General features: G+C 40.1%; 6 protein-coding genes across 7 annotated transcripts in view; 5 read left to right on the forward strand and 1 right to left on the reverse strand.

Annotated features, from left to right (window-relative positions):
- Positions 1-13,514: 13,514 nt before the first annotated feature.
- On the forward strand, positions 13,515-70,319 carry cntn3a.2 (contactin 3a, tandem duplicate 2). 2 transcript variants are annotated; one of them, XM_049581976.1, is made up of 23 exons: positions 13,515-14,058; positions 16,624-16,761; positions 17,447-17,582; positions 22,721-22,896; positions 28,190-28,285; positions 29,470-29,673; positions 30,539-30,641; positions 30,986-31,170; positions 33,572-33,708; positions 37,614-37,743; positions 38,236-38,386; positions 38,743-38,870; positions 40,209-40,378; positions 41,739-41,856; positions 48,428-48,586; positions 53,693-53,842; positions 53,959-54,029; positions 54,702-54,936; positions 55,440-55,549; positions 59,724-59,910; positions 60,128-60,240; positions 60,415-60,583; positions 65,574-70,319. In XM_049581976.1, exons 2-23 carry the CDS (start codon positions 16,707-16,709, stop codon positions 65,669-65,671), a joined length of 3,081 nt encoding a protein of 1,026 aa, XP_049437933.1. In that variant the 5' UTR covers positions 13,515-14,058; positions 16,624-16,706; the 3' UTR covers positions 65,672-70,319. The 2 variants fall into 2 exon arrangements, with proteins under 2 accessions (XP_049437933.1, XP_049437934.1); XM_049581977.1 differs by lacking the exon at positions 13,515-14,058 and adding an exon at positions 16,417-16,448.
- A 1,497-nt stretch (positions 70,320-71,816) lies between these two features.
- On the forward strand, positions 71,817-89,707 carry exosc10 (exosome component 10). The gene is made up of 25 exons (XM_049580993.1): positions 71,817-71,981; positions 73,735-73,871; positions 74,703-74,826; positions 74,912-75,016; positions 75,205-75,364; positions 75,461-75,569; positions 75,654-75,729; positions 75,810-75,920; positions 79,059-79,202; positions 80,044-80,234; positions 80,409-80,565; positions 80,732-80,880; positions 81,075-81,125; positions 81,649-81,760; positions 81,894-81,941; positions 82,052-82,127; positions 83,544-83,653; positions 83,745-83,837; positions 83,922-83,990; positions 84,084-84,189; positions 84,269-84,342; positions 88,872-89,052; positions 89,160-89,224; positions 89,306-89,382; positions 89,473-89,707. Exons 1-25 carry the CDS (start codon positions 71,865-71,867, stop codon positions 89,501-89,503), a joined length of 2,673 nt encoding a protein of 890 aa, XP_049436950.1. The 5' UTR covers positions 71,817-71,864; the 3' UTR covers positions 89,504-89,707.
- Positions 89,708-98,266: 8,559 nt separating this feature from the next.
- On the forward strand, positions 98,267-101,534 carry srm (spermidine synthase). The gene is made up of 8 exons (XM_049580994.1): positions 98,267-98,481; positions 98,909-99,029; positions 99,147-99,239; positions 99,351-99,504; positions 99,594-99,677; positions 99,944-100,089; positions 100,248-100,370; positions 100,475-101,534. Exons 1-8 carry the CDS (start codon positions 98,342-98,344, stop codon positions 100,490-100,492), a joined length of 879 nt encoding a protein of 292 aa, XP_049436951.1. The 5' UTR covers positions 98,267-98,341; the 3' UTR covers positions 100,493-101,534.
- A 5,689-nt stretch (positions 101,535-107,223) lies between these two features.
- Positions 107,224-108,346, forward strand: sst7 (somatostatin family member 7). Its single transcript, XM_049580939.1, has 2 exons — positions 107,224-107,528; positions 107,907-108,346. The coding sequence occupies exons 1-2, from the start codon at positions 107,424-107,426 to the stop codon at positions 108,132-108,134; spliced, it is 333 nt and encodes a 110-aa protein (XP_049436896.1). The 5' UTR covers positions 107,224-107,423; the 3' UTR covers positions 108,135-108,346.
- Positions 108,347-128,372: 20,026 nt separating this feature from the next.
- masp2 (MBL associated serine protease 2) lies at positions 128,373-134,105 on the forward strand. Its single transcript, XM_049582297.1, has 6 exons — positions 128,373-128,463; positions 128,539-128,761; positions 128,850-129,027; positions 130,478-130,609; positions 131,836-132,032; positions 132,241-134,105. Exons 1-6 carry the CDS (start codon positions 128,456-128,458, stop codon positions 132,400-132,402), a joined length of 900 nt encoding a protein of 299 aa, XP_049438254.1. The 5' UTR covers positions 128,373-128,455; the 3' UTR covers positions 132,403-134,105.
- A 5,670-nt stretch (positions 134,106-139,775) lies between these two features.
- Positions 139,776-144,179, reverse strand: part of dffa (DNA fragmentation factor, alpha polypeptide) — a 10,509-nt gene continuing 6,105 nt past the window's right edge. The window contains exon 6 of the mRNA XM_049581504.1: positions 139,776-142,419. Within this exon, the coding sequence (XP_049437461.1) occupies positions 142,195-142,419 (225 nt within the window). The 3' untranslated portion in view covers positions 139,776-142,194. The remainder of the gene's footprint in view (positions 142,420-144,179) is intronic.

The following is a 144,179-nucleotide window of genomic DNA, read 5'->3' on the forward strand; positions in this document are numbered from 1 at the left end:
TTTCAGTTCTCTGGCAGCCCTTGAGCACATCATGCACGACTTTTGTCAGAAAACGTTAGAAAATATAAGCTTAAAATAGTGATATCTCATCAAAATTACTTTATGTCTCATTAAAGAGTTTGCCAAAAATTAACCATTTGCACCAGATCCTGTAAAAAAACCCCATTAAATTCTGCACTCCTGTCTGCATGACTATGGCAAAAAATAAATATATAAAAATATAATACATATAATATTTCCATGATTCCGTTTTCAACTTTAAAGTTTTAACTTGCAAACAAAACATGGCAAGTTTTTAAAATGTAATAACATCCATTGTTCCAAGTTGCTGATATTATTCTGGCCAGCTGCTGCTGCCACTGTTGTGTACAGTTGATTTAGGAAAACAGTCAGTGAGCGCATGTTGCAGATGCCGGCTGTGTGCGTACTGTGATGCGTGGATGCGTGCATGAGGGGTGTGTGTGATGTGTAGGCATATTAAATGTTGTTGGTTTTGTGTGGTAGGACGGGTTGCTGTCATGCACCCATATTCTGCTGATTTGTAAGGAGGATTTGCATTTTGCTTAAGAAATTTGCTGTTTGTTTTGGTGATAACTCTCACTGCCATGATGTTTGCTCATTGCACTCCCTCCAATACCTACACTTGGTGTGAATATAAAAAATATATATGGTAGGGCCTATTTTTGGTGGATGGAGGGTCATGCATTTTTCTGCAATCATGGAGGATGGCTCAAGGAAATATGTTGGTAGCTTTGTGTCAAGACTAAATAAAAATGAAGTCACATCCCAGCCACCCACCTCCTCTGATAAGTACAGAACAGTCCCTAAGTGAAATAAGCTTTAACTGCAATTGTATCTTTCTTTCCTGTCCATATCTGAGCTCCAAAAATATGAAAGAGAAGAAAATGTGTTGCTGCAGCCCACCTAAAGCCACGTGTGATTGTATAGATTCATGCAGCTACATATAACAGAAAAATTGCCAATCTTATGAGAGGTAGGCTGACCTTGTAGGTTCAGTAGCTTTATTGATTGCATGTCAGACAACCTCATATTGGGCAGCAAAACTGAACCCTGCAAACAAGGAACTCACATGCCTGCGCACACACAGAGACACACACACACAAGATGAGTCAATGGAAGCTGGTGAAATGAGAACTAAATTATTAATAGGTAATGAATATTCAGCTGAGAGTACTTTTGTATCATCCCCCACAACAGTTTTACAGTTAAAACATTTATAGCTGCTTAAATAAATGGAACAGCCGCACAACCTAAATATTGGGGATGTCTGGGTAAGTATAAACATGCGGTACATGAGGCTTGTCAGCCTGGATGGATACAAAGGGTTTCAGTTGTCTAAAAGCACGATATAAATCTCCTTCGTGCAAATAAAGTGTCCCTGAATATGAGAGCAGGACAGACTTCCTGTCTGAAAATTCATAACACATGGCAAGTTGTTCCATTTAACAATCTCCTCTTCCCACCCTTTACCACACTTAACACCTCCCCTCCCCCCGACTGAAACGGAAGCATTAAAGCAATTTTGATTCGGTTATCACTTTATGTGTCGCCATTGGCAGAATTTATAACCAAATGAGCTGCGCTGAAAATGTCTGTTCAGACTGACATGAGGACGTGGGCAGTAATGTCTGCTGCCACCTGCTCCTTTCCCAATGTTTTCTGCTCAGCAGTGCAAGGCCACAGGCAGTGAGTCTAATTTTGTCTGCAGTGCAAGTTCAAGATTTAGGGACCTTTTACCAGGGCCGTAAAGGCGTCGGGAGATGATGATGTCAGAGCAATTTAATCTTGTCAAAACTTCAAAGTTGGCCCAGAGGTAGAGATACCGATGATCAACAAACTACTGTACAAAAAAAACTCTGCTGGGTTGATTCCTGGCACTGAGTGAGCAGTGTGGGCCATTAAATTTTGCACACTATCAACTGCAAGGTGGCTGTTGTTACAGACTGCAAACACTGCTTAAGAGCCCTTGAGTAAGACACTAAACCCCAAATTACTGCGAGGGTGATGTATTGCTGCTAAGAGTAACAATAAGAGACTGTTTGGTCTTTTTGTTCATCCTTCAGCTGACTTATGTTGGCTTGCAACCCACTCGCCAGAATCAATGTGGGCATTGTAGGTTTCTGCAGACCATGTCATATTTGTATGTTTCATGCGCAGTGGATATGTTGTGTCAATTTTCAGTTTTCTGTTGTGACACTTTGCTAATATGTGGTTACATTTAGGCACAAAAAACACGTAGAAAAACATCATGTTTTGGCTTATAATACCTGTTGTGGTCGTTATAAACAATGCTGGAAATGTCACAACCTGTCATTACAAAGTACCTGCTTTTGTTGGTCTCTAACAGTGGTCTGTTGCTTGGAAGCTATAGAAACTGTCACACCATTCAAATGTCACACCATTCACTGTCCCCTCCTCCTCCAACACATTCTCACTCTGACCTTGTTACATATCAACAATTGGTCATGGACTTTCCACATAGACACATGTCGTGCAAGGTATGTGCGTTGGCTGTTGATGTTCTGGGATGCAATGTCAACTTCAGCCTGTTACTTGCATTGTCTGTTTTCAAAGTACACTTCAGTTTTCACAGGAAATGCACAGTTCGCAAAAGCACATGATTGGGTTACGGAAAAAAGAACTGGGTTTGGCTTTACAGTCACACTAGGTGAAAGTTGGTGGTTTTTGGACCCGTCCATTACCCCTTCCACATGCCATACAGAGACTTTCGCCCCCTCAGCTTATGTTGGTGTCCCACCGCATTTCCTCCTGACGTCGCTGTTAAACAATCATGGCAAGCGGTCATGTATCATGCTGACATGAAAGGATGGCTTTTCTCGTCAGTGTCTAACGCTGGAAGACACTGACCAAGTGCCTGTCCTCGACATCTTTGGAGCGAGTCCAGGTTGCCTCCTCTTAATGAGAAACTCAACTCATATACATGTAATGTGAAGTAGATCGTATGTATGAACCATACAAGTATAGCATATCCTTGGTTTGCAAAAAACTTAGTGCCAACATTTTATTACATCAACGTGATGTCACAAGTTTGCCAAAATCTTGAGTGAGCTTCAGTTTTTCATTCTTTCTGGCTAATTTCAGAACACTGAGTTACATTTCAATTGAAGAATACTGAAGCTAACATGGCGTTTAATTATTTCAAAGCCCTTTCTGGTTATTCTAAAGCAAGATACTGGAGAAAACTCGCCTTAACTAGCATGGATGGATTACTGAACAGGCCCCCCTGGCCTTCAGCTGCAAAATGCAATGGAAATTTACATGTACTGGCCAGGAAGAGACTCAAAATGACCACAAAGAGACACACAGAAACTGCGAAGAGACACAAAATAACCACTAAAAGAGACAAAACAACCAACAAGACACAAAATATTCTCAAAGAGATGCAAAAAGACCATGAGATATGAAATTACCACACACAGAACAACCACAGAGACATAAAACTACAAAAAAAGATGCATGACGACAACAAAGAAATGCAAGGCAACAAAAAAAGGAGTAAAATTACCACAAGGTCTTTGTGCTTCGATCCTGTGTAGGAGAGGTGGAGAAGCCTTTTGCATAGCTTTGCCCAGGGACTCAGTGTCTCATAATCTGCCCATGCTCGTTAGCATGACATGGTAGCCTACCAATGGATGCCTTAGATTGTCTTACATAATACCACTACCTTCCTGCTAGCTTAAAAAATTTGTTGTCCTTTGAACTGGCCAAGTCTGGGCCTATAATGAACACTAAAATGCAAGACCAAACACACAAGCTCAGAGTGTCATTATTATTAGCCTTATTACATGAGATTTGTTTATTATTCTCATCTGTTATGAACTGGTTGGAACAGACATAAGTGTAACTTGACTTGGGGGGACCGGACTGGGGTATATTTTGGTCGACACTGCCACAAGTGTTGAAGTAAGATCTCATGATGGCTGCTAAGCACATTTTCCTTCACGTTTCCTCCACTGGTATGATATAAAACTGGAGACTTGCATTTGTCTAGTCTTACTAGTCACACAACCAGTCAACCAGCAGCTCTTTTGCATGTTGGCATGTTGATGTCATGAAGAAAACAATCTTACTTTGCCACTTATACGAGTAGTTCCCTGGAATGCTTCAAACTGTACCAGAGAAGTGATTTTTCCCTGGCACCATCGTCGCGTTGCAACAACAGGCTGGAAGTTAACTTTGAGAATTCTGGCGACTGGGCTGTGGCTTGAAGACTAAATGTAAAAACTGTGATTTTCAGATCTCTGGTACAACTAATCTGGCACACACACACTGCTGGTTGGTATTCAGCTGATTGTTTTACTTGTGTGAAGCTGCCTTTTTGTTCTAACAGTGCTGAAAACGCTGCATTGGTCACAAAGACTGTGAAATTATATAATTTAAAGGGGACTTCTCAGTAAACATATTTCACACAAGGAAAACTGCTTCAGCAAAGAGATCCAGTGGTCACAAGTAGACCCTTACTAACGCCGACTAAAAAACACTTAACAGGACATTTGCTTAATAACACTACAAACCACAGCCTCTGAATGACCATCGAGTTGAATCAACACCTCTGACAGCCTCGAGCACAACTGACCACCATGAGCTCCACCAAATGTGCCTGTATTCTGTTATTTTTCCTATTGCATGTTACATGGATTAATTTAGAGCTCTTATTGTACTGTATGTGCACCGTTTTAATCAATCTATGTGGCATTTTTACTGCAATCAATATATGTCATCTTGCAGTAAATTACTTGCGCTGCTTTGATATCATTAATGAAACTGTGGTAGAGATAATTGGTAGTAGCCTCTGTTGCAAAGCAGGGGTATTGTAAGTGCTGGTAAATTATGATCCAGATTATGACCACATTTCCAAAAAACCATATTGCTTCCTGTTGCAAAGGAGAAGGCTACTGTCTCCTCCCCCGGGCATGAGTTTGTTTAATAGAGTGAGATAATGCTGATAATGGATACAGTGGGCTTCCTCAGTCTTTCACTCACACCACCATCTGTTGTTGCAAGAAGGCTTTAGTTCGCTTTATGCTTTATGAGCACTGTCCTGTGCATCCGTTGAGCCATTAACCACAACCTCTTTGTACTATCAGTGTAGAGTAATAACATGGTATTATTGTATGCTCATATTCATAATGTAAATCCAATGAAAAGCATGCAGGGGCTTCCAATTCTCAGATCTCTCCTGAAAAAGAGATCTGAATCTCAACAAGACGACCTGATTAAATAGCGATTAAACAAGATATGTGTTATCAATGTCTTAAAATATCTTAAAGGTCAAGTGTGTAGGATTTAGTGGGCTATATTGGCAGAAATGGAATATTATATAATAAGTATGTTTTCTTTAGTGTAGAATTATCTGAAAATAAGAACTGTTGAGTTTTCATTACCTTAGAATGAGCCGTTTATATCTTCACGGGGGGCAGGTCCTCATCCACGGAGTCTATCATGTTGTGTTACAGTAGCACAGAATGGACAAACCATACACCGGCTTCAGAGAGGTGGTATTTCTCAAAGTCAAGGATCTGTCCTTGGCATGATGAGTCCTTCAAAGAAAGGATCCTAAGAGGCAAGAGTCCAGAGCATTCAGTAAACACATACTGGAACAAGCTAACGAGCGTCTTCAGGGACTGAGGAGGTTTCAGGGTCCTGTGATAATTTTGGCACTCTCTGTTGGTTGTTGTACAATTTGAAGAAATGTAAGCAGTATTTTAAAGTCATGTGACTTTTAGGGAGAATATATTTCTGGATATACTAAATGAAACTTTTGTGGCGCTCCATCATTCCTGTAAATGATGAATTTAAAAACATCTATCTTTTATCTTAATCACGGTATTTTAAAAAGCTCATTATTTGGAAAGTGTAAATTATGAGGTTTCTGTCAGTATTTTTTTATGCTTGCATGATAAAAACTCCTAGAGATATTAATCAGAATAAATGACATATTTATCTAAATCCCACTGAGCTCTGCTGGTGCACATTTCATTGAAGAGGTCCCGCCTTCACTTCCAGCAAATCGTGCGCAAAAAATTGTGGATACTTTTTACCTGCTGAGGATACACACATGCATCCTTGAAAATTTTCTGAATGAAGGACTCTGTCCTCGGTAGAATTTGAAGGATCCTTGAATTTGGAACAGTCCTTGGGGGGGGATTTGATGATGTAGCATCCTTGAAATTCAGCCATTTAAAGATCCTGCTTTGAGGCCATTCGCATTTTTACATTTTCTTGTTTTCCCTTTTTCACATTTTTACAGCCAACCACGATGGCTGACATGACAACAGCCCACCCAGGGCAAGCTGAACAGCATAGGAAAAACACTGATTTTTAACGCAAAACTGCTCTATTCACTCTTTTATTAGTTTTAATCACCTGTTCTGTTTGTTTTGGAGAGGAAGAATCCTCTGCAGATAATTCAGCTCCTGCTAAAACCTGATGAATAGTGAACACTGAAGGAATACTAACTGGGAGTTTACACCTGACACAAGTTTCAGCTGGTTGCAGTCTGCAATCTTCACCGCTAGATGGCACTAAATCCTACACACTGCTCCTTTAAGTAATAATGAATTAACAGTGACTTGCTATATACAAGCAGCACCTATATTGTAATTTGTGGAAACTGACAAATTTAATATATCTAGTTTTAATTCTATATATATCTTACTGTATATGCAGCCCATGCTTACTAAGATTAATAAATGAATATTAGAATAAGATTTTAGATAGACAGACAAACAGACAGATGGCACATCTCCCTGCTGAATGTACTGGACTCACTCCAGGTCAGCCCTCACGAGCTGGTTTCTAATTGCAGGTCTCTTCTGTAGCCAAGCAAATTTTTTATTGACCTACAGGAGGATTTATCTCAAAGTGGATCTTTCCCGTCATTAGCCCCTAGCAAGGCCTCCCTATCAGCAGCAGTAGAGAGTAAATTCTTGATCCTCCAAAGTAATGGACCTCCACAGCCATGGAATTGCAGCATGCAATAAAAGGTATGCTGGCCCATTAGTCTTCTATGCAAGGCTGTTGAAAACAGCCTGGCTAATGAACTAAGGCTACCAGAAACATTAAAAAAAAAAAAGAGAAACCAACGAGGGAAACTTACTGAGTTAAAATGAGAGAGAGAGAAAGAGGGAGCATATTTATGAATGTCTGTGTGATTTATTCAAGTGAACTGCAGACAACACCCACATTGTTTTGGACTGACAACCACGTCGGTGAGAGATGTTTTTATGTTCAGATGTATTATAGAATAGAGCAAAGGGGTATAAGAGAAGGAACAGGATTTATGGTTTTGTGAAAAATGATCACAACAAAAGTGAAAGAGATGTAAGTTTACATATTTGAAGCAATAGCTGTTAAATTTTTCATGAAATAATGAAGTAGGCCATATAGTGTTTCCTCCATCCCTGACAAATTGAGAAATTGTTAGATTACTTTCCATTCACAAGTGACAAATGGCCTTCCATTTCAACCTGTGTGTGTGTGTGTGTGTGTGTGTGTGTGTGTGTGTGTGTGTGTGTGTGTGTGTGCACGCACGTGCGTGTGTGTGTGTGTGTGTGTATATGTGCGTCATTTTCACATAAAACCCTCCACTTCCCAGTCTTCAAATGCCACATTTTTCCCCACAAAGCCTGAGGAATTTCTGTCAGGTGTGCAGTCAGGAGTTGAGCAATGTTCTGTGATGAAGAAACATCATAATTAACATCTTAAATCCCATTTGAAGTGTGTGCATTTGAGATTCCCTCCGCTACTTTGTGGGGGAAATTGCTGTGTTTCGCTGTCTGTTAACCGACCTGCAGAGTGAGCAAATTAAGCGGCGATGTTTTCCTCTGCAAAACTGGGTTAAACATGGGGGTCGCTGCATTGTGCGATAAGCACAGATCTTGCAACCATTCGCACTTTTCTTTGTGCTCTCCCAAAATTAGACAAGCTAGTAATACAGGAGAATTTACATTGAGTCCTCTGAATGGCTGAGAAATAAGACCTAATGACTTTTGCAGCTTAACACACGCATTTAAGGCACAATGCTCATTGCCCTCATACACACACACCCACCACAAGTGCACACACTCACACACAATGAACGAAGTAATACCTTCAGGGGGTTGCTATTAAGATGGTTAATCCGTGGGCCTCGAGAGGAGCAGGATAAAATATTCCTGGAGGAAGCTTTTCACAACAAGCTCCTAGGATCAAGTGCATGAATAAATTACAGACATAATTAAAGGAAATGTCAAATGGCTGCTGTATGGAGCATTATTAACGATGCCCTGGCCGTGTTGGAGGAACCTGGGCCTGAAATGAGGATGATCAATGTAGGTTTAATGGGGCTCCTAGTAGACTGAGGGACTACGGGACCTACGTTAATACAGTTGGGCTTAACTGAGGCCCAGTACACATATTGACCTGGTGGTGATGTACACAGGGGTAACATGACTGTGGCAGTAAAGAAGACTGATTCAGTGTTTGTGACTGAGAGAAAGAGACAGACAGAGAGGGAGAGACAAAGAGTAATGAAGGGCAGTTGCCAAAGTGAGAGCGTGTGAATGAGAGAAGGTGGAAGAAATTGGAAGCGAGAGCAGTTTCCTTCCAGTCTTGTCATGGGAAATACATCCTTTCACCATGAACCAAAGCTGTCAGCGGATGCTTATCAAAAACAGTGAAACGTCAGCCTTCTGCGGCTCAGTAGCAGCCCAATTTCTTTCACTTGGCAAATGCAGTTTTGAATTATAGTCAAGTCCAGTGAAGTAAATTTTCTTTATCGAGCACAAAATCACAAATTTGTCTCAGGGGGCTTTACAATCTGTACAACGTACAACACCTTTTATTTATCCTTAGACTCTACATTCTGATAGAGTGGAAAAGACTTAAACAAGGAGGGAAAAAGAGAAACCTCAGGGGAGCAAGAGAGGAAGAATTCCTCTTCCACAGTAGACAGGCATGCCACAGCTGATGTTTTATACAGAGTAGATAAGAGTAGCAGCTTTAGAATTACAATGTATTAAAATGAAGGATGGCAGTATCAAGTTAGTAGCCTTGTATATGGGAAGATAGAGTAAAAAAAACATTACTGTAAGAGTTTATGGCAAAGTGTTTGGAGTCCATGGTGAAACAACAATCTCCGGCTTTTTTCAGAGCAGACGTTGTGGTGTGTCAGAGCATGAAATGAACAGGTGTTACTAATAACATTAAAGCTGGGGTAGGCAGTTTTATTTTGGCGTCATTTGGCAAAAAGCCCAAGCAAAATTTGAGCATATTGTAATTCTAGTAATCTGAAAGAACATTAGACTTCTGCACCTCCTCTTGGTTCTGTTTTCAAGCTTGGGGAAAATCTAGGCCGCGACGGGAGACCTTGACCAATCACAGGTCATTTTAGAGAGAGGGCGTTCGTATTGGCTGTTCTACACATGCAGTCGGCATGCATATCTCTTCAATGAAAGCCTGATTTAATGGCCGAGAATCCTACTGAGAAAACTGCAATTCCAACATTGACAACAACTTCCTGCACTGCAAAGACACTCAAAAAAGGAGGATGGACTTATCAAAAAGAGAGTCTAAAAGAGTCTGACAATGAACAAAATAAAACGCATGTCAATATCAGTGAAGTGAGCGGCACAGTGGGCAGTGGTTGGCATTGTCACCGTACAGCAAGAGGATTCCTGATTCAAGCCCAGGGTGGGGGAGCCCTTCTGTGCGGAGTTTGCATATTCTCCCCGTGTCAGCGTGGGTTTTCTCCAGGTACTCCAGCTTAGTCAAGCCTTCTTGCTGACCGTAAGGCTCAAGGCTGTTGCTTCCTGTTCACATTAATGGAGCTAATATTAGCTAGAACCTTGAATCACAGTGTGTCCTGCCTCACTCCCTGCCGCTACAGACCACCTTGCTGAGAGTAGAATGAGCAGAGCTCTCCAGACACAGACCCCCACTCAGCAGCCGCAGCAACACAAATCCAGCCAGTGCAAACACCAGCAGCAGGGGAGCAGACAACCCTGACTCACTGTGGATCAGTAAACTTTCAGTTGCTGCATTACACAGGTTAGACCGGGCGCTGCCACTGGCCACCAGCCCACTGTGACACCTGTTGGACCTGAGGTCTGTCTTGGAGCTGCTGCCAGCTTTAAATAAATAAATCATTAATTAAAACCCTGGTCATCTGTTGAGAGGGGTTTAGGACAGAGAGCTGCAAGAGGAGGGTGTGTTTTTTAAATCTAATTCTAATTCTGCTTTTTTTTGCCTTTTACCCCGGCTTTACTGAGGGATTTGTTCTATTCAGTACCAGCCTCCTGTAACTGAAAACAGCTGAATTGAATTTAGCCGTCATTCATTTTATTATTTGTGTTTTCCCTACTGTGACCTATCACATTTTCAGTGAAAGGGGGCAATTAGAAGTGGAGCAAAGGCACCAATATTAATATGTTCAATTTGTATTTGTATGTTTTTAACTGTAGATACCTGCTATATTACATTTCCATAACAACCAGGTCCATTTTTTGTGTGTGCAGTGAGTGGCACAGTGAAAAACAGGTTCAGTTGTACCCACAACACTTCATTCTCCTCCAATCACAAAACTAGTTGGAGTGATGTCACTCAGCCCACATGCCTGCCCCGCTTGCACACAAAGAAGGAGTCACACTCACACATTTTTGAGTCATTTTAACACCCCACTCTGCAGCTCTATGTTTTCAGCCACTTGCAGCTCATTATACTGGTTGCCTGGTACATGTACGCTTCAGTCCCGATGGCTCTCACTGACCCCACATATTATAACTGGCAGCCAGTCCTAGCTCATAAACTCACAGAAGCTGATTTTATGCTGCCTGTCTGGTGTGAAATGAGCAGCTTGCTGAAGTAAACAAATGACTGGCGAAGAAAACGACCCAGACTCATTTTCTCAGGAGTTAGTGTTGGAGACTTTATGCCCCCCAGTGGTCAGAAATCTCTTAATGCTGCTTTAAAATTGACATGAAAAAAAACCAACCAGAAGTACTAACGCCTTTGCTACATAGGTTAGCATTTGGACTTTCTCATAGACAGTTTCCTTTATCTGTCTCTCTGAAAAGCAGAAACATGTTCCTGTCTATGTTGTCAGCTAAATAATACATACTACCATGGAGGAAAAACACAAACCTTATCATCTAAACCACAATAATATTATTTATTTTGTTAACATTTAAAAATGTGTCCTATTGGTGCCTGCTGTCAGAGTGTCATGGCAGCTGTTTGCAAATGAAATGATATGTTGTATTATTTTGTTAGAATGATAGGTAACTGAATGGTACTATCCTGCTGTTGTAGATACCAATTAGACTTTGAAGAAACACACAAAGAAAGACAGAAAATCCCAGCAGTGTTTCAGTTTTTCAGAGAGACTGCTGATGAAAGATACCTGTAAAAAGAAATGCAGCATATCCTGTCTGTTAGTATGAAGTTGGAAGGAGCTACTGGTTCTGTAAGTATTTCTTTACTACTGTGAAAAGAAAAATATAACATTCCGACATAGCATTTAGTAAGTGTTTGACCCTCAAAAACTCTTGATGCATGAAAGAGAGTTATGCCATCTTTTTAAGAGTGAGTCCTGCTGATGATTGAAATCATCTAAGCCATGAAAATGTTGCAGCTGTAAAAATTAACATAACTTTTACCTCAGGAACCCTGGATGCCCAAAACAGCTCCAGTTTGCAACTCTACCACTGTTAATTTGGTTGGGAGAACTACCAGTGGCCAAATATTGCTTACTGCAGCTTTGATATTCCACTTTATGACAAAGTCTGCATGCTGCACCAAATTACACACAATTTCCCCACAATTCAGTATCAGGTTTAGTTCATGTTTTAATGATCTGGACTAGAATCAAAATAAAGTTCTGTTGGTCTTGGCTATAGACACTCTATACACTCTTTGGCTGTACACCTTCCCTTTGTAATTATAGGCTGCATGTGAGCCAGGAGGACCTGAGCAAATAAATCTGCAAGTGTAATTTAGAAATTAGCTTCCTGCTTACTTTTGTTGTCTCAACCTGGGAGAAATGCCTCATGAAGAAAATATAAATGACCCATGATGCTCAATTTATGGCCCTTCAATCACTTTTTAATTTGCAATGAAAATAAATTGATTCACACTGGGATTTAATGTTATTTTATTTATTTATGTTTGCACCAAGCAGTACAGTACGGTACGGTTCAGTTCGGTTTGGTACACTTTTTTTCCATCTCAAACTGCAAAAAGTTGTGGATGGTACCAATGGAACTGTTCCGAACCGTCCCCATTTTTGGTCCCCCCTCTGTTGGGGTACCTCACACACAGATCTGGTACTAAAAGGTGGAGCTGTGAACACTGCAGTCTGATTGGTCAATAGCAGACGGTCACTCTGCTCAGGGCTGAGCTGTGGCTGGTTTTGAGGCTCATGTAACCACTGTTCATACTGTGGAGAGTTTCATTAGTAGACTTTAACAATAGAAATGAAGGCTGTTTTGCTGCCTCTTGTAGCAGCTGGAGTAAAAAAAAAAACTTAATTCACTGAGCTGAGTGCCGGTGACTTTTAAGGTGGAAAGTTATCTTGTTATGTTACTCAATGCATAAGGTGATGATGTGACTCCATCAACACACCTTAATATTCCTTATAACAAGTTCGACCATCACTTTAGTTTTTATAGGACGTACACTTTTAGCAATGAGTGGATCTTCGAGCATTTATATATATTAATTTCAGTCTGGTTATGTGAACGCATATATTCTGATCCTCACCGCATCTGGCTACAGCAACACTAAACCCCTGAGCTTGCCTTCGAGGAACTATATCCACAAACCCGCAATTTTTAAATATCCCTTGGAGAGAGACTCTCACTGCAGCCTGTTTTATTTTGTTCTTAAAATGTTGGCGTGCAGCCTCGTTCTGTGGACGATAAGCGAGGCGCAGACTTCTGTGTCACCTGTAATGAGGAAATATAGTGAGTGACAACAACCCCGCCCACATTTAGTTGGCTACTGTTTGCGTGGTGGAAACGCTAAGGTACCATGTCTGAAGGGTTACTTTTGGTTCCAAAGGCACCATACCTGAAATGTTTGGTGGAAACAAGTCTTTATTCATGTATTTATTCTTTTTTTGTTGTTGTTGGTGGTGAAGGAACCCTGGACCCCCTGACAAATCTTCAAATCCTAGAAACGCCACTGCATATACCTGACTTGTGTGGGGCTGCTGCTACTGGATTTGCCTCTTTGACAAAGAAGAGTGAGGACAGCAGATGTCGAAAGGTTGAAGACAGGTTGTTCATTTATTCTATGCGCTAATATTATTATGGTTTATTTATTAATTGGCCTTAGCAGAAAAATAAAGTGCCCTCCGGACAAACTGCCCTACATCCCCTGGCAGGTAGTGAATCACGGAGTCTCACTGTCTCTTTGTAATAACGTGGTCTGACGCAGGGGGGCGTAGTTCTCCGCCAGGTGCGTCTTCCTCCCCTCCCGCACCTTCCCATCCCAGCGCTGCTGGTTGTGGCTGCTCCATCGCCTCCTCCTCGCCGCCGTGCAGCCCACTTCTTCTTCGCAGGGGGAGCTGACTTGATGCGCATAATAAATCATCTCTGCAAGATTTCCTTTCAAGCCCAATTTCAGACCTACGCGTGTTGGATTTGAGAGCGTAAACACAGGCGAGAGTCGAGCCTCTTAACTGGGGATGTTTCAAATGTGATTCAGCACGGCAAACAACGTGGGTGTTGTGTGTGTGCGTGTGTGTGAGTGCGTGTGTGTGTGTGTGTGTATGTTGTTTTTTTTTGTTTTTTTTTTTTGGTGGGGAGTGGAGGAGAAGGGGGAGAGCAGCGATATGAAACGCGTGTGTTTATGCCTCCTGCGCTACCCGTTATCTCTGACTGACCACCGGCTCAATTTTTCACCTGTATGAACGACCTTGCGATTGTGACCGAATTTTTTCCTAAAAAGAGGGTTTCCATGGAGGATCAATGTGTCGCTTTTTCCGTGAGGGCTGAATTTGGTTCCTGCTGGTCTCAAGATATTTCAAGATAAGAGGTAAGACAAAAAAAAAAAATAGCCCATGAGCGCGCTTGGCAATTGTGAACGTGCACAAATACAGAAAGCTAAATTATTTACTCAGTGATATTTATATGTTCAAATATTCATCCACGCTAACAGGCTCACATGTCGGCCTGTCTTGCCTGCTGTCCCGAATTGGCCCATCAATTCCTAATGCCGTTTATTTGATCATAATTGTTGAGGCTGGAGTAACGTGACGTGCCCTCCCAACTGCAGCCAATTCCTCCACACTGCTTAGTCTTGATTTTGGAGGAGCATGCATTCAAGACACACTTTGATGTTTTGTTTAAAAATAAGGAGTTGGCTCAGCCGTGCCTTTCTTTGTCAAACTGCTGTGGAGATGCTGTTACATCACTCACATGGTGGTATTTTAGCCTCTAACTGTTCTCGTGGTTCCTACCTGGTGTGGTGCCAGCCACACTGCAGCCTGGCTCCACTTCACCTTACCCGCTGAATTGTGGAGCTACAGGCCAACACTGACACATTTTAGGACTAAATCAAACCTTGGGTGGACCTGCATGCACAGAATGCAGAAAAAAAGACTGCATAAATGTATTCAAGTGTTACCAAGGACCCTCTTCCAAAGGCAAAAAATACCTTGAGCAAACCTTGAGAAGTGTCACGGCAATGATTGGCTGCATGCCTCTTGAGATACAGTAAGTGTGAAAGGTGCACACACACACGCACACATACACACTATTTCTACCCTGCAACATTCACCAGGTAATTGCATACTGGTATGCCACAGTGTCAGCTGGAATATCTATGATGAATGCAGCTAAGGCCTTCAAAGTAAGTACACTCCCACTCTGCCAGCTGGGCTATTTGTTCAACCAGCGTGTTACTTGGATGCAGGCAGAGTGTGATGGAGGTGGTAGATATCGTGATTATACATTATTTAACCCAGTGGTGTCTTGGTACAGGAAGGTACCCTCCGTGATTGAGAGTGATTCACCCTGTAAAGCTTTTCTCACCACCTTCTATCACCATCATCGTTAGCACCATTATCCATGAGAGCAAGCTGTGAGTTTGTATGTGTGGGGGCCCACGTTCTTCATGTTTGTGCATGTGCATGAAGATGTGTTATACAGTGTGTACATGCGAAACCACCAAGCGATCCGCTCTGTGTCAAATCACTGATAGAATTCTGACTCTCAGTATTTTGCATTTGTAAATGATTTATTGGCTCTGCATTAAAAAAGAGGAAGACATTGCATCAGGTGTTACACAGTGCCATCCCTGACAGAACCCCATTACAAATGCAAACCATAACATGCAAAGTCGACAGTAGTGTAATACCCACTGTACCTTCCACACACCAATCCTCAGTCCTGAGGTGCCAGCAGTTTGCACACTGTGGGCCTATCACTGAGGTATGGCATGCAGGAGTCGTCTTGAGAGGAAGCGTACCAATCCAATTTTGCAGACTTTCGGGTAAGAAAAAGGACAGAGCAAACATGAAAGGTAGGGAAGAAAATTCTGGCTGAGACCCCACGTGTCTGATTTGACATCCAGGCAGCTGACAAACAATTAGACCCTCCATAAGTAGCGCTCTGAACCAGGCTCGCCCCGGGATTAGGCCACAAATGAGCCGCACATCACGGCTTATGTCTTCTAAATGGAAAGCGAGCGTGTGTGTGTGTGTGGAGGCAGGGTGTTATACGTGTTGTACACGGTGAGAAAGTGAGTTTGGTTGTGTAGGTGTGTGTGGGTTGTGTGACATTTAGCAGATTGGTGTTATTATCTGTCTCTGCCCTTAATATATCTTGAACACCTCTTGAAGAAATTTGTGATTCTGTATGTGTGCAGACCTGCTTATTCATGTGCATGCTTGTATGCAGGTACACACTATTGTACACTGATCTGCATACACTCTGCACACTTGGATGTGTGTGTAACTGCTCACTTCACTGCTGTGTTATTGCTGGTTCTCCGTTGTGTGTATGTTTGACATTTCATAATTGCATCATTACTCGCTCAGTCTCCTCCTGCAAGAAGTGGGTGCATCGCAAATTGCAGCACATGCTACAAGCAGACAGACACACTTGCCCTTGATTATGGACCTGGGTGGAATGGCTTCCTCATCAGGCTGTCTTGATTCACCCCAGCATGTGGGGAGACACATGCTGCTGTGGGTGAATCTAATTGATTGGATGACACCCAATTCCCAGGTCCAAGTCTCCTCAGGCAGCCAGAGTGAATCCGTCCAAGTGAAGGATGAGCTTAGGCGTTGGTCGCCCCCCTAATAGATTGGCATGGGCTTCTTCCCATATGCCTCTGGTATCACCCTCAGACATCTCCGGGTGCAAGTTGGCCAAAGCGCAGGGCACAAAGTGACACCGCCTGGATCTTCACTGATCAGAAATGTGAGAATGGACACAAATAATGAGACACATCCTGCACCAAAACCCACATCCATTTTTATCACATTCCCCGTCTTCTCCTGGTGGGTGATTAAAAAACATGATGTTGAAAGCGGGATAAAAATATCCGGGGGTTCGTAGAGTTTGGTGTTTTACAACAAAATTCTTGTTCCAACAGGTCAAGCTCCCCTCTCTCGGAGAACACGAGTGCCATTTCAAAGCTTATTGGATGAAAGTCTCATTTGCCCTTGGCTGCCAAAGATGACGTTGCCATGGAAACAGCTTCTACTGTTATCAATCATCGACTGCCTGGCAGGTAAACCATCTTTTATATATGAGTAATGATTCTTTCACGTTTGGGCATTTACAGTTGCGGGGATGATGGCTGAAGAGCCGAAAATCATGTCAGTGTCAGAGATGATAGGATGGGCCAAATTTAAAGGGCCACTCCTCAGTATTGACTTCCATTCACAACACAGGCACAATGCTCTCAATCTTTCTCCTCACTGCTCTGTGATTGTGACCTGATGAAGAGATATACACTGTTGTGTTCTCGTCTTTTAACATTTTCCTTGACTTCATTAACACATAACTCGCAGAGTACAAGCGTGATAACCTCCGTTGCTTCTCTAAAGTCAAAACAAATTAATTTTCTTTCACATAGTGTACAGATTTCCCAGTGAATGATTGCCTTTTATCAAATGGAAACGCAATTATTTTTAATTGCTGGAAAACATTTCTATAAAGTGCTTTTAATATTATTCAGCTTGTTATTATTTCAGAAGAATCTGCACTTTACGACCTCTCAAGATAATTTCAAACACGCTGAATCACTTCCCATGTTTAGTAATGTCCAGTCTCCCATTTTGAAAGAGCCTCCCTGTTAAACCCCAATATCCCATTTCCTCCAGAAGAACAGGGCATTATGGCGGCCAAACTCTATCAAAAGGGCACTTTTTTTCCCTGCCATTATGCTCAGGCTGTTACTGTTGCTCTGACAGATTGTCTGGACAGTGGATCATACCATGGTCCAAGATGGAGGATGGAGCCAGGTGACTTGTTCATTCCTGTCGACTCCATAGAAGAGGAAGCCACTCTGACCTGTGATGCAAAGGGAACGCCACCTCCTCAGTACAGGTAAGGGCGCACTCACATCAAAGTGTGGGTTAGGATTTAGATAAAGACTCGTTATTTGATAGTTTCAATTTATTTTTTAACTAGTAATCCCAAACTCTGTCTTGAAACTGGGGCCTAGTCCACACGAGCACGGCTATTTTTAAAACTGAACTTTTTTGGCCTCCACTTTTTAAAAAATCTGCATCCATACAAGTGGTGTAATAAAAATACCTCCATCCACATGACACCGCAAATTCCACTATCAAGCAGTGTAATACACATGCCAAAGCAGTAAGTGGCGATATAACGCCTAACTGTAAGGTCACTGTAGCCAATCAGAAGGCAGTAGAACGTCATTACCGGAAAAACAACAAGCGCGAAATATCAATATAATATATATACATTATATATAATCAATATGCTGCTAAATAGCAGCAGTATTTGTTTAGGTCCATCCTCAAATCGTCTCTCGCACACACTGGATCGGGTAATAACACAGCTGTTTTCTGTTTACGTCGCACACTGTGACGTCATACAATGGAGACGAGACAAAATAACTGCGGTTATCCTGTCCACACATGACTGCTGACACTGGACTTTTCTAAAAAGTTCACCCTGGACTCCGGTTACAGATAACTCCGGTTACAGGGGCCCAAAACTGCGGTTACATGTGGATGAAAGGCCAAACCGTGAGCAAAGAGTCACGGTTTTATAAATACCCGTGTTGGTGTGGACAGCCCCTGGATTATAAAAATTCAATTTGCAGCACAAACCATCAGCTTTTATTGCTTTTAACTTAAAGGCACTCAAGCGCCACATCAGCAGCACTTGCTGTTTCTTTGTATCCTTTCTTTGTAGCTGTCAATGTCAGAAGAGGACCTTGTTTAATGTAAAGTACTGTGAGCACTGCAGGCGACATTACTTTTTGGATGTGTGGGACGTAAAATCAGTGTGAAATCCTTAAAAGTGATCAGCTTTTTGTACAATAAAAATCTGTATATATATACAAATACACATATACACACTAGGGCTGGGCAATATATTGATATTATATTGATGTTGAGATATATAAGAATGGATATGGTCTTAGATTTTGAACATCATGATACTGATAGTGTGTATTTTCCTGGTTTGAAAGGCTGCATTCCAGTAAAGTGTAACTGTAACTGTCTGAACTTACCTTGATTCTAACTGTTTTATTTTCCTGTACCCACTTCAGTCATTATATCTGCATTTCTTCTCTATATCATACATATATATATATATATATATATATATATATACACACATATATAAGGGCCTTTCAGCTTCCCATTAACATAAAGCCCATTTCAGTCATTCACACAGCTCTAAATAAGGATATATAAAGCTTTTTCACATGGAACAGGCAGGTGCTTGCTCCCCTTTCATTTTCTCCACATTAGACTGAAATGCACACTGACAAACGAAGCAGTGGTGTCATTATGCCTTTACTAATTTATATTGACTAACACGCCGCCAATCTGCCTCTTGTCTCGCCAGATATTATCTTAGCGACACACGTGTAGCATCTTAATGCATCTTTGAATCTCCTCTTATAAAACGCGGTGAGACCCATGCAGGTTGCTAGACACCAGTTGGCACCAACAGGCATTGATTACAAGTGTCTTTGGCGTTCGACGGTGGAATTACTGCGGCACAGCGAGCACAGATGAGCTGAATGATAGTGGTGTGGAGTGCGTACACTCATTATTTCAGGCTTTTCACATTCCCCGCCTAAGACCAGGTATTGCCATGTACTGATTAAAGGTGAGATGAGCATGTTTAACGTGGTGTCTTGTCAAGCTGGCTGTGCGGGGCTCGGCAAGCCCTCAGCACCTCTCTGGCTCTTCTCTTGAAGTGTAAATAGGCTCACACTGCTCCCTCCCCCATCCTCTCTTTTCTCCCCTCTCCTTTCCTCTGCCAGTCCTGTCACTCACAAAGAGATGAGACTTCCATAGTATGCACAATGTAGCAGCATAATAACTCATGGGAGAAAACCATATCTTGAACGAAAAAGCATCTTTTCCACAGCGGGGTGGAAAAGTGATGCAGTTTTTTTTTTTTTGTTGTTTAAATCCAAACAGAGGGTGACTTGCCTAACCTTTACTTGACCTGAGGTTTGAAGCCTGTGGCTCTGGGCTGCAGGATGATCCAGAATACTCCAGTTTTTCCGTGGTCAGATGGTCAGACGACATGTGTTCACAAAATGAGTCTTAAGCAGAGTAATTCAGTTTCGGAGTTGCTATTCAATCACCTGCCCAATGTTCAGGGCACCACTGAACAGCAGAGGCACTTCAGAGCAGGTCAGAAAGAGGTGAAAGTGGTGACTCTGGGATAAAGAGCAGAATGCACTCAAGTGGACACAAACATGCACATATCACTAGCCTATGCAATCCTATAGGTGTTCACCACTCACACAGTCTCTTAAACTGTATAGCCTTAGGGTTAACCTCAGTGCATACCGAAACGCAGCTATCAAGTATAAGTGTCTAGAGTATGGCAGCAAGCACTCATCGACATTCAGTGGTTTTCGATATTCTTTAAGAAATTATTTCGGAGGTTAGACTTGAAAGCTTTTGGAAAGTTGGCCATTATGGCCTCCACGTCTTTCATTTCCACTTAAGGGAAGTAAAATAGCAGAATGTGGCTGAAGGAAAGAAATTGTTATTTTCAGTGCTTTGAGAAAAATGATGGAACATTCTTGAAAAGTGCTCTGTCCTTGAACCCATCAATGCTCCATTTTTGAATAGCATTTAAAAAGAGATAGACAAGAGTGTTGTGGTGGCAGGGAAAGAAAGTCTTTTTCTTGCTGAATAGTGGGTTTTATTTAAATCACTGAATTAACCTCATGTTTTTAAGAGCTCTTTCAGGTGTTTCATTTATTTGATAGCACTATCTGAACCTGCTGAGCAAAGTATTATTGTTTTAAGTTCCCGCACCTGCTAAGTGTGGTAAGGCTGTAATGGAAGGTGAAAAGGAGCATAAAAGGCACCCTTTGTTACATCAGCTCACTGTTACCTCTTGCCAAGTGCTAATGTTTTGTCCTAATGAGAAGTCAAAGGTGGAATAATGTCACATTATGTAAATATAATGTGAAGGAGAAGAGGTGATTATGGCGAAGACTGATGATAATATCTGGGATGGCTTCTAAAACCTTTATCTTCTGCTTCCCTTAAATAGCAGTAGACAGCTTTGTGTATGATACTCTGAGATTAAACTTTAATGATCCCTGCGGGGGAAAATGGGATAGCTGCAGCAGCAAATAGTGGAAGAGCAAAATAAAGAAAAATAGAATAGAAAGATACAACATAAATAAGAAATGTGAATTTAAGGGTTATATAAACAATATCCAATAACACAAGAGCATGTTATAGCATTATGGATTACAGAATTACTACATTACAGGGACAAAACAATATGCGGCAATTATGGAGCGTCCAGCATATGATAAGTAGAAGAATAAAATTAGGGCTGGGCGCAATGTTGTCTTCATACAATGGTTCGTATGATACCTAACAAATGACATTGCATCCTCAATGTACAGTTACGTCAGTCAGATTTAGGCAAGTAAAGTCACATAGGTTAGGTTTAGGAAAAGAAACATAGTGACGACATACCTTAAAACAACGCAAAGTTTACTTTGTTCGAACACCACTTTCCTTTTGTTTGACCCATCCACCACCCCAACTCGCCTCCATACATGGAGTTTCGGTCTTCACACCACCTCCTTCTTTTTTCCCATCAGCGCATTTGTCCCATGATTCCAGCCTTCTCGATTACATGGCTCATGATTATGTGTGTTATATACGAATTGTGGTGCATCATCTTTGTAGGTAGAAATACAAACACGGCACGGTTTGATCCCTGCAGTTAACAGTGGTTAGCATTGTCGCCTCACAGCAAGAGGGTTCCTGGTTCGAACCCAGGGCGGGTGGAGCCCTTCTATGTGGAGTATGCATGTTCTCCCATGTCAGCATGGGTTTTCTCCAGGTACTCCGGCTTCCTCCCACAGTCCAATGACATGCAGGTTAATTGGTGACTCTAAATTGTCCGTAGGTGTGAATGTGAGCGTGAATGGTTGTCTGTCTCTATGTGTAAGCCCTGCTATAGTCTGGTGACCTGTCCAGGGTGTACCCCGCCTCTCGCCCAATGTCAGCTGTGATAGGCTCCATATTTATCATATTAATATGACAAACACCAATTAAATTTAGGACTGGAATAATATAATCAGTTGCTTTTTCCGTCCATGACATATATTTTGCTGCTGCAGTAAAATGGCTGAAGTGAAATGAACAGCCTGAAAACTTTATGTTAATAGATAAAACAGATGTTGACAGACTTTTCCTTTGGGGATATAGTTGACAGTTGAAAAAAGGTAATAAATCGTAATATATTTTATTGCAATACTCAGCAATGATCGCAATAATATTGTATCGTGATTCAAGTATCGTGATAATATTGTATCGTGGATACTCTGGTGATTTCCACCCCTAATATTTACACAATAAGATTTCTGATAAATCATTATCAGTAATGTGGATATAATGAGTAAATGGGTGAAGGCAAACAGTAGAGAACAGCTAGAACAGTCTGGTAAGCTCAGAAAATGACATCACTTTACTGTAACGCAGACTATAAAACCAGGACAAGACAAGACAACAATGTTACATTATCTAAAATCTTAAGACGATGCCAAGTTCAATATCCCAATATCAATATGATATTGAAATATTGCTCAGTCGCACATGCATTCATGCAGTTTTTAAAAATGTGAGTTGAGGAGAATTTCAGTATATTTAGGCTATGTTTGACAGTAGCAGACACTCTATCAACTGTCTTCTCCAACTCTGTGTGACTTCAGAAAGTAGTTTTGTTCCAAACTTTGGAAGAAAGTTGAAACACAGCAGGGAAATAAATGTCAAAAATCACAGCCGTGAGGTTTGTGCTGTTCCTGCTTCAACCTGCGAGCCTGCGAATTCCTCGACACCAGCACAAATGTACAGTGTATTATTCCTGCTTGGAGTGAGTTACTACAGTGAGTTGTGTTCTCCGCTCACCTCCTGTCAGACCACCTTGGTTGGTGGAAAGAAGCGGACAGTGCATTTTGCCAGGGACTGATGGTGTCTTTGCCCTCACAGATGGTCATTGAATGGGACTCTCATAAATCTGGGCCTGGATCGCCGGCGGCGTCTGTCTGGGGGCAACCTCATTATAAGCAGTCTGGACCGCTACCAGGATGTAGGAATGTACCAGTGTATGGCGTTCAACACTGTAGGAGCTATCCTCAGCAGGAGAGCTAGTCTGCAGTTTGCCTGTAAGTAGAAGTCAAGTTGTTTGTCACTTCTTGTTTTAATATTTATTTCAGTTTGCACAACATATATGTGTATATATACATATATATATATATATATAGCCTCAACAGTTTGTTTTTCAAATAAACTCATTGCTTCCATTAAATTGTCATGAGAAATTATACACTGATTTCAGATGATAGTGTGACCATGCTTTTGTGATAAAAATACAGATTCAATGGGCCTCATTCACAAACTGTGTATGCATAAATCTGTGCTCAAACCATTCATACCATCATTTAATCTGGGATTCATCAATATTTTCTTAACTGAATTTGTTTGTACTTTGCAAATCAAATTTAGAACTGCCTCAGACCATGCGTATGCACTAATGATGAGGGCACGGCTATCTTAGCAATATTTAAAACCATTAGCTAACAAATGCATTGGCCAAATGTATTAAATATCTATGAAACTGATGCACTTTCATCCTATTCAGTGGTCATAATTAAAACATTCAGCAATAAAAACCAGAGTGTTTCAGTATATAAGAGTATCCATATAACAATATTTTCATGGCTTTCATTGACTTGGTCTATAATAATTGGGTACTCACACCAATTTCTAGTGCAATGAAACTGTACATAAAGGATACAAAAGATTCTGATTGACGTCCAAGCAGCTGTTAAGATATCTTACCTTGCTGGAAGATACTGCAGCCCATGCCTTCAGAAAAGGGCACATCTTCAGAGACTGACATGACGTGTTTGCAGAGAGTGATGAACGGCTTGTCAGAGGTTTCTGACTGCCAAGACTTTGACTGATATTTGTGTTAGAACACCACTTTCTCCGAGTCGACCAATAGTTGTAATTTAGGGCCATTAGTCGACTAGTTGCCCGCATGTTTACGATATTAATTTAATCATTGAATTATATATTTTGGGCGGGGCAACACAATGGTTTGAGTTGAAGGTGTGAGAAAGAATAGTATCAGTAACATTGTTAACACTGTGCTACATTACAGAGAAATACAAAACCGTACTAATGAACCTTCATTAATATAGGCCTATATTTTATCTACACATGCACGTCACACACTGAGTGAGCCGCCTGTTGATGACGCTGTCGGCAAAGCAGTGATGATTGTGCTAAGTGGCTAATGGGCATGTAGCTACGTACATGTTTCAGATGATACGTCATGTTTGTAGTCGACCAATGAAGATGAGTTTACATATCACCTGGGGTTCATCCTTCACCTTCTCACAATGATCCCACACTTTGGATTTCCTGCCCGACATGTTATTAACTAGCCTGTGTGTAATAACCGCAGGTACCAGCCCTGGAAATTAACCTGAATCCTGTCTGACTGCGGAGCGTGGCCACTTCCTGTGTCTGTCCTTTCAAATTAAATTCTCACATGGTCCAGTCATATAGGTTTTGATTTATTTTGACAAGGTGCAGCTCCTAGTAGAGATTCATGTTTGTTTATTTATTTATTTTTCTGCGACTAAGTGACCAATGAAATCTCGCAGACTAATCAGGGCTCGACAGTGCAAGCGTTTCACTCGCATTTGCGACTAAAAATAGGTGTGTGCGAACTGGAAAAAATATTTAGGGGCACATGTGCGCATAAAAAAAATCAGCCGAAGCAGCCTATATTTTTGTCAATAAAAAAATATGATAATCTAACTGCAAATGTTGGAGGAACTCCAGCCGCCTTCCCTCTTCCCCGTGTGACACGGTTATGGGTGGTTTTCCAAGCCACTGTCGGCACAGTGAATATCATGCGCGACGCCAAGGGTAGTGGTGCCGCTTTGTCCGGTGTTCCTGCCCTCTCCATAGACAAACAATGGGACAGCCAGCGCAAAGTGGTTTTACAGCTGATCATGTGTAGAGGCCTTTAGGGACCGTTCGCCACGGTACCGCTGCTGGGCAGGGTGGAAATAAAGCCCTTTTCACACAGAGCGCGCAAAGCGCAGACCTCCGCAGACGAACCCATTCATCGTGCATGTGCTACCGCGGCGCAAGAGCACACCGCTCTGCCGCCGAGCTAAGCGGCGCGCGCGGCCAGCCTGCGCTCAAATTGAATTTTTTAAAATTTCACCGCAACACGCTGTGACAACACCTCAGCGCCGCGCATCCAATAGCAGAGAAGAGCCTGAAGTAGACCCAGAAGTGGTCACCATGGAGCTGTAGCTCCTGAACGAGCCTGTACTCCCCCAAATCCTGTCCTCTGCGCCCTACCCTGCGGTGGGTGCCGCAAAAGCTCTGTATGAAAGAGGCTTAAGTCCTGCAGAGTTTCAGAGGACCTGGAGAATGTTTTAGGATAGTAATAACATTATATAAGATAATCATATTGCAAAGATAATATATATAAGATAATAACATTAAAGACAAAATTAAATTGCAATACTTTTTCAAAACATGATGATTTTACCTGTCTGTACATTTTGTATACAAAATCATTAAATAATTTTGCTTGTAAATGTCTATTTGCATCACTTTTATTACAGAAAACACATTATTTGATCAATTTACATTGTGCCCCTAAAGTTCTTTGTGCGCTCCTTACTTTTTCAACTTAGGAGCACATGTGCTCCTTGGGAAAAAAGTTAGCGTCAAGCCCTGCTAATGACAGCTGGGGGGCAGCCCTAGTAAAAATCATGAAAAGTTCTGGAAAAGTCATGAAGTTTTGTTGTGTATAATAAATTCTTAAAGTAATCTTCTGTAGATAACTTCCCAAGTGATGTAACATAACGTCAATTTATTTTCTTTAGCTATCAAGGTAACATTGCTCTAATATGTGTCGATGCGTGACATTTCATTTACTATCACGTACGTTTCTCCATTTTTTTCCTGCGCTCTGTCTCTCCTATCATGTACGCCAGATAGCTGAAGTTATGTTATGAAAAGAGTTTGAATCTGATATTTTTAAAAAATGCAATAAGAACAAAATTGGCCGGTGCGCACGTGTCATGAATCCGACAATGATTTTGTGCGCACAGTTATTTTGTGTGAAAAGTAGGAACATGTCTATGCACAAATTCAGGAATGAGGCCCAACTGATTAGTGTCCTAACAATTTCGAACTATCTCAAACATATTGTTAATTGCATAGAGGAGGACACACCACAAGGCGAAAACGGAAAACTATTAATGTTTAAATGGCGACACTTACAATTATATGCTTTGAACTTCTGATGTCAGATATGTCACGTCAAATAATAAATGACAAACATCTTAGGACAGTCAGGGCTCACAGAGCACAGCCAAACAAAATGATGATTATGACAAGAAAGAAAAAGCTGGTATGATGAAGAATAATTGATGATTATAGAGATCCCTGGCCAATATTGGTCATAAAGGATTTTATTAGGTGCCAAACTTTATCAAATGGCACTGGCTTTTTGTTTAAATAATACATCAACTCTTTTAAATGTAATACCTCGCTCAGTTCCCTAAGCCACACTTCAAAGGTGGGCACAGACTCATCTTTCCACCTCTGAAGTATAGCTTTTTTTTCCATTAAAACCTGCATAATGAAACTGCCTGTTATTGGTATTTATCAGCCTTATTCAGTGTGACACTCAGAATGTCTATCAATGGATCTGGTTTCATTGGGGCAGCATAAAAGTCTGATCAAAATTCAAATGTATTCCTTCAAAATGGCTGAACTTTTGGCCGTGACCATAGAAAGAGGAACAAGCTGCTCTCATATGTCTTACAAGACACCTCAGGGGGTATCTTGTGTATTCGTGATTTTGAATAATTAAGTCTATGGATGACCTTGAATTGGATTAATACATATCCAACAGTTATGGAAAATTTATTAATATTGCCAAGATATTCCTCCCAAATTTCTTCTGTTGTTTCATAAGAGAACTCCCTGTCCCCGTATCCCCATACCTCTCTGCTATTATGTGTGCTCATACCGTCTGTCTTTGTGTTTGCCACTTTTTATTAAGAAATGGTATGGAAGTGAAACTGCACTTAGCAAATAATGCAGACACACACCAAACTAGGTGGGCGATATTTGCAATATTTATGAGCGCTGCAACTTGGAGGCAACATTAAATGCTGGAGTAACATGGGAGCAGTTTGAGTGTGACAACTTCACTTATGCTTGCACGTGCAAACAAAGACTGACTACTTCACTTTTCCCTGCTTGGCTCGATCAAAAGTCATCTGCGTCTTACTGGATGTACCCTGGGGTAAAGTCGTCAGCCAAATTGCTGAAGTAGTGTGTGAAGAATACCTCAATGTGGACTGAAACAAACCTTTACTTTGACTGGTACACAATATGCCGGGGCTGTTAAACAAAGAAAAGAGTAATGCAAACGAATATAAGAAATGGTGTAAACATTGCTTTATGTTACAACTGCGATGTCACAAAAATTATATATGAGCTGTGATTTCTCTCACATAACATATCTTTGGTGGTGGAGCCAGCAGACATCAAACGAATAAAGAAATGAATACTTGCTATTTATGTACTGTTCATTAAGGCTTCTATTCAGGCAGATCACAACAAAACATCTTTTCACACCTTCTCTTCTCTCTCACAGTGTCTGGCCATGCAGATATTTTTGGTTGCATTTGACAGGCTTTTAAGATATGCACTGTTGAGACTCAATGACATTAAAAAACTGAACAATTTTCACCATCAGATGAAAACAGTCCCAACTGAAAAAATGGGAACTGATTAAAGTGAAGTCTGTGGATCTTACAGAGTAATTGGGAGATAGATTCATGGCTAGATGACACCAGGGGTAGGTGGGAATATGTGTGTATGTTTTTTGTGATCTGGATCCTTTTACTTTTAACATACACTGGAAAACATGCTGTTTGGGTGTGGTGCTGTAGAATAATAAGAAGAAATAGCTACTTTAACCTACTATAGCTGAAGTTAGACCAAGCAATCTTGTTGTGTAATGGCACTGGTTTGGATTGCAGCCTATCCCATCATGGCAGGCTCATGTGGTCATCATACACACATACACAACTGGAGTCCTAACCTGTTCTTACCAGCCTCGTTCCCATTTTGTAAAATGTATCTAATATCTCATATAAGTCGTCAGCTAAATTCCTGCACTATATTCTTCTGCTATACAAAACCCATCAGATGTACAAGCTCTTTTCTGTCTCCCCCCATCTCAACCTCTCTCTGTCTCTCCCTGGAATCGCAGAATTGCAATTCTCACGACAATTTCTGTACGCGCTCGTGTCAGTGTCTCGCTGAAAGCTTTTGCTTAGCTCTGTCCTGCTCTGATATGTGAGATCCTGCGGTGATCTTTCTTATCATTTTTGTTTCCCTCAGACTTAGATCATTTCAAAGTCCACACCAGAAGCGCGGTGTCAGTCCGTGAGGGACAAGGAGTGGTGTTACTCTGTGGAACGCCCACTTCCTCAGGAGGTAAGCCTTCATGTTGACCGCCAACAGTTCAGTTGTTTAAAGTTCTATTTTGACAAGATAAAAGGGGACCTATTATGCTTGTCCTTTTTTTCTGTCGTATATATAATGTTACAACATTGGATGTTCATTTTAAACATGGTCAAAGTTTCAAATAATGAGGTAAACATTAAAAGTAATCCCTGTGAGCAAAAACCTCAGGTCCACTCTGAATACTTTCAAGGCAAACTGATGTCCGCGTGTGTTGTAGTTCTTTAGATCTTATACTGCTACAATTTGCTAGATTTTGGTTTAGCAACTTTAATTGGTCATTTTTCACAGTAGAAAGTGCTGCTGTAATGCGTTACAGTCATTCCCTCAGCTGCACACTGCTACGTGTAGCTATGTGCTAACGTCAGGACAACGTGTAATCTTGCCTGCCAACGTTGTTCCTTTTCCCTCGATTTTGGATTTTATTCCTGCTGGAACAAGTCTAGTTGTAAAGAGTTTTGTTTAGCAATTTTTATTGGTGATTTTCACAGTAGAAAGGGCTGCCGTACTCTGTCACGGTCATTCCTTCAGCTGCACACTGCTACATGCTAATGTCAGGAAAACATGTAATCTTGCCTCACAATGTTGTTACTTTTCTCTTGATTTTGGATTTTATTCCTGCTGGAACAAGTCTAGTTGTGAAGATTTTGGTTTAGCAACTTTTATTGGTCATTTTTCACAGTAGAAAGTGCTGCTGTACTCCATCACAGTCATTCCTTCAGCTGCACACTGCTACATGTAGCTACATGCTAATGTCAGGAAAACATGTAATCTTGGCTGCCGATGTTATTAATTTCTCCCTGATTTTGGATGCAGGGACATTAAGACATTGAAGACCTGGAAACGCTGACCAATCAGAGCAGATTGGGCCTTTTTGGGAGGGGGGCTTAAAGAGGCTGGCACTTAAATGGGGATGAATACAGGTGTGTCAGCACAGACAGTATGAGGAAAATTGTGTTTTTTGACAATAAAAGCATGTAAACATGTTCAGTAGAAATCCAAAATACAAGTATGAACCTGAAAATGAGCATAATAGGTCCCCTCTAAAGTATAAAAAAACAAACAACCTTTTTATAACAACATGTAATACTTTAAGTGACATTTAATATTACACTATAAGGTTACCGTGCTCATATGCGACTCTGTTTGTGTTCCAGACCTCACGTACGCATGGGTCTTCAACGAGTACCCATACTTTGTTCAACAAGACAATCGACGTTTCGTCTCCCAGCAGACAGGAAACCTTTACATTGCCAAGGTGGAGCCCTCTGATGTGGGTAACTACACTTGTGTCGTGATGAACAGCATCACAAAGGGCAAAGTTCAGAGCTCACCGACATCTCTGATCCTCAGGACAGATGGTAAGCCCACAGCTTGCGGCCACGATGTGACAAGTATGCCTTTCAGCCGTGTATTAAGGACCTTTCCTTTCAAGGTGGCTTTAATCATCGTACTTGCATGAGTGCTCTTTGTCCTGTCGTGCCTCGCTGTAGTTGAGTCACCAAGCGCTAATGCTTGCAAGTAAATAGTTGCTCCTCAATGTAGGCCAGCAAACAAAGCACCCAAATCTTCTCTTTGCTGACTTTGCTTTCTTATAATTCACATTCCCTTTAAAAGCTTTCCCTGTGCTTTCACATGAATTCTCAAGCTGGTTCTCTTTGGTCTGTTGTTCTATTCTCTGTTACGCCTTCATAGAAAGAGTGAATAAAGATTGCCCTCGAATGAATTAAAGATAAGCCATACGTCACTGGACCATTACATTGAGTGTTCTGGTGGCTCAACCAGTTAGTTTCCACTCAGTGTACTGTACATGTAGCTGCATAAATTTAAATCTAATCGCATCGCTTTCTGATCCCAGCCTTGAATGTCTTAAATACTGATACAAACAATAAAACACCAGTGGTTGGGAACTGCCCACTCAAGCTTTGAAATAATAGATAAACAGCCAGACTAGCTGAAAAAACACGATTTCAAATTCCACCATGTCTGTTCCACCAAGACGAGATTTAAATTATTCCTCGCTGGTATTTCACTGCACTCTGGCGGCTGCACATTTAAGTGATGTACTACTTTGAGTTTACCCATGAGAGAATGTTTGCTCATGTGTCTTTTATTTCTCCTCTGTTAGTTTTACAGTGCTATTGTTTGGTCCGTAATGCAAGCCGTATTGCTTGTAAGTCATGAATAATGGAAGACTGAGCAAGTTCTTGTGCTTCCTTTTCATAGGAGTGATGGGCGAATATGAGCCGAAAATAGAAGTTAATTTCCCAGACAATGTACCCGCCGCAAAAGGATCAACAGTTACGCTGGAGTGTTTCGCCCTTGGGAAGTAAGCTGGATTCCTTGAAGCATGTTTTCAATCTTCTGCTGTCTTTCATTTCAGACCTCCCGATTTCTATATAGTAAAGTTACTGTGGCAATTATATTTCCGAGCGTGTGGCATCAAGTCATGATTGGTCTAAAAACCATTTGAGGTGTTTTTTTTTTGTTGTCAGATTGGGTTAACTCTAAACCATTCATCCGCAAAAGAAATACAGTGAATAGGCTCTTAAGCTCCATCAAACCCTTTATTACAGGATTATAAGACACTTGCAACCTGAGCGACAATCTTAAAAGTTGAAAAGAACTTGATTCAAAATCTCAGCTGAGGTTTGCTTCCTCTGTCTCCTCCAGCCCTGTCCCTGAAATCACCTGGAAGAGAGCTAACGGCGTTCCCTTCCCCAGCAAAGTCAAAATGAAGTACTCGAATGCTGTGCTGGAGATCCCCAGCTTCCAGCAGGATGATACAGGAGGATACGAGTGTGTGGCTGAGAACAAGATGGGCAAGAACACAGCCACTGGTCGACTGGCTTTCTACGGTACTAAGACTTTTGTTTGGCTCATTAAGACAACAAAAGAAACATTACTAATTGTATGATTATTAAGCATCTTTACTATGTCCCATACATCCTATTCCCGATTTAAAGGGACAGTGCACCCCAAAATCAAAAATACATATTTTTCCCTCTTATCAGTAGTGCTATTTATCAGTACAGATTGTTTTTGGATAAGTTGCAGAGTGTTGGAGATATCGACTATAGAGATATCTGCCTTCTCTTAAATATAACTAGCTGCGATGAACTTTTTGGTCTGAGGATAATATTTATGAAAAGTATAGGTATTCCTTGTTTTATGTATATGTGGATTTAAGAAGCTGTTAATGCTTTATCCAGTGGGAAAATGTGTTAACTGTATTTTCTTATGAAAATATAAAGCCTAATAAAGAGAGGACTGCTGGTTTATAGACTGCTGCAGGGATGACGTTTATTTGTGGGCCGACACAGGAGTTAGTGTCGCCCTGGTTCCCTCAACAAAGGGCCAATGGGAAATTTATATTACATTTTGGATTATTGCAGAGAATAAGATATGTGGCAAATAAAAGTTTATGATACTTCCGTGTTTTGTTCAGCAAGATAATCTGTATAGATGAGCACCAGGTTGATATGGGTTAGGTTTTTTGAAGTTTTTTTAATGCAACCGCCAGAAGTAAAAAGCTAACATTAGGCTATAACTACAGTACAGTCGCACGACTTCAGTGTCACCACCACAAAGAGGCTGTGCTGTGTTTGGTGTGACGCTAGTCTGTAGTCTTATTTAGCCACTTATTAGCAACTTCCTTTTTCTAAGAAACACAGAGGCTTTAAAATTCACGAGTGGGGTATTTACTGACTGACGTATTTAATGTCGTAGAACAAAGCATGGAAGTCTCTTAAGCTTGTGTTAACCACAGACCTTGTTTCAGGCATCTAACCAAAAACCCATTTAAATATTGACTTCACGCAGAGGGAACCAGGAGTGCTAAAATGTTAACTAATTTCCGGGTTCTTGAGGGAAGGTAACATCTACACAGATTGGGTACTAATTCATTTAATTTATTGAGAAACTTCCTTTTCGTAATGTTTTGTAATCTCGTACACAGGTTTTTTTTTCCTTTTTCTGTTTCACTTTTTTTGGTAAATATTCTGTTTGCACCCTTAGACAGTAGTTATCGAACTACCCCTACGAACTGTGTCACTGTGCAGAAGGAAGCATGCATCTACAGCTAACTCCCCTAGCACCAGTGAGCTAGCTAACGTTACAGCTCAGCTAAGGAGGCCACCATTAATGTCTACATCTCGTGCTGCCACGAGGGCCAGCCTCTCGTCCATGAGTAGGTTCAAGCTTCCTTCAAAGTGATGATCTGTTGGCAGGTGTAGTTCGGTAGAAAGAAAATAGGTCCAACACGAAACTACTCACAACAAGGTTTGTGGATTATCTTGAGACGTTGCTGTTGAGTTTTTCAATTTTTTGAGCACCACAAGCCGAGTGCCATCTAGTTCCATTATATTAGAGAGAAGGCAGACATCTCTACAGCCGATATCTCTAACACTCAGTAACTCACACTGAAACAATCTGGACTGATTAACAGCACTACAGGTAAGAGGCAAAATTAGTGTTTTTGATTTGGGGGTGAACTGTCCCTTTAATGCGTTTGCTATTAATATGTGAAATCCAGAATTGAAGTGGTTAAGGTTAAGAGTTGTTATTTGGTAATATGATAATTGTCATAATTTTAACAGCTCATTGTTTTATAAACAGCCGGAAAAAGTCATTACCTTCTTCCCGGATAATAAGCGCTGTTGGTTTTAATTTTACATTTTCGGGTTCTTGGCTTACTTTAGCCGCTGTGAATTTGTGAGAGAGGGAAAATGACACCTGTGAAATTGGAATAGACGATATGTAAAGTGCCTGCAAAGTGAGCTGTGCTTATTATGAGCACAACACTCTACCCATGAAAATTCCTGAAAAGCTGTAAATATGTAAGAGGTGAGAAGCTCAGGGAGTTATGGGCTGGGTGGGAAACAGACAGGAGTGATGTTTATTATACTAAGAATTGAGGTGACAGGTTACGGTGAGAGGAGATGTGGGGTGCACTTCAGCCGTCATGGGAGCTTCCTGCTTTGTGGCGCAGTGTTTACGTGCTAATCTTGAGTTGCCACGGGGTGCTGACACATTTAAGTGATGAAACTGAGTGATACCCTACATTCACTCCTCTCTTAAAGACAAACCCATTCTCCAAACGCTTTATGATTTCCACTTATTTGAGCTGTCAATCTTCAAACTCTTTCCTTTGAACTATTTTGGAAGCGGCATATTTTAGCGAGATAATTCGGCTCCTTCAAAATCTGTCCCTGCGGTTCTCGTCAGATATTTCACTGGAGTGTGTTTCTGTTCCCTCAGCCAAGCCTCAGTGGATCCAGGCCATGAAGGACACGGCCCTGGCCATAGAGGAGAGACTATACTGGGAGTGCCGAGCCAATGGCAAGCCCAAACCCTCCTACACGTGGCTGAAGAACGGCCAACAGCTACTCTCAGAGGTAAATTACTGCCTGTCTTCTGCCACCTACCAATGTTTCATTTTAAAGACTTAATCCTCAGCTCCAGCTCATCCTTTCATTTTAGAGAGCCTGGCGTCAAACACATGGCTGTTTTTCCAAGTGCAATTCAGAGTGAGATGAGAGGAGAGTGTAAACATCTTGCTGAGGTGTGCCAGTGATGAGACATGGATGTAACGGTCTCTTATTCTCTTCTACCTTGGCAGATTACACAGTCTTAGAGAGTGGATCAGTGTAGTCCCTGGGAGATTGCTCCATTTCATCTGAATGGAGTCAGTGGTTGTTTTTCATTATTCATGGTGCATGTTTAAGCTCCTCCACATTTAGGGACAATGGAAGTAATCTGCTGTGAAATATACTGTATATAGCAGCACACCTTACCCCAGACCACCAGGGAAATGTCTGCAGATGCATAGCTGTAAACTTGACTTGAGTTTAACATGTTGCTGTTGCTTTATTTTCTTAGCAGCATTTGGTAATGCTCAGGGCGAGACATCTGATTTTTATTTTTAAAAAGACCTTTTGTGAAATGTCACTATATAATTTGATTTCAAGAATACATTCACTCTTGCAAGATTTAGAATATGATTAGCATTTTTACCGTGAAAATGGTATTATCTAGTGTTCTTGATTTCCATTTCGGATATAAAGGCTTATGAAAATCATACTGCTGTGTAAATGGATATTCTTAGATTCAAAGAGAGAGCTTAAAGTTATGTTACGTAACATATACCCATAAAAATGTCTAAAAATGTCATAGCCTATTTTGTTGAGTTGTATACATTATTCCAGCTATTGAAAACAATGTTTAAACCCAGAGAAACCTGTAATTTTATTCAAGGTAATGAAGCATTTCATTTTGTCCTTTGTTAATAAGTGTTTCCATTCACCTCTCATTATATGCATTTTTAATTTGCGCATTAAAAAATCTTTTACACTTGGGGTGGGTGGAAAAACTGGTGTATCAATAAAAGTAAAATGCAAGTAAATGCAGTTGAAACAGAATCAGCAATATAATGATGACGCACAGTCATGAAGTCACTGCAAGCTCTCTCTGTCGTCTCCGGGTGGCTTTTAACACGCACACAGCGCTGTTACCAGAACTCTTCCAAGAGCACTTAGCTGTAATATTATTTATTCAAAACTCCCTATTTCCATTGTTCAGTGTGCTCGTAGTTATTATACACTATACATTATCTTTCATTTGAGGTTTGACTGGTGCTCTTCTTCTGTGGTGGTATAATGGCACTTGACTGGGGAATTAGCGCCATCTACTGCTTATCTTGAGAAACTAATCACTATTCGTATAACAGTAGTGGATAGAAATGTACAAACATTAGCATTTTCGGGCGGCCACTACCTCAGTGGGCAGAGTGGGCAAGCCCATGAACAAAGGCAATGTCCTTGCCGTAGCAACTGAAGGTTCCATTCCAGCCTGCGGCCCTTTGCTGCATGCGATACCCTCTCCCTCCTTCACACTCACTACTGTCCTATGAATTAAAAGCAAAAAGCACCAAAAAATAAGCATTTTCTTTTGCTCATTTCCTATAAATTTGGTTACAGTCTGCTACATTTGGATGGAAACCCAACTAATGACCTTATTTAGACTTTATAGAGCAGTGGTTTGCAACTGGTCCAGCCACAGGGTCCAGATTTCTCCTTAGTCCTTAGGTCAAGGTCCACACAGTTTAATATATTCAGCGTCATACTTGGGTTTGGCCATGTCGTCGAGTTGGTTTTTCTGTCAAGTAGCTGTCTGTTATCACTCAATCTACACAAGTGTTTTTCACAAACTTGACACAGCCCCTCCTTGCTCTGCTCTTGCTTTCTCTGTTTATTGGACCACAGGTGGGACAACCTATAAGAGAAGCTGAGGCTTACTGAGATAAGCTAGCTAGCTGGATAGTGCAGCCATAGTTTTATAATAATACCTAGATACAGTGTGAGGATATGGTGTCTTTTTATTCCAGTGGATCTGGTTGCTTGGTGCACATGCCAAAAAATATTTAGCTTCTGGGTTTACTTCTGCGGTATGCAGCCCACTGAATATGCACAGTGGTGTTCCTCCTGCTGGCCCACCCACATAAAAAAAAATAAAAGAAAGAGTCATAATTGACCTTGTGTGCAGTTTGAGGTGTCCCGTCATCAGTTTTGCAGACATCTCTTTGACAATGGGGGTCTCTGGGGAAAATAAGTTTTAGGGCCATAGGGGAATTTTTCACTGCAGAACCGCCAGTGGCCACTGGGAAAAATTGGCTGCAAAGCTGAGCAGCTGGTTGAATTAAAATTGTTACAGGGCACTAACTGAAGATATTTGTCTCCCTTCTGGTGAGCTAGAAACACTGTAAACATGCTCTTAGAGAATTGTTTTGACCAAAGATAACAGTGCTGGCCTTCCACACTAGAAATAAGCCATAAAAGGTATGCTGTGGTAGCTGTACGGGTAGTTTACTCATTAAATGCTAATGGTAAGTTACTAAGTTAATGTTACATTAGCTAATGTTTCTTGTGGCTATTTTATGAGAGTTAAGTGAAATAGTAATGAAATTAAAACTAATACATTGCCTCGTCCATGAACATGATTTCTGCCTGAGTCACGTCGGATAGATTTTCACTGGGAATGGAGACAACAACTCCCATGATTCAACGCTGTTTCACAACGCCATCAAAGTCAGTTGATCTGACAAATAGAGTGGTGCAGGAATGAGTCCTAAAACCCGACAATGAGTTAGTATTTTACCGTTCCCGGTTCCCTTGTCTTGAAGTCAGTAGGTTTTTGGTTAGATGTCTGAAATAAGGTCTGTGGTTAACACAAGCTTAAGAGACTTATCCGTTTTACTCGGTGACATATAAAATGCATCAGTAAATACCTTACTCGGAAATTTTGAAGCTTTTATGCATCTTGAAAAAGGCAGTTGCTAACAAGTGGCTAAGTAAGAGTACAGAATATCATCACGCTAAACACAGCTTTACAGCTTCATTGTGGTAACAACGTTTAAGTTATGCGACAGTGGTGTAGTTTGTTTATAGGCTAATGTTAGCTTTTTACTTCAGGCGATTGCATTTACATTTCAAAATCATAAAAGTGGTGGTTATTTGTGAAGATGATCTTGCCTAACAAAACATGTATCATAAACCTGTTTGCCACAGAGCTAATTTCCCTGCAGTAATCCAAAATCCAATGGAAATATCCCATAGGCTTTTTGACGATTGAACCAGGGCAATGTTAACTTCCACATCGGCCTGCAAAAAACATCATCCCTGCAGCACTCGATCTACCTGCCCAGAGTGGCCTGCCAGCAGCAATAGATCAATCAGAATGTGGTTGAAAGTATCAGCATGTTCTCCGAATATTTTTTTTCACTTCTTAAGCACACTGTGAATGCACACATCATGTTGGTAGGTCACTGTGAGCAGCAGCTCTGTTTGTCAGAACACCCGTCCATTGTTATTGTTTTGACTGAGAGACCCCCACCAACCAAAATTACACATTGTGTGTTTAATACACACAGCCAAAAAAGAAACAATATAAGATTGGATTGTGATGCATTTGGTTTCATGGACAGAGTTACGTAAGTCAATGATGTAAATCATTCATTAAAATGCTTTCCATGCTAGGTTTTCTCTACAGGATATTATATTATATTGTAGACTGGTTTACATAGTAGTGAGAACATGCGTGTCTGAAAAACACAATTGTGGTTTGTGCTCTGACCGATTCATTCGCTGCAACATAATCCCGATTTGATCTACGCCTACTGACAATGCCTCTAACCCATTCCAGTGATTCCAGTGCTTATTGAGCTTTGCCAGAGTGCGCTGACCAAAGCAAAAGCCACCTTTAAGTCTTAAGCAATAATTGCTTTCTTTCATCCCTTTCTTCACAGGACAGAATCCATGTGGAGGACGGAGTGCTGTCAGTGTCGGTGCTGACGCTATCTGACGCCGGCATGTACCAGTGTGTGGCTGAGAATAAACACGGCGTCATATATTTTGCTGCCGAACTAATGGTTTTAGGTAGGATGGCATTTATATCCTCCAATCATTTTTGGCAAAGAATCTTAAAGGTCATCTTACTGTCATTCTTAAAGGTTGTCTGGATTAGTGGATAATGGGGTCAGCGAGAACGGTTTTGTGGGGGCAAACACATTTAAAAAATATTTTCCCCTTCATGATATCCTGATTTACTTTGATGTGAAGGTGAGGATGGGGCGATAGATACAGAATTCCCAGTTGAGCATGATCTTTTACAGTAAAACCAATTAAAAGTTAAACATTTTTGGGCCAGATAGGTTTTCCACATAAATCGAATTTTTACGAAGGAAATGGAGTAAAAATCACCAGTAGCAATTTGATTTTATATATATTTTTTCCCCAAACATCAAAAATGTTTCAAATGTCTGTCTCCATTACTTGATGATTTCTGCAGATCAAACTGTAGCATGCTTCAAATGCCCTAAGAGATTTGCCGCAGTCTTGTACTAAAGTCAGTTTACTGTTTCCCATCAGCCTCTCCTCCAGACTTCACAGGAAACGTCCTCAGAGCTTTGCTCAAAGCCAAGGCAGGAACTACAGTGACTTTAGAGTGTAAACCCCAGGCCTATCCCATCGCCAGCATTTTATGGAAGAAAGGAAACCTGCCTATCCACACCAATGACAGGTAATGACTGAACTGAAAGTTTCTGTTTGTGTTCTGAAACCACTTTTATGATGGTGCAGCAGAAGACCGATTGCAGTTCAAAGTCGGGGTAGAACAGTACAAACATAAACAATTCAGTATTTTTTTCTGTTTAGATATCAAAGCCGATGCATTATTCATCCCACCTGTGTTCTAGCTGAGCCTTGTTTGGTCTAATTGATCAATATTCGATGCACAAACTGTCTGTGATGATGTAGAACACTGACATGTAGACAAATCCAGAACCAGAGTTTATCTAACCATGATTTTTTTTTTTTTTGCTGCTGTTCTTGGAAGTTGGATTGCAAACTGCTGTCTCTGTTTGTACACTCCTATAGGATCACACTTTCCCCAGATGGAACATTGAGGCTTGCCAATGTGAGCAAATCTGATGCAGGCAGCTATACGTGCTTTGCTAGGAATAGATTTGGCATGTCAAGTACAACTGGAAGGCTCCTTGTTACGGGTAAGCTCCGCAGTGAAATAGCATAATGTTTGTGCATCCCACTTAGTAAGCAGAATTTATTGCTCAGTATGGATTAACGCAGCTACTGTACCACGAGGACTTGAGTCAATAACTGGTGGGTAGAACACATAAACAAACTTTAGGTTTTGCTCTGAGGAGCTTGTCAAAACTTTGGGAAGTTTTTTACCCTTGAGGGACTTTGTATAATTAAGTAAGAGCATAAATGTTTTTAGATTCATTTTAAAGGTCATTTTTACATGTTTATTTATTTCCTTGAGGGGGTGTAACGGTTACCCAAACTCAACTCTCAACTGCAACTTAAAAAAACAAAGAAAAAAACTCTTGTCTTTCAGTTTAATTCTATTGAGTTGTTTTGTGCGGTTGCATTCTGCAGCGGCTGCAATAATGCACTTGGAAGGTGTTTGAGAAAATACTCGATCATTGTTGTCCTCAAAGCAGTTGAAACAACCAATTTACTGCAACAAATGAAAGTGCCCTGAGTGGAGGCAATGAAAGCGTTAGTGAGGAGGTGTTACAGATGCTGTTATTGTCGAGCGCGTGTTTCCAGCAGAGTGATAGCTGAGTGTTCTCTTATTGGTTTTATTAATGTGCTGAACGCTATTGTCTGCCGCCGTAACTGCCAAGGCCGCTTATTTTTTTTAAATAGCTGGGGTATTTTTCAAGGCCGTAATGCAGTCAGCGACACAGAGCCACGACCCAGACATTGATTATTACTAGCTTAAGCACTGAGGGGACACTTTTTAGATGTGATTTTCTTCTCCCTCGACAGTCTATAAGGTAAGATGTAAGGGTGCAAATCCCCTTCCTTTGTGCTGCACCTTCTTTATTTGATTCTAACAGATTCATTATCTTGACTTTTGAAGCACGGCAGACTTAGCCAAATGATTGCTATTGTAGACTTTGAAGCAGCGCCCTTCATTTTTGTTCTGGATGCACAGAGCAGCCCATTACATGACATTTTATCTGATCCACAGTGTATTGTAATTGCTATCAGGATTTCAGAAGATTATTCTAGCTGTGTCAGCCTGGAGTATTAGGCCATTTTAGTAGTGGCAGGCTGCGTGTTATCACATTATTCGACGAAGACTTTCATGAGACCTTCCTTTATATAGATAATACTATGTGGCTTAGTGTATTTCAGAGCATGTTCATGTAAGTGTTGTCTCACTATTGGACCTCTATTTCAGGAAACCAACGATACACTGCTCATCTCTTTTCATCTGGCACTGACATGTCTCATGTTCTGCGTGAGATTGGCAGCCGCCCTGTCAGAAATGACTCCCTCTCACAGTGTTTTTTTTTTTTTTTCTGAGGCAGATCCAACCAGAATCACCCAGGGGCCGGTGGACATGGAGATCATTGTGGGCGAGAGCATCGTGTTACCCTGTCAGGTCGCCAGTGACCCCGTCCTTGACGTTTCTTTCTCCTGGGCTTTCAACGGACAGCTCATCGCCAAGGGAGACGGTCACTTTGAGCTAGTGGGTGGGGTGAGTGACCCGCAGTCATACTTCTTCAGAACGTGCGAATGGGCAGTTGGCACCTCTTCGCATCTTGCTTCACTTCATCGCTGCCATTAGTTAAAAGAGACAGCTTGTGGTTTGACATCATGGTATTTCTTGGAGAGAATTACTGTGACTAGTTTTTTGCTGCAGTGGGTGTGATAGCATCCGTTTTGCAATTCTGAAAGTCTCCTTGGAGGCACAATAAGCTATGGGAATGTGAAAATCTCTGGGAGGAAGCACTATTAGATCACTCGGCCCCTTAAAGCTTCCAATTGTACTTTTGTGAATGGAAACATGGCCATGCTATGTCAAAATACACTTCCTACATAAAACCCATCGTGTAGGTAATGCGTTAGTTGCTCAGCCATTGTGACAGGTTGTCATCTTTTTGAGTACACTTCTCCTACTCGAGCTTAGCCTTCTGAAGTAATCTATTTTTTAAGTCTTTGGCTGGTCTTGAATTCCTTTTCAAATCCTACTTTGACATAGACTGCTGCACAGCTCCTCATAACAGAAAGGGGATACACATCATTAGAGGTGTCTTGGCAGAGCCCCAAATGACAAAACACTTTCAGAACGCCCTCACACCCTCTGAGATTAACTATTCTTCCTATGTGTGTTTGACTGACAATGTTCTTATCTGAAAAGAGACTTCCCCAGAAATGCTAGAATGTCCCCAGTCCAAAGAGATTATCAACTTAACTTTGCTGCTTCAAGGAATTTCATTTCCATAATTAAACCACGTTGGCTCTACTGCCACATTTCCCTGCCAATACCAAGAGAACGATTTCACCACTAATTTACCATTTGCTGCTTACGGGTGTCCTCTCAGATGAGAATCTAGATTGCCTTTTTTCTTCTCTCTCCAATTGAGCAAAAACCCACTGAACTCAATAGTAATAGCTTATTTGTGTAGTTGCTCGCAACAGGTCTTGAAGGTCGTGGTGATGACCTCTGCGGAAAGCAAGGCAAACAGCCGAGGTCTTGTCTGACACAAAAATTCCATTTGCTGCATACAATTTGCGTGAATTTTGGCCTTGATCCTTTTCATCCAAGCTTATTTTGGACAGAAGTATACGTTTATGTGTTTTCTGTCACATTCAGAAATGTTTCATTATGTTTGGCGTCATGGCTTTGACTTCAAAGAACTGTCTAGATGTTGGTGTTAAATATCTTTTAAAAACAGGCCTCTGCAAAGTCTTAGCCGAATAACTGCAGGATCTGCTAACGTTTTTTGGCACAGCTATTTACTGCACCTTATATATGCTTCACTAGATTCTTTAATAAGCTGTCAAAGGGTCTGTTATCTTTCATGCTACATAAAGCTTTCTTTCCTCCTTGGTAGAGAACAGCAGGAGATCTGATGATCAGGAACATTCAGCTTTACCACGCTGGCAAATATATCTGTGTGGTGGACACGGACGTGGAGAGCCTGTCAGCCGTGGCTGTATTGATCGTCAAAGGTAAGAAAACCTCCTCTTTGCTCTGCAGTCACTAATTAAAACAGGGCTTACAGCCAGGATTGTTTTTGGGTTCCTCTTTTTAGAAAGGGGGATTTTAAAATTCTAGACTTAACAGAAAGTGGTAGATGGGAAATGGACTGCACTCGTATAGTGATTTTCTACCTTAACGGACAAAAGGCTTTACAATTTGACTTTCATTCACCCATTCACACACACACTCACACGCTGATGGCGGCGGGGCTGCCATGCAAGTCACTGGCCTGTCCTTGGGGAGCAACTTGGAGTTCAGTGTCTCGCTCAAGGACACTTGGACATGTAATAGCTGTAAAGTGGTTGATAGATGCAGCCACAATAAACAGATGCCTGCGCTGTGTAAGAGTTACCAAAGCTGTGCAGGAAAAAATAAAGGGAATGTATTTTTTGGGAGGGATTATATGAATATTCTTTACTGAGAATATAAAGAATGCTCGACTGTCAGGGCGTATAATGTTCACATAGGCTTTTAAGCTCAAATGGGTTTTGTCTCAGCTGGTGATTGCAGTGCGACCAAAATGCCCATTTCCTCATGAAAATGATTCTGGATGTCATCAGAGAGTCCGCAGTTTTTATGTCCTGCTTTTTTCTGGTTGCAGTCGCTTGATTACATCAAATAAAGGAGGCTTTGTGCTTCTTTGAGATTGCGTTTAGGGATGTCTTTGGAAGGAGAGAACTTGACAAAACTGTGTGAAAATGTTCCCTCTCTCTCTTTTTAATGACCAATTTTCAATATTGTTGCAATGTACTTGACAGTGGAATGTTTAGATGCCTGTCTGTGCTCACTCATGCAGTATGTATAGCTCCAGAGAGACACGATTGTCAAGAGCTACATCGGGCAGAACAAAATAGAACAACTTTTGTTATGTGTTTCGGGGAGAGGCAGATTTGTGCTGCGTGCAGACGAGTGAGAGGAGAGACGTTCCTGGCTTTGATCGATACGTCAAATAGCCCGGCGAATTGACATTACGCAAATATGTTAAATGTCAAATGAGGTTGGGGATGATATCGGTGTCAAGATTTGAAATGGTTGGATCCATATCTTTATCTTGTAAGGATACCCACCAGTGATTTAGCTTGGCATGTTAAAGATCTTCTGGGCAAATGGCATTAATAAGCACTCCTTTCCAATTGGCTGAGGACTAAGTGGAAATGGGGCTGTTTCTCAAGCAGAAGCAATATCAAGGCCATGGAAATGGATTGGCCTAGTATTGACTGGAGAGAAACTTGTCTGTGATTCAGATTGTGCATTATTTACACTTCCTGCTCACGGCAGCTGTCATGGATGTCTCATTGCTTGGATCGAACGACTCCAAATGTTGGGCGACAAAGCATGAAGCTGGAAAGAAAACCAGTCATGGAGGGCAAAGAATGGCTTTGCTTGATCACAACTGCAGAGCTATAACAAACTGACAGTGGTCACATGTCCAGTGGCCAGACATTATCCTGTTTGGAAATCTCCTCTATCTTTATACTTAGATAGGGCTGGGAAATATATTGATATTGTGATAATGGACTAGATATCGTCTTAGATTTTGGCTGTCTTAATATCGTATGTCTTTATGTCCACATCACTGATGATTATGTATTAAAAATCAAATTGTGTAAATATCATCATGATATGATATCGAGGTATTGGGTTAAAAATATACTGATAATTGATTTTCTCCATATCCTCTGGCCCTCTTCAGGTACTTTTGGATACATGTACAATGGACAATAACCAGCGGTGCAAGAAATACTGCTTAAAAAAGTATCAATACAACAGTGTGAAAGATTCTCAATTAAGAGTAAAAGTTCTGCATACAATGTCCTACCTAAGTAAATGCAGATAAGTACTATTAGCAAAATATCTATTATGTCATCTCCAGCCCACCCTCCCCCCAGTAGGATAAGCAGTTATGGTTAATGAATGAATGGATAAATGTATTTAAAGTATCAAAAGTAAAAGTGCTCATGCAGTAAATTGGCCCCTGTGGCTGATAGATCATTATACTGAAGCTAACACGGAAGTGCCAAAAACTGCAGTTCTTTGAATGGCCACATGAGGCTGACTCCAGAAACCAGTCCAGAAACCAGTTCCCATAGACCCTCATGTTAAAATACACAACTTTACAGCGGGGGGGGGGGGTTGTCAGCCTCTCACTTCTGGCTCCAAAAAACCAAGATGGCGAAGGTTGAAATGAAATGCCGAGGCTTCAAAACAAGAGCCCACAAGCCAATGTGTGACGTCCCAGTAGCTACGTCCATTATTTTCAGTCTATGGTATCAGTGTCTAAGTAGCATTTTACTGTTGTAGGTGGTGAGATGTAGGGAGTTTTATTTACTTTATCAAATTTTTGTCCAGTCGTTCCCAAAGTAGTTTGGACCACTCCAAAGGGTCCCAAGATAAATCTGCGGGGTTGTGAAATTCTAATTGGGGTGGAAGAGAAGAAAAAATTGAAGTTCTGCAACATAAATTGTTGTGATGTTTTAATTTATTTTTCTCTTTTTTGTGAAATATTGGATAAATTGACTTCTTTGGGCTCAAACAGTAATTTAAATAAAACCACCTGAAGGGAAGTCACTGTTTGGTGGAACTGCTAAAAACTCACGGGCATCTGAAACATGTAAGTATTTCACAATGTATTTTATTGTATTTTATTTCTCTTTTTTAATTAACAGAGCCTTATGTGATATTCAAAGAGTATCTATAATTTAGAGGTTGTCTCCACACGGCTCTCAACATGGAGGTGGCTAAGCTGGCAGCTAGCAGCTAGCGATGCTAACACCTAGAACAGCTCTAACAACCAGAGATGGGCAAAAATACATCAAAATGTATTTTGATACAAAATACAAAATACTGGTGCCAGAAAATGTATCAAAATAAAATACATGTATTCTTTTTAGCAGCGACCCGCAGCTCTATAGGTCACTCTGTCAGTCAGCTGGTTGGTCAGTTGGTCAGTCGATCCACAAAGCCCAAAAATGCTCAAAATTTGCCTACTGCAACTAGAGACCAGTAACTATACCAGAAAGAATGCCCACAATTCGTCCATAGATGACGCTATACTAACCGATTCAAATCTTTTTGTGAATAACTCAAAAAGTCCTTGACCAAAAATGCTCAAAATTTACATGCTGCAATTAGAGACCACAAGTAACTATGCCAGAAAGAACAACTATGATTCATCCATTAATGGCATGCATAAGCATCACTAGCTTGATATTATAACTATCAACACCATGTATTTATACAATAGGCTACGTAGCCAGACCCAGCAGCAAGGTAGTCTACTGGTAGTGTGGGTTCATCCACATGAGCAGCATGTCTGGCAAATCTAGTCTAGCTGTGCTGTGAACTGTCCACCAACGGTCTAGCTAAACAGCAGCAAGATACTGTAGCTACTGTAGCTAGTTCACTTGTTTGCTGTCTAACTTGGAGCCTTTGGAGCCCTGTGTTCAACTTTTTTCAAATGAAAAAGAGAAAAAAAAAGCTAGGGACATGTAGGCTACCCTAAAATATTATTTATTGATTCAGATTTAGATTCAGACAACTTTATTGATCCCACGTGAGGCAATTCATTTGTAGCATACTCATCCCAAGCATCAACCACAACAACATACAATTTCCTATGTTATGCACAGTCCAGTAAAACAGACCACTAGGTGAAGGGCACATTGAATTGCCCAAGTTAGAAAAAACATATAGAAAAATTTTTTTTTAAAAAAAGAAGTAAAAAATATTGTTAAATCCAATATTATAAGAATGTGTAACCTGTTATTTTGTTTTTTGATTCGTGGAGAAAGTATTTTGAGTATTTTAAATACAAAATTACTCCACTCAAAAGTATTTTGTTACAAATTACATTTGCTTTTTATCGGCCTTATCAAATACAAATTACAAAATACTCAAATGTAATTGAAATACGTATTTAAAATACAAGTTATATAAATACTGCCCATCCCTGCTAACAACTGCAACAGTGTTGACAGAGCTAGCGGTGTTAACCAGGGGTTGGCATCAGTGGAAACCTCTGTATGAGGGCAGTGCAGAGCGGCAGTAATAAGCTTGCCAGTAGGGTACACGCACAGGGACTCAGATACACTTACAAAGAAATACCACAACAAAGCACAGAAAAGCTCCAAGTATAGCTCACATCACTCCACACTAGCTATACATAGCAAATAGTGGTTTGCTGCTACATTAATGCTCTGAATAGTGTATAGAGCTCCTTTAAGTCTTAGATTTTAAATGAGAAACAGTAAATAAACCTTAACACTCTAATTGTAGTGGAATACAATATTTCCCTCTTAAATGAAGTGGAATAGAAGTAAAAGTAGCATAAAATATTAATACACAAGTAAAGAACAAATATCTCCTAACTGTGCTTAAATACAGTACTTTGCACCGCTGACAATAACACATCTCTTCAGCGAAAGTGCTCCTTGAATAATCGAACACAACATGCTGTTTTCATGGGAGCTACTTTCCACCAGAAAAATTGTGCTGTGTTGTGTGTATTATCCAAAGCAGTGGGGGCACTGAATCTGGAAAGAGATGTTGCTGTTGATTTTTTAAAATGTTATTTTTCAAAGCTTGGAGCACCACAAAAAAAAAAATCCATTTAACCTCATTCATTTTGGGGTGGCGGCAGACATCTCAGAGATGGATAGCCCAAATCCTTGACAAATAAAACTATCCACATGGCTTTTTTATACCGCAAGAGGTACGTGAGAGACACAGACAGGATTCCCTCGGTGGCTGCATTTACATGTGCTCAAAAAAATGCAATTTTAATGTTAAGACAACAATGTGAATAATGCAGGACTCAGGACTAGCTGTGATAATGATCTTGTCAGTGTGATTGTGCTTTAAGATAGAGCGAGCGTGACTGCAGCAACATTTATGAGCTTTTGTCATCATGATGTTAATTATTGGCGCTATTGGCAGTTGTGTAACATTAGATGGTGATAGTTAGCTCAGTAAATTTGCAGGGTGCTATTTCCGATCCTGTCTCGCTCCACTCCTCTCGCAGCGCTGAAGGTCAATGATGATCGCTCCTGACACAAAGACTCTTGAGTGATCATCCGGGTTCTTGTTTTCCACGATGGCAATGGAAAATGTTTTAGATGCCACTCCACGGTGCCTCACAAACACTCCACCGGGTGGCAGTGGTTATGGAGAAGGTCATGTTATACAGATAACATCACGGTCATTAGCATTCAAACCACTTTGGTGAGCACTCGGGCTTGTTTGACAGTTTCATCATCATCACCCTGGAAGACACCCACCATACGACAGTCAGTGCAGCACAATGTCTTTTATCATTATTATACCATCACTTTTATAACATACTATTATTTAGATTCACTTCTGACTTATGTGACGGCATGTATTACAAATTATTGAAGTATTCAGTTCAAATCAAAGAAATATCACTGTGTCTGTAAGTAGTCATAATCCAGCCAGATATTAATTTGCCCTGTGCCAGGTTCACAACAAAAGCCTAGACAGTCTGCCCATATTAATAACAGATTATTTGAACACCCTCTAGACACTGACAGCACCCTCTTGCCTCAGCCAATGAAATATAATTAAGAGGATAAGGAATTGATCCTTGATTGTGTGCTCCATTAATATGTATTACTGAGGCCAGTGTATTAAGGTTTTTTTTTTAATCAGGAGCTGCTAATGAGTTTTACAGAGATCAATATCTTTAAAGCCAAGGCTTTAAGGCCAAATGTATGTGGGCAGCACGTTCAAGGCTTCTGTAAACAAAACAAAAAAACGTTCTTCAGCAATTACTTGTTTAGCATACACGCATTGAAACATGTAACACGTACATGCTGCATGAACCATTGATTGTGTATGAAAATAATCATTTAACGCTTTGATAATTAGAATATTTGGCTTCAGATTAGAAACCACTTTTTAGGCGGTGAGGAGTGTGAGCAGAGCTAGGGGCGTTATTATTCTGCGGTCTGTCTCACAGCTCTCTAGTGGTCTATTATTTCTGATGAGCCGACACGTTCATTAGAACAGGAAACAGTAGATGAGGCTAAAGTAAAACATCACACCGCTTAATTGGTGGGATAATGAAAATAAATGATAAAACTCGGGTTCTTCAGGGCTATGAGGCCCTTTTTCATCTTTTACCTTTTAATTTGACTCCCCGCATCTACTTACGTCTGCTGTTTCATCGATCAATTACCGGGAGGACCATGAAAGGGAAGGATTACAAGTCGGTTGAATATTGGAGGATAAATCTTGAATTAACTTTTAATTCCCTGTGAAGGGCATAACTTCTCCTCAAACTCAAAGCTTTTTAAAGAATGTTTGTCTCTTGCTAATGTTGAATTCAAGATGTAAAGGCGTAGTAATCTCTTGTAGCAGTGTAGTTAAGGTGGAGGTGTTTTTTATGCAAATGTATTTGTCGCTCATGTTTTCCTCGCAGTACGTGTGAGTGCACACATTTACATCCACACATTCTGCAGTCTCGTCTGTGCCTCTGCATGTGCAAGTACCTCACAGTGTCTGTTCCTGTGATTGAGCCAGGCCCCCCCAGCCCTCCAGACTCTGTGACGGTGGAGGAGGTGACAGACAGTACAGCCCAGCTGGCCTGGAGTCCCGGCAGAGACAACGGCAGCCCCATTACCTATTACCTCATCCAGACCAGGACTCCCTTCACTGTGGGCTGGCAGAGGGTTAACACAGGTAGGCAGCACTTAAAGATGAATTCTTATCTTATATCACGTGTGATGTTATTAAGATACTTCACGGATCCCTGCAGGGAGATTCTCTTACTTCTCTTTCCGCTTCAGCTGGGAGGTCAGAGTGTAGGGTCAGCTACAGAGCGAAGGCTCTGGAGATGGGAGGGATACGGAGTCTTACTCGAGAGAACTAGAGGTCATTGTGGCTGCTTTTACATGATCTTGTTTAAACCATTTTAATGACCTTTACACCTGCCTCAGTCTAAACCAAAATCCTTTTCATCTGCTTGAGTAAAGTCAGGTCTGGCTGGATGACATCTAGCTCTTGCTCCGATGGACTCTGAATGCACATATTGCAAGTTGCTGTACGCTAAAGCGCCTGCCAAATGAATGGAATGTAATGAGATTTATATTTTACTTTATCAGTTTATTTGACAGCTGGAACTTTAAGTGAGCCACAGTTAGCCTTAAATGTTTCATCTGTTCTAGAGTACACGTCCACCAATAAGTAATGCCCAGTGATGGGTAGGAGCTAGCTACAAAACATATTTAATTGTAATCATTTACAATTATTGATGAAAAAATACATAATTAAATTACAGTTAATAATCATAATGTTGGAGACTGCAAAGGGGTTACATCCGATATATATTTGTATGCCTCTGTGCCAGCAATAGCTATGGCTGCAGGCTTTTTGTTTTCAGGCTGTCCTTCCGTCCGTCCTTTCACCCCCTTGTCATGAATGTGATACCTCAAGAACGTCTTGAGGGAAAGTCTTGGCGCAAAAACTTGGCACAAATGTCCACTTGTACTTAACAATGAACTGATAACAATGTGGTAGTCATAGGTCAAAGGTCAAGGTCACTGTGACCTCATCAGTCTCATTTTTATGATTGCAATATCTCAAGAATGAGGGGATTTTTTTTTTTTTTTCAAATTTGGCACAAACACCCACTTTAAGTCATGGACAAACTGATCAGAATTTGGTTAAAAGTGAAAGGTCAGTGTGACCTTGTGTCCCTCTCATTCTCGTCAACATGATATCTCAAGAAGCCCTTTTGGGAATTTCTCAAATTTGGCACAAACATCCACTTGGACTCAAGAATGAACTCACCAGAATTTGGTGGTCAAAGGTCAAGATTGAACTCACCAGAATTTGGTGGTCAAAGGTCAAGATCACTGTAGAGACTGTACTATCAATGAAAAAAGCTGCTAAGGGGCTGAGCAGGCTCATAACTGTGACCCGTTCAATAAAATCCATACTGAAGTCGAAAGAGGCGTTTTATTGTAATTTATGAAACAAAAAACTGAGATAACTAAAGCAAAATGAGACGAAACAAAATATTACGTGATGTGATTACGGCTGCAGAAAATATCTGTGCCGAAACTCACCCTCTTTGTCTAAAAGCTGCCATGCCAGTGAGTAAAATAATGTGAAACCAAACACACCCCTGTGCCAGTTACTACAGGAAGTGAAAGTGAAGAAAAGAACAGAGTTAAACAACAGAGGTTAGATACATATTGTGGTTCCTACTATCACTGTGACCTCACAAAATATGTTTCTGACCATAACTTGAGAATTTATGTGCTAATTATGACAAAATGTATAATAGGATAAAATGATGAACTGATGACAATTTATATCAAAAAGGTCAAAGGTCAACCTCACTGTGACATCATTATGGTCTGCAAGAACACTTTCCTGGCCATTACTCAGAGCTATAACTCAGGAACAGAAGGGGAGACGTTTGGTCAGATGCTAAATCAATCTTGTCCACCTCTATCGTGTCCACCTCTAAATTGTGCTGATTGTATAGATCCTCTGTGCTGCCGGAGGGAAGATGTGTGTGAAACATTTATGTTTCCACAGACATGGATGTAAACTGTAACTGCAGCTTGATGGCTTCGCAGAGACATATAACCGCAAGGCTGTAATTCTTGTTTTCAGTAAAAAAGTTTATACGTGGAGTATAACTTACATTCTGTTGTTTTGATCGTTTTGGCCGTGGACGAGCGTCTTCTCTTGGCTCAGCCTGTTTCTGGACATTTTTCAACTTTATGGGCCAGTTTAAAACATATGTTAGCAAAGTAATCAAAAAGGTTGCAATTGTATGAAGTCACTTTACTTTGATTAAGTCATTAAAATAGTCTCATTATTTATTACATGTTTTAACAGGATAACTAGTAATCTATAACCTATTTTATTTTAAAAGTAACCGAACACTGTAACACATCATAGTAAACTTACAGTCCTTACTGAACAAACAATACTAGCTAGCTAGTAAAGAGCAATACACTTCCCTTAGGAGTTGGTAGAGACTTAACCTTACCTTTGTCCTCTGCATTTCACCCATCTTTAGTATTGAGGAGCAGTGAGTAGCCACATTGTAGCTTCCTCTTTTAAGGTCATATGTATCTGGTGGCATCTCCACACTAGGGGTCTTCACGGGTCAAAAATGACGGACCTGAACCCTAATGGGCTCAGGAAATTCATTCTGACATCTCATTAAACACAACAGTTTTTAAAAATGTATTTACCTGACTCTCTTTGCAGGTAGATAGATATTTTAGACCTGACCTGGTACATGTCTAAGAGGAGAGAGATCTGGGTGTTGGGTCTATTTTATTAACCCGACAAACCCGGTGATTAAAAGTGCTACTTAAAATGCCACTCTACTCCCAAAAAACATTTTGTCATGTCAGATAAAACATACTCTTCTTACCCATTTTACTGTATATGATATTTAATAATATTTGAGATTCGTTATATTATTATATATATGTCCACGTTATATATATTATAGTTTTAATTGGCTTTGATTGTGCATACAAAAATAATTGTTTTTGTCAACGTGGACATGTTACACATGCTTACCTTGGTTAGATTCTCCACAATTCACTCGTAGAGTTTATTTTACAGAAACCATGAGAACCAAAGTATAATTCATTTAGATTTACCAGCATGCTAAAAAATAGATGTGAAAAAGTGGACACTCCCTAACTTTGAATGGTTATAAAGTCTTTATTATTTATATTCCTTTAGTCTGTAAGGGTCCATTAATCAAAAGAGTCAAAAGGTTTTTCAAAAAAATTAATCCTAGTTGTAAATATTGTTGGGCTCACACTCCGTCTTTTCTCAGCTGCACCTCCAACTTGCTTGCGTTTCTGCTCATTTTTTTCCACCTTCCTTTCGCTCTCTTAATCCCATCCTAAGTCAGCCTCATCATCACACATACAGTGCATATATGTTTCTCTTGTGATCAGTGCTCATCATGGTTCTTTTTTAGATTCACACATAAAGATAATAGAATGGGACCCAATCCGGACCTGACTGACCATAATAAAACGTGGACTCAAACCTGTGTGTGTCCCAGGTCAGGTCTCAGGGCCCAGGGTCCGATAGACCAGTGAAGACCTCTCCTTCACAGCTGCATGTCAGTTTAAAAGTTTATCTTAAGGTTTTGCCGCAATGCACAAGGCAAGAAAAGCAAGATTTTCTAGCTCTGGCAGACCTTTGACAATCAAGACTCAAAACCAAATCTGAACTCACACTGATCACAAAACACACTTGTTCATAATTTGTCTTTTTCACTTAATTATCTTGTGATTGTGTGTACTAAAAATCCTCAACTTAACGTCCCAATTAAACGCTGAGTCCCCTTTTGCTACACTAACAAACGCCAGCTTCAATTAGACGCTGGGTCTGCTTATTAAAGAAGCAGTTCCTTTTTGTAGAAGTTCTTTGGATATATTTGTTGAACAAACTGTGAACCTCTCAGTTTGTGAGGATCCTGCACTTTATGATCTGTAGAGCACTTTAATGATATGTGGCGAATAGCTCTATGATATGGAAGAGGTACCCTGTTGTTGATGTTTTGTCGGGTGTTGTTGTTGTCGGTGTAATTATAGTCATTTATTTATCTGACGGTTGCTGTACGGCACACAACAAATTTCTGAAAGGACTAATAAATATCTGTCTATCTATAAAACCTCTCGAAAAGCACCAATTTGCCGGCTACTCGCTTTAGCTACTTAAACTGCCAAGCTGCTTAGACGGCACATACAAAGGGTGTAAATATTTGTCAATATAGAGATGCTACACATCTTTAGCTCGGTTGGATTCTCCATAGTGTATATGTTTAGTTCATTTTACTGAATCCATGAGCACCAAAAAATACTGCGATTCACTCAGATTTTGGCAGGGTAAAGAAGAGAGACAGAAAAAGGTGGTGGATTTCTACCTCTGAAGCACAAGTGTCCATTCCTTGATTATCAGTATTCCTTTAGTCTGTAAGGGTCCACCCATCAAAAGAATCAAAAATGTTTTTCAGAAAAATTAATCCAAGTTGGTATGCTGGGTGCTGTAAAACCAGCGTCATAACACTCTGTCTTTCTCTGTCTCTCAGTTCAATTTCCATTCAGTTCAATAGGCTTTATTGGCATGACATATGTGTTGCCAAAGCCCAATTACAGTTAAGGACATTGAATTCAATTAACTGCAATGGAAAAGAATAGATAATTATATTATTAAAGAAACAATTAACAACATTGTATTAATACAAAATCATAGACATAATTCTAATGGGAAAAAAATGATTAAGTGAGGGAATCAATAAAAAGGCAGAGTGTCACCTGTGAGGAGATGAACTATATGTTGTTGTGTTGGTTGTCTCTCAGGCTGCGACATGCACTGACACATGCTGCTGCATCTATGGCGCTGACACTATTGTCTCCAAATAGATAGCTGAGCCTCCCTGGAAGTGACGATTTTGTTGCATTTATCCAACGACCGTCTCGCTTTGCTGCATGAAAAAAACCCGTCACACAGGAATGCTTGGAGGCTCCGTGTCCACCGTGCTAACACGAGAATGTATGACACGGAGGTCGCGTTTGAAAACTGGTGATAAACAGCTGACATTTGATCATAGTCGTGATGTTAAACGCATCCTTGTGCACGTTTAATGCAATGTAAATTCTTATTTTAATGTAAATTCAATAGAGCATATTTGACCATTTCTTCTATGAAATTTTAGGGGAAGTTCAGCCTCCCTTGTTGTCTCAGAGCAATCGCCCCTGGTATACACACTATATGTTTTCTGTTTCCTCCCAGTCCCTGAGATAATCGATGGGAACACACTGACAGCCACAGTGGTGGACCTCAACGCCTGGGTGGAGTATGAGTTTCGGGTTTTGGCCAAAAACAGTGTTGGTGTTGGTGAACCCAGCCCTGTGTCAGTCAAGACCAGGACAGAGGACGCAGGTACAGTAAATGTGATTCACATTAGCCCCCTCAAATATAAACACCTCAAAGTAGAAACTCTGTGAAACCTAAAGTGTTTCTCATATGGAGGTGTGAACAAGGTCTGTGTTGTGTAGTTCCTGATGCAGCGCCAGGTGACGTGGGTGGAGGAGGTGGAAGCCGATCGGAACTGGTCATCACATGGGAGGTAAGTCATCAGTCTTATGTTCTAGCCTGTTATTCAAAGTGCCTGCAGTTAATCTTTTTTATCCTTGAGTGAGGTGCTTAATATTTCTCGCTAAATCAACCCTCCTGCTCTGTTTGGCTTGTGGGTGTCATAAATTTTGGGTCAATTGAAGTCTGGCGCTGCAGTCGTTGTAATTTCTTAGTTAAAGAGACTGCATGTAAGGCAGCAACGATGTATACACAAGCAGAACACTTAACCTGACAGTTATTGTCATTTATGAGGCTTGGATCTGTGGTGAATTACTGTTGTTCAGCCTAATCTGCAATGCTCAAATCCAACAATGAAGTAAACCAGTCGGGTAGTTGAAAAATAATAGAATAATGTGGATATTGAAGAAGTCATTAGTCGGCTAAAGCTATCTCATTATTTGAATTTTCTCATTTCATTAAATGCAGAAATAACTTTTCATTATAAAAGCTGCACGGACGTTTTGTAATGAGCTTGGATTTTTTTCAAAATGGCATTTTACTGCTCATTTCATTTCATCAGGTGGGTCACAAAAGCAATTTGTGGGTCGCGCACTTCTTTTGGCACCACGCGAGTGGGTGGTGATTGTGTCAGCCCAGCGGCGGGATGAACGTGAGTGGTTTGTATATGTTTTAATATCACTATAGTTTTGTGTTTCACTCTCAGCCTGTCCCCGAAGAACTGCAGAATGGTGAGAGCTTTGGTTACATCATTGCTTTCCGCGCCTTTGGAGAAGTTAGCTGGACTCATGTGGCCACCTCTGCCCCCGGCGCATCGCGCTACGTGTACCGCAACGACAGCATCGCGCCCTTCTCTCCATTTCATGTCAAGGTTGGCACTTACAACAGCAAAGGACAGGGTCCCTTCAGCCCCGTGGTCACCATCTACTCTGCAGAGATAGGTAAGGGAATGGACGTGAGTGGGGTTTTTGCAAAGCTACAAAGCTTTCTGTGTTTTTGAAAAGGACAAAGATCATGAACGTTTTATCGCATCCACTGGGCTGAAAGCGCCTGATGGATAAAGAGACATGCAGGAAAAATGAATTTGTAGATGTGGTTTTGCTTGAAATAAAAGGGTAGGAAAATTGGAAAAAAATTTGCAACACATTTATGTAAGGATGGGCAGATTGCCTCCAAATATCGCCACTCTTTTGAATGGCTATTCTGAAGTGAAAACCGGTTGGCATTTAGATCTATGCTACCTCTCAGCATGCTGAGAGGGGTCAGTCTGTAGTGTAGTGTTGGTCTATTTACCAGCAGCACCTGTGTGTGATGATTCATCCAAGTAGAGATCAACAAGAACGCCGCACAGTCATAAATGTAAAAATTGAAGAGATTTGTTCTGCCCGTCTCTGTGCTGTTGGAAGACGGCAGCGATGCTCAGTCTCCTGTCGTCTGTTTTCAGAGCCAAGCGGGATGCCAGCGGGAGTTTGGGCCAGAAGTGTCTCAGCCTCTGAGATTGAGGTGAATTGGCAGGCTCTCTCCTTCACCCCTGAAAGGGTTCTGGGCTATGAGGTACATTTTACCCTTTTAAATGGAAATAGAAATCACACACACAACACAATTCAAATGCTTGTCAGCGCCCCTGTTGTACCTCAAAGCCATCACTTCCAAACTCAGCGTCGGTTGCCATGGAAATGGCAGTTTCAGTTGGGTGACTGTTATAGGCAAAATTATACAGTTCTTTGTACCAGCACGACAGGAAAACATGTCAGAGCATTTTCAAGAGAACAAAAGAAAATTGCTTGTCCACATGCCTTTTCAAGTCGCTGTCAGTTACCGGGTATCATGATACGGAACTCATGATAGTGTGTGCTGCAATGCCAGACCTCGTGTCAGAACACCAAGAAATGCCATCGTGCCACACCGAAAGCTGTGTGATGATACAGAGCACTGTCTCCTGTTGTTTGTTTCCACGGCCTAACATGACAGCACCTCGGGAATCTATCTCATTGTTCACTAAATAAAACAGGAATATTAAACTTTTACATTTTACACACAAACCCGCTGCTTTCTATTTTACCTTCAAAATCTGGGACAGTCTGATTGCCCTGCCTGCATCCTTCAGACTGAATCATCAGGGTGATCAAAGCGCTTTATTATAAGATGTTGTTATCATTCTTTTGTTCAGTGAAACCAAAGTTGTTTCAGTATTTCCATCTGGGAACGGGAGCTTTTGTGCCTTTTCATATCCAAGCTCAGCATCAGCTAACATTTAATAATCATGTCCGGAAGGTAGATGGGTGGGGGGATGGGTGTCGTTTTGGGTAGTATATCTTCAGTGTGATGGGTAAAAAAGTCTCTTGTTTTATGATTGGGAACTTGAGCTGGTGTTTGATCTGTAATATTTTCATTTAAATGCATATCATAATTAGCAAGATTTTCATTAGTGGAAAAATAAATATTACATGCCGTATTACGCAACATGGAATGATGTATTGTAGCTCGGAAACGATTACACAATAAATCCATTAGTCGAGCGACAAAGAATTCTTGATTGTTAATTTTGATAATTAATGAATCGTTTCAATCATCAAGCAAAAATGCAGAAGTGGTCCTACTGCTCACATGTGAGCATATAATACTGATGATAATATGATACTTGTCTGTTTTATGTGATTGCAAATTAAATATCTTTGTGTTTTCAAGTGCTGGTTGGGCGAAGAAAGTGATGGTTTTGGGCTTTAGGAAATTATAATGGGCATTTTTTATTTTTATTTTATTTAATTTTTTTTACATTTTAAAGCCACAGTTGGTAACTTTTGTGAAAATTACTTTTTGTCATATTTGCTGAAACCATCACTGCATGTTTTATGTTTTATGAGACATATAGATAAAAAAAAATCATGATTCTTCTGTTCATCCTATTGCCTCTGTCAAACTCAGCAGTAGGGTTGAGATAGTGTAAGATTTTTCGAACCAGGTTGATAATAAGCCAAACACTACACTGGTATACCAAATTTTGTCAGGTGTCGCTGCTCATGAGTGGAACATAATGACACCCTGTCCCAACAGCAAACGAGCCTCTGACTATCGCGTCACATCACGTAACATTGGCGCTCTCTGTCCACAGTGAATCCATGAATTCAAGTTAGGCCTACTTCATGTAAACAAATCACGCAAATATCAGCTGTTTACTGGAGATTAGACTGGAGACATAACCCATAAAAAAAATAATTGAGTAGCCTACTAGTTTGTGTCCTACGTTTGTAACGTTACTTTTTTTAAACAGAAAACACATTTTATATTTTGATATTTAATGGAAACGATGTACAGTATAGAGAACAGCAAGTAGCCTAGCTTGTTATTAGCGAGTGTGTTTTAGCTCACCAGAAGCTTTCAGCTCCCTGTCCATCTCCTTCCAACCAGCTGACACTTTATTCTGGTTTTTGTAGTGAAATAAATAAATCGAAAAATCTGAAAAATCGATACAGCACAGTATCGCAATATTTTTGTGTGGCAATATCTTATCATTACACGTCAAGTATTGATATTTTTAACAGAAATAATTAGTATTACAATACAAATTAAACGTTTGATAGCCTACTAAAATAATATAATCTTTTTTCAGTCCACTAAATACATTTTACTGCAATAAAAATTACTGAAGTGGGATAAACAGACTGAAAAACTTTAACTGAAAAGATAAAACTGACGTTGAAAAACATTTTCTTTGGGGACGTACAGTAATTTGCAGCTGAAAAAACTTAATAAATCGCAATATATTTTAGTGCAATACTGAAGATTAAAATTGCAATAATATTGTATCGTGACTTAAGTATTGTGATAATATCGTATCGTGGAGCCACCCCTAGTTTCGTGTAGGTAATTCCTCATTTTAACTTCATGAATGAACCATTCCTCGTCCAATATGGAGCTTTCAAAGCAAGTGACAGATATAAATAGAAATGCAGCACTGCATTGCCATTTTCACTGGTTTCAAACCCAAACTGTTGTCATATTGATGCAGTTTTAGTTTTCTTGCCATGTCTCCTCTCATCACCCCAAACCACACGAACGTTGTTGTTAACAAACACCATGTGCGCTGCTCTGTTCCTCCCACCTCTGCTGCAATGTGATCTCCTTCATGTTGCCGACACCGGCCCCAGCTCGCAGCCCGTCAGACACCTGTGGCTCCGTTAATCCCTTTCAGAATCAGAATCAAAAATACTTTATTGATCCCCGAGGGGAAACTGTGATTTGTTACAGTTGCACCGATGTAAGGAACAGAGATTTATAAGAAGTAAGAATAAGAGTATGAAATAAATGTATGTAAATATAAAGCAATAAAATAAAATTTAATTAAAACAGACTGTGCATTGTGCTACAGTGTTTAACACGAGTACTTAAGATATTGAAATATAAAAAAATATAAAGCAAGTTTAAACTGGTACACCAGACTGGACCAGACCAGATCGTCAAAACTGGAAATCAACCCAGCTCTACTCAAATATGATACAAGATTCTGTTACTGCATTGCCTTTCTCTTGCCTCCAGTGTTTTTAGAAACGTATTTTAGTGTACTGTTGAGCTGTAAAATGAGAGAGTCTGTGACCCAGCCTCCATGTTGGAAATATTTGAGTGAAGCACCAAGGACAACCCACCAGCCAGACCAACTTCCTCAATTTAAAACAGCTGATTAATAAAATAACAGAAACTTTTTTTTCATGCAATATTTTTATTATTTTTTACAAAGAGAAAAAAGCAGACAAAAGCAATACCAACAGGCAGGGACATCATGGGTAAAAGTGAATTGCTTAACATCTTGTGAGAAGAAGCAAGGTTACACTGTAGGATCACAGATAATGGATCCTTTATGTTCACGATCGTCCTTGAAGATCACGTAGGTCCTTATGATCCTTGACTTTGCTTACCAGGGTATTTTTAAGGAGGGAGAAAACTTCCACTTACTCATGAGTGATAGTCCATCCTGTATGTCTTAATACTGAGGGGAATAAATCTAAATTCACCAGCCAAAATAAAGATATAAATAAAAGATCACTTCAAAGTTCAAATAAGATTTCCATTTTTTTCCAATATTTTTCACATTTTTTAGTGGTATATCTCAGAGATTTGACATTTGATCGGCACTTCCTGGTTTGACAGTTTGACCGCAGTTCACAAGCAGCCACTGACATGATTGACAGCTGTGTTTGCTCTGATTTTCTTGTGCGGTAAGGCCAATACACTCTTATGAGAGGGCAGAGGGATAGATCATCTGTCTCATATACTTCTGTGTGAACATAGTGACAGTTTCAGCAAATAAGACAAAAAGTTATCCTTATAAAAGTTACCTATTGCAGCTTTAATGATTAAGTCATTTATTATTTACTCTAAAATATCAGTAGATTAACCATTAGGAAAAAGTATGAGTCATTTCTTCCCTGTTGTTGTTCTAAACATAACATAACTAAACAAGGCGTTATAAAAGTACATTAACAAAGGCTTTGTAATGTCAGATCAGATATCCTACTGGAAAGGTAAAAGAAAATTGTGATCTCTCTTAAGAGAATAGACCCAGAGGCGATCACTTAACAACATTTCTCTCAAGACATCAAAAAACAACTACTAATACTTTGTTGTGCTGTGTGTGATTCAAAATGCACCCTTCTGATGTACGCTTTTTGCTCCAATCCAAAGCAATATAACAAGGTTAAATCCCAGATGGCACGCTCTCCGTCTCAAACAGGTGGTATACTGGGAGGATGACACTAAACCGGAGACCATGGGGAAGGTTAGGGTGCCTTGGAACCAAACCTCAGTCACAGTGAGCGGCTTGGCAGGAAACACGCAGTATTTCCTAACAGTCAGCGCCTTCAACACAGCGGGCACTGGCCCCTTCCTCCCGGCAATCAATGTCACTACGAAAAAGCCACGTAAGTTGCAGCACCCACGCGCTGCTCCTCAGGTGTTTGATTTTGCACCACACTCATTATAATTCAAGTCAGGTGGTAGAAACTGTATCTACCCTTAGTGTTATTCTTTGAAGTTAGTATTATCTCACAGAGAAATATGGTCATTTCTGTAGAATGATGTGACAGTAATATGTTTCCGTGCTGACATATAGAAATTAATTATTTTCATATTATGCAGCACCAGCTCAACCACCGCTGAATGTCGAATGGACCTTAATTGGCTCTCAGCTGTCTCTTTACTGGGAACCTGTGGTGGCAATGGAATCGGAGTCAGAAGTTACGGGCTACCAAGTGAGTTTTACTCTCTCAGTGTGCTCCGCAGTAACATGTTTATTCCTATTATGCATCAGACTGAGCGAAAGCGCGGAAGTTAACCTGTGTGGCGGCTCACTCTAAGCTGTCAGGCTGTTAGAATACATGTTTACAATGAGTCACCCACCTTGTTTCTCCCCTCCCCCCTCTCAGCTGTCATACAGGAGACAGAGACACAAAGAAGTAAACACTCTCACAACAACCAACTCGACAGCGGAGCTGACCCTCCCAGAGGACGATGATGACTACATCATCCATATTCAGACACTGAGTGAAGGAGGACTGGGCCCGGCCTCAGATCCCGTACGAATCCACCAACTAAGTAAGCTCCTTGTTCACAGTTTATCAAGCTGTAGTGATTAATAGTTTACTGGTTGTGTCAGTAACTAGTTTTGTCAATGTCATAAATTATCTGGAGGACAATACTTTCCTCCACATCACAAAATCTGCCAAAATACAATTGAGATTTGATTATTTGATTTAATGAAGAGGCATGCGATAGATATGATGTCATATGCCCATTCAAAACAATCAGTTACAGAAGAAGCTGCCACCCCTTTCTATTTACTTTGTCTATAACAGACAAAAACAGCACATAAATAATTGTAAATATTGAACCCAATTAAGTGCAATAAAGATGGCTTTAAATAGATTCCATTAACACAAATAAATCACAGCTTAACAGCAACTTGTGACAAAAGTAGAAAACAACTGTCAAGGTTCATAGAAAAAGATGGTTGTCTTTTTTGGCTAGTCATCAGTTTAGCTTAAACACTTTTACATTGTGTAAATCAGTCTAGTGCCTCGCAGACTTTTTTCTCTACTCATAGTTTAATAAGTTATATATATTATTTATATTCTTTCTTACTCATCGTTGGTTTAAAGGTCCAATGTGAAGGATTTAGGGAGAATGTATTGGCAGAAATGGAATATAATATAATAAGTATGTTTTCTTTAATGTATGATCACCTAAAAATAAAAATCATTGTTTTTTCATTATCTTAGAATGAGCTGTTTATGTCTATATAGGGAGCCGCTTCTTGTTTATGTTGCATCGCCATGTTTCTACTAGGTGTATGAATCACTAGTTTCATCATGATACAATATTATATTGATTCTTATGACAAACTCTGTCATGATACGATTTCGATTCGATGTGATTGAGGCCTGTGATCAACATGAGACAATGTCATCTGCCCATATAACACAGTCTGTCACAGAAGACACAGCTGCCCCTTTTTTTTGCTTTTGGCCATAAAAAATAAAAACAACACATAAATAATGTAAGTAACTGTAACGCTCAAGGGCAGTAAAGTTTACTTTAAACTGGCTCTACTAACATAAAACAGCACATGGGATGAGCTAATCTTCAGGGCTTTCTGTCAGAGAGACCTTTCTGAAAGAGAACTTTTCGTTTTAACCCACACCGTATCTTTTTCCTAAAATTCCAGGTCTATTTGTCTTAAAGCCCTGAAGGCAAACGTCTCCCAACAGCCTTATAAAACATGGTTTAACAACAACATCATTTAATAAAAGTATCAAAATCAGCTCAGTAATAATTGTCAAGGTTCAGAGAGAAAACAACTGTTTTTAGCTAGTCACCCATTATTAGCTTTAGCATGTTGACATAAGTTAGCCAAGCTAGCGGACATTTTTTCCATTTCTCATAGCTTAAAAATTTACATGTAGGGCTCTAGTTTCCCGGCGCGGCGCAGGGTGGCGCACCCCGCGCAGAGCTAGTTTCGAGCAGCACAACCCGAGGCGCGCTCAGTTTGGTAGTTTGGCAGACCGAGGTGCGCTGAGATGGGGGAGGTGTCGACAGATCCAGCTTGGCGCAGTGACAGTTTTGTGCCAAAAGGCTTCGCCGAAGGTGCGCTAAAAGCTCGCCAGCTGAAACCACGTCTACTGTCAGCGCAGGGGGAGTGCAGCCAGTGTAAGCCGAAGTTTGGCTGACCAGCGGACAGTGCGCACACATCACCAAAACCTCGCAGGCAGGTTTCCAGAATGTCAGGCACATTAATAATATAATAAATACCCAAAAAACACTATTCAATGCAACTATCTGCAATCAGCACATAAATGTATCTCTATATCAACTGTCCCGTCACATCTGATGTCAGATCAAAGGGGGTTAGCACCTTTTGGCATGCGTAATGGAAACCCAACCTGATTTGATTAACACAGCTGCAAAATAATGAGTTCACATCCCTCTCAGCCAACCACAAACAGCCACAGCATCAGATAGGGAGTATATATTCAGCATCTGTCATCTTAGAAAAGTCAAAAGAAAAGAAACAGAGTGAGACTGCGAGAGAGAACGAGCGAGTGCGTACGCACGAGAGAAACGCAACATTGATTTACAATTGTGGTGACCTCCTCCCAGGCTACCTTTGCATCATCAGCCCGTGGAGGTCTGCTTGCAGTTCCGTATATTCGGACACTGCGAGCTTGGACCTCCCGGACCAAAACATCAGTTTCCTCCTGGGAGGAGTTTGGCCGTCTGACACTGCTGCTCTCTTCTGCCATGGCGAAATGAGTAAATTCTCATTACGCCTTTGCACGGCACATTTAAGGGTGAGGAGAGGGGCTCATTTGATTGGTGTGATGTGTGTAAAACCCACTCCACGCCTTCTCTCCTCCCTCTTTCTGACTTGCGCAGGTAGGAGGGACGGAGGTGGGAAAGACAAGTAGCTGCGCCAGCGCACACGGTATGCCAAACTTGCAAAATCTGCCTGGCCACACTCAGTTGGCGAAGCGCAGGCACGCTGCGCCCCCGCCTCACCCGGTCTGCGAAACTAGAGCCTGTGGTGTTATTATTTTTCTTCCTCACCTGTGGCTTAAGTCACTGTATCACCTGACAGAACAGCTGTGTTGAATTTTAGCCTGCATACACATTTTTCAGTTACAGTTGTTGAAACAGATTAGCTAATGTTGCTGTATTGAGAAGTTAGCAGAGTGGGATGTCCGTCCTGGTAGGTAACATTACGTCATGTTTTATCTCGTCAACAGCATTGTTTACCTACGCTATGTGCTCTGTCTGTTGACCCGTATTTTCTTAATAATCAAAAATATTTCCACACTGCTGAATTATTCCAGAGTAAATAAACATTATCCTGAATCGATGTTTTCATTTTGCATCAGTGACATTGGATCATTGATCATAGAATTGATATATTGATCCAGATCAATGGATCGTTGCAACGCTAGTTTCTACAGTAGCTCAGAAAGGACCATAGTTAGCAACCTCTCATCGACGAGAACATCAGAAAAACTTCAATTTTTCAATGTGAATCCGCTTTATTTCGTTTTTTTACCAATTTAAATCACTGTTTCACGGTCTGTTTGTTTTGGAGATGAAGAGTTATCAGAGGATTTTAAATTATCAAAGAAAAAGGGTGAGCACATATTAGCTGGGCGAGCAGCCTGTCTCTGACATGCCAAACACTATAGAAGAAACACAGATTTGTAGCATGAAACTGCTTTATTCTGTGTTTTTACCAGTTTAAATTATCGGGTCCATTTGTTTTGGAGAGGGAGAGACCTCTGCGGAGAATTCGGCTCCTGGTAAAAACTTCATGAACAAAGATCATGGAAGGAATTCTAACCAGGAGAAGTTTCAACTGGTTACAATCTGTAATCCTCACTGCTAGATGCCACTAAATCTTACACACTGGACCTTTAAGTCACTGTATCTCCTGACAGAAAATTTAGCATGCAGGTGTTTCAACCTAATATTGTTGAAACTGAGCAGCTAATGACTCTGTAGCGAGAGCGAGAGTGAGATGCCCGGCCAGGTTTGACGTATTTTATCTTGTGACAGCATTTTTTGCATATGGCATGTGCGCTGTCTGTTGAACCGTCTTTTCTCCGAAATCCAAAATATTTCCATACTGCTGATTTATTCCTGAGAGGGAAGTAAATATGCTCATCATCTTTTTTTTTCTCTTTTTTTTTTCTTTTTTGGCTGCTTGCCATTATCTGGCTGGCGCCGTTTGACGGTGACAAAGATGAGTCATGGGGATTTCAAGACAAAGGCATAACATAAGGATGATGATCTGGATCGATATTGATGACACTGGATCATCTGATCAATGGATCTTTACGCCCCCAGTAGATTGAGTTCTGCTTGCACCCCTGACTGCATCTTTGGGTTCCCACTCACATGGAAGGAAAAAGTATATTTTCAGTTTCCAGCCAGAGCGCTGAAATATGCTGACGCCACCATGTTCTGGAGAAACACAACAGAATGGCAACATTTGACACACAGACTCACCAGCACCTGAGCCTCTCAGAACTTCTGTTTCTTATTATTTACCCACGCTTGTAAATGAATTCACTTAGCACTTTTTAAACCTGACAGGGACATTTTGTCCTCCGTTGACTCACCATTACACGTGTCCCCAGCCGCCCTTGTTAGGTTCTTCCCGGCTTACATTTTGCTGAAATATGCAGTGCAATCCATCTCTGTCGCAGAGGTTGACTTCCTCTTTTACTAGATGCTATTACTGTCCTGTGGGACTCCAGGGGGGCTCTTCTCCTGCTCTAAATGCTAATTTGCATTGTTGATATTCGGTGTTGATTCGGTCCCTGAAAACAGCAGTTGAGAGAGATAGAATTCCACGCTGGCTTTTCTTTTAAATTTCATTTGAAAAATAAAAAATAAAAAAAGGCTGCTTTTTTTGTCCCAGAGATTCTTTGGATACTGCAAAAGAAAAAGATGTGGGCAAAACACATTAGCAGGCAAAACAGAGTGCTGTGTGTTTATAGAAACTAGTAGCTCTGAAACATCAGAAGTGGTTCAGGAGGTTTCTTTTGCATAAATAATATATTTTTTTCCAGGAAAGGCTTTTATATGGATGTCATTACAGGGAAATAGTCAGTGATCCATAAGAGCTAATTGACTTGCTTAAATCATACATGAGAAACTAGTGATGAGAGCAAACTGCATCAGGCTCCTGGTCCCTTTACACCCAAATCCCTTAATACATTTTTTACTTAGAATCGCAGTCACAAGCCACGACATAAATAGTTTTGTTTTTTGTTTTTTTTACCACATTTTAAGTACCCCTGTGAAACATAATCATGCATGTTTTATGATTTGGAAATTTAAGTATCTAATTTTCAGTTTGAATGTGGTTTTTTTTTTGCAAATGTGTTTTCAGCTTTATCTACAGGTGACACAGCAGAGAGCTCAAACTTAAGATAAGGAATAAAATGGATATCCTGAAGTGTCGCTGCCACTGCCAACAGTCCGCTTCCTCCAGCGGGTTTCACATCAGTTTATCGTGTTTATTTTTGTGTGTGTGTTTCAGGTATGAGTGCCCGCGGCTCGAGAGCCTGGAGCGCGGACATCTCCCCCCTCTCCCTGCTCCTCGCCATCGCAATATCAACATTCAGGTCGACGTCGTGACACAATGACAAACTCTGCTCTGTTTTTTCAACCTTCTTATCGATATTTTTTTTTTCTTCTTCTTCTTCTTTTTTTTAACTTTTAAGTCGTGAAAGTTGCTCTTGAGTATCTCTCATTTTTTGGAGGTGACCACATACTATTTTGCAGTGTTAGATTGCGGGTATGAGGCAGCACAAGAGTGGAGCGTGCTGTCAGGCACTTAATTAACAGTATATGCTTGAGCTTTTTTTTTCTACGCAGGTCTGACATTTTTGCCGGTTGGGAACAATGCTCCATTTCAACAGGTTTTTTTTTTGACTCTAGATTGATACAGATGCCTTACTTCCATCCATGTGCCAAAGTAGTTTCAGCCTTCTTGTTGTTATTGCTAAGATAGCTACATGCTTTCCTCAACATTTTAGTCCTCACAGTTTCTTATTATCGAAGGCCTCTGTGTACCTTGCCGAAGGGTCGCGATGAGAAGGTGCATTTTGTATTTTTGAATGTTTTCAGTTTTCCTCTCCACATCTGAATTGGCGAGTAGGAACATGTTCATTCACCCGTGCCCGTGCCTTTGGAGATTCTTGTAACGCCGTCTCTTACAGACACCAGTCAGTGTTTCAGAACACACTGCAGCCGCCTTCATCTTTACGTGCTCCATTAAAAGTCGTCCCAGATGAAAGTCATAAAGCAGCTCACAGTGCCGGTGGTGTTAGCCATTTACCTTCTATCATTTGAGTGTGGAGAGCTGAATGTGTGCCATGAGGGCTCCTACAGGTTTGAGAGCCTCAGACCAGTTATTGTGATGGCCCCGCTGATTGATGGATTGGACTTTACTCTGCATTCACGAAGATTGTATCTGCCTGTGTACAGCAGTGGTGGGAGAGGTATACGACTGCCAGTGTATTTCCTTCAGCGCTAATGCCGAAACAATCAGTCAATCGGCGGAATATAATCAACAACAAGTCATCTCAGTCATTTATCAAGGAAAAAATGCCAAACATACTCGACAAAAGTGTACGTTCGATTGCAATCCATTTGCCTCCAAGGAATCCAACTCAGAGTGTATTATCCTGCTTTATACCGCGGCCACATGCCAACAAACTGCTATATGTCAAAAAATACAAATATCATTCAGTCAGACTTTTACTTATATAACAATTGTTACATCCCCTTTTTGTTTTTTACAGAAATAACAAAAAAGTCCCTATATTAAAACAATTATCGCGTCTCACCCCTCGCTATAACAGCTGGCTTTTCACTTTCACATTCCGCTTAATCAGCTATAAACACTCACCGCCTACTGACATAACTATACTTCCCAAAATGTCAAACCATTCCTTTAAATGATACTTTCACTGATTGCACTCAAGACATGACGTAACGTAGTAAAACTTCAATAACAGAAAATAGCAGTTTAAGACTTTGTCTGTGAATGTTTTTTTCTTGACTTATGGAACAAAAGTTTCACAAACTAATTTCAGCTTAAAGGTGCACATACGAGCTTTCAACCTCGTCTGTATCTGCCAGTGGAGCTTGCTCAGGTGTCGCGGATTATCACATGACCCAAGTACTTCAGTGTGTCAACTAAACCATCTCCAACACAACTGAGGCAGCTCCATTTGACAGTGAAAACTGAGATGTGGTTGAAAGGGGATTTCAAAATGTTAAGTTTATCTTGCCTTGGGATTATTTTTGTCAAATCAATTTAAAACTGGTGCATTCATTTATAACAGAAAACCCATGCGACCAAATAGGCCGTTTGTTCCTACCCTTTAGTACGACCCACTGGAGCGTCTCCTAAATTAGCACCTCTACCGGCGTGGTTATGTTTAGGAACATGAATTTAGGTTAAAATACATTTGTTACGCAAAAATTGTTACTTAACTTATGTACGTACGTAACGAAACAGTACACGATGTGACATTACATATTGGGGCTGGGCAATTTGGAGAAAATCTAATATCACAATATTTTTATACCAAATACCTCGACACTGATATTGTAGGGTTGACTATTTGTGCCTTCACAAAATATTTACACAATAAGATTTTTAATAAATAATCACCAGTAATGTGGATTTAATGAATAAGTGGGTAACAGCAAATAACACAACAGCTAGAATCATTCGGTACGTTCAGAAAATGACATCATTTTACTTTAAAGGAGCCTTTAAAACCAGGAAAATACAACTAAACTAAAATCTGAGACGATATCTACTCTTGTGTCATGATATTAATATAATATTGATGTATTGCCCAGCCCTAGGTCAAAGCCCTGTTTTTTTGTGATTTTTTTAACCAATTCAACCACTCGACCTCCTGCCTTTGCGTAATTCTGGCTCTTTATACTACTTCACTTGACTTCCTCCTTCGCTCACGGCGTAATTACCACCTTCACTGGAGGCCACAGCGAAAACAATATATGTAAACATGGGTCGTAATAAGCTGCCAGTGCAAACAAGGTGTGGTGTCATCTCCAAACACCTGTCTGGTTTTAATGCCCAGTCAGAAATAAGACACCGTCACACCGTAGTATCCGTCATTCAGGATCTTTGGGTTTTGGACATTTTTCAAAAGCACCTTCAGCTCTGGAAAAACTGTATTTTTTCTTAATATTCTGACATTTTATAGACTGATAAGAATGAATCATTAGTTGGAACCCTACTAGTCTACATCCATCTGGACAACACACAGACGTGCCAGTCATTGTGCATCATCAGCCATCGCAGTCAAGACGAGGGGTTTAAAGTGCTGCCAATTGTGCCAGTCTGATAATTGAAAATTTGCCACCAGCTTAGACATTATTTGGCAAAATGTATGGTCAGCTGTGTTTTAATACTTTGTGAATCTGTCCTTTCTTGTCAGTTGTATTAGCTTTTTTTATTTATTTTTTTCAGCGTGGTATGTGTTGTCATTGTTTATTTCTGTATTTCAGCGAAACCCCCACTGCTCAGGTATTCAGACCTGCTTCGACCTACCTTTCAATAGCTCTCACGTGGCAGAAGCAGATAGATCTGCGCACAACACAAGGGTCTATTTAACAGTCCAACTTGACGAATGGAAAGCCTGATATGCGCCATGATTTAGCAGACATTAAAACATCTTAATGAATTAGAGCAGGCCTGAGGGGCTTCTGTGGGAAAGGGCATAGGAGTAATGGTACTAATGACACCCACACAAGACTAATGTATCAGGATTTAGGGAGGAGTAAATCAGGACAGTCTCATCAAGATGACACTGGGAAGATTCAAGGGTGTGTGAGTGTGTGTGTGTGTGTGTGTGTGTCTGGTTGTTACCTTACCCTACGGTGTCATGGATAACTGTTTTCAAGAAGACCATTCTGCTGTTTGGAAAAAAAAAGTGTTTAAACTCATTCCTTGTACTTAAGCACGGTTCAGGGCTTTCAGCAACTGAAGCACTGCTGACATTCAAATAGAGTAACGCAAGGTCAATATGGGTGGTAGGAAAAAAAACAAGTTTAACCTAGGGAGGAGTTGAAGCGTCTGTTTTTCTATCAAATTACCATGGATTGCCAGTGTAGAGGAACAAGCGCAAAGCAGCTCCAGAATCCAAGGCCAGGTCAGGAACAAGTTCTTACTAAACGTGAAGACAAAAGGCTTTCCTCCCACGACGAGTGTTAATAACGTTCTGAAAGCGGTCTTTGAATCCTGTTTTGTTGTTTCTGTGGCTTTACGTGTGGTTAACCTGTATACATTTCATCACAGAATGTCATTGTTAAGCTAACGAAATGTTTACACAGGAAATGCATCCTTCTGGCTGATTTATTGATTACATGAACTTGAAAAAAAAAAAAAAAGAAACATTAACGCAGTTTATGAACTTGTGTCTTGGGTACATAGAAGCATTGCCAACCTCTTTGTTTTTGTAACGTATCAGTACTGTGGAGATGTTTTGATTTTTACTTGGATTTTTTTCTTTTTTTAAATGTTTGATATGGTTCCTGATTGTTTATTTTAATTTATTTTTCTTCCAAAAATTTCTGCACAAAGGTCAAGTGTTGCTTTAAAATAACAGTTAAGAGCCAGTGCGATGAGATCTCTCTCTTGCCTTCATACAGTAAACTGTACATACTGTATGTATTTTGTTGTGATTTGAAGCAACGCCCCCCGACTGGGAGACCAACCTGTGGTGTCCCACTTCCAATTGTAATTCTCTGTCAAACCCAGAATCTGAAAAATACATGAGCAGAGGGAAACATTTCTTCGCAGCTGCTATCACACACAGCCTTTTGGTGCAGTGACACAAACGCTACCTGTTACAAGGTAGTCGGCCAGTGCACGGTAGATAATACAAGTAGTATTATCTACTAGTACTTTTGTCTTTTTATACCAATACAACTTTACAATTTCTTGCTACTTTCAATTTCAGAAAAGGCAGAATTGATCAGAAACAAACAAGTTACCCAAAATTTGTAATGCCACAAACACTGATAAAGAACTACAATTAGAGCTCTGGGTGACAACGCTTGGCCTTTCTGTTGTGACTCCTCAGTATTTTGATGTCCCAGGTGATCTCCGTGAGATCGTGGCAGTAACATTTTCACATTGAAAAGTCATCAGCTGATCTTGATATGCTGAAGCTGTGCATGTACGATATCGTTTGGTGCATTTGTGTTTTCTAAATGAGGGAGTTAATAAAAACAATTCACTGAGGATTTTTCTCTCTCGGATTTCTTTGAGTTATGTGTGGCACGGTGTCATTTTCAGCATCAGCAGTTTTAGTGTCTTTTACTGCAGGAGGAATTTGAGTGGTGCCTTGGGGCACCATCAAAGCTATAAAATGCATAATATTATGAAAAAGCATTTAAATGAGAGTAAATGGCAATAGTAATGCCCTATTCAGTGGATAAAGAACACATTCGCAGAGGCTTTTTCTGCATATACTAATTGTTTTATTATATGATAAGGACTATCATCGCAGAGAATCTAAGGTTTTGAATATAAAAATTACACACAATAAAACAAAGTACTAATGTATAAAGAAGCCGGCTTTGTGCAGTGCCTTTTAGAAAGAATACTGATTCATTTCTTTGGATTATTAAAGCACATATCTGCTGAAGTTCAGATGCCTTCGACTAAAACAAGGGAATGACATGGAAAGCTACTGTGAAATATTGATTGAGCCAGTGTTGCAGAGATGCTTTTAAGATAATAGGAGGGAGAGGACCCTGTGAAGAGATCAATAGGAAGGGGAAGTGAAGAAAAGAGAGGTTTCTCCCTACACACCACAGATCATCCATAATGAGCTGGTGTGTCAATACTTTGGCGATGGCTCTTCACATGCTATCGACTGCAGAATCACAACACTGGGCTACTGTAACTTCTTTTCACATCACACTGCGAAAGAAGGGTTTATATATGTGTATGAGTAGCGCATCGCAGCATCGCCTCATAGCTATTACGGAAAACTGCAAAAGGCAGATATTCAGATATGGTTTACATAGCCCTTAACAGAAATATTGGCTAAGACATGATTGGTGGTTATCACTTCTCCCTACAGCCCACCAACACAGTGCAGATGCTGTAGCTTATTTGCTGCAGATTGCAAATGTCAATACTGCCCCCTCATGGTACCAGCATCCTGGTGCAACACCCTGGTTAGGTTGGATGGGTGAGCCTGTATAGTGGCAGTAAAGCTGTGTCTGCAGTGTCACTGCATTGAGCGGGTACACTGAGGAGCAGAGTATGCCCATGCGTTAAAAAAAAATGGCAAGATTTGTGACCAGTCTTGATTTGAATCTCAGTCTGAGTGTCACCAGTCAACACATTAAAACAAAGAAAACCAAAAATTCAATTCAAAGCACGATCTGTCCCTGGAAGACAATTTGCAGAGGTGTGTAGAGCAGTACAGTAACACAAAACATGTGAAGCACGAGTGAGCTGTGCACGTTAAAAATGACAATATTATGACAATGATAATATTACTGCAAAATTAATAAGTGCACATAACCGCTATAAATATCAAGAATAAGCCCGGTTATAAATACAAACATTTTACATGTGTTAATGTCGCAATATTTCCAATACAATCTCAATAAACTGCAGAAAACACTGTCATTTCGCGGCTCGTCCACTCCGCGCCGTAGGGTGGCGCTGTCTCCCCTCAGCTTCCTTCTTAGTTGCTCAAAAGAAAACACCGAAGAAACAGAGCTGCTTCCTGCAACTCACATGTACACAGCAGCAGATTAGAGGATGGATTCTTCAAAGAGTAATACTTCCACAAACAGTGGCCCTCAAGACACAAATTCAGACGACGAAGAAAAAAGCGACTTGTGTCCCGGGTTTAAAGACGCGGATGCTTTCGTTAAAGTAAGTGAGCTAACCAGGCAAGACGCAGAGTTTTGAGTTGAGGCTAGCAGGCAGCCAGGGGGGAAACGTGGATGTGGTTGTTGGGTATGAGCTCGAGTCACGTTATGAGTTGAAAACATGCATAGCTAAGTGTTGACACAAGCTCTGACTAGGTGTTTATCTTTATATTAAACGTAAATGGTAAGGTATAAGTCGAGAGTTGAGCTTGTTTAATGCGCTAATTAGCCAAAATATATGCCTGTCTCAGAGTAAATGTCTCCTGTAGTGCTGCAAGTAAATGTCCACATGACACCAATTTATCTGTGAAAGATTTCGACAACAGTATCGACACGTACCAAAGTGCTGGTTTAAATTAGCTCTCTTGGGACTAGTTTGGGTTTGTGCCTGAGGTCAGAGCTAATTAACTTAGCTAGCTACAGTGATAGCTGTTAAAGGGACAAAAGCAAGCAAATATACAACTTTGAGAAGCTGTCTGTAATTTTTAAAGATAAATAGCTCATACAGATCATTATCAAAAATATTAATGATACATTTTCTCACATGTATTTCATGTATTTTATTTTATTTAAAAGGACAACACACATTAATCAACATTTCTGCAAATGTGACAGTGTTAGCCAACTGGCTAATTTTCAACTGCAGTCCTTTGACAAGATGTTCTGAAACCAATGAAAGGATAGAATTCACAGGACAGCATGAAGACAGCGTTATCTACAGCAATTAGAAATTGTCAAGACACAACAAAAGCCATGCAAAGCCACAAGCACCAGCAGAGCATCAGTACAATACAATAACACAACAACAACAAACAGCATGTTAGCACAAACAGACATGAAGACCCAACACACAGATGAGCATCACATTCACACATGCAGAGCAGCGGTAGAAAGTAAAGACAGAGAAAACATAGCAGTCATTATGTATGGCCATATGCAATAACACAAGTCATGCGACTAAGAGTTAGCCATGCTGTTAATAAAATAATTATTTCATACATACCCATGCAGAGTTGGCTGCCTGGCAACAGGCAAAGATGTAAAGCAAGTTAGCAGCATGTGAGCTAGAAATGACAACAACCGTGTTTCTGTGAGCAATATACTGTGTTGACTAGAAATGTTCGTGTCTGATTGTCCAAAAACCAGGTTTTGAGCCTTTTTCTTGAAGGTGTTCAAACAAATTCCACTAGTTAAATATCAACTAAGCATGTAAACACTGCATTCATGTAAGTTCAAATATAAAACTACCAGGTCTCTCTGTATAAGAATTACTTTATTGATGTAAATTCGTTGATATTAGACATTAAAGTAAAAAGCAATATAAATGAGGGCTGGGCGATATGGAGAAAATCAAATATAACAATATTTTTGACCAAATTCTTCAACATCAGTAGAACAATTATATTGTAGGGTTGACTATTGGTGCATGTACAAAATGTTTACACAATTACATCTTTTTAAATATATATATCAGTGACGTGGATACAATGACTAAACGGGTAAAATTAAATAATAGAAAAGCTAGAACAGTCTGGTAAGTTCAAAAAATTTCATCCCTTTACTGTAATGCAGCCTTTAAAAACCAGAGAAGACAACACTTGCAGTGCTGCGACATCCAAAATCTAAGATGATTTCTAGTATAATATTGGTAAATTGCCCAGCCTTAATATAAACATCACATTTCAGTGTTCACCTTCCATACATTTTACTTTAATTTAATAAAGTACTGACTGACAGTTTGGTCTGTCTCTCTGCAGTATGGACTGGGTGCTGTATTATCCGCCACCAAAGCATCTGCCGGCTTGCCTCAAAGTGGAGATGAATATGATTTCTATCGGAGCTTCCCGGGCTTCCAGGAGTTTTGTGAAAGTCAAGGAGATAAGCTTTTGCACTGGTGAGTTCATAGCTTGTTGTTGCTTCATCCAGGTTTTGGCTCAGTCAGACACTTTCACCAGTTTCTGCCAATGTTCACTCAGCATTTCTGTTAACTACCTTAAAGGTTTAGTATGTAGGATCTAGTGGCATCTAGTGGTGCTGTTTCAGAACTGAATTGTATTCCACGTGCCAAGCGTGAAGGAGAACACAAAAATAAGAATGGCCCTATCTAGAGCTTTGGTTTTTCTGTTCTGGGCTACTGTAGAAACAACACAGTAGACTCAATTTCAGGTGATGGTAAATTAATAAAAACAGAATTATTAATATTATACAGTTTCTGCCTATAGATGCCCTGAAATCCTACACACTAAACCTTTAAAGCCCATTATGCAACTAACAAATTCAGGAATGCATTTACTCTTGTAGCCGGAGCTGTGGACTTCCAGTACATTTGCAGGTCAAAGTTCACATTTGTTGAATGTAGACATGAGAATTTGGACAGCTGGTCAAGAGAAACAGAGTTGTTTTAATATGTTGCCATTGAAAATGGTGGGGGAAATTACTTCTAGTAATGTCATATCATCCCGTGTGCGTGTGCAATAGTCTACACACTGCAGCATCACGCTTTACAATCAGTGATGGCTTCCCTCAATATTTCCTTGTTATATTTGTCAGACCAATGACATCACGTCTTGTATCAATGCTGAGAGTGAGGAGTGCTTAACTGGGAAAAAGTCTGACTGAGCCTTAGACATGCAAACAGAACAGAAGACTGGGTTTGCTGAGTAACCTACCACTTCTTGTTTCCCAATAAGACAGTTAAATTCTTTTCACTGTGTCCCTGTGTCAGCATGAGTCAGTTAATGCAGCACCACGGCTGCAGATCTCACACGAGGGACAGGAACAAGATAACGGAGGTTGAGGAGAGGTTTGACCTGGTTGTGGACTCAAATGATGTCATCCTCGAAAGAGTGGTACGACCTATAGCTTCGGCGTTGTACATATTTCTTCATTAAAAAGTCTTTGCAAACCAACTGAGCTCCTGTTTCTGATTTCCAGGGGATTCTTCTTGATGAAGCTGATGGGGTGAACAGGAGCCAGCAGCCTGTCATGCCTGCAGGGTTTCAGCCTCCCAAGATTGTCGTCTCCAGCTGGAATCGCACGGTTGGCTAATTAACCTCTCAGCTCTTATACTGCAGATGCCAGTTTTTTGGGACGCGTTCAAGCTTAGACATAATGTGCCAGTCCTGGCGTTCAAGCACTTAAAGCACTAGAACATTATTTTTGAACGCTTGATGAATATTCATACCGTTGCTTTACACCTTTTGGTAAACAATGCTCTTACTGATCAGGGTCCGGGCTCTGGCAGTCGTTCTGAGACGTTCCGACTGCTCCACGCCAAGAATGTTGCGAGGCCTCAGCTGAAATTCAAGGAGAAAGTTGACAACAGCAACACACCATTTATTCCCAAGATCTTCATCAAGCCCAATGCAATAAAGCCTCTTCCATCTTGTAAGATACTTTTCACTCCTGTGTTCTTTTTATCTTTTGTTTTCATAAACTCATTAACATTTGTAACCTGTTTGCTCTCTTGTTCTTCAATCACAGATTTTACCAACAAACAAATCCGTAAACAGAGACCTGAGGACCTTGATGTCCCGGCCGCCCTGGCTGACTTCATTCACCAGCAGAGAACTCAGGAACATGTTGAAGACATGTAAGACTTATCCCTTATATTAACATGCTTTGTCTTTTCCTGTTTCTCATTGCCCATCTAAATTTATGATTCTGACCCATGCAGGTTTGCACATCCATACCAATATGAACTGGATCATCTTACAATACCAGAAAGCCTTCTGTCCAAGCCAGAACCACAGGTAAGTTATAGATATGCTATAATGTGATCCTCTTATTGTTGAGGCTTTTACTAAATCTATCATTTGTGAATTCTTTTTAGATGTACAAAGCGATGGCTGAGACCACGTGCACCTTCATTGACACGCTGGAGGGTCTGGTGGCTCTGAATGAGAAGCTGTGCAAATTATCTGAATTTGCAGTGGACCTTGAGGTAGGGGATTAGAAAAAGTTGTTGCACAGTGTCTGCCAGCCCTTAAAAAAGTCTTCAATGTTTGAAATGCAATTAAGTAAATATTAGGCCTTAGAAGTCATTAAATCGTATTTAATTTGGATTTTGAGGTCTTTATTGCCACAACTTTTTACCTTATTTATCCTTCCTTTAATTTTGTCAAAATGAGTCAAGCTCCTCTGTGTGAAAGTCCGAATTCATGATTTAGCAGATCTTTAAACCTGCAAGTGAACCTAACACTGTCTTTTTACTTCATAAGCTACTTGCAAAATGTATATAAACCTAAATCAATCTAATGATCATATTCATTCACTACATGAAACCTACCTCTGCACAGGACTACATAGTTTATAGTTGTTGTTCTTTTTTGCACAATTAAAAATGAATAATAAAATACAGTGCAGGGAGAGGCAAACAGCCCAGAGGGCTCATTTAAAGCCTCCGCCAAAAAATAATTTCACAAAGTTATTAAGGACTCAAAAGTACAGAAAGATAAAGAAAAGACATCAAATAAAACAAATGATAAGAAACTACTAATAAGATAAGATAAGATATACTTTATTGTCCCGAAGGAACTTTGTAAGTGATGTTTTGGGCCAGTTACAGGCAGCGAAAGTAAGTGTACACGAGGTAGTTATGTTTTGCACAGTGTTCCGTATTGCACAGTATCAGGTATTGCACATGGTATAAGTGATACAAATAAATGAATAAAAGACTGGATAAAAAAGAGAGAAAAACAATTAGGAGATAGATTGAATAAAACACACAATAATAACCAGCAATAAGAGAATCTATAAAACCTAAAATCAGGGAATCAATGATACAAAGAGGTACTTCAGGACTTGGTTTTGCCCTCAAAAGGACTCTTTTTTTTCTTGTTTTATATTCCCTGTATCTTTCTCTGTGTCTCTTTCTATCTAGCATCGCAAAACATGTTTGATTGCAACAATTACAAAACAGCAGTTGAATGTTTTTAGGTATCTTTTGTAACACTTTACAGAGATACAGTTTTTTACCAGGTGGAAAAAATCATTCTTTAGTTTAGTTCCCCTAAATCTTATTGAAAATTGATCTCTACAGTTCAGAAATTTAGGAAGATGAAGATCTGATGATTTACAAGTTAAATATGAATGTAACTGTGAATTAGCTGTAAAATACATTGTGAACTGCTCAGGAATATTCCCTTCACTTAAAATGATTTTGTAAATAAAAACACATATTTAAAAAATATTAATGCCATAAATAGTGAGAATCTGAAGTCTCTGAAATAAAGACTGTTTACTGTAGTATTTATAAGTCTGAAGTTTGGTTTTAAATTATATTGAAAGGAACCTAAAAAGCATTAACCTTAAGTGTCTGATACTCACAGACACCCTGTCAGGGACGGACAGGGAGTGGGCACAATTATCATACAGTACAGGCCAAAAGTTTGGACACACCTTCTCATTCAATGCGTTTTCTTTATTTTCATGACTATTTACATTGTAGATTCTCACTGAAGGCATCAAAACTATGAATGAACACATGTGGAGTTATGTACTTAACAAAAAAAGGTGAAATAACTGAAAACATGTTGTATATTCTAGTTTCTTCAAAATAGCCACCCTTTGCTCTGATTACTGCTTTGCACACTCTTGGCATTCTCTCCATGAGCTTCAAGAGGTAGTCACCTGAAATGGTTTCCACTTCACAGGTGTGCCTTATCAGGGTTAATTAGTGGAATTTCTTGCTTTATCAATGGGGTTGGGACCATCAGTTGTGTCGTGCAGAAGTCAGGTTAATACACAGCCGACAGCCCTACTGGACAACTGTTAAAATTCATATTATGGCAAGAACCAATCAGCTAACTAAAGAAAAACGAGTGGCCATCATTACTTTAAGAAATGAAGGTCAGACAGTCCGGAAAATTGCAAAAACTTTAAATGTGTCCCCAAGTGGAGTCGCAAAAACCATCAAGCGCTACAACGAAACTGGCACACATGAGGACCGACCCAGGAAAGGAAGACCAAGAGTCACCTCTGCTTCTGAGGATAAGTTCATCCGAGTCACCAGCCTCAGAAATGGCAAGTTAACAGCAGCTCAGATCAGAGACCAGATGAATGCCACACAGAGTTCTAGCAGCAGAGCCATCTCTAGAACAACTGTTAAGAGGAGACTGCGCGAATCAGGCCTTCATGGTCAAATAGCTGCTAGGAAACCACTGCTAAGGAGAGGCAACAAGCAGAAGAGATTTGTTTGGGCCAAGAAACACAAGGAATGGACATTAGACCAGTGGAAATCTGTGCTTTGGTCTGATGAGTCCAAATTTGAGATCTTTGGTTCCAACCGCCGTGTCTTTGTGACGCAGAAAAGGTGAAGCGGATGGATTCCACATGCCTGGTTCCCACTGTGAAGCATGGAGGAGGAGGTGTGATGGTGTGGGGGTGTTTGCTGGTGACACTGTTGGGGATTTATTCAAAATTGAAGGCACACTGAACCAGCATGGCTACCACAGCATCCTGCAGCGACATGCCATCCCATCCGCTTTGCGTTTAGTTGGACGATCATTTATTTTTCAACAGGACAATGACCCCAAACACACCTCCAGGCTGTGTAAGGGCTATTTGACCAAAAAGGAGAGTGATGGAGTGCTGCGGCAGATGACCTGGCCTCCACAGTCACCGGACCTGAACCCAATCGAGATGGTTTGGGGTGAGCTGGACCGCAGAGTGAAGGCAAAGGGGCCAACAAGTGCTAAACACCTCTGGGAACTCCTTCAAGACTGTTGGAAAACCATTTCAGGTGACTACCTCTTGAAGCTCATGGAGAGAATGCCAAGAGTGTGCAAAGCAGTAATCAGAGCAAAGGGTGGCTATTTTGAAGAAACTAGAATATAAAACATGTTTTCAGTTATTTCACCTTTTTTTGTTAAGTACATAACTCCACATGTGTTCATTCATAGTTTCGATGCCTTCAGTGAGAATCTACAATGTAAATAGTCATGAAAATAAAGAAAACGCATTGAATGAGAAGGTGTGTCCAAACTTTTGGCCTGTACTGTATATGCCTATAACATGTAATGTGATCCTGTTAAACAGCCGAGCAACAGATAGTTTTATTAACACTCTGTTCTCATCGCAGCACCACTCCTACAGGAGTTTCCTCGGCCTCACCTGTCTGATGCAGATCTCCACCAGAGAGGAGGACTTCATCATCGACACCATTGAGCTCCGCAGCGAGATGTACATCCTCAACGAGGCATTCACTGACCCAGCTATTGTCAAGGTAAGAGAACTGCTCCACAAATCATTTGTTCCTGCGTCCTATTCTATGACTTTTAACTGTTTAAAGGGGAGATGAGATTACATGTCCAGTTAGCTTTGTTTTCAAAATGAACAGCAAAAAGTTCTGCGTGGCTGTTTTTACACCTGGCAGAGCTACCTGCTGGTGGTTTTATGATGCAGTGGACAGTTAGACCATATTGCTGCTGGTTTCCCTTTGAGTTTTACCTCCAAATAAGTGGTTTAGATAATTAAGCTGTGGGTATTTAAAGAGAACCTGTCTGGTTGTCTGACCACTTGTTCTGCGTTATAAAGCTGTGTCTAGCTCTGTCATTGCATTCCCAAATCTGAGCAATTAAAATGGCTTTAAAAAGGCATCAAGGAAATATTCTTTTAAGCAGATGAAATTGAAGATGGCTCAGACTACCTTATGAAGTGGTTGCATCTGAACCATCTGAACCATCTAATCATCTCCTATTGAAATGAGATAGCAACCTGGAGAGGAGACTCTCCACCAGTGTAATATGTTGAGTTTAAAAAGATTTAGTCTGAAATTTCTTTGAGGTGTCTCAGAGCCCCAAAGTTTTCAAACATGTTTGACAAAGTTGGCGGGCGTCCTGCAGTGTGTGGGAGCCACCGTGACTCACACACCGTAGGATACCTGTGAAAACGTGTGTTGCGTGGGCTTGAACTGCTGAGAGATCTGCGAAAAAAAATATCCAAACAGAAAAATGTCACACGGTGCATCCTCAGCTTTTAATACTTTGGGTTCAAATAAATTTTTTTCAAAATAAGTTGGTTCCCTTCCAAAGAGGCTTCAGCTGTGCTTTCTCTCCTGTTCTCAGGTATTTCACGGCGCTGACTCTGACATGGACTGGCTCCAGAGAGACTTCGGCGTGTATGTTGTCAACCTTTTTGACACGCATCAGGCCAGCCGAGCTCTGAACATGGCCAGACATTCCCTTGACCACCTGCTCAGACACTTCTGTAACGTGGACTCGGACAAACGCTACCAGCTGGCTGACTGGAGGGTTCGGTATGGAGATGACAGGGCCGTTTGATGCCTCTTTTTATAGTTATTGTTTAGGTTTACCTCAGGGTTAGAGTCCTAATCTCTTTACTGGAAAAACCATTGTGAATGTCAGAATGTTTGCACTTAAAAATATATATTATTATCTTAGACAACATGTTCCATGACTTTGCCCTTTAGCCCTTTGCCAAGTGAGATGGTGGAGTACGCCCAGGCAGACACCCACTACCTTCTTTACATCTACGACTGTGTGAGGGCGCAGCTGTTGGACTATAACCACGGGCAGCCTGGCCTGCTGCAGAGTGTCTGGAACAGGAGCAAAGACATTTCTCTGAAGGTGAGCACCAACCTCACTTCATACACCATTAGGATTAAATTAACACTTAAAGACCAGCTTCTATACTCCTGTTCCACTATTCTCTATCCAATAGTTGCACTTTTTTTTATTGCTGTCATATTTTAGAATTTCCACCCCATAATTTCCTGCATTTCCTTCCACACAGAAATATGTGAAGCCTATATTCACAGAGGAGTCATATTTTGAGCTGCAGAGGAAGCAGAAAAGGTCTTTTAACACCCAGCAGCTCACTGCCTTCAGACTGCTGTTTGCCTGGAGGGACAAGCTGGCCAGGCAGGAAGATGAAAGCACTGGGTAGGCTGTTTGGAAATGGATGGACTCGCTGTTCTGGAAATCCGCTAGAGCTGTTTTCCTATTTATAGTTTGTGCCCAGCCAGATTTTTGCAACCCACATTTTTTGCGACAATCTCTCTCTGCTTTTAGAATCATTCATGGTCTTTCGACATCTGTGACGACCTGTTTTAATGTACTGTTGTTTGTGTGTTTAGATACGTCCTGCCCACGCACATGATGATCAAGATTTCTGAGGAGCTGCCAAAGTAAGTTGATTAGATTTCCCACTTAAAGGGGCGGTTCACCTCCAAATAAAAAACAAACTATTTTTCATCTTACCTGTGGTGCTATTTATCAGTCTAGATTGTTTTGGTGGTAGTTGCCAAGTGTTGAAGATATCAATCATAGAGATGTCTGCCTTTTCTCTAATGTAAAAGAACTAGGTGGAACTCACCTTGTGGTGCAAAAAAAAAAAAAAGCACCAAAAATACATTTGAATAAGTCAGTAACAATGTCTTTGCAGAAATCATGACCTGGGTACTCAACATAATTCACAGACCTTTGTGTGAGCATGTTGGAACTATTTTATTTCTACCAAACTATACCCGCCAATCTAGATTGTTAAGTAGCACTACAGGTAGAGGAAAAATGTGTATTTTGGTTTAGGGTTGAACTGTCCCTTTCAATTTTGATTCATTCTCAGTGTTACTTGTTCCTCCCTTTAGTTCCTGAGAGCTTAGTGTTTTTATTCATAACCTCCAACATAGTATTTTGTCTGTACCTACTCAGAGAGCCTCAGGGCATCATTGCCTGCTGTAACCCCGTCCCCCCGCTGGTGAGACAGCAGGTCAATGAGCTCCATTTGTTAGTGCAGCAAGCCAGAGAAATGCCTCTCCTTAAGGTGAGAAACGATGGGTGGCGGCAGTGGGAATGTGTTTTGTTGGTGTAATTCGAATGTTTGTGTTGTTGAATCATTTGTCTGTGAAAGTACCTGAAACAATCAAAGATTGGAATATTTTCTACACTTCACACAGGCTGAGATTGCAGCTCAGAAGAACAAAGGACTCACACCCATTAAAAAGGTTGGTTAGAAACTGATTAAACTGGATGGAATTTTTTGTTTTTGCATTCAGTAATTGCCGAAGGAACCGTGACTGTGATGAATAAAATGTAATCTTGTTTAATTTTCCAGCCAGAAGTCACGTTGTTTGGTCCTCATGATACATCCAGGGTCTCTGAGAGCGATCTCCCCCACTTCTCTCCAGATGGTAAGCTTTATATATGTGCATTATCCTGGTGATACCTGTTTCAGAGTATATCATGGTATGAAAATTAATGGTTATCATACCATGTAGATTGTCTCATATACTGCTTTCACCTGTGTGTGTGCATCTCCTTTTCTCCTTGACTGCCTGTCAGACTTGTCAACTTGTGCCACACACACATGCAGTAAGAAAATGTCCAGTAGAAGCGAGGCTGATAGCACCAATCTCCATCCTGCACCTGAAAAGAAATTAAAATCAGCAGTCTGAAATTAACTTAAGATATCCCAAAATCTCTCTGAGAACACCATGACTCTGCACATGTACTTTTTATAACTTCCTAATGAAAAAATGTGTGAATGTTTAAACCTTGAGAGGAAAATTCGCGATCAAAATTGTTTTCCACATTCATCTGCATTAGGGAAGGGCGAAATGGACAAAAATTAATATCTCGCTATTTTCAGGCTGATTGGCGTATTTTCTATGAAATGCGCTACATGTTTTGAGTTTCAAGTCAAAGCCACATTTGAGATGTCACAAGCACTTTTATAAAAAACAGACTGTGATTAGAATAAAATGCAAAGACAGGGATTTTTTTCCTGTTTGAAAATATACAGTTGTACAACATGTAAATGATTAATTAGGTAAAATAGATAGCAGGGCTGTACATGAACGTTTTGCACATACTGTAGCACTGGAGCTACAGAGGTTTAAAGGTTTGCAGCACAGGACACAAAACAACAACATGAGTTTAAAAGTATCAAGCAGGTCTAAATCTATTGTAGTTTGAAACAATTAAAATCTTTGTGAGGGGAGTTATAAAGTCATTTTCCATGGCCTTTCAAATGAATCTAGTGCTGGAAAATGATTTAAATCTTTTTATTTATGTAGGTTATTAATCTTATTTATGCACAGAGCATCAAATGTGACACTGGAGATGAAACGTCTGTGTTGTCGCTGCATTTTTTTAACAGATCTGTCGCCTGCATCCAGGTGCTGTCTCAATGTCACGAAATAAACTACAACGACCAAGAAGAACGGCGATGCATTATGATCCACCTCACACACAAACTGACAGCATGGCACTGTACCTGTGCTGCGGTCATTTCATCTCACAGACTGATTTAGTGTAGCACATGCAACATATAGACCAATGCCACACTGTAGACTAACAGACAGATTAAACAGAGGAGCAGCTCTGTGTCTCTCTGTGTGTTGCTGGAGAACTTGTGAGTGAGTGAGTTTAAATAATTATGTATTAAGTATATTACATATTACAGTGACATGCTATTTTTTGTATGTGGTTCACATATTTTTTTTATTATAATTTGGCTTTCATATTGTGTAAATCTCATTCCGTTGCAGCCCTATTAGGTGACATAATATTTACCCCATAAGGCCTCAAACAACTTTTTTTTCCAGAGCTGCCTGTCAAACAAGGGGTGCTCTTCTCAGAGGATGATCACAGAATGGATGTTGATGTACAGAAAACAAGTGGTCTTGTAGCAGCACCCAAAGTCACACTGTTTGAGGTAGATATCACATTTCACTTTCCTTTATTCAGCTGGTAGATTTAAATGCAATTGTGATATCTAATGTGAGAATTCTGCATCCTTTTTGAAGGAGCTGGTAGCAGGGACTGACCCAGAGTCCCTCTCTGTGGCCCAAACGAAAGCCAGACGTATCATCGAGTCTTTTGAAAACCCTTTCAGAATGGTAAGAGATAACCAGTGGTTAACCCGTAGTATTGTTTGATTTAACTAGACACACAGAGTTTAAAGATCTTCCTTGTGATTTCAGTACTTACCCATCAGTGATGTGCACATCAGCAAGAATGCCAAGTTTGACCCGTCTTCAAAAATATTTGAGGTAATCACATATTCCTCCACATCCAGACTTATTTGTGCCTTCCTTTGAACTACACATTTGAATGTTGATAGCTGTACAATCTCAAATCTACAGGTTAGTAAAAAATGGAAACTGCAGAGTATTGAACAGCAACAGAAGGAGCTGGAGGCCAAGAGGAAAGCCAAGGACAAAGCAAGGGAACACGCAAAGAAAGTGGCAGGTAATGGGGTCGAGCTTTCTCTGTATGCACACTTTTTAAAGGAGCGTCCCTTATTGTATTTTACCGTTGATTTCCACAGAGGAAAGAATCAAGGCTAAGCAGAGCTACCAGGAGTCTCTCCAGAATGTTGCCACCGTTCGCCAGCAAGCAGCGGTGAGTCATTCGCTCTCCTGTCCTTCCATTTTCTCTGCGCCACTTCGGTTTGCACTCTGTCAGCTTGTCCCTGTTGGGAAGGTACATATCCATAAAAAACACGAGTGTTATATTCACCCAAGAGCCTGGCACAGCATATTAAAGACATCACTGTAATAGGCAGTTTAACCCTCTGCAATGCCCCCCATTTTCTGGAGACATGGCTGTTATTTCTGCACATAAATATGGTGACTCACAAGCGAGCGAACCACTGCTGCCAGTCTGCAGCGCCGGCATGTCAGCGGCCTTTTAATATTTATATCTGTCACATGATGTGCCTGGGGAAGAAGAACACACGGCGTGGGATTGCAGCATTAGAGACGAATCCTCCGCTCATCAAATGATTTTCTTCCCTCCTGGGGAACAACAATAGCTACTTTTTGCCCAAGAGCCCACTTCCTGTTCGCTCCGTCTGTCTGGGGTATTGCCTGGCACCCTCTCCTACGCGCTCCTACCGCCATATGGTCTTTCCTCTCCATTTTAAATGCTCCATTAGACAAGAGTCTCTGTACTTTGTCTCCTGTCCTTGGTGCAAGGGAACAGGACGAACAGTCACTCCCGTTTGAGTCTCGCCGCTGACCCTGCTGGTGGCACCACTTCCCCTCTGCCTTTCACTGTGGGAGCTTTGAGCCACCAGTCATGAGTGCACCCAGTCACAGTGTGCATCCCAGCAATCCATTGTGTGATGATGGCTTAAGTGAAAAGTTTGTTTTAAGCTGAAACGGCAGCTTCAGATAAGCACGCTGGCACCGTCTGGTGGCATGTATTACAGTCAGAAGTGTTGGCAGCAGCACTTGAAAGTAACACTCGTCAGTCTGCCAACTGCAGGCAAATATTGGCTCTGCTGGCTAACTGTCAGTTTCAGCCGGCACTTTGGCAGTGAAGTTTTCTTGTCGAATTTCAGTTTGAAAGAAAGCTTTCCAGCTTTTCAAAGCTTCAACTGCACTGATTTTAGGATTGATATAATGAGCTCCAGCATCACTGGTTTGCTCTTTTGCTTGCGCCCTGTTCATGAACGGTTGCATCAAAAAAATAATTAACTGTCAACCTCACCGGTCATGGCAGATGGCCGCCCACCTAGACCCTGCTTCTGTTAGAGGTCTCTGCCTATTAAAGAGAAGTTTTTCTTCATTGCTGTCGCCAAGTGCTCGCTCATGGGGGAGTTGTTGGGTCTCTGTAAATTAAACGGTATGCTCTAGACATTCTCTGTATGAGAAGTGTCTTGAGATAACTTATGCTATGATTTGGCACTATAATTACCTTCACTCAACAGGTCAAATTAAACATGTTGATTAAAACTAAGTGATGTAAATACAAATCATTGACATCCTTTAATCAGAGTCATAAATAAGGATGATAAACACAGGGATGTTTTTAGCACCAAATCTTAGCGAACCATCTGATTTTGTGCGTGTGTGTGTGTGTGTGTCCCTTTGAATCATTTACTATCTAAATTCTGAGGTTTTTGCGGGTCCGTGAATGCAGCGCTGGCGGAACTCTTCATGGGTTCTTTTTTCCCTCATCAGCAGTTTGTGGAGTTTTAATCGTGGGGTGGATAATTTATGAGAAGCCCACAACCTATGGCTCCGGAGCCACATTAGCGTCTCTCCTGTGGCTCCCTGTGGCTTTTACAAAAAAAAAACATGGAAATAAGTTAAAGTCATATTTTTGAACATTTTAATTTTCATATATCATTGTTATAGGCCCAAAGAATTTCTTACTTTCTCCAGTTGTATAAATATGTACCCTATACAAAAAATGTTTTAACACCTAAACTGTGCATCATATATTTCCCGCCTCACGCAGTTTCTCTAAATTTTGCCAGACCTCAGTAGCAGTGATGAGTCTTGAGTCTAACTGGGCTGGCTATGGATTCCAAGTCTTGAGGGAAAATAGAAAACTTAATAATGTGCAAAGATTCGTAGCTTTCACAGTGAACTCTGCAGTTAAACTACCAAATGATCTTAAGTATCCCACTGCAGAGTTGCCACCTTGTGGTAAAACATATTAATGAATGCTCATTTAGACCTTTAAGAAATGTTGATTGCTAATTTATACGTTATAGTTGTTTTACTTTCCCCTATAAGACTCAAAAATGTTTTGCAGCACCAGAATATTTTTTAAAGTATTGTATTATTTTTGGACAGAAATGGATAGTAGAGATTGCTGACTCCTGTTTCAGACAGGCATATATATATATGTATTCCAACTGTGCTCCTAATGAACAGTCAGTCCCAAAAAAAACAGAAAATCAGAATGTGTTGGCAGATGTTGTTGTCAGGGTGGGCCGCCACAAATAAATAAATGTACGGGAAACCTTGACTATATTCGATATCAACAGTAACAGAGAGCAGAACTGATACAGATGTATCCCCACTGCAGGAAGTAAGTACTGAAACTGTTTCAGTACATGCATCAATAAATCGATAGTTTTAACACCAGATTGTAAGGCAAAGGCAAAGCACATTTATTTGTAAAGCACATTGCATATGTTGCATAAAGTGCTTTACAGATTAGTCAAGTCAAAGTCCATTGTTGCCCAATCACAAAGCTTGCCCCAAAGGGCTGTATAAATAGTAATTTCAATTCAAATTCAACTTGATCTATAATGTCCAATGTCACAAACCACAGTGAGCTTTAGAGAACCTTACAGCATGACATCCCTCTGTCCTTGGACACTCACAGCCAATAAGGACAAACTTGTAAAAGAACAACAACCTTGTAGGCACATAATGTAAAGCTATTGTGACTTACCTAGCCAAAAAAACTGTCTTTGTGGATTTAAATAAGAGATGATGCTAGCTTGTGCAAACAGAGGGAAGCAGGGTCTTTGTTTAAACATGTATAGATTAATGGTAGATTCTGAGATATGAGTCTGCAGCTTCAGCCACTAGCCTGCTGACTGTAGAACTCAACATTTCAGTTTAACTTAACAGAGTTAAATTTTTAAAAATGTACCAACTAGCATAAAATTAAATTGCTTTAAGTTACTGTATCGTCCTCTGCTATAATGTAATGATGTTGTGGTGTTTCTTCTTCACCCCAAGCAGCCACCTTGTTTTAGCTTGATAATACATTGCAGAGATGTAACCTCAGTGTCATCTTGAAGGCTGATTTCACATCTTTTTTGGCAGAAGAGTATCGTGTCACTGATTCTTACAGGTTAAAAAGTTAAATCGTTTCTGCATGTCTGAGGACACCACACAGTGATCTCTGATGGATTCAATTAACAGAGACAACAACTTAATGCTGCAGAGCGTGAAACAAAGGGACATTTTCAACCTGTAGATGGCAGCAAAAGCTGGTTTTTCAGCTTCAGACTGTTTCATCACAAATAATGAGTCAATATAATGCTGTATTAAGAAGGTCACTGCAGTATAATTCTGTCAATCAGAAGCCCATATAGGATGAAATTGTTGTGTGGGTTACAAAGTGGTAGAAAAGATTTCCACACACTTACATCTATGCAGTGTTTCACTTTACTCTGAGCTTTTAGGGTACAAAGAAATCTATCTGGCAAGTATGCAGCAAAGAAAAACAAAATATGTTTAACAAACTATGTCAGTTATTATCGATCTCTTTATAATAATCTATACTAATAATCAGACAACACATGATAACTTTTGAAGGAGCTGATAAAACACTTAAGTATTTAAAACTGAGGAAATAAAACACAGTCTAAAAGAACTTAAAACTCAAGTAAAATCAGGAAAGACTGTCCGATAAAAGCATCTTTTAAAAAGAGAGATCCTTGACTCGGCCGACACAATTTCCTCAGGCAGACAGTCTAGACCCTCGGGGCCCTGACAGCAAACACCCCTTTAGTTTTCAGCTGGCCCTTTGGAACAGGCAAAAGACCTCTGCCCGTGGACCTCAAAGTACGTCCTGGCATGTAGGGTACTAAAAGGTCTGAGCTATAGCTGGTGTAGAAGCCACCATGAAGAGCCTCAAAATTAATCAGTGAAATCTAAAAAAATATTCTAGAACATACTGGGAGCCAGAGTAAAGAGGCTAAAACTGGAGTGATGTGATCATGTCTCGTGGTTCTCGTTAAAAGCCCGGCAGCTGAACTCAGTACTTTCTGGGGTCGATTAATAGATCTGCAGTAATCCAGGCGTGAAGAGATGAAGGCGTGTTAAATTTCTGTGTCTTTAAAAGTTAAAATGGGTTGTATTTTTGAAGTATGTCTAAGATGGTGAAAACATGATTATACAAGCTTTGTGACATGCTGCCCGTATTCTCTTTAATTGCTGAAAGATCAACTTGATGTGTGTTCTTATATGCAGTTTAATGGTTCACCATGAATAAACAGACCTCAGAATATTAAAATATTATAAATAGTTGCAGCTGTTAAATCACTTTTATAACAAAACTGTCACCTTACACTGCGTTATCTTAGTTTAACAAAACATATGCATTTAAGAATACATTCATTAAATGTTTATTCGAAGTGGTGTGCAGAGTATAATGTTGCTCACCTATTTCAATAGGAATTTGCAAAAGGCGGCGGAAAGAAAAGAGAGCGTGAGGCCAGTGAAGCCGGAGAGTCGACTCCTAAACCATCTAAGAAGCTGATGAAATCTGAAGAGAAGCCCCAGAAGACAGAACCGCCTCCCCAAGACAGCTTCAAGCCTTTCGACTACAGTCAGTCAGACCTCAAAGTCTTTGCTGGTATGAATATGCGATTTTTTAATTACATCACATCACATCATTACTTCTCATTCAGTTACAGTTGTTGTACATTATAAAAATGAATTCACTCCTTTTTGTTTTTAAAGGCACCAAAGCAAAGGACAATACACAGTTCGATCCAAACCGGCAATCCCATGACAACAAGAAGAAGGTATTTGTTTGCAAATTAATGTAACATACAACAAAATGTATTTTAAAAGTGAGTGACAAATTTAAATCTTTTATCCAACAGAGAACTCCCAAGGGACAAAAATCCAATTTTGCAGCTGGAAACCGCAGCATGTCGTACATGGCTGGAAAATCCGATCGGTAAACACGCACAATAAACAGTGGTTTCTTTGCCTATGTAGATTCAAACATCGCAGTACGTTAACCACATTGTCTTTTTCTTCTTTACAGAGGATTCCGGCACAACTGGCCCAAAAGATAAACTGTCTTCGATGCTATTTTCTATCTTACATGTATTTTAAAACTGCCTTTTTTTTCCTCCTGCAGAAACAATGTTCCAGTTTTTTCATTTTTGCAAGTGAAATTCAGTATTTCAATATTTAATGGATTTTCAATTCTTCCATCTGTGGAACAGTGTACCCTGTAAATATGTGGAAGCACAGACCTCCTTATTAAAGATGATTTTAGAGGAAAAGGTTCTTGTCTACATTCTTTTAAAATCAAACTAAAATAAATATGTTTTTATTTTGTTGGAGTGGTATCATTAATCAGACCTTTCTTCTGAACTATCATCACTGATACTAACTTTAAAGGTACGGCAATGGAAGTGGCATTCCAGCAGGGAAACTCAAACTCAGCATATCCAAACTCACAATGTCAAAAAATGTACAGGCATAAGGCGTTTTTGGAATGACTGTTTCAGAAGAACACACATTTATTTTGGCTTCCAAAACTCAAGAAATTGGTGATGACTCTTTTTCCAGATTCAGATTCAGACAACTTTATCAATCCCATCAATTGTGGCAATTTGTTTGAGCAGCTTGCCTTGTACACATACTGTAACATACAGTAACATGTACACACATAAATAGATGAGAAATAAATACAAAACGGATTTTAAAAAAAATGCCAAGGAGTTCAGTGGAATAAGGGAATCTATAAATAATGAGTAATAGGCTGATTATTGATAAACCAAAAAAAACAACAAAAACAAAAATTCATAGAGAATTTAAAGGACCAGTTGCAGGTAAAGCATAATGACCCCCTTGATGATCCACGATACAAATCTAATCAGAAAGGCACCCTACTACCAAAACTGGCATCATATTTTCAAAAGTATGTAGACTAGTGACCAATACACACCTTATTGCTGAATGTCACATTACAAAAGTATGTACATTATATAATACTTATTCCAGTAATGTACTTAAGTTCAATTTTGAGTTTTTTTTCTTTAGTTGAGTATTACATTATTATGCCTCTAAATACTTTACTTCACTACATTTCAAAGGGAACTATGATACTTTTTTCTCCACTAATTTATCTGACCGAGTAATTAGTTACTTAACAGATTAGGATTTTTAAAAAGAAAACATGGTCAATTCATAAAATTTGATACCATGCTATATCAAACTATTCAGCAGTATATAAAGTAGTTCAAATGTGCTGCACATTCACTGTCTGTAACATTACAATGCTTAAGTGTGAAAGCATCAGTGATAATATTCCAATGATGGATGTATATGTTGGATGTAATTATATAACTTTGAAAGGCGGTCAATACTTGAATATAAGACTTTTATTTTTTTGTAATTTTACAGAGCAGTATTGCTAGGGGCCTCTCTAGTGGAATCTGAGCCAAGTCCTCAACAAACGTGGTCTCAAGCCCGTTGTAGACGGGAGGTTCCAGACGCAAAAAGCAATTCACAAAGCAGTACTGCTACTTTTAGTCAAGTTGAATGAATGAATGAACATGAATTATTCCACCAACTGCTTTCACTCCTCAGGGGGGAGCAGAGCATTAGAAAGTCATTAAGTCAGGCACTGATGTTGGATGATAAGGTCTGCTTCACAGTTGGTGTTCTAGTTCATCCCAAATGTGTTGGGTGGGGCTGAGATCAGGGCTCTATCTAGGCCAGTTAGGCTCATTAACAACAAACTAAAAGCTTTAGGATTACTTAATCTTCTGGATATAATGTTCTGTTATCTGTGTTCATAAAATGATGTATATTTTATTAACTGTGTGTGATCTGTCCTCTGTGAGACACTATTCAGAATTTCCTATGTGACTTTCTGGATTAAGTGGGTTTGTCATAAAGAGAGAACACAGCTAGCCTATAAATGACCAAAACAAAATTAAAAAAAAAATCACCACAAAGCTCTGTCATTTTTCAGGAGCGCTGGCCGTATCCAGCTATCTTGAAGCTAGCTGTGAATTGGCTTGATTTATTTATTTATTTTTTCAAAAACATGGAAAGAAGGCATTGAGAAATGTATGAAATGGCCCAAATTAGCAAGATATTGAAAAGTTGTAACTCTAGTAACTCTAGTAACTAAGAAAATACCCCCAAATAAGCCAAAATGGGAAAGCAGAAAAAAAAGAAAATTACCTGAAAATAAGCAAAAAGAAAAATTAAAAACAAAAACAAACAAGAAATGAACCTAAAAATAAGTAAAAAAAAAAAAAAGAAAAGAAAAAAAACCACACAAAATTACCTGAAAGAGATTGCTAAAAATCAAATAAATAATAAATATATCTATTTTCTGTAACACAATTTTAAATATATATGTAAAACTTGACATCTCCCATGTTTTGTTTGTTTTTGATACTTTTCTAATAACACCTCTCTAACTGTGTTCATTGCCTTTTCCCCATGTTTTCTATAGAAGTCACCCCAGTTTTTGGGGTTTGACAGTTCAAATGTTTATGAAGTCATCTGAACACAGTACAAGAAAACAGATGTTGATCCAGGTTTAAAAAGGGTTAAATACTTACTGTCCATGTTGGCTTAAAAGTTGAAATTGAAAGTTCACTCTTGACTTTGAGTTGACTAAAGAGAGCTCACCACAAGCTACACTGTGGAAACGGAATCATCCAAGTGAATCAACAGCTGGTTTTTGCACAGTAAACCTGAAGACTGTGTCAGTCTGACTTAGGCTTTCTGGTTGTCGCTGACTCTGGCAATAGCAATAACTAGTGCCAGTTCATGTGCACACTGACAGAGATTGGAATGCTCCTGCACCAGTAATGATAATGTTTTCACTACTCTTCATTTTACACCAGTGACTCTATGAAAGAGTGGTTAGTTGGACAGTTATCCTTTAAGATCACATTTCTTTACCACTACAGTCACTAAAACTCTTCTTGGCTTACCCTGACAAATTGGTTTACATTATCCTCCAGATAAAGGCCTCTGGATATAGGTGATGGGTTCTCTGTTATTCAACATTTGGCTACACATGGGGCCCGCCTTGTGTAAACAAACAAACAACATTTAATGTTGGAACAAAACTGTGAATGAGGCACTTTTAGGCAAGACCTTTGTGATGCAGAATAACCACTGCTCCACCCAGCTTGGTCTTGGGAAGGTGCTGGAAACATCAGCATAGCATCAGACATCATGTATGCTCTGATGAAGGTCTACAATAAAGTGAAACACTGCATAGATGTAAGTGTTTCTCTACCAGGCAAGACCTTTATAAATGTTATGTATTTTGTGGAATATAGCAGCGTAAATTGGAGTAAGACACCAGTCAGAATTGCCCATGTACATTTCTGGTTTGATTTATGCTGAGTCAGCTTGTCATAAGGAGCACAGCTAGCCTATGAATGAGTACAGGAACAGCTGTCAGCTTACATAGTAACTTAGCAGTTGCTTTTCTGTCATACGATCCTATTAGCAGTTGGAGTTTGCCAAGTTGTCAGGGAAGTGTTGATGAAATTTCACATTTACTGAGCCACTTTAGGGACACATTGTCATGTTTTGTACCAGAGTGAAACCACTGTTCTTCCTTTAACACCACGACTCTACAAAAGAGTGATAAGTCTGACAATTACCCATAAGATCACATATCTTTACTGTTACAATCAACTGGTATAAGGTCGTGATCTTCACTGAAATTATTCGTGGCTTGCAGGTTTGACCTAGCTACTGTAGGTTTACTTTATCCTCTGGCTATAACGTTTTCTGTTGAGTAGCCCATGCCTCCAGGCCATCTCTTTGTAAACAAACATTTGGTAAACAAAGTGCTACACTGGAAACAAAACTGTAAACTAACTGTAATAATTAACTGTAACTGCCGGGCAAGTTCATCCCAAAGGTGCTGGGAGGGGTTGAGGTCAGGGCTCTGTGCAGGCCATGCCAGTCAAGCTCATTAACAAGGTTGCCAAGTTGCTCAATTGTAACTGTAACTTCTAGTATATTTATTTTATTAGGGCAAGGTTAAAATAATCGATTCATTCGATTCAAATGACCCAATTAATCCGCGATCGATCTTTTCATATAGGCTTTTTCCCACAGATGTGTAAGGCTTTAATCCCGTTAGTAAATGAGCTGCGGCGCTAAACTATTAATGACCATTGCTTTGAGAGGCTCCAATGTTACTGGCTCTTTAATCTGTAACTGTTAGCTTACTGATTTTATGTTTAGGTGGAACTTCTTGTCATGCTGCAGCAGCCGCTCCTCCTGCTGTCTGTATGTCCTGGCTGCTGCGCCACATTTATGTACACAAACATGGAGTAAAGATGCCGCAGTGGAGACAGAGAAGTGAAGTTAGCTTAAGTGGAAGACAATTACGCTAAGTACTGTGAGTGCAATAAAACCTCCATGAGGACAAAGACTATATTTTATCAATACACATGTTCAGCAACGTGTAAAAATGTCGAAAGGCAATGTTTCAGTCTGCTCTGTCCGCAGTCTCTCATTGTCACTGCTAATATTATGTCATAAACAAGCACTGAGGCTTCACAGCTAACAGCAAATTGTTACTAACAAACTGACACAACAACTGTTAAAGTCTAACAGTTCAGCTTTGTCTGTCACCTATCTTAACACTTAACACACACACACACACACACACACACACACACAATGGTAGTGTTGCCTGCAGGCAGTGAATCTCCTCAACAGCAGAGAGGACAGGAGGACTGACAGATGTCTGTGGTCATTAATCTAAACTTCACACAGTATTGTGATGTCAGGAATATGATTTGTTTTATTAACATTTTAGATTTGTTTCCAGTGAGATATTAAGTTTATATTGTGACTTTGCTGTTGCTGCTTCAGAAACAACATTTAGTTATAAAACATTCAGCTTTATTCCTGTTCTGACTGTATTCTTTTTTTTAATAATTCCTTGTTAAATTGGTTCTCTGAGAATCACTTTCACACTAGAGCAAAAATTTGTATTGGAGCTGTATTGTAACTACTGCAGGTTTACTTTCCCCCCTGGCTATAACGTTTTCTGTTGAGTAGCCCATACCCCCGGGTCATCCCTTTGTAAACAAATATTTAGTAAACAAACTTCTACACTGGGAACACAACTGTAAACTAACTGTAATAACTGTAACTGTAACTGTAATAGCCCGTGTGAATTTGGGGTTGGCAATTGCAATGTCTGGTGCCAGTTCTTGTGCGCACCGACAGAGTTTTCAAGCACACCTGCTGTTTTTGTAGCGACACTAATGTGTGCACAACCTGCTTACATGAACCTAAATTTAAATTGTAGTATGTAGTGATTAATCATCACCTTTCTAGGTTATCATTTCCCTGAAGGAATAAGACACACCATCACAATCTGCTGTGAAATCCAGGACATAGAAAGCTAGCTAGCTAACGTTAGCGAGCTTGCTTATAGGGTGACCACATTTTGATTTCCAAAAAAGAGGACACTAGCCCCGGCCATGAGATAGCCTACTTACAGTAAATGATACTCGCAGTTTACTCAAAGATGCCTTATAATTTTAATATATTTAAAGTTTATATGTATGGATAGAAAAATCAGTTATATTACAAAATAATATCTCTCAAAGACAGAAATTTAGATAGGCTTCTCAGAGGTTACTCAATTTGCTTTTATTATGCCTAAAATAATAATCTTTTTACAAGTTTCAGTTGTACAAAAATAAATATAAATGTAAAATCTCTGGAATGAAATAATGATAGAAATAATGTCTCTTTTGTAGGCTATTAGAAAAATCAACTTGTAAAATAATAGCTATCTTTTCAAGTCTTACTGGACAAATAAATAAATAAATAATATGAAATAATGTTCTAAATAACACCGCTTCTGTATTAGAAAATCCAACTTTGAGCTCCCCGGCACCTTTATTAGACACAGAAACATATGTGCCAGCTTTGCACACGGTGCACTCAGCCTCCCATATATCGGGACGGTAAATTGGGAATTTTTTCTGCAGTTCATCTGTGAAGCTGCACTTGCGCTTCGGCATCTTAGAAGCTTTTACAGAATAATGGTGCGCCGCGGGTGTCTGCTGCTTCCTCGTTGTAAGTGTTGGAGATCCGTCGATAAGGCAGCCTCTCAGGGATTACGCGCACGCACACACACACACACACACACAAGGAAAACCGGACATTATCATCAATTTATAAACACCCGACAGACGCCCCGAACAGGACGTGAAAAGTGGACATGTCCAGGCAAAAGAGGACATTTGGTCAGCCTAAAATACCACATGACGTTATTGGTATATTTCCCACTTTGTTACGTTCCATGCCTGTCTCCAGATTCACTGTCAGCCATGCAGCATCTTTCATGTGGGGCAGTTTGTATTTGTCATAGCCAATATTACACAGTATTGACTGGTTAAACACAGCCTTCTCTACACACACTCGCCTTGCCACTAGAAGCAAGTGTTCTATTTGGCCTTCTGCTCATATTGAATGGAGGTGAATAAGAGGTGAATATTTACTGATGTTATTTTCACTCATGTGTGACTATGCACTTATGCTGATGATACCCAGCTATTGTTGCACCTCATCTGAACGTCTCTTTGAGCAAAATGCCTGCCAGATGAATATAAAGACATGTGATGATGATGATTTGCACACAATGCCATAACACATGACACTGCAGAGTACACACACTGTACACTGCTGTAAGGGTGAATACAAAAACACAAAACAATGATGTTCAAGATTACTGTTTGTGTGCAACTGGAAAATTAAAAATCTTTGAAGTTCTTAAAGTCGTACTGTAATAATGACAATAATTAGCTTTATATATTTTATTTATGGATCTTCTACTCACTACTGCGGTTATATTTGGAGCTATTTTTAAGTATTACAAGCAGTGACTGTAGGAGCAAAAGGCCTGGAGACTGTGCTGTCCACCATAGCACAGAACCAGAAGGGAAAACACTAAGGGGCTCACAGAGACTTCAGGCTCAGCAACATTATTTACTTGAGACACTCTACACTGGCTCTGGTATTATAGCTACGCTGAGAATCTACTGTTGTTATCTGAGAACACAAGTATTTGGGACCATACCCATTAATAATATTGTACATATGCTGCAGCTTCTGTGGTTCTACCCTGAGCTGGACTGAAAGCGGTTCTAACCTTTTAAATTCATCAACATGAGTTGGAGAGGATTAATTTAATACCAGATAATATCATTTTGCATCACCTGAAGTTTGTTCTTAAATGAAGTTCAATGACACAAATTATTTCACATACTTGTGTATATAAGTCCTGTTTAACCTGTACCTCTAATTTTGCTGTCATTGTTTCTAGCCATTGTGTCTATTTATTTGCAAGTACATTGAGTGCAATTCGAAATGAATGCAGTCAGATTCCTCGCATGTGTACACATACTTGGCCAATATAGGTGATTCTGATTCTGAATATATGTTTTAGAGAAATATATGTTTGTTCTTTTCTCTGAGTTCATACTTTTTGGATATGTGTTATTTCAAAAAAATTTAAGTAAAATTATAGGTAAAATCATTTCTTTTTTTAATGAATAGATATGATTTCATTAATTATATTGTTCTGTAAAGTTTTCAAAAATTAATAAACTGAAAGCTGTACTTCTACTGGGGAAACAGGAGATATGTAGTACTTGCTATACTATGCACCTTACATATATGTTCATATATTCTTTATTATTACTTTTAGTTTCTTTATCTGTACTGTTGCTGTTCTTCTGCTGCTGTGACAGCTTGCTTGAAAGACAAACTCTTTGATGCTATTTTCTATCTTACATGTATTTTAAAACTTTTTATCCTCCTGCAGAAACAATGTTTACATTTTTTTTTTCATCCTTGTAAGTGAAATTAAGTATTTCAATATTTAATGAATTTCAAAGTGTATTTTCTTCCATCTGAGGAACAGTGTACCCTGTAAATATGTATCCATACAGACTTCTTTATTAAAGATGATTTTTGAGAAAAATGTTATTGTCTACATTTCTTTAAATCAAGCTAAAGTAAATACATTTTCATTTTGTTGGAGCAGTATCATTAATCAGACCTTTCTTAGAATCAAACTAAAATAAATACATTTTCATTTTGAAAAAGTTATTTTCTACATTTTTTAAATCAAAATTAAACATATAAATCTAGAAATTAGTCCTTTACATTTATCTGAAAGTTAGAGTTATTAGTTACTTTATATAGATTAAGATTTTTACAAAGAAAACAAATGTTTATTTTTTAAAGTTTCTCTATTTATCTGTACTATTGTTGCTCTTCTGCTGTTCCAAGTAACGGATTCCCCCTCTGGGCATCAGTAAACGTCTGTTTATGCATGGAGAATTAGCTGTTACGCCCCTGCTTCCACCCCCTCCCTTGTTTCCTAGCAGGCGCAGCGGTGCGCAAGTTTGCGGATCCTACGTAGAGAAGGAATGACCCGCCCTCCTCTCCCTGTGATTGGCTAGTACTCGTTCCCTTCGTTGGTTTGATTGGTTAGGTTTAGGCAAGAGGAGTAGGATTGGTTGAAGTTAGAGTCAGAATGTCAGGGTAAGCCAATCAGAGGCGGAGTAAGGCGGGCATTTGGTACGCCACCGTGGTAGTAATCCAGTATCTTTGGTTTAGCTTCACGTGTGCTACACTCGGCTCTTGCTAATGGGCGGCGCCATGGGCGGTGCTATAGTGCTAGTGGTGTCAAGTCAAACAAACTATACACGAACCGGTTCATCCTGGCTCTCCATTGGCTCGCACAACGGCAAGTCACTGACGTCAGCAGCATCCCATTCGCTATATTATGAGGCATCAAGTTTAGCTGTCAAACATCGGTCCAGTGCCTCTCACACTGCCACACTTACAAACACGTTAGTATTATCTGTACCCGTGGGCAAATGTCTGTCATGGAGCTCATCAAGGATGGATGGTTTACTGAGTCTTGCACGCTGTGGCCGGGACAAGCCATGAGCCTCCAGGTGGAAGAGGTCCTCTACCACAAGAAATCCAAGTATCAAGATATTATGGTGTTCAAGAGGTGAGTACTTTTAGCTACAAAACTTGGCTAACGTTGCTAGCCGTTAGCATGTAACTTACTAGCAATGAATGAGCGACTTGAATCTCGTGGGGTCTTGGGAAGTTTCTTCCGCTGGCAGCGTTAACGGTAGCTCACCTGTGTGACGAAACGAGTTTTAGCTCATAAACAAACTAGCTAGGTAGTGAATTAACAGCAGATAGGTAGCCACGGTGGTAACGTTTGTATGGATAACTGATGGAGAGTAACGTTAACAGTAACAGTAGCCGTTACTGACTATTTAAAGTCAGTGGCGGTGCTATTCTGTCATTAAGTGTCTTTTCTCAGCGACACCTGCTGCACCCTGCTCAATATATGGAAACCTTCAGAGTTACTTAGGGCTCATCTGTTAAATGTGCCTCTCACACTTTGCTGAAACATCACTTTTCAGTAAAACCTATGGGAATGTCTTGGTGCTGGATGGAGTGATCCAGTGCACAGAGAGAGACGAGTTTGCCTACCAGGAGATGATTGCAAACCTTCCCCTGCTCAGTCACCCCAACCCCAAGAAGGTATTACTCACATTTATTGCTAGGAAATAAATGAATCTGCAGCATGGCTGACTACACGCAGGATGAGTCATGTTTCCCATGTTGATGGTCGGCTCCTTTCCTTTTCTTTCTCTACAGGTGCTGATCATCGGCGGTGGAGATGGCGGTGTGCTCAGAGAAGTGGTGAAGAATCCGCTGGTGGAGACGGTGGTTCAGTGTGAGATTGATGAGGTGAGAGCAACAACGCTGACAAAGATTGTGGCTTACTGATTACTGTTTTTTTTTCTCATACTCCACGTGTGTAACGCCTGCTGATTAGTGTCGATGTGTTCTGCTCTGTAGGATGTCATTAATGTGTCTAAGAAGTACCTCCCAGGGATGGCCAAAGGGTTTTACAGTCCCAAGCTCAACCTTCATATTGGAGATGGCTTTGAATTCATGAAGAAGAACCAGGATGCCTTCGACATCATTATTACCGATTCCTCAGACCCCGTTGGTGAGTGCCATTTTTAAAGTGCTATAACACCTTTCCTCGCCAACTACTACAGGAGGCAATTCTGAGCTCTGCTTCCTTTTGTTTTGCAGGACCTGCTGAGAGTTTGTTCAAGGAGTCTTACTATCAGCTGATGAAGGCAGCGTTGAGAGAGGGTGGAATTCTTGCTTCCCAGGGTAACTTGATATTGCACCACATTTTGTTGACAGTTAGAAGAAGGCTATTGAGTAATTTTCCTAAGAACTGACTTGAGTAGAACCGCATGACACTTTTTTTTCAAGCCTACCAGAAAAACTGGGTCTTATTCATGGCTTTTGTTAACTCCTCTGGAGCTTTTGTATTCCCATTTGTGCAGTCAGTCTTCCACCTACTGCAAGATCAAACAATGCCCAAAAAAAAGAAGGCATACAGGGGATTAACAAGCCACTTTCTTCTTTCACAGGCGAGTGTCAATGGCTCCATTTGGAGCTGATAAAGGAGATGCGCACCTTCTGCAAGACCCTATTCCCCGTGGTGGACTACGCCTACAGCACCATCCCAACTTATCCCAGTGGCCAAATTGGATTCATGCTCTGCAGTAAAAATCCTGTAAGTGTGCTAGTCGTTCTCCATTTGCCACAAACTGCACACCTGATTGATGTAGGGATTGCCTATAAATTCCACCAGTTTATAGTAGAGTGATTCTGTAGCACAGTTAGTTCTCTGCTGTTTCTCGATGACTGAATGTTCTTTTTCTTTTAAATTAGGAAACAATTTTCAGGGAACCAATGAGAACACTGTCAAAAGAAGACATGGAAAGTATGAACCTTAGGTATTACAACCCTGACATTCACAGAGCATCGTTCGTCCTGCCCGAGTTTGCAAAGAAGGTAAATGTTGCTGACATCATTTTTCATTTCTAATTTGAGAGCAGTTCTAAAGTGTTAACACATATTTGCTACCTCTCACTCATTGTCTTCTTGATCATTGACAGGTACTGAATGAAGCATGACCAGCAACAACAGACCAGCATGTTCATCCTCGCCCTGGCCCTCAGATCACAAATTAACAACCTTGTTCAGTGACTTCTTCACCGCCTCAGCACAGTTCAGCACCACTGACGAGAGGAGCTTCCGAAAGATTTTATTGTTGGAGGTACCTAACAATCAGTGGGCGGCGACTTGCTGAGATCTGCGGTGAAAGTGTTAGTTCGTTCCAGTGTCACCTTCCTTCCAGTCTTACACGCTCTTTGTGTTTATTTATTTTGATGATGTATTTGGTTTATTTGATTTTTACTGTAATTGTGCAGAGCAATTTAGCGGGCTGGGCTGAGTGGGAGGAGCATTGCCGTCAAACCTGACCTCACTCTGAAACTGTACTGTCTCTCGGATTCACTGCATCTACACATGTATGTGATACGTTGCATACCACATAGAGTATGTGCATGTGATGTATTGCTGTACTTTTATTTGTTAAATATCAGTTTGTGCTCATAGGAAAATACACGGTTGCCATGTATCATGACTGTAAATTCAGAATACTCATGTGTCCTCTACACATGAACCCTATAGTGCCTGAAATCAGTTTGTTGTTGAAAAAAGATTTGTTCTGTATCTATCAAAGTGTACCAGGCACATAGTGGCCTCGAAGAAAGCTCAATTGTTAGTAGATGAGAAAAATTGTCCCTTTAAAGTATCACCAATTTAAGATGAAATAAATCTGCTCAGCTTTGACCATCAGTTTGACATGAAGTCTTTAATGTTAACAGTGTTAAAATGCAAATTAAGTACACATTTAATTTGGCACTATAGCATTAAAGCTTTGCAATGCTTTAAGATGTGAATTCATTATGCAATTATTAACTTGCATTGTTGGGTATTGACTTGAGTACTGGCAGTAGGCTAGTGTTGTAGTAAGCCTTTATGATCAAACATCTTCAGTTGCTACCTGTTAGTTGTAAATCTACATTGAATCTGTTGACGATTAGTGTCACACCTGAGCAATGAATTTGTGATTTTTATAAGAACTGTAATAAATTGGTAACATAAAAGGTTTGTTCAGGCATATGCTTCGTTATTTGCACAGATTTGACACAAAATGTAGAACTACATTTTGGTTCATTTAGCTCTGGGTTCAGAGTTGGTATCTTTAGCCCTTTGAAGCCTGAGCAAATTGGCTTGATTTGTTTTAAAAACATGGCAAGGAGGCAGTGAGCAATGACAGAAGAAATGACCAAAAAAAATTTGCAAGAAATAAGTAAAAAGAGAAAATTACAATAAAAGTTAAAAACAAAGAAACGAACAAGGAAATGATATAGAAAAGGTGTATTAAAATTAAAGTATTTATGTACTATATTTTTTAAATATATAATAATTATAAATATAATTTCCCCTAGCATTTTCTTTCTTCCCTATTTAAAAAAAAAACAAACAAACAAAAAAAACAATCTAAATCTATTAATTTTTTTGCTATTTGTTGGACATTTTTACCAAGTTGCTCATTGCCTTTTTCCCCATGTTTTTGAAAAAATGTACCAATGTGCTCAGGGCTCAAAGGTTTAAAAGGAGCGGCACTTCCTAAAACGACTGTGTTTGTTTCACCGTGGCTGCAGACAGTGGCACCCAGAAATGTTTCACAGAGGTGGATAAATGGGGCCACTGAAGATCTAGGGGTGGCACACCAAACCCAAAAGCCATAACTGAATTTCAGGGATTCGATAATGCAGTTGTAGTATGTAGGCTAGTTAAAAACTGTGTCAATATGAGAGAGGAGAAATTGCATACTGATATATTTTAGTTTAACATCTTACAGTTAACATTACTAATTATCCGATGTGCACAAACTAATACTGGTACAGTTAACATTTTGAATTCCACAGCAACACTGTGCTAATGTTCTGTGTTAGGTGATTCATTGTTCTCCAAACAGACCTGCACTGATTGTAAGGAGCAAAACATTTACTGGGAACAGGCCTCCCCACCCATTTTCATTCAGATATCTTAAGGTGAGAGTTCAAGGGACTCCGTTGAAAACTGCCAGGCCAGTTTTTCTCTTGCCTAACTTTGGTGGGTTACTCATTAATTGAGCTTTAAGACAGTCGTGTCGGCCTCAAATTATTTTGGCCAGCATTTGTATGATGATGATGATGATCTTATTCTGGTCTTATTCTGTCATAAATCCCTGAGCTAATCCTAACCAGTTGCAGCAATGCTTTCTCACCACATGCAGGTTAATATGTAATACGCACTGCAAATGGTTACCCCTGAACATCTTGTACTGTAGATACTAGTACGAAGAGCTGTTTTGCACTAGTAAGGTCCAGGTGCAGTTTCAGTATTCAAGCACAAGATGGCATCCTTTAATTTGTAATGTGTAGGCTACTGTAGTCTCATTGCTGAGGTATACAGGAATGCATTTAAACATTGACAAGACACTGTTCAGATTCACCAAATGCATATTCGGAGAATGTAACTTTGTATTCTAGGGTTTCCTTGGATTTGAATGAAAAGCCCTTTGGCTCCGTTAAATTGTTCAGATCAGTGAGTGTTTTGCTCTGTGCAGTGACACTGTTGCCCTCAGTTGCATCACGTCTACTGATTGTTGTGTAAGACCTCAGCCCTCGCCACTTTTTTATTAAAATGTGACCAGCCTGCGACAGTGCAGTGCGTTATTGTCATAGTGCCTTGGCTGTAGTCAAGGTTGTTTGTGTTCATGAGGGTTCGCATACTGTAATATAGGAAATAAAGCATACGTCTAGTGTCTTTCATTAAACCCACTGAAGAAGTATCCATAAATATTTAATTAGGTGTTAATGTGTTTTAACTATGAGAGTATCTACACTGCAGTAACTGAACTCTGAAGACAATGAATGACTTGTCCTTAGAAATTCTTATGTAAGTTGAATTTAGGTGTATCCAGACACATTTACCCACACGTCCAGAGTCACCTGTGTAATAGAAAACACTCAACACATAATCCTCAGATGATCTTTGAGTCAGTGTTCCTTTGTGATCCCTTTCAGAGAGCTGTTGAGGTGTTGCTGGAAGCCTTAAGTGAAGCAGATGTAGTGAAAATGGAAACTTCCGTGAACATTAATAAGATCTGGGAGCACCCAGACCTATCGTCATGCTGACGTTTTTCCACTGTTTGAAGTCTTGGGGCTTCAGGCTGGACTGCAGATACTTATAAAGAGCCCAGTCGTTGTAGAGTCTTCAAACACACTGAATTGCCAATATAGCTGTTTCAACAGTCAGCTAATCTTTAGATTGGCTCTGGGACTTCTTATGATCAGCCTTGTATGAAGAAAATACCTCAAACACTGTTTTGAAAGCACAACAAATCCATTTCAACATACCAACCAAGGCGTACTGCAATATAAGTACTGTATGTTCCCTGCCGGTAGCGCTGTCTAAAAACGTCACAACAATAAACTCTGGTTTGTGCTTTTTCAGCAATGTTTGCTGGAGAGCAGCTTCTCAAACACTCAAAACTATTTCTTCTCCCACAAGAGTGTATATTTTATGCTGTAATTAACTTTGTATAATCAGTATAATTGGATTTTGCAGTAGTTTAGGAGTAGCTGTCACAAATCTTTTTTTTTTTTTTTACTCTGTGAATTACATTCATGACATTGAGCTACATACAGTTGGCACAATATTATAAATGAGAAATAGATGTGTCTTTATGTAGGCTGCATTTTTGTATGATCTCCATATTACAAAGGAAAATGCATCCTAAACATAATAATTTGTTGCCACATGAAGGCAAGCAAAAACTTTGTCCTTCTATAGCCATACTGTCCAGGGCAAACATTTCAAAGAATATTGTGTAGGAGAGACTTGGCTGAGAAAAAAAGGTAATTTACTCATTGTGAATGTGCACTGGGAGCCAGAAACCATTTCTCACTGGTTTAATCCAAACAGCTTAGTCTATAGTGTTTTGTGAATTTAATTGAGCTGCAGCTATGTCCTAAAATGCACTAACTGAAATATATTGTGCTCTTGCAGCTATTGTTGCCACCAGCAGAATGCGAGTCCAGACATTAAAGGGACAGTTCATCCCAAACAAAAAAATGCGTGTTTGCCCTCTTATCTGTGGTGCTGTTTATCAGTCTAGATTGTTTTGGTGTGAGATGCAGAGTGCTGGAGATGTCTGCCTTCTCCCCAATATAATGGAACTTAATGGCACTCGGCTTGTGGTGCTCAAAGTGCCAAATAAATTTATTTAAAAACCTCAACAGCAATGTCTCTTTTCAGAAATCATGACACGGTTACTCAAGATAATCAACAGACTTTGTTGTGAACAGTTTCATGTAGGAACTATTTTCTTTTTACCAAACTACACCGGCCAGCCGTATCACTGCACAAACACAAGTATCTGAGCTTGCTAATATTACAGCTCAGCCGAGGAGGACACCATTAATATTTATATTTCATGCTGTCAGGAGCACGAGCCTCTTGTCCATGAGTAGATGCACACTTCCTTCTGCATGGTGATACAACTGTCGGGTGTAGTTCAGGAGAAAGAAATTAGTTTCTACATGAAACTGCTCACAACAAGGTTTGTGGATTATCTTGAGCTACCGGGTCATGTTTTACAATACGATATGATGCGATGCGATGCGATGCGGTACGGTACGGTACAGTACAATACGATATGATATGATGCGATATGATACGATACCATACGATAATATACGGTACTATACGACACAATATACTGTATATTCCAGCGAGGGAAATTTGTCTTGGACTCAGGAGCTGGGCAAGTATTGCTGCCTTCAACCCGCTCTCACTCCGAAGTCGTCGAAATCTGGCACTTGGGCAGTGTTTTGCAGCGTCAGACTGATAAAAAAAAGCCATCCTTTAAAGTCAACAGTATAGTTTAACGGCACTCGGTGGCATCAGAGGGAAACGCTTCAGGACACGAACAAAAGTTATGATGGTGAAAGTCTGAGTAGGGCAGGTGGAAGAGGTGGTGGATGGGTCCAACAGACACCGACTTTTACCCAGAAGAGTGGTGTTCATGTCTATAAGATTATAAAGCCAAACCATGTTCTTTTTTCCTAAACCTAACCACGTGTTTTTGTTGCCTAAACCCAACATCACGCAATGTTGTACTGACGTAGTGCATTTATTTTGAAAGAGACTGTATGAAAACGGTAAATTTCCTGTGAAAATGGAAGTGTGTTTTGAAAGAAGACAATGCATGTAACAGGCAGAACTTGACATGGCGTCCCAGAACATCAACAACCAACGCACGTACCTTTCACGCCGTATCTGGTCATGGTAGGTCCATGACTAAACGTGGATATGTGATGAGGTCAGAGTGAGAATGTCATGCTGCCTTACAATAATAGTCCAGAAGAAATTAAGCATACAAAACACATACTACACAGAACAGTATTGCACATCAGCATTCATGTATTGCACATAACACCAGCACACAACAGAGCGCCATAAGCAAAACACAACACAACCCCTAAGTATCAAACAACATCATTTAAAATCTTAAATTAGGTTGGCACAGATGAATTTTTAAAATGATTCCGTTTAAATTTTGGCATCCTGTATCGTGGTAAAGAAGGTAAAATCTCGTACTCGGTGTGGAATTTCTGATTGCTGATGAATTTTTGAAATGTGTTTATTTGGTGCTTTGAGCACCACAAATCAAGTGCCATCACGTTCCATTATATTGGAGAGAAGGAAGACATTTCTACAGCTGATATCTCCAACTCTCTGCAACTCTCTCTAGACTGATAAACAGCGCTACAGGTAAGAGGAAATATATGTATTTTTGATTTTAGGATGACCTCCCCCTTTAACATGACCTTTTTGTGTGTGTGTAGTTGGAATATAGTTTTAATTTGGTAGTACATTGGTGCAATCTCTCCTCAGTCTTTTCCCAAAACCTGTCAGTAGCATCTGTCCTGAACCAAAGGTCACTGTTTTGTTTTTAATTCGAATAAAAATCAATAAAATGAAATCTCCAAAATTGCCCATGGTAACAAAGACCAAAGTTAACAACTCCATTGTATGTTTAGCACTGAATTGCTGACGAATAATTGCTTCCTCCTCTTTTAACAACTGTTTACTCCACTAGACTGGTGATGTGCATTTCCTGAAGGCACTTCCTCAAGTCACGGCGAGTGTCAGACCGCTCAATTGTAATCTGCAGGTGTCAGAGAGGCTCATAGAAGCCTTGTGACAGCAATCAGATGTCGACAGAAGTACAGTGTCAAACACTAGGATGTGTAGATATTAAGTCAGCTTGTGGTCAGTTTGTATTTCTTGTTTTTTTGATTGCTGTGGCAGGGAAATATGATCGTTTCCTCTTTGAGTGTTAGGCCAGTTAGAGTGCTTCACACAGTTGATGAGCTGTGGAATTGTCTGTCCACCTGCGTGAAGAGGTCTTGTTTGAGATTGTCTGTCATAACTGTCATTACATTAGTTACATGTTGATGTCAAAACCTGGTTTTAGCCCAGTGATGTCATCGCCCGCTGCAGATGTTCCCAATTTGTCAAAAAGGTTAAGTGTTCTACAGTTTCATTTGTTCTGTCCTGAACCCTTCATCTGCCCTCCTCTTCCATGCTCACATACACATCCTCCCACCCCCCAAACACACTCACACATACACCCTCCACCCTCCGTCATACACCCACCACCCTGTACGTCAGTGGCAGACAGGGGTAGAGGCGTATAAAAGAGTGAGGGACTTTGGAGGTAGAGCAGAAGAAACACCAGTGGTTTCCACATCTTGTGACCAGCTGCCACCAACTGCACTGCACTTTCTCCACCACTCTCCTCTGGATCCCTGAGCTGCTCAGACCCTCACTCTTTCTCCCTCTCCTTCAAACACACACTCACTCACACACTCCTATTTCTGTGAGCCTCCTGCTCCTGTGGCTGTAGCTCTTGTCCGTCACCTGCACTCCTGTCACAGCATGCAGCTTCTGGTGGTGTTAGCAGCTCTCATGGGGGTTCTGTTCAGCGTTAGAGCAGCCGCCGTGCTTCCTGTGGAGGACAGGAGCTCCATCCACGTGAACAGGGTGAGGAGATTTTTATTGCTCATGTAGTTCATGGGAAATTGGGATATTTTGTAAGAAAGATTTTTCCATTTTTTGAGGGAAAAATGTTTGAATAATTCCATTTTTTAAAGAATTATTAAAAAATCAAGTAAATAACTTGTGGTATTTTTAATTTGATCTATTTAAAAAGATCATTTATATAAAGTTTATACAGTCTTTATTTCATCCTGTTACTCATAGCATCTTAAATGTGAAAGTAAAAATAATATCTATGTCTTGAGCTTCCCAGTAAGATAAGTGTAAGATGTAGAATTTTCACATTCACATTTCCATGATCCAGTTTCTTTTATAATATATTCAAATTCTAATAAATGTGTCTGATTTTTTTTTTTTTGTCAGGAGTTGAGCAAAGAGCGCAAGGAGCTGATCCTGAAGCTGGTGTCCGGCTTGTTGGATGGAGCTCTGGACACCAACATGCTGCCGGGTGAAGCGGCACCTGTGGACCTTGAGGAGCCGCTGGAGTCTCGTCTGGAGGAGAGGGCTGTCTACAACAGGCTATCACTGCCTCAGCGCGACCGCAAAGCCCCCTGTAAAAACTTCTTCTGGAAAACTTTCACCTCCTGCTAACAGTGCCCAAAACAGCTCTGCCTGCCTACAGTCCTCCTTCCCTGCCAGCTCCACATGAACTGTAGTAGATCTCAGCTGTACATATGATCATCTACACCTGTCAGACATGCAGCATCTATGGACTTCACTGACACAGTGTGTCTGTTTGAATATTAATTATTTATGTATCTATTTATGTATACAATGTATGTATCTATGTATGTAGCCGTTTCTTTCAGGGTCAACAATAAAGCATGGATATAACATTTAAAATGGGAATCACAGTTAATTGCTTTTGTAAATTGTTAAAAAAAAAGAGAAAGGTCATATTTTCCACCTGCTTCTACAATATAAATGCAAAGTCAGATCTCATGCAAAAATGATGGCTGTATTTTTACTGTGGAGGAGAACATTCACCACACAGAAGTTGTGGAAAAGGTATATATTTCCTTATCCACAAAAAAACAAGTTGCAGTCGTAAATGGCACACTGAGGATACAAAGACAATTTTCACCGTCTGCTGCTCTTAAGAGGCATCAGAGTGCAGTTCATATTTGGGCAGCCTACTTATTCTGCTTCGTACTCCTTGCTGTTTGTCTTTGTAGTTTATAGACAAAAAATATCCTCAAGGGTAAAGAAATATCGTACAAAATATTCCAATTTAGAAAGAAAAATAGATCTAGTAGATCCTTAAATTAATAGCCTATCATTTCCAGGCTGCAAGTATAAAATTGCTGAATTAAAATTATGTTGTTCAACAATTTATAGCTATAAATATAAAGATATTTTCACCCAACTTGGTGACAAGAGTCTGTAATGTGAGAGATGTATTGTATATGTCTTTGTGCGTGTTTTATTCATAGTCAGACAGTGGTCCTTATTAATTCCTAGTCACAAGTTGAGCGAGACGCTTCAGTGACTTATCACAGGTTATGTCAGTAAATAAATCAGAAGCTTCCCCCGTGTTCAATTAATGCTGTCAGCAGCAGCTAAGGTACATGTAGTCTGGGAGGTGGAAATCTGTTGCACAATAGAACAGTTGGGGGAAAAAATGCAAGTGACAAAAAAGGTGTGTAGCGTTGATATGAATGTGACCTCACTGAATGCGCAGGCAAGGCTGCAGTCGCATGGTGAGATAATGAAGTGCTCCCCGTGTGACCCTATCAACCCGGCCTTCGATTCTTGCTGCAAACAAGATCCTGCGTTGGCTAGCGGCGGCCCGACCCTCAATCAGTAACACTGCAATTACCACACACTCTCACAGCCCTCTGGCATACATGTACGGCCATTGTGATATGTGTGTCTTTTAACCACTGACTGAGGTAGGGAGTTGAGTGGGTGCTGGCTACAGTCAAATATTGACTTCCAAGCTGGGCCCACAGTCCCTATTAGTGAACTGATGGATTTCATGTGGGAAATTAGATGCAGGTAAAATATCCTGCAGTTCGAGCCAGTTTAAATAAGTAGTGTTTTTTAGAGCTGTGAGTAGATGGCTAATCACATCACTGGGCAAAAACAACCACCAAAATAACACTGCATTAAATAGAGGACTGCTAAATAATGGAGGCAAATGTCTGATCATTAAAGGAGCACTTTCAGTACATTATGAAATAATACGTATTCAAATCTAACACAATATATAGGGTGTTTATATACACACATACTTCCTGGCATCTTTTCCTTGTGTGCTAATTTCTTTACTGGCCCTAAGAATAAAAAAAATAAAATAAAAAAAAGTTTCTTAGATTTTTGCCTCGGCATTGTAGGTTTCATCATAACAGCCCTGCAGTGTTGATCGGGTCGAGCTGTGTGTGGTATGAATAGGAAAACTGGCAATGCAGAATTGAATCCAGATTGGATCTCAGAGCAAAAAGTTCACTCGGCTCCTTTGTCACTTTCCATCTGTTGTGCTGAGGAATTGTAGATCAGTATTTGCACAGCAAAGGCCTACCTGGAGAAATAGCTCAAGGTTTATGTCTTTACTGAGCTCTATATTAAAACGTGAGATGTAACTGGTGTTCTTATTAACATCAGTGAGTAAAAAAATAGCTTGAAATAGGTTGAAGTTTCCTGCCAACAGTAATTTATCCCCATTGCTAAGTAGGCACTGGGCAATAATCAAATGAAAGACTTGCAGTGCAGTGTGTGAATACTTAAATAACCTACAATAATGTACCAGTCTAGAGAAATCCCACACAGCCAGAGGAGAGGCAAAGCTCAGAGCAGTTTCCTTGCACTTTTGCCCCATATACTTTCCTCAGCTGTCTCATTATCTTCTAAAACGGAATGAATAGGAGATAATGGCTCATAAATGTGCTTGTTTCACAGGTGCAAAGACATGAGCTAACCTAAGTCCACAGTGCTGATTCAATTACAGGTGGAACATTAAAGGCCTTGGCAATGACATTTTATTGATGATGTGTACGTATTTGCAGCGGAGGAAAAAAATGCTCTCGTAAGATCCATCCTGTTTTTTATTGAACAAGGTTTCATAATCTCCTGGAAACACCACTTGATGGTGAGTTACAGTTTCACAAATTTCAAAGCAATGTAATTACATGGTTCTCGCAACTGCTGGGAACTCTGCTCCGCCGCTCCCTTTGACGATGCTCAGCAGACAAAGGCTTCTGTGGGCTTACTTGATTACAGTTCATCACGCAGCATCTTTCAATCTTACACGCAGTAAAAAGCACCGTATCAAAATGACACATATTCAGGTTTACAGCTCGTGGGAGAATAACTAGAGTGTGTTAGAACAAAAGGAACAATCATTTTTTGAAGAATGGAGAGAAATGTCAAACACAAAAAGGTGTCTAAGACTGAAAAAGCAGCATCGGATGCCAATCAGTAAGGGCTGAGATTATAAGCACAAAACAATTTGATGCTGGTCGAGGTGCTGTCCACTCCTGACTTTATGGCCCCCGGGCTCAAATGAGCGTGCAGAGGAACAACATCAAAGCTGATGCCTGCAAGCAAAGCATTTTATTGGCTTTCCTTTTGATCTGAAGGAGGAGGGAAAGAAGTGCTCAGGCCTAACTGTGTAATTCAAATTTAAATGTGACTTCATATGTGCCGGTGTTTAAAAATAACAAAGACTTTGTTGGTCCTTTTCATAGGAGGAAGAAACAATTTCAAAGTGAGCCCACTGTGGTTACATAAATAAGGAGAACAACTTTAAAGTTTATGGGATGTGACTATATATGGTGTGATTTCAGTTGATGATACATCCCGATGTATGGCTCATGATTTATATTATATCATGTTTGGTAATTAATCTTTCTGCAACTAGGGAATGGTATCTAACAATCAACATTTGATATGTAAATATTCACATCTAAATATTAACACACTGTTTGATAATGAATGGTGGGCATCGAGTAGAGAAAGTATTCAAGAAACATTTTAGTTCATTAATAGACATATTGACATTTAGTCAAATCATCCATCTATTTTTTTCCATTATCTACAAATACATTTAACATGTGATCATGAGCATTGTAAGCCATGACAGCCTCACTGAATGCTCCACGGTCACTGTGTTTGTTTCTGTGATTCACACATGTGTCAGGACTTGTTTCATCCCCCACTAGAGAGAATTTAGAAACGGTTAACATCAAACGGTTCCCTAACACTGGCCTCGATCGGTCAAGACAGGCCAAATTAACACCCAGCGCTTGGCTAATGCTTCTGAGTAAAGGTGTGAACAGTCAGGTTGTGTGGCGATCGCCTGCTGAAAAAAAAAGACCATGCCCTCTACAACAACTGTCAACAAGGAGTTACAATATGCTGAAAAAAAGGGACTGGTATTGTGCTCTGAAATGAAATGTGTTACACGTCTGGGTTACTGCAGCTGGTGTATTGTTTTATTGTTTATGGAAAACAGCCAAATATGTTACCATAATTATGTAGATGACACACAGATTTACATTTCCATATCACCAGGCGACTATGGTCCAAAATAAGCACTGAGCAAGGGCCTACTTACCTGATCCTCTTTGTTCCCTGTGGAACGTAAGGCTGCGACTATCCGTGTCCATATCCTGTGGAGCATGCTGTGCCTCGCCCCAAGTTGGATTTGCTGTTTTCAGTTCTGAGGTCACAGTTTTTCACCGGGTTATTTTTGGCCTCATTTCGTTCCTCTTTTCAGATGGAGTCCATCTCAAGGCTTTTTTAGAAATGTGGTCCTGGGGCCTCATTACAGAAACTTCCTAAGTCTCAAATCCTGTCTTATCTCAGCTTGGGATGACATTTAGGATTTTTGGTACTCCAGAAACTTGTTTCTTAACTGCATATTAGGTAAAAATATCATCTTAGAATAGGAATATAGATATTACAGTACCATGCTATTTTAGGAATTTCCCAACTTGGTAATCCTAAATTAACCAAATCAGATATTTCCCATAATGAAGCCCCTGGCGTGATCTGAGGACATGTCTGAGCTACACACGTTTTGTACAGATCGTCATCGGAGATCTTCTCTGGCCATATCTTCTATTGACATCTATTGTAAAAAGCATTCATCTTTTTCATGTCACTCTCAGCCACTTGCCAGCATTCTGAGCTGTACAGCAGAATTGATTTAACATTGCCCTTACAGATTCGGATCGTTTAAGTTGTACTGCTTTGACTTCCAAATGGTTTGAAGGCTTGCAAGTGCAGTACAAGCTTTCCCGAGCCTTGTGCTGATGTCTTTTCTGCATGCATTGTCCTACTGAGGAAACTTCCCAAATAAGAAAACTCTTTGACATATACGAGAGTTACCAACCACAGTGACTGGTGCAATTGGGGTTGAGTTCATGCCCGTCACTTGGAGTTTGGAGACATAATATTCAAACCCATCTGTTTGGCAGATCAGTTCATCCTATCCATCTTTTCTTGCAGGTGAGTACGATTTGTGGAGAGGATGGCCAAGTCATTAGCATGATCTTATGGCTTGGTGAAGAGAGTCCACTAGATGCCTCTGAGGTTGTCGGAGTTAGTTTTTCGCATGGTCCAATCAATGGCAATCAATGCAAGAATGCAGATTATACACCTGTTCCCACAGGGAGCTACTTAGTGAGGTTTACAATGGCACTACACTTAAATTGAGTATAAAACATTCCCATCAGCTCAGTCTATTTCGTGGAACTCCATAGATTGCATGACCTTCCACAGGGTGTCAAAGTGGTAGCTATTGAAAGCTTTCTGGAAGTCAATTAAATTGATGTGTAATGGATTTTTTTCACCCCAGACATTGCTTGATAATGTTAAAGTCTGGTAAGTAGACCCTCTGTCCTGAAGCCTGCCTGTTCCTGCTTCAGTTTGTGGTCAATACATTAAGTACCTCAAACTAATCAAAGTTTGGATGTGCTGGAATTTTCTTCAATTAAACACAAAGGTGTTAGTGCTTGTGAGTCCTATGTGTGCATCTGACTGGCTAGCTAACTGCTGCCACTCTGCACTGCCTTCATACAATGGTTACCGCTGACACTGGGAAGCATAGTGCCTACCCTTGGGTCCAACTCCCCCCCCACCCTCCACCCTAAGGTTGACACAGTTAGCTCTGTCAGCACTGTTCGGCTGTTAGCACCGTTAGCTGCTAGCCAGCTCAGCCATCTCCATGTTGAGAACGGTGTGCAGACAACCTCTAAATCAAAGATACATTTTGAATACTCTATAAAAGCTCCTTTTAAAGTCTCAGCAGGAGCTGGAAAAACTTGTCCATGCATTTACCTTCAGTAGGCTCGACAGGCCTCCTGAAAAAATCGATCAGACAGCTGCAACTGATTCAGAACACTGCTGCTCAAGTCCTTACTAAGGTCTTCAGTTTTTATGCACCACTTATCTTGAACAACTCCCAGCAAACTGCAGCTCTCCTTTCTTTTAATCAAGGCTGAATACTTTTCTGTTTGCCACTGCCTTTTGTTGAATTATTATCAATCTCTCATTCTGCACTGTAACATTTATTCTTGTATTTTTATCTGAACTTGTTTTTAATGTCTGGTCTCTTGGCTCTTGAATAACTGTTTTTAATTGTATTTTAATGTCCTTTTATAGAGTGTTTCTTTTGCAGTTTTGTCCTGATACTTTTAATGATATATGTAAACTAATTTCAATTGCCCTGTTGCTGAAATCGGCTATATAAATAAACTTGCCTTGCCTTGCTTAGAATGTCTCACATATACAAAGCATATACTGATTCAATGTGTGGGCCACCAGGGTAAATTGGAAAAATAAAACAACCTAAACTGTTAATGCTACAGCTCAGCCAAAAAAAAGAGAAGAAAACCACTAATCATACCCCTCCTGAATTTTATTTCAGACATTATACATTAAGTGTGGATGTTTTGTTTAAAAATCAGAGATGGAGGCTTTGTACAGTCTATAGATAGTACTTGTACTTTATTAACCCAGTGACTCTACACACAGCGCCTGCAGCAGCCTTATTCATCTCTGTCAGCCGGGCTCAATTTGTTTAGTTGTGACATTTTAGATAGGTTGTATCCAGAGCACAGTGTAGTTGACTCGCTGAGGCATTTTGAGGCAAAAATAAATATATAAGTCACCTTTTTTTTCATATTCAAAATGTTGTAGGAAAAGGACATGCCCAGTAGGAATAATGGACCTGTCTCTGTGTGTATGCAGCAGGTTTGCATCATCCTCATACACTCTCTCAGATCATTAGTACTTTTTCAGGGACTCTCCTCTATTCAGTTGGAAGTATTATGATTCAGTGTCTTCCTGCTGTTGATCAGTTTATTTGTATCAATAAGTAAAGATTTGTATGTGTTAACAGATAAATTGACACCCAGATGTTTCAGATTAAATGTATTATGCTTTTCAGAGTTTTCAAAGAGCTACATCATAGGGAGTCCTTGACTGCTGAATGATGCCCCATTGCGCCTGAGCAAAGTATTCTAGCACACACAACACACAAGCTGAAGTGTCCTCTGATGTATTTCTCTCAAAGAGTTCTCCTGTTTGGGAGCACCGATGGGAATGGAGAGATTGTTTTCCACAGCAGGGTCTAATGATGCCTGATGGCTTATTCAGCCGCCCAGTGCCAACGCTAAAAGCTGATCATTATAGGGCCCTCTGCTCTTTCAGTGCTAAAGCCGTGGCTCAGAAAATGAGCTGTCGCCAGCGTGAGGAAAGGATGCAGCACGCCGGTCACTATAGTGACCCTGTTCATTTTGGATGCCACTACTTTGGGAAGCTGGGCAGGTCTGTGGTGAGATAGTAAAACACAGGGTTTCAAAGATTTAGTTAACAATGAACTTTAAGTGCTGTAGGATGAAAACCACAGGTTATATTTATTGTTGCAAAAAGCAGCAATTTAATCAGTTTCTTAGGAGATGTCTTAAACTAGGGCTCATTACTGTGCTGATGATGACAACTAGCCTACCTCCTGAGATTTTTGTTGCCTTCACAGTGTAATTAGGACTACTGGTTACAAGAATAAACAAGAATAAAACAAAAAGAGTTTTGAATAAATTATCCACATACTGGAGCAAGACTAGGAGTCCATGCTAGTGGCTCTGTGAGGCTGTACTTTGGTATGGCATGTGGTGCTTTGAGCTTAATGCTAACGGTAGCATGCTAACATTAACAATGCTAACATGCTGATGTTTACCAGGGATAATGTTTACCATGTTGACCATCTTCATTTAGTGTGCTAGCATGCTAACATTTGCTAATTAGCACTGACCACAAGATACGGTCTTGTCTTGTCAAGATTTCATGTTCCATGTTTCAAGAGATCATTTGAACCCAAACCAATATCTTAATCTAACCCTAACCAAGTGCTTTTTGTGTCTAAACTTCACCAAACTATAACCACAGCATTGTCACACCATACAAACAGTGAGACACGAATATTTTGAAGCACCTTGTGAGAATTTTGCATATCTAGGGTTACCATCCAGCCACAACATCGAGCCAAGAAACAGCTGAGGCTGATGAGAATAGTTTTGCAAGTAGATGTGGTCCTGAATCACAGTAAATTTTAAGTAAATTAAATATTTGACACGATGACCCCAAATGAAAAAGCAAAGGGTCATGTAATCATGCAATGTATGCTGAGAGGGACATGAATATGTGAACCAAAGTTCATAATAATTCATCTGATAGTTGTTGAGACCTTTCACTAAAATCAAAAAATGTCAGCCTCACAGTCAGGGGCTTACTGAAGTCAATAGGATTCACCCTCAGACCATGAATGTCTGTACAAAGTTATTATGCAATCCATCATTTAGCATGTGGGAAACACATTTACACAGTAAATGTAGTTGGATATGTTGTGGTAATATTTTGGTGAAAAAAAATTACAATTACATTAAAAGTCTTATATGTGTTAATGATTATAAACTCGTCACACGCAATACTGTGTATCTGACCAATACTAGACATACTGTACAATATACCAATTTAACACAGTTACATTTATGAGACATAATGCTTTATATATCTGTCAAAGGCGGCACAGTGGTGTCATGGTTAGCACTGTTGCCTCACAGCAAAAGGCTTCCTGGTTCAATCCCAGGAGGGATTCCTTCTGTGTGGAGTTTGCATGTTTTCCCCTTGTCAGTGTGGGGTTTCTCTGGGTACTCCGGCTTCCTCCCACAGGGAGGACATGCAGGTTAATTGGTGACTCTAAATTGCCCATAGGTGTGAATGTGATTGTGAATGGTTGTCTGTCTCTATGTGTCAGCCCTGTGATAGTCTGGTGACCTGTCCAGGGTGTACCCTGCCTCTTGCCCAATGTCGGCTGGGTATAGGCTCCAGCCCACCCACGACCCCTAAGAGGATAAGTGGTTACGAAAATGGATGGATGGATATCCTATGCATTTTGAACCCTTTCAGCCTAATTTTAGCCTAGTGGGTAGATGCCAAATCAACCTAAAAGTGCTCAGCAGGTTATATTCAGATTTCATGGTAAGGGCAATTTTACACTTACCAGGCCGACAAGAACAATAGGATCAATTTATATCCTGGGCTGGATTGGATTAGAGCACTATATCTCTGTGCTATTTTGATTTAATTTTAGTCTAAATAATTTATCCACAAACCATTACATTTGTGTTAAGTTAAAGGGACAGTTCACCCTTAAAAATCAAAAATACACTTTAACTATACTTTTCCACTTACCTGTAGTGCTAGTGATCAATCTACAGTAGATTGTATTTGTCCAGGAACAGCCCTAATTGGCGATGCCAATTTGACGTGTAATCCAAACCATGGAATTACAGTTTCCAGGTCATGTAATGCCATTGGGCTCAAAAAGACTTTTCTCATAGACTTTCATTGTGAAAGAGACATCTGTACATCAATAGATGCATTTTTTAAACATCACAACCCCTGCAAAATGACTCATTTCACTATAAGGATTTGATCCATTTGGTCCAATAACATTTTGAGAGTCAACAAAAGTCTCTAGTGCTCCTTCTTTATGGGCCAAATGATGTGGAAGCAGAGTGGAAGATCCGGGCGCCAAGTGCCACTGAGAAACATTGTAAGGAATGAATAGGGCCTCACTTCCAACACTGTGTCCAGTTTTCTGTATACATCCATGGCTGTCATGAGCACAAGCCTCTCGTCCATGAGTAGATTCATGCTTCCTTCTGCGTGGTGCCACAGTGACAGTATTGTATAAACAGTGGAGCAGAGGCTTTATGGTGCGGGGGTGGGGTTGCACTTTTTGGTGGCAATGCAAAACATGTAAATATTAATTGTTTTGTGCTTCGGTGACTTGACTGACTCTCTACACTGACAACCCGTCTCAACACTTTATCTGTTTTGACTCCTTCTGTGAGAATATGTTGTCCAAGCAAATTATTGATGTCTTCATGTCTCAAGGTTGTGACGACCAATCTGAAATTCTTTAGCAGACTGTGAGACCAATTTCCACTGGGTTTGTTATGGCTAAAAAACCTACTTGTTGAAGAAAGAAAGAAAGAAAGAAAGAAAGAAAGAAAGAAAGAAAGACTCTCAAGTCACATACACTGTCTATCACTATAACCCTCTGTCGCTGAGTGCAGCTGTTTTATAGTTACGTAAACTTCTATCAGAGTATCCATCGTGATAAAGCGATGGGAGTTACTGTCACAGTTCATTAGTTGAGCTTTTAAAACTAAGCGTCAGGCTCCTGACCAGGAGCCACTTGTGCTGATAGTGTCATTAGAAGAACAGGACTGCAGGGAGGGAGGAAGGCACCCCAAGATGATATGGACTGTCTTGTCTAAGCACTCCAGTCTCCTGTATGATGTGAACAATATAGGTGTCTAATCATAAGGATGACACTCCCGTGATTAGTTACCAGAACTGTTCTTGTTTGGCTCAGCCTTTGCACCTGTAATAGATTTGTTGCCACAGTAGCAGATGAGGATCTCAAGTAATGTTATTTTCCCGCAGTATGTAGTGCTGCTTAAGACTATTTTCAGGACAATTGGGCCCTTGTGGGATGGCAATACACCTGATTGCAGTTGCTCCAACAACACGAAATCCCCTTATGTCTGGCCTCAATGCACACACACACACACACACACACACACACACACACACACACACAAAAAAAAAACAACGATCCTAAATGTTACCACAGCCTCACGGGTGACACTGATGGTTTCCGTTTATTAATGGCATGTGAAGTCCTCGCTGCCGCCGACCAAAGAGTCGTGCCATTACTCATATTGAAAATCCATGTTTAATGTTCAGGCTGACCATCATTTTTCTCAAGCCTAACAGACCTGAAAATGTTTAATCAATTATACAAGAAATAACCCACCATTAATATCCCTACTGGAGTTATTGAGTCATGACCTGTCAGCGCTATTATATAGTTTCATATCAGTGACATGGGTATGTTCGCAATAAGTCCGTGTATTATGTTATTAAAAGAAATATTTACTGCGGATCACCTACAGGCTTACCAAGAACTTAACACAGATGAGTCATGTTTTCTTGGAGGCATTTTCCGACTCGTGAGTCACGTTGGGTGAGCAAGTTACACATTCTCTCCAAGCCTTCAATTGTAATTCAGTAGTTTTGTAAAAGACAGCTGTTTGAAACATAATGAAGGAAAAGCACGGTGGCGTTGAGATACCCTAATGAAGGAAAGGATTCAGGAGCGAGAGCAGCACCTGCGTGCCATTTCTCATCATTGCCTTTTCGCACCAACGTCATCGAATGCTTTACTGCCTTATGGCAGTCTACTGAATTGCTAAAGCTGAGGCCTGTTTGAATTAGCAAGGAAATGACCGTATTTGTTATCTGTGAAAAAGAGCCATGCCGGGCCAAATCGAAAGAGTAATGGGCCTGACGTCAGGAATGAAATCCAGCACAAAAAGGCTCAACATCAATTCATCAGGAGCCATTAGCATCTGGGGATGCAGGGAACCGGGAGGGGCAATAAATTATACGCTGAACATGTGGGTCTAGCATTTGGGACACTTTGTAGTAAGTGCACCAAGGCTCTGTCACAACAATAGGCTGTCACTGCAATCATCCTTAAGTGAAACAATACAACCATTGGTATTAACTATGGTTGTACTGTCACACACAATATCTATTCATGAATTCACACAGTATGTCTATATTGGGGCCATGTAACAATACAACAATTGTGGTTTTTCCATTAAGCTTGTATTGCAATGTGCAGTGGTGGAAGAAGCTTTTAAATCTTTTACTTAAGTAAACCACAAATTAAAATACAAGTAAAAGTCCTGCATTAAAAATCTTACTTAAAGGTCCAGTGTGTAGGATTTAGGGATATCTATTGGCATATAATATTCATGACTATGTTTTCATTAATAATGAAAATAATAATAATAATAATAATAATAAACTTTATTTATATAGCATCATTCATACAAGAAATGCAGTACAAAGAAATTTACAATAAGGGCAGTATAAGCACTGGGTGCTTCACATGGAAATAGACATGATAGGTATACAGCAGACAAGGCAATTCAATATATAAAGACATTTAAAACATGGATTAACTGATACATAAAATCATAGAGCTGTAAAACTATATATCATAAAATCAGGTAAGATTTTTAAAGAGTTGCTGCAGCGTGAAGAGTAGATAGAAAGTGAAAAGGTATAAAGTAGTTTCAGACCTGCATCAGGAAAGTCAGAGCTAGTTAAAGGCTGACATTAACAACTACATTTTTAGCTTTCTTTTAAAAATATTTAGCGAGCTAGCTTCCCTGATATTTATAGGTAGTGTGTTCCATAGCTTTGGGACATAATTGGCAAAGGCTGCATCCCTGATCTGACCTTAGTTTCTAATCATTTAAATCTGAGAATCATTGTTTTCGATACCTCAAAATAAGTCATTTATATCTCACTAAAGAGCGGGTCCACTCTGTGGAGTCCACCATGTTGGTCTACAGTAGCCCAAATCAGACAAACATCATCAGCATTAGCTTTTGATAAAACTATTCACATTTTCATGTTGGACATCGAAGTTCTCCTACATGCTTGTCACCAGAGGAAGTTTCAATTCTGCAACCTCCCTGCTCCCAATAAATCCTACATGCAGGACCTAAATGTAAATGTCGCAGTACCACGCAGTAAAATAAAGGTTAAAGTCCTGCACTTAAAACCTTATGAAAGTAAAAGTACGTACGTATTAACATTAACATATGCTTAAAGTAACAAAAGTAAAAATATTCCTTATGCAGTGGCCCTTTTCAGAATCAGATGTATCATATTACTGGCTTATAATTAGTGAGGCATTCATGTGTAAGCATCAGTTATGTTGCTTATTTTACATAGGCCCACTGCTAAGTAGTCTATTCTATACTGTTATATCATAATTTAGTTGTTGGTTTATAGTCCTTAATCTGAAAAGTAATCTGTAAGTAAAGAAGTCAAGCGAGTTTAATGCAGTAAAAAGGGCATTATAATGCCTACAAAGTAGAATAGAGCAATTATTTTTGTCTTCTTACTCTCTACAGCACCACAAAAGAAACAAGAAAGTACAAGTGTAATTTTGCAAGCCAATTAACCTTGAACTACATTCATATTTAATGTTTGTTAAAGTTATGTAAAACCCTCATGTCTGTCAAATTGAAGATCATTATGTCCAATCATTTGGGCTGATTTTCCCTCTGTGTATTGTCTTTAAACATTTATTACACCCACCGAGATGACCGCACAGCACCAGTAGCATTTATTCTGTGCTGTTCTTTTTTTACTTGTCATTTTCTCTGAAACCGCTCAAGCTCTTGGTGCTCAGAAACATGCAGCAAATTGAAGGGAGTCTTTAACAGGAAATTACTATGAGACATTTCACAGTGTATTTTTGTTGTATACCAATAAAATACACCTGTTTAATGTATTCTGAGCGCCCACACACAATAAGCAAGAACAATGGCAGTGTTAATGGAAACATTAAACAGGACCTGCAGCTCCCCACAGAACAAAGAAAATGTTAATATATATTGATGGCATTCAATCAATCCTGTTGCTTTGGCTCGTGAACATCTGGCCCCGAGGCAGCAACGGAGTGACTCCCCGGAACAGCTAGAAGCCACAATATATGAAACCTATTTTCTCTTGTTCTGTGAATTAAATGTGGATGTTCCTGCAAGCAACATTTTACATTTCTGCGTTAAAAGTTTAGACACTGACAAATGAGAGAGTATCTGACATCAAGAGACATTTTGGCCTGTGCTGCTTTTAGACTGTCTCTTATTTGCAGCAGGTAGTGTGCTGTGGAAGCCTAAACCCCGTCGTGTCTGCATAACTACAGTGGACGAGCAAATTACAGTGGATTAACTCTACATTGTTCTTCGGTTTTCAGCTGAAATGACACATCCCCACTTATTCAAGTCCTTAATTACAGTTTACAACATGTGGGTGGTTGAGACTACTGTGATTGCAGTGGAGAGGAAGAAGAGAATGAGAATGAGGATGGCAGAGGGATGACGTTGTGGTGAGTGTAAATACACTCACAAAGTGTGCTAGCAGGAGTATTTTTTGTTTTTTTGTTTTCTTTTATACTAGCACAGGATGTTCAGAGACGTGTAAATTGTGCAAAATGAGAGAAAAATTGAAAGTAACTTTGCACTCTGCCTTCGCCCAGCATCTGATTCAACATTAATTTGAAGCTCACTCTTGTCCTGCATTTCCTGCCTTTTGTTGACTCTCTAGATACAAACAGCCACTGTCCCTTCATCCTTTCAATTGATCTCTGTTGGCCTATTCTTCATTTAATGACTGACTGACTTCCTATAAGGAAGCACTTCATTAAGGCATAGTACAGCAAGCAGGTGAAACAGCACTGTGAGGCCGGCGTCTGTCTTGCGCACATGGACATTTGAGATTTGATCATGCTGAAATCAAAATGGCCTTTTTCTTGGGTTGCCGCACGTTTTGAGTGCATGCTCAGCTTCGTATGTGTGAGCAAATTATCTACGGTGCACGCACAAACAAACTCACTGAGTTTGGTCTTGCAAATGTGCTCTGTTCATGACGCACATGTGCAACACTTGCCCTATATAAACCCTGAAGCCTTTAGAATTAATGCTTTTGCTTTGAGGTTGGGATTCAGAGTTGCTTGATTTTATGCATAAACAAGCTTTTCAGGTAACACAGGACACATTTACATGAAGCTTTTCACATTCTGACTTTATAATGGGCTGCAAAAGCAAATTCATCAATGCTGCATCAGTCATTTTTATCTGATCAACAAAAGGCTCTTTCAATGCATTCAAGTTCTACAGAAAACTCTTCAAGCTTTTTGAAGGAAAAACATCCACCACACATTATTTTATTTAGGATTAAAAAGCAGATATCTACCAATCCAACTTCCCTCTATAGCTGGAAATCTGAGCTCTTGGGTCTTCTTGAATTGAAGGTGGCCATGTGGTGATGCAGTCAGTTCTTTTCAAAGTTAATCAGTGAACAGGTCGGTGGACATATAGAAATTTAGTTTTAGGCATTACATCCACCCCACTGACTTTTATTTGAATGAGGGACTTCCAGCTGCAAATCCTAAAATGTCCACATGTCACAGTGAAATCTCCATGGCTGCTGTCATGATGTCAGCAGTTATTCCATTATTCACCGTCTACAGAGCAGCACCAGGTTTTGTCTTCAGATGACATCATCCCTATAGTCAGTCTCTTTCTCTTCCTAAAGAGAGATTAGTCCAAATTCAGATAGATCACAAATCATATTTTTCTATCTATGTGTTCCTTGTATTTAATTTCTTATGTGGCATGTATTTTATTACCTTTTATTTAAACCTTTTTTAATTATAATATTGCTTCAAGTGTCTCAAACCTTTCACTGCGGCTCAGCATTCAAAATTCAGATTTAAGCTTTAGTATGTTGATTGTGCTATTCTCCCCTTCATTATTGAATACAGCCTCCAGTCCACAGTTGGCAACAGTAAAAGGAAAGGTTTTTCACACATTGTGTCATGACCTAAGGGTGTGAAAGATATAACCCTAAGGTGTGAAGGGGTTTAAAGCTGAGCAAGCTGCAGGCATTTAGAGGGATAGGTTACGTTTTCTATTTTAGAGCAGGCTGCAGTGCAGGTCGCAGTCCTTAACCCACCAAAAAATAGATAGATTTTGTGTCCAATCAATAAAGCAAACAAGAAGTACATTATGAAGGATCAGCTGCCTTGCAATTTGTGATCACGCCAGATATGGCATTTCAGCACCAATCACTGCAATGACATTTAGAGAGTTACCCTCAGCAAATGCAAATCTTGTAACACTGCTTACAGCAAGGACAGTTCTTCTTGACAGTGCTTTTAATGCACTTTTTAGTTGTTTTTTGTAATAAAACATGTTTTAGTTAATCAGAAATCTATCAGCAAATTGTCTTTAAAGGAGCTGTATGTGACATTCACAGCATTATTATAGCAGTAAACCATTATTTGCTATGTAAGAATGTAGTGAAGTAATGGGGTCCTCAGGGTGGGAACCACAGGGAGGGCAGTGCAAGGCAATTTTGCCATGCATTTCTATTTTCCTGTATCTTCATCATTTTGGGTCATGTGTAAAATTAGGCTATTATTGATGATTGTTGTTGAAGATACTGGCATGCTTCTGTTGCCATGACCATTGAAGCGTTGATGCCGTACTTATGGTGTAGGCGCTGCGTTGATGTAGATCCTATGCTGTACCCTACACCATAGCCTGACGTTCACCTCCACAGAAATATGACTAGGCCTATACATCACGGCAACGCAGACCTCCTGTCTATTTTCGGAAGCTGAAACCATTTCCCTCAGTGGAAACAAAGCTTTTATTTACTTTTATTTCACAGATAAGAAACAATAAATTGTGAAGACAATAAAGCCCCCACAAAATAGCATTTTATGTCTTGTGTATGATTTATCCTGTGTTCATATGGGTGGAGGAAATCTCCGTTACTAGCTAGGCTAATTTATACAATGTAAAATGCCATAGGCTTGTGCTAATAACGTTAGCATGTTGTATTTGTTTGGAAAGTGTGTCTTGTATAAGCCAGATGTTTTGCAGGTCAAACTTGTGAGTTGTAATGGAGCCAAATTTTGTAACGTTACATTTGTTAAATGTTGCTTTCATAATGTTCCTAGGGAAAAGTCCCCTAGCCACTAGGCTAATTTGTACAATGTACAATGCCATAGGCTTGTGCTAAAACATTGGCATGTTGTATTTGTGGGGAAAATGTTTCCAGCAAAAGACAAGTGCTTTGTCTGTGAATGCTGCGAGTTATAGTGAATATTCTACCACCGACTAGTGGTTTGGAGGTGTAACTACACAGACATACCACTGCACAAGTATAAATGCTCACAATGGCGTAGGCTCTGCATAGAGCTGACACACAAGTATAAATCCCGTGTTAAATCAACTGCGACAAGCTTACAAGGGCCAACAAGGGCCAGGTGGGGAAACCACAAAAAATGTGGATATAAAGTGCCACCCCACGAATAACATCACACATGGCAAGAGACTTCTGGGCAGAAGAAGTACTCCAGACTGTGATTGTAGAGGTTCAACGGATGCTTAATTGGAAACCACATCTCTCATTATCAGATGTGGCTGACCCGGATCTAGTGAGTGACCCCCGACAACTTGCTCACGGGGTGGCCGGACTACTCTCTCCTACAAGTTTAGTATCCAGTGTCAGAGTTAATTGGGAAAGGAGATGGTGTCTAGAGGTGTTGGCCAATCACGTCAGGAGGCACTCTCTCAAGGATATTTCTCCTTTTTCACCTTTAAGATCCCACTGAGTTCTCTGGAAATAAAGCCTAGGAGCTAGGAACATTAATTTCCACTCCCAGGGGCAACGGAAATGAGACCCTGGATCTGAATGACACATATAGCATTGCGTCACAATCATTATTAACATGTTTTTATGATGATGTTAGCCTTTTCAGGAATGCTTTGTTTAGTGTCAGAGGGTGTCATTTCTGCTGGAGAATCAAAGCCCTGAGTAGCAGCTGGATGATATCGAAAAGGAGGACATCTGCCATCAGCACAGACTCCTCAGTGGCTCAACATCCACCAGCTCACAACCAGGCGAAAAGGAAAAGGTCATGACACCATTTAAAAAGGGTGCCATCAGAGAGGTCATTTGTGAGGAGAAATTAATATTGATGTTTATGTGGATAATTATTGTAATTCACTTTAAATGCATGCCATTAGTGTTGGGGAAAGTGGTGTTTGTTATTACAGGCTTACTTATCATGTTGCTGGTTAAAATGCCCCGTCACTTCTGAATAACATCAATATCCATATTCCATCAAAGCAGCTTGAATCCCCCCATTATGAAAGCCTTTACAATGAGGTCTGACCTTACATTCAGCATTTGGCAGACAAGTAAAAAAAAAAAAAAAAAAAAAAAAAGCCACGATACAATCTGGTTTCATTCACAGGGAAACTGTTGTTGATGTACCACCAACTGTTTCTGTCCCTGTTGCAGTAATTATGGTAAATGGACTGCACTTATAAAGCCCTTTTCTACCTTAACAGACAAAGAGCTTTACAATTTGCCTCTCATTCACAGATACACACACTCACACACCAGTGTCCACAGACCTGCCATGCAAAGTGCTCGTCTGCCCGTTGGGAGCAACTTGGAGACAGTGTCTTGCCAAAGCACATGGTGACATGGTGGAGTTAGGAATTAAACCACCAACCATGTGATTCATGGAATACCAGCTTTACTTCCTGAGCCGTTTGATGAGGGGCACTTATGGTGTATTTATTTTTCTGAGGCTTCTACTAAACAGCTTCACTTCTCAGCAATCATGAGCAGGGACTGAAATAATTGGCGGCATGAGTCAGAGCTGATCAACATCACTGTCTCAACAAGTTTCACAGGGTGCTGAAGAGTGATACAGGTGATTCATTTTCATAAGTATATTTAGATTTAAGGTTTTTATGTTAAAGGAACAGTGTTTAAGATTTAGAGGGGGTTTAGTGACACCTAGTGGTGAGGATTGAAGACTGCAATCAGCAGTGTGCTCGCCATTTTTTCTGATTACTTAATGTGTGTTCTCCTTATTCAAGAGGGTTTTTTTATCATAATTATCTGCAAAACAAATGGACCACGGGTCTCATTTATAAAATATTATGTAGGATCCATATTAAAAATATACGTGCAGACAAAAGCAGAAAATTATGTGTACAAAAAAATATTTAGATTTATAAAACTGTGCATACACCTGACAGTGTGCAATTTCCCTTTATAAATCCCACATCAACTTGGAATTGTCAGCATGTGGCTCCACCTCATATTCTACACACCCACATTCAACTGTAAATGGTCAATGCAAAGCACCTCATGAAGGCTGATGCACAGAAATGATGGGACAATGGGACTTTACAGGGGTAAATCACAACAACACCAGTGCTTATATGTTTACAGCAATAGACTGATTGCTTCTGTGCCAAAATGATCGTGACAGTCAGTGTATCCCCCACCCTGGGATATCATTTAAAGATGGAAGTTTGATTATTGAACACTATTTATTTATATATTTGTCTATCTATCTAAGTTTGTTGTGGTGATCTTGGCCTGCATTATGATTATGACTCAAAATGATGACATGGAGTGTAATAATTGTGTGAAAGCTAGCGCCGGCTTTATTTCCAGACTTTACTAATTCACACAATCCATAGGTGGTGAAGATGTATGTAGGGTGACTAGAGAAGAAAAAGTGTGTGGCAGCCACCACAGTGTCTCCAATGTGCTCTGTGCACACAGAGTCGTCTTCACTGCAGTGATTTTACACGCAAAATCATCTGAAAACCTTACAGCATTGGAAGATACTGTTGGAAACTGTTGATGCTCTGTTATGACATCATTAAATGCTATTTGATGTGCACTCCACCGCAGACCACGAGTGTCAACTGCATCCCTCTTCTCTGCATTCTCGGGGGTGGGAACATGATGGTGAGACAGCAATGACAAAATAATGAGCAGAATTCAAGGTGAGATTTGAGTCATGTGCAATTTTTAAACCTGAAAGGTGTTTATGGAAAAGTAATGGCTGACTAGCTTAAACACTAATAACACCACTGGTGATTCAGTGGATCTATAAGTAACGTGTGATATGCCTGGTACCTGTTAATGTATGCTCACATTTTTTATTTAATAACTTAGAATCCAGACATTCAGGGAGTTTTTACTGGGAGCAGAGTTATCCACAGAGATCTCTTCCTCTCCAAAACAAATGGACTCAGTGCTTTAAACCCATAAAAACACTGAATAAAGCAGTTTCACATTAAAAAAAATGTGTTGTTTTCCAATGCTGCTCATACTCATTCGAAGGTTTAAAAAAACAAAACAATGATTCTCATATTCTTATTTGTAGGTGATTATCCACTAAAGAATATATAATCTATACCAGTATATCTCCCTAAATCCCCCCATACACACAGGCACACACAATTTTAAAATTAAAATCTGTTTTACCAATCAAAGGTGACAAAACCTGTAGAATGGGTCCTAAATTGTGTTTTCTTCATATTTAGTTTAATTTTAGGTGTTAATGATTTGGACAATCAAGTCAGTGATATCAGTCTTACTTCCTGAGTTTGATGAATGCAAGGAATTTCAATATAATATTCATCTAAACTGTATTACCCGCATATAAAAAATGACTTCATGAAAAAATAAGAAAAAGATTTGAATAGAATAGAATGAATATAAATTATTCTGGCATTCATCAGTTTGATAGATTCCTGTGACCGAGGGAGGTGGGGAATGATGACAAACTGATCATGCGCCTGTCTCACTTTGTTTACCTAAATGTCGGCCGGCCAGGACAGCTGGGTTCATTTACCCTGGGATCGCTGAGAGTGAACCATTCCAAAACACGCAAACTATCTGGGGACTGCGAAGCCAACATGAGCAGGTGAGTGTCAGTTAGCATTTATTTAGTGCAAAAATAATCCTTGAAACTGCTGCCGTCACACCTAATTTTGCCCAGTGGGTGCTGTGTATTTGTCCTGTTCTCCCTCCTCCGTGTCTCGCTGAGTGTGGAAATGACAGGGTTATATGGCAGCTTCACCTCACCCAACTTCCCCCAGCCATACCCTGACAACCAGCTCATAGCGTGGAACATCACCGTCCCAGATGGCCACAGGGTCAAACTCTACTTCAGCCACTTCAGCATGGAACCCTCATACCAGTGTGAATATGACTACATCCAGGTAACATGCTGGAGAAACACCAGCTCCCATTATCTGCACTGGAGTCTAATGCTTGCTCACTAAAAGGCCTCTGACCTTGTCAAATTAGGTTTTGGCAGAGGGCAATGAAACCTTGCGGTTCTGTGGCGAGGGAGAGAAGAACTATGAAAGCACCCCGAGGAACACCATCATCCTGTCAGCTGGGAACCTCATGTCAGTGGTCTTTAGGAGTGACTACTCTAACGAGGGCCGATTCACGGGCTTCCAAGCATTTTACACCGCAGAAGGTGATGCAGAATAGTGACATTGGTTGCCAGAAGGCAGATACATTTTTGGTAGATGTAATTGCACCAAGAGTTTTTAGAGAAATGAGAGCAGGATTATATCATCACAGGTAGGCCTATATACAGGAACATTTAGAATTTTTAGATTTAGAAAGGAAGAGGAAAGACTCCAGCATAAACACAGTAGTGACAAAACAATGGCAAACTATATTAATAAAGTACCACAGAAGCAGTCGCCAGAAGAAAACAGTGGCATTGTACATTTCTGCAAACCAGGAATACATTATATTTGTACGTTTCATACGTATCATATCAGTGTTTCCAAAGTGATGTAGCATATGAACTGACTTTTTGGTCCGGAAGAGGAGGGGATGGTGTGACACCTGGGCAAGATGCCTGCCAAGCTGCAGAACACTGAAGACCACTGTTTGACACCAACAAACAACAATTCAGTCAGGAACACTTTAGTCAGACAAACTTTATTTCCATTTGCAGTATTATATTTGGTGGTTTGGCTCTGTTCTGGGACTTTCTGCCTTATCTCGGGCCTATGCAGAAAGCCTCTTCCATGCATCTATGTGGAAAGCCACATGTAAACGAGGAAAGCCTGAGGCAGAGAGAGCAAACCTCTCTGCCCTTCCACGTGCAAACGAGGAAAGCCTGAGGCAGAGAGAGCAAACCTCACTGCCCTTCCATGTGCCTACATGGAAAGCCTAAGGCAGGGAGAGCAGCAGCAAAGACCCCCGGAAACAGAACAGAGCAGCATCAATGACAAACAGAAATTACACTGATAAGTCAGACACAGCATGAAAAGGAGGAGCTTGAGTGGAGGTGGGTTGCAAAGCGGCTTGCAGAGGAAGCAGCAACCGTAGACAGGCCAGAGCAGTTTTTGCGGGGCGCCCTGAATGAGATTCGCCAACTGGTTGCATAGAAAGGAATCATGATCTATCAGCTGTCTCTCTTCATCAATCAGCTGCTCCATCCGGCTGTTTTTCCACTGGGGACAGTGCCACAAAAAGGCTGTTGTTTTTTTGTACCAAGCCATCACTACTTTTCTAGCGGGGATTTTGCCAGCAAAACCAATTCTTTTAAAAAATAGCCTATCTGCAATTTCTGTTTTCGTGCAATTAATACTTTTCCAAGTTATACTCTTTTAAATTGGATGTAGCTGTCACACCTCGGAGCCTGCTGCAGCACCTTAACTGTTTAATGTATTATCATGTTAGTTTTTGTTAGTTAAGATAAACCAGATTCAACTGGTGTCTGCTTCAGTTTAAAAAAGCAGTGGTGACACACACACAAACACTCAGGAAAGATGCAAATTAAAAAAGTAATCATACATTATCTGACTGGGTTTAGGCACATTTAGGATTTACATTATTTAAAGACACTTCCACTTTCCCCACTTTAAATATGCTCATGGAAGAAATAATACTGTCTCTGTCTCATACAGACATTAATGAGTGTCAGTCCAAGATAGACGGGGAGAAAGTGTGTGATCATCTCTGCCACAATTACATCGGCGGATATTATTGCACATGCAAACAGGGATACTTTCTCCATGACAACAAAAGATCCTGCACAGGTAAGAGCCACGTGACTTAAGCTCAAGAGTCATGTTTATGAATGAAAGTGAGTCAACAGCAGTATGTTGAGGTTCAGTGTTAAGAGCTTGGCTCACAGCCTTTGACTGTTTATTGATCCCTGTAGATACATTACATGGTGTTTCCCAAGCCAGACTCACTGCTGCTTAGCTCCTCACCACTGGAAAGAGCAGATATTGATGACAATAAAGCAAAGCAATTTCCATTAATGTGCATTGACTTGTGTACGATGTATTTGGCTTCAACATATCTTAATTCCACAGCATTTCTCGATTATATAATCAAATAACGGCCAAGTCTTTCAGTTGGCACAATTTGTCAGTGTGGTGTTGAGGTGTTAAAATTACAAAATGCTGCTAATTTCAGACTTTTGGCAACAAGTGTGAATACAAATTAGATCAGATCGCTGTGTTGTGTACTTGTAATTAAACCTAATTTTGGAAGAGAAGGCAATTTGTCTTTCAAATTATTCCCTATATTTCACAGCACCGCAGAACAAATCTTCAAAAAAACAATTTTCTGACATTTCACACAGGGCACACGGTTGATAATGTTCCAGATTGGATTTCATTCCATCATGGCTGGCCTGTGCTAACTCATTTCAGGCTGAAAAGGCACACTGATGCATAGAGTAGTTGATCTCTGCCAGCTGGTGTAAGGCAAGGTTAATTACTGTCGATTCCTAAGGGAAAAGCAACTTCAAAATGACATTAAAAATTGATACCTGTGTGCAGCACAAATAGTGTACTGACACTAGGTAATTAATCACAATTACCATTTGATGTGCCTTAAATTATTATTCTTTGCCAGAGGAAAAAGGGTGACAAAACAAATCATGCAGTGAATAGGCAAAGAATGATTATCTGCCTACAGATTGTACTAATTATATGAATTACAGGAACTCAGCCTCTTTGCGATACTCATTTGTTTTAGTCTGTAACAACATCTGCACACTTGCCGGGGCAATAACGCAAAACTAAATGAATCCCATCTTTTATAATGCCACGAAATGCCTCAATTGATGTGAGAAAAATATTTTCTTCAAAACAAAAAACTTTTTCATAGCCATTACGTTATTGTTGCAGGTAGATCATAAGACGTGTTGATAAGTATTCAAATTAACATACAAGCTCTTTGAAATCGAAGGAGTTAACATATAACATGCCTCAAAATGTTTAAATTGGAATTTAATGAGTCTTCCCGACAGTGCCTTGCCACAGCCAGGTGTTGACCAACCTGTCAGGAGTTCTAACCAGTCCGGGCTACCCGAGCCCGTACCCTCCCATGAGTGAGTGTGACCACACCATCCGTCTGCCGGAGGGCTACAGAATATTCCTGGACTTCCTGCAACCCTTCGATGTAGAGAGACACTCAGATGTCCCTTGTCCATACGATATGCTGAAGGTTAGTCAAATGACTTCCGAACACACACAGGAGGATGAATAAGCAATGTATTCCTGCACATGCCTGTGGAGGCAGTTTGTTACTGACTTGTCCTCCTTGGGTAATATACTATACGGCCATGTCGTTTCCTGCATAATTAAGTTTGACTGGACATAAATCAGTCAGGCATTTAATGAATCTTCTTGTTTGATGTTCCCCTTTTTACAAGATTTCAACAGCTGGACAAGAGTATGGACCCTTCTGTGGATCAGTGCCACCAGGTCGCATTGACACAGGAAGTTACCAAGTGCATATTTCGTTCAGATCTGATCCTAGTGGGAAAAACAAGGGATGGAAGATCAAGTACACCAGTACCAAGATTAAATCCTGATGGCTTGTTGACATAAACATTGTATACAGATGGACTGGGAGCAACATTATCAACCTTTTCTGCTCCAGCTTTATGTTTTTATGTTTATCCTTTATCAACTCTTTCTATCTTGATTTCATGATTATTTCTGCTTGACCTCTGACATTATGAAAGGATCCACATGAAAGGGTGGTGGGAGGTGACGGCAGTCAGTACCACACATCTGTCTTACAGTGTAGGTAACTTATTCACAATTTTGGGGCCTTGTCACCCCCAATCAGATGGGCTGTTTCAACATCAAGTGCATCACGGCTACAAGTATTTTTTTTCCTATATAGCCATACTCTGCCTTTCTCTGCCTCTGATTGGCTTACCCTAGTATTCTTACCCTAATCCTAACCAATCTCACTCCTCTTGCCTAAACCTACTCAAACCAACCAACAAATGGAATAAATACTGGCCAACCAGAGGGAGAGTAGGAAGGATCATGGGAAAAAAAACTTCGACGCCACAGGCAGTAGGTCTTTTTTTCCCCCACATTTTTTTCCCGCATTGCTAGTGGTAGCTTTGCAGCCCAGTAGGTGGGCCGGCCTATCTGACATTTGCTCAACTTGCCAGATTGCCAGTCTGAGCATGACAGTATGTATACCTATATGCTATCTGAAAATACTACACAAGGACTTTCACATCGTAGCAACCTAATACAATTAACCCTTCACTAAGCCCCGCCCCTTTGTGATGGTCCGTCAAGCTGTCGGATTAAGCATGGAGCCCACACTGTAACTAACTGCACAAATTTTATCACCTTTTTGGAAAAACAAAAAAGCGATTCCAGAGAGAAGCAGACCGAGGGGTCTGCAGTCTGTGTTTGAAGGATATATCCAGGATGTCAAACTGACTCAGCAGCAACAACAGGTTAAAAAGACAAAGATAGTTTGAAGCTAAAGACGAACTACAAAGGAAAACTTTGGCAATATTCAACCAGCTGTGTGTCATCACAGTGTGTGCAGATGAATGGTGTTTGGCCTCCCTTCTGTGCTGACGCCAGCACCTGTTCATCTGCACATGCTGTGATGACACATAGCTAGTTCAATATTGACAAAGTTTCCCTGCTTCCCTTCACTGGTCCCTGGAGAGCAGGGTCAGTCTTCATTCTTAGAATCATTAAAAAGCAAAAACAGTATACATTCAGTAGGCTATATCTTCAGTAGCTAGCTAGCTAACCCTACACTTTTCAGGGTTTGATTTTGGTTTTGGAACATGGAAGAAACGTATATCTTTTTCCAACCTCTCCAGGTAACGAGTATCATTAATACACGACGTGCCCCAGACACAACATTTAGCTTCAAATCCACAAAACCAGCCTGAAAATGAAGGAAATCTGAAACAATTGCATTGGAGTCAATGGAGCACAGCTGTGTTGTTGTCGGATGCTGGTCTGAGCCTGCCTGATGCTACGTATGATTGGTCAGTCTGCATCTGGGGGTGGGACTTAGCGAAGGGTCAGTTATACTGTTTGTGATATAGCTTTAATATTGTGTTTGAGCATGAGGCTAGCTGAAGAATTAACCTCATGACACCTTGGAATGACATTGTGACACTAGTGCTATCAAAATACTCTCCAGATCTCAAGGACTTACATTGATTGCATCTAATTTCTAATCTAATTGTCATTGTTTTATTTCTTTGTTTGCTGAGATGCTGTTATAATCTCAACAGCACAATCCTGCTTTAACCTTTTGTGTCAGGTGTGTCATTGATTTGCTAATTGTGCAAATAAAGTAAAACTCAAAGACTCAAAAGACACTTTTAATTATTAATTTAGAAATTTTTTTCTCATCAAAATACTTCATGTTTTGTGACCACAACATACAACCTGAAGCCATGTAGCTTTTTATTTAAACAAAAAGAGTTTTCCTTAAGGCACTGTAGCTGCATGCAAACCGTTCTGCTCATTTGCAGCTAAAGACAGAAACACATTTAATGCTCCGGCAGAAATAATTGAATTCAGTGCAGTATTCTGGGAGTCAGTCCGTCTGGTCCAAGAAGCCATGAATGTTAGTTGTTTAACCTTCATACATTATGCAGCTTGTTCTCAGCAGTGTCAGCTCTACTACTCTATCAAATCAGTCATTGTAGGGTTCTTCAGTCCCTTGAAATTGCCTCTCATTTGACACTTTTGCATTCACTCACTAACATTACCTCCATCCACAAGTGGGGCAAAAGAGCACACTTAAAATGCATGGATATGAGAAAGAAATGCACTTGTGTTGATCTATAAACAGTATTTGTTTTGTTTTTCACCTTGTCTCTTAGAATAAGACCAGCAGCACTTTTCTGTGAACCTTTTAAACCTCATTAAGTTAACTGTGGCTGAATAGTCATGCTTCTACATTCGTCTTTCTTCGAAGGCCACCACAACTTACATGTAACAAGACAGGGTGCGTACTGACCCATACATCACCTTGGCATTTGCAGCTCAACAGAATCACAAGGCCTTAGGTAGACATGTGTTTTCTGAGAGTCATCTGAAGACATGGGATGATGTTTGTCTCCAGCGTGAAATGCCCAGACAGTCCTCAGGGCAACTGGGTGCTTACAGAGCAAACCTGCACTTGTTACCTGTGCACTGTTCAACTCCTAATGTAATCCACCAAGCCAGTGTGACACATGTGTTATCGACTTCTCCCGTACCCCACTCATATCATACTGTTCCGCCTAGTTGGAGCCAATTCCACAGGAATTACGCACACCATGAAACCATTACCAACTGTTGGAAAAAAACTAACAGCAGCATGAGGCCAGTCGGCTCAGAGCTAACATGCCCATCACTATTTTGACAGCCCTGCATCACCAACCTGGTCGGCATCACATGCATGAAGTTTGTCTGAAAAATGTCAAAAAATGTTCTGTTGTTTGTTATTAATGGATATTAATTTATAAATCAGTATTTTAGGGCAGCAGTTCTCAATCTTTTTACATTTAAGGCTCTCCAAGTATCACCATTATGACTGGTGCTGAAATACAACTGGCAGTTGACGCAGGAGGGCAGGTTAAGCCCCTAATCAGAAGATTATTTATTGCTAACCGTTGTCAGTTACAGTTACACAGTGCAAAGGGATAGCAGCAGAACTGGCACTCGCACTAACACATGGAGAGTTTCTATGATTTGAGGACACCGGGGGCTTAGCCTGCACCTCTGTAGGGGGTCTGGGGGCATTTTTTTAATGAACAAGCTCTATTTTGAAGCTTTTTTAATGCACTCTGGCATCGTATTTACCCTCAAAAACTGTTTTGCTTGTTTTAAATGATTATTTAATTCCCAGATTAATTATAAATTGTGTAAACACCTATAAATACATCATCATTTTGAGGTGCTTGCACTTGGTTATGTCCATTTTATGCTACTTCATACTTCAACTCTACTACATCTCAGAGGGAAACATTTTAACTTTATATTCCACTACTTATAGCTGTCTGCTTTAGTTAAAACTTAGATTAGTTACACAAAATATAATCAGCTAAAAAATAATGATGTATAATTAGAGATTAAACAACCCAGCAGTATATAAAGCATTTAAAATTAGCTCTACCTTTACCAATTGCAACATTAAAGTAATTACTGGTGTGCTCTCTTCTCTCTTCTTGCATGCAATTACACAAAATGAGGACCTAAAACTTTTAACAACAGCATACTAATTTTGAGGGCTTTGGTGTATGGATGACATGGCACATTATTAGATCTGGGGTGGTTTTTTTTTAGTCCTAGTCTCTTTTTTTTAATTTTTTTTTAATATACAGTACAGGCCAAAAGTTTGGACACACCTTCTCATTCAATGCGTTTTCTTTATTTTCATGACTATTTACATTGTAGATTCTCACTGAAGGCATCAAAACTATGAATGAACACATGTGGAGTTATGTACTTAACAAAAAAAGGTGAAATAACTGAAAACATGTTTTATATTCTAGTTTCTTCAAAATAGCCACCCTTTGCTCTGATTACTGCTTTGCACACTCTTGGCATTCTCTCCATGAGCTTCAAGAGGTAGTCACCTGAAATGGTTTTCCAACAGTCTTGAAGGAGTTCCCAGAGGTGTTTAGCACTTGTTGGCCCCTTTGCCTTCACTCTGCGGTCCAGCTCACCCCAAACCATCTCGATTGGGTTCAGGTCCGGTGACTGTGGAGGCCAGGTCATCTGCCGCAGCACTCCATCACTCTCCTTCTTGGTCAAATAGCCCTTACACAGCCTGGAGGTGTGTTTGGGGTTATTGTCCTGTTGAAAAATAAATGATCGTCCAACTAAACGCAAACCGGATGGGATGGCATGTCGCTGCAGGATGCTGTGGTAGCCATGCTGGTTCAGTGTGCCTTCAATTTTGAATAAATCCCTAACAGTGTCACCAGCAAAACACCCCCACACCATCACACCTCCTCCTCCTCCATGCTTCACAGTGGGAACCAGGCATGTGGAATCCATCCGTTCACTTTTTCTGCGTCTCACAAAGACACGGCGGTTGGAACCAAAGATCTCAAATTTGGACTCATCAGACCAAAGCACAGATTTCCACTGGTCTAATGTCCATTCCTTGTGTTTCTTGGCCCAAACAAATCTCTTCTGCTTGTTGCCTCTCCTTAGCAGTGGTTTCCTAGCAGCTATTTGACCATGAAGGCCTGATTCGTGCAGTCTCCTCTTAACAGTTGTTCTAGAGATGGGTCTGCTGCTAGAACTCTGTGTGGCATTCATCTGGTCTCTGATCTGAGCTGCTGTTAACTTGCCATTTCTGAGGCTGGTGACTCGGATGAACTTATCCTCAGAAGCAGAGGTGACTCTTGGTCTTCCTTTCCTGGGTCGGTCCTCATGTGTGCCAGTTTCGTTGTAGCGCTTGATGGTTTTTGCGACTCCACTTGGGGACACATTTAAAGTTTTTGCAATTTTCTGGACTGACTGACCTTCATTTCTTAAAGTAATGATGGCCACTCGTTTTTCTTTAGTTAGCTGATTGGTTCTTGCCATAATATGAATTTTAACAGTTGTCCAATAGGGCTGTCGGCTGTGTATTAACCTAACTTCTGCACAACACAACTGATGGTCCCAACCCCATTGATAAAGCAAGAAATTCCACTAATTAACCCTGATAAGGCACACCTGTGAAGTGGAAACCATTTCAGGTGACTACCTCTTGAAGCTCATGGAGAGAATGCCAAGAGTGTGCAAAGCAGTAATCAGAGCAAAGGGTGGCTATTTTGAAGAAACTAGAATATAAAACATGTTTTCAGTTATTTCACCTTTTTTTGTTAAGTACATAACTCCACATGTGTTCATTCATAGTTTTGATGCCTTCAGTGAGAATCTACAATGTAAATAGTCATGAAAATAAAGAAAACGCATTGAATGAGAAGGTGTGTCCAAACTTTTGGCCTGTACTGTATATACAGCCTATTTAGATACAGGGCTATTCATAAGACATTTAGGGCTGAAGCCTCGGACACCCAGGCCGAACAGCGCCATTGTCTTCCACACAACTCCTTATACATCCACACTTCTCTCCATAATAGCTCCTGCTTGGAGCCACAGTTGCAGTGTTTTTAAACTATACATTTTATCTCTGCTTACTATCTTCTCATCACAGTTTAGCTCGCAACCTATCATAGATGTATGCACATGCTACATTTATGAATATACCTATATAGCAGGCTGATATCGAAACCAAATATTACATGAAGGTTAAAACTTATTTTAAATTACATTTCAGGATCTCAAGGTTTAAGTGTTTTCATTTGGAATGTTGTAGTAACTTCTAATTATCTCTCTGAATTATGCACTTTAACAATCATACAAACTTTAGAAATGTTTTTTTTGACAAATTGAGTTTGTTCTTCTTGCTGATGCTCGGCCATTGTTGTATTAGCTCATAGTTTTAATTAACTGTTTTACATTTTCCAATGCAGGACGAGGCCGTTTGGCAGAGAGTGAAGGCTCTGTAAAATATAGCTGATGTTCAGGTTTTGACTGTGTCCTTAGTCTGCAAGAGTTTTTTAAGTTTGTCTTGTATAAAGAAAACAATTTAATTTTATTTTCTTCACAGAAATTAGTTAAAAGTTGAGATATATGCTCAAGAATACAGTGTTATATCGGCCAGTAAAATTTGTCAGTCCATAATTCAACATGCATTTAATACTCATTTTTAAAAAGTAGGAAAAGGCACTGTCAAAGGTTTGAGGGTTGGTTTATTTTAGAAAATCCCTCCTACCACCATTCCCCATGTTTATAAAAAGGCACCTTAAATCACATACTGTATAGTCATATACAACTTCCTTTGAAACATTTGTCGTGCATGTTTCAATTAAATACAAAGTTTGAATGTGTTGGAGAAGTGATGCATGACAAATCAGCAGAGTGTCAGCTTACTTTTGGTGAAGCCGCGCGGTGCAGACACATTATCAGCGGCAGATCTTGATGAATGTTCTACTTTTTCCTGAATCTAATACTAAAGTACAAGCCGCTGTCACCGCTGGTGACATCTCAATCTCAACACAACACAAAAAGACGATCCCTCTGCAAATTCATCCACCATCATTTGTGTTCATTGTTCAAGAGACCGATGATGAGATGACAGGCATGACAAAGGCTATCTTCTCCATGACCTATGAGTCATGCAGACCTGCACACATTGTACACACCATCTTGCATCACATGGCCACTAGACTGATACATAACTTCTATAATGGTTTATCATAGATGTTCTTTAGCAAGCTCTCATCCGGAAATATTAGTTCTTTGCAGCTCAGAGATAAAGCTATATCATTCTGACACGTCTTCAGAGAAGCTCCCCTGTATGAAGTGATAAATGCTGTCGTACTCTTTGTTAAAGTGATGAATTTGTCTGCGTACCCTTTTTAAAGTTAGCTTTTATACAAATATATTTGGCTGATATTAGCATTTGCATACATCTCAGAAACAAATGTTCTGCCTGTAGTTTCTGTCTCTATAACATAGTGCTGTACAAGTTACTTTGTGCCTTGGCGAGAGAGTTTCTGCACTCATCATACCATTTACTGCTCAATGTATAGAGCTGCAAGGATTAATCCATCAATTGCAAACTATTAAATTGATCCCCAACTAATGTAATACTCATTTAATCTTCTTGAGTAACTTGTTAAGGGAAAAAAAGTCAAAATTCTGTGATTCCAGCTTCTTAAATGGGAATATTTTCTGGTTTCTTCACTCCTCTATGAGAGTACACAGAATATCGTTGGCTTGTGGAGAAATCAAGACATTTAAGGATATCATATTTGGCTTTGGGGAACAATGGTTGACATTTTCTACCGATTTCTTACATTTTATAGATCAAACAACTGTCGATTAATCAATAAAAAAACTGACAGATTAATCGACAATAAAAATAATCTTTAGTTGCAGCTCCATCCATGTCGAAATTCTGTAAATGGTCACACATCAGTACATGTCACACCAAGTGCACATACATAAGGACTGTGGTACAACATGAAAAAGAAAATGCCAAATTTAGGCAAGTGTATACGTACAAAAATATTTATGTTCCCTATAGGGAAAGCTGCTCTCTAAATATTTTCATCACAACTTTGAAATTATTTGATTCCCAGAGTCTACCAGTGCCATTTAAAACTCAGAAATAGGAAAAAACTATAGAGCTGCAGCAGGAACATAACGTCTCAGAACACTGTCTCTTTTTGCAGGAGTCAGAGGAAGGTAACAAGCAGGAGCAAGTTATAAGGCACAGGATCGGCCTAGCTGCCAGCTGACTGAAATAACAACACCCTGCTACTCTAAACTTCCCAGAAGATTCCCCTATGCTCAAGATGTAAATGTCAATGTCAATGTAAATGTCATTTCAGTGATAGCACTTGTAAAATCTTTCCAGCAGACACAAAATATATCCATAGGGTTTCTTTAGCTAGTTAAGAGTACAGTTCTAAAATAAAATGCAGTGCACACCTTTTGTCTGAATTGGAACAAGATGTCACTCAGCTTGTGGTATTCTAAACGCCAAAAAATACATTTGAAAAACTCAACATCAATGTCTCTTTCCACGAATCATGACCCGGTTCTGTTTCCGTCTGCACTGTGATTTGGTTGGTGGGTGTGGATCTGTAGAAAGGAAATAGTTCCTACATGAAACTGCTCACAAGGTCTGCGGATTATTTTAAGTGGCATAATAACTGGGTGTGATCGGGTTCTGGAAAGAGACACTGTTAAGTTTCTCAAATGAAGGGAAACATCTTTGCAGTCGATAATGCCAACACTCATCAACTCTCACCAAAACAATCATGACTGATACATAGTACTACAGTTAACAGGAATAAATATGTATTTTTGATATTGGGGTGGAGTGTTTCTTTAAGGGGAAGCAGAATGTAAACAATAAATCTGGGAGATGATTCAACAATATCAGTTAATATAAAACCTTTATGCAATAAATCAGCATTTTGGTAAGTACACTTATTTGCATAGACTTTGCTGAGAAGATTAACACCACTCTCATGCCTCTGCATTTCAGCCTCTGCAGGATTGAGTCAAGATCTGTTAGGCGACCGATAACAAGGAAAACAAGCGTGTATATTTCGTTAAAAAAAAACATCAGTCAACATCACAATATGTGTGTTATTTAATCTGGTGCAAGGATTTTTCAGTCAAAGTTGAATCAACAAAAATATGATGGGTTAATTTGCAGTGCCTGACCCATGGACTCCGATAGAACTCTCACTGTCGCCACGACCGTACCTTCTTTTATATTTTCCTTGGAGTCTTGTCATTGTAGTTAAGTTGCCAAGCAACCAGCAGAGACTACAGGAAGATCTTAATTTTTGATCTTATGAGGTGCTGGCAAGCAGAATTTGGTACCTTTGGACAGAGTAGGGCTGTACAAGACTCAGAATTATTCCAGTTGAAAAAGATTTCGCTTTTCAATGCAAATATTTGATGATTCTTTTTTGTTATTGTTGTTTTCTCCCCCTGTATAAAGTTTTAAAGTGGCATTCACGTAAAATAGTGAACAAGCTAAGTGCCCTAATGACAGGTAGGAACTATGCAACAATATTTTTTGCTGAGACTTGACATAAAACAAAAGTCTGTCTTCCTCTGTGCTCCCTGCAGCAGCCTGTACCAAAGAGTAGCGTGAAAGTCAAGAGCGCTCACTCTGCAGCAAAATCTGGGGCCCCTAACGTCCCCAGAAATACACTGCACAGCAAACTGACTAGCAAAACAAACAAACCAAAGCAAAAACAACCGCTCAACTTGAAGCAATCTCAGTTTACTGAGAGGTTCAAATCTCTGACTTTTAAAGGGCAGCGCCAGGCTAGCTGTGTCCCGGTTTCCAGTTTTTATGCTAAGCTAAGCTAGCTGGCTGCTACATATCAAACAAACAGATGCAAGAGTGGTATCGATGTTCTCATCTAGCTCTCGACAACAAAGCGAATGAGCACATTTCCCAAAATGTTTTGCTTTAAGTTTCACATGGATGTGTTTATATGTGATTACTTTCACAGCATGGCGCTCATCAACATATGTCGCCAATAGAAAGTTGATGCTGGTAGTTACCGTCAGCATGTCTTTGATAAACATGACTTGTGCAAATGACTCTGCTTCCTCTTGATGCAAAAGCATTCAGGTGCTTTGCAAGTTTTACAAAACGAAGCAAATGTCAACATCATTAACATTCATGAATTCCAGCATTATGGATATTATCAGTAACACAGGTTAAATCCCATTCTTCTGACCCTGAGGCAGGTAGTGTGAATTCTTATCAGTCTCTGCTCAGGTATAGCCTCAGCCTAGTCGCTGCCTTGGGCTGGTGTTTCTGCACCCTCCTCGGTGCTCTGCTCACTGGACTGCTGACTGCTCTCCGGCTGCGTGGCGCTCCTGATGGACTGCATGGCCTGAACCTGCTGGAGACGTATGTTCAGCTCAGCTTTGCAGGCCTGCAGCAGCTCAGACGTCTTCGTTCTGTCAAAGCCCAGCACCTGCTCCATGACTTCCACCCCTTTGGACACTACCATCTAAAGACACATGGAAGAGGCTTCATTTCAAAGACTGGAAATGTGAACATGTGAGACTTGATACTGACTTGTTGTTTTTAGACACACATGCACAAATTGATGCAATCCAAATAGGGATGCCATAGTGAGAAAATTTTTCCACCGGGTAATGAACTCATGACGACACCAGTATTAGCAGTACCAATGCTTTACCAGTAGTACCAGTATTACCGATTACATCGGACATTTTACAAGAAAAGATATTAATTGATCATGCTCAATAACTGTAGAGCGCCTTAATCATTAAAAGCATTTAACTGACAAAAAACGAGTTGACAGTGAGCTGTTAAATTAAGAGCTGCAGGCCACAGGCTGCACGCCCCCCAACTTCTTAGCGATGTAACCAACTCCTTTTCCCTTTCTAACATTATCAGGTTCTCTATTAGCAGTGGGTTTTAATCTGAAATACTGCCAAATTAGGTGCTTTTCCTTTTCACTTTGGCATCAAATCCTCCGCCTCAGACTCAGACTCAGAAAACTTTCTTGTCCATTCAATTTACATGAGATAGAAAATCTTCTTTGGTACTGGCAAAAAGACAAACACCTCACACAAAACAGTGACAGACAGACAACTTCATAAATAGCAATATCAGTACTCTAAAATACACTGTACACACAACCTTAAAAGGTGTGGGTTAAAAGTAATTAAAGCATTTATATATTAAAAGCATATATGTGTGTCGTGTGAGCCAGGTAATGCAATTGGTGTATGCTCGAACCCTCAGTAACATGGGTAATACTGACTACAGCAGCAAGCCTAAATTCAATAAAATTCATAGAAATAGAATGAATAGAAATGACATTGAACTGTTTGCCCTGAGCATTTGACTAGTACAAAAGAAAATGGCCATTGTAAGTTGTGGTGACAACACACGTCAGCGGGGCCATAAAGTGATTCACACTGACTAGTTTGAGAACTCAGTCATGGCCTATTCTTAAGCTTACTTTCCTTATTAAGCAGAGAAATACAAACAAATACAAATTCAAGTTCCTGTCTTTCACCGAACTAAGGCTAACGTTCGCTTAACTGCCTTAACTCATCCTAAAACACACTTAATTCAAACTCATTACAAACAAAATAAAGCACAACTAAACCATCTAAGCTAGTCTTTTTAGTCATCTACTTAGTTAGTCCACTGTTGCAACAATCACCAACTCTGGCTTGGTTGAAATAAATTCTAAATTCACCGAGTTGTGAAAACATGCTAATCTGTGCACGGTTTATCTGCGCTGTCTCTTTCTGCCTCTCACCTGTCCTTCAGAGGTAGCTACAGTACCATTACATCATGCTTCAACCAACATATGATCAATGGCAATAAAAAAACAAAATGAAACAGGCAAATAATAGTTACGGTAATACTTTCAAAGTAACAGAAAACCTCACTGAGTTTCCAACTTGCTGCATGTTGGTTTGTTTATACAGTAGTTTATACAATTTCTAATGGCAACAATACACATAAAAATGGCCCCGCCCTGACGATCCTGCTACGTTGATTTGAATGGGAATGTCCGTTCTACTCTGACTCTATTTCTATGAATAAATCCTATCCTTTGTGAAGCTGATAATGTTCGGGTTTTGTTGACACTGTGACAGATAAGGGCTGAGGGTGTAGTTAGTGGTGTGGGTGTACTGGACTGAATTATACTAATGTTTTGTGCTCTCTGTGTTTGTTAATGAGGGTGGATAAAATCTTACAGTTGAATTTAAGACAAAGTAAATG

Source organism: Epinephelus fuscoguttatus, linkage group LG7, assembly GCF_011397635.1.
Source record: "Epinephelus fuscoguttatus linkage group LG7, E.fuscoguttatus.final_Chr_v1".
Classification (NCBI taxonomy): Eukaryota; Metazoa; Chordata; class Actinopteri; order Perciformes; family Serranidae; genus Epinephelus; species Epinephelus fuscoguttatus.

Coding starts and splice junctions, on each gene's coding strand:
- cntn3a.2 (XM_049581976.1), top strand. CDS start 16,707: ATGACGTTGCCATGGAAACAGCTTCTACTGTTATCAATCATCGACTGC. Junction 28,286..29,469: donor AACGCCCACTTCCTCAGGAG/GTAAGCCTTCAT, acceptor TTTGTGTTCCAG/ACCTCACGTACGCATGGGTC. Junction 60,584..65,573: donor CGTACGAATCCACCAACTAA/GTAAGCTCCTTG, acceptor TGTGTGTTTCAG/GTATGAGTGCCCGCGGCTCG.
- exosc10 (XM_049580993.1), top strand. CDS start 71,865: ATGGATTCTTCAAAGAGTAATACTTCCACAAACAGTGGCCCTCAAGAC. Junction 75,921..79,058: donor AATTTGCAGTGGACCTTGAG/GTAGGGGATTAG, acceptor TTCTCATCGCAG/CACCACTCCTACAGGAGTTT. Junction 81,761..81,893: donor GAGAAATGCCTCTCCTTAAG/GTGAGAAACGAT, acceptor CACTTCACACAG/GCTGAGATTGCAGCTCAGAA.
- srm (XM_049580994.1), top strand. CDS start 98,342: ATGTCTGTCATGGAGCTCATCAAGGATGGATGGTTTACTGAGTCTTGC. Junction 98,482..98,908: donor GATATTATGGTGTTCAAGAG/GTGAGTACTTTT, acceptor ATCACTTTTCAG/TAAAACCTATGGGAATGTCT. Junction 99,030..99,146: donor GTCACCCCAACCCCAAGAAG/GTATTACTCACA, acceptor CTTTCTCTACAG/GTGCTGATCATCGGCGGTGG.
- sst7 (XM_049580939.1), top strand. CDS start 107,424: ATGCAGCTTCTGGTGGTGTTAGCAGCTCTCATGGGGGTTCTGTTCAGC. Junction 107,529..107,906: donor GCTCCATCCACGTGAACAGG/GTGAGGAGATTT, acceptor TTTTTTTGTCAG/GAGTTGAGCAAAGAGCGCAA.
- masp2 (XM_049582297.1), top strand. Junction 130,610..131,835: donor CAACAAAAGATCCTGCACAG/GTAAGAGCCACG, acceptor TCTTCCCGACAG/TGCCTTGCCACAGCCAGGTG. Junction 132,033..132,240: donor GTCCATACGATATGCTGAAG/GTTAGTCAAATG, acceptor CCTTTTTACAAG/ATTTCAACAGCTGGACAAGA.